The sequence below is a fragment of the Arachis ipaensis genome, chromosome B8 (assembly GCF_059453495.1).
Source record: "Arachis ipaensis isolate K30076 ecotype BB chromosome B8, ASM5945349v1, whole genome shotgun sequence".
Lineage (NCBI taxonomy): Eukaryota > Viridiplantae > Streptophyta > Magnoliopsida > Fabales > Fabaceae > Arachis > Arachis ipaensis.
In genome coordinates this window covers 1808670-1942040 of record NC_142443.1, presented here as the reverse complement: position 1 = coordinate 1942040, position 133371 = coordinate 1808670, and the positions used below count along the sequence as shown (strand labels likewise).

At 34.7% G+C, this 133371-nt stretch overlaps 14 protein-coding genes, 1 long non-coding RNA gene and 1 pseudogene across 20 annotated transcripts; 9 read left to right on the top strand and 7 right to left on the bottom strand.

The window, feature by feature from the left end:
* Positions 1 to 24130: 24130 nt before the first annotated feature.
* Positions 24131 to 25497, bottom strand: LOC107612895 (SMAD/FHA domain-containing protein). Its single transcript, XM_016314669.3, has 2 exons — positions 24974 to 25497; positions 24131 to 24793 (listed from the first exon to the last, which is right to left on the bottom strand). The coding sequence occupies exons 1-2, from the start codon at positions 25392 to 25394 to the stop codon at positions 24300 to 24302; spliced, it is 915 nt and encodes a 304-aa protein (XP_016170155.1). The 5' UTR covers positions 25395 to 25497; the 3' UTR covers positions 24131 to 24299.
* Positions 25498 to 25617: 120 nt separating this feature from the next.
* Positions 25618 to 28167, top strand: GLYR2 (glyoxylate reductase 2). Of its 2 annotated transcripts, XM_021108491.2 has the most exons (10): positions 25618 to 25931; positions 26005 to 26080; positions 26166 to 26221; positions 26362 to 26446; positions 26555 to 26615; positions 26700 to 26752; positions 26861 to 26931; positions 27021 to 27093; positions 27554 to 27658; positions 27736 to 28167. In XM_021108491.2, exons 1-10 carry the CDS (start codon positions 25618 to 25620, stop codon positions 27895 to 27897), a joined length of 1056 nt encoding a protein of 351 aa, XP_020964150.1. In that variant the 3' UTR covers positions 27898 to 28167. The 2 variants fall into 2 exon arrangements, with proteins under 2 accessions (XP_020964150.1, XP_088352321.1); XM_088496195.1 differs by having other exon boundaries at positions 26362 to 26615; positions 27736 to 28136.
* Positions 28168 to 28322: 155 nt separating this feature from the next.
* LOC148546984 (serine/threonine-protein phosphatase 7 long form homolog) lies at positions 28323 to 31377 on the top strand. The gene is made up of 3 exons (XM_088496848.1): positions 28323 to 28444; positions 30659 to 30701; positions 30760 to 31377. The coding sequence occupies exons 1-3, from the start codon at positions 28323 to 28325 to the stop codon at positions 31375 to 31377; spliced, it is 783 nt and encodes a 260-aa protein (XP_088352974.1).
* A 3257-nt stretch (positions 31378 to 34634) lies between these two features.
* LOC107610287 (nucleosome assembly protein 1;4) lies at positions 34635 to 37842 on the top strand. 2 transcript variants are annotated; one of them, XM_088496193.1, is made up of 11 exons: positions 34635 to 34925; positions 35214 to 35257; positions 35508 to 35603; positions 35845 to 35937; positions 36015 to 36081; positions 36173 to 36234; positions 36327 to 36511; positions 36624 to 36810; positions 36907 to 36950; positions 37173 to 37335; positions 37456 to 37842. In XM_088496193.1, exons 1-11 carry the CDS (start codon positions 34886 to 34888, stop codon positions 37558 to 37560), a joined length of 1086 nt encoding a protein of 361 aa, XP_088352319.1. In that variant the 5' UTR covers positions 34635 to 34885; the 3' UTR covers positions 37561 to 37842. The 2 variants fall into 2 exon arrangements, with proteins under 2 accessions (XP_088352319.1, XP_088352320.1); XM_088496194.1 differs by having other exon boundaries at positions 34703 to 34925; positions 37497 to 37842.
* A 559-nt stretch (positions 37843 to 38401) lies between these two features.
* LOC107614361 (beta-fructofuranosidase, cell wall isozyme) lies at positions 38402 to 42131 on the bottom strand. Of its 2 annotated transcripts, none has more exons than XM_088497530.1 (6): positions 41903 to 42131; positions 40432 to 41303; positions 40147 to 40305; positions 39186 to 39421; positions 38981 to 39071; positions 38402 to 38758 (listed from the first exon to the last, which is right to left on the bottom strand). In XM_088497530.1, exons 1-6 carry the CDS (start codon positions 42081 to 42083, stop codon positions 38573 to 38575), a joined length of 1725 nt encoding a protein of 574 aa, XP_088353656.1. In that variant the 5' UTR covers positions 42084 to 42131; the 3' UTR covers positions 38402 to 38572. The 2 variants fall into 2 exon arrangements, with proteins under 2 accessions (XP_088353656.1, XP_088353657.1); XM_088497531.1 differs by lacking the exon at positions 41903 to 42131 and adding an exon at positions 41756 to 41889.
* Positions 42132 to 52850: 10719 nt separating this feature from the next.
* On the top strand, positions 52851 to 54511 carry LOC107614222 (uncharacterized). The gene is made up of 3 exons (XR_015896041.1): positions 52851 to 53026; positions 53320 to 53457; positions 53780 to 54511. It is a non-coding gene; the product is annotated as an uncharacterized LOC107614222 (long non-coding RNA).
* Positions 54512 to 68512: 14001 nt separating this feature from the next.
* Positions 68513 to 70297, bottom strand: LOC148546983 (uncharacterized). Its single transcript, XM_088497660.1, has 3 exons — positions 69535 to 70297; positions 69063 to 69457; positions 68513 to 68980 (listed from the first exon to the last, which is right to left on the bottom strand). Exons 1-3 carry the CDS (start codon positions 70295 to 70297, stop codon positions 68513 to 68515), a joined length of 1626 nt encoding a protein of 541 aa, XP_088353786.1.
* A 3928-nt stretch (positions 70298 to 74225) lies between these two features.
* On the top strand, positions 74226 to 77516 carry LOC107612664 (protein indeterminate-domain 11). 2 transcript variants are annotated; one of them, XR_015896847.1, is made up of 5 exons: positions 74226 to 74260; positions 74462 to 75285; positions 75371 to 75770; positions 75849 to 76769; positions 76829 to 77516. XR_015896847.1 is itself a non-coding variant. In XM_016314364.3 (5 exons), the coding sequence occupies exons 2-5, from the start codon at positions 75150 to 75152 to the stop codon at positions 77352 to 77354; spliced, it is 1224 nt and encodes a 407-aa protein (XP_016169850.1). In that variant the 5' UTR covers positions 74226 to 74260; positions 74462 to 75149; the 3' UTR covers positions 77355 to 77516. The 2 variants fall into 2 exon arrangements, 1 of the variants encoding a protein (XP_016169850.1); XM_016314364.3 differs by having other exon boundaries at positions 75849 to 76531; positions 77350 to 77516.
* A 3693-nt stretch (positions 77517 to 81209) lies between these two features.
* Positions 81210 to 86817, top strand: LOC148546982 (uncharacterized). Its single transcript, XM_088497315.1, has 5 exons — positions 81210 to 82726; positions 83050 to 84554; positions 84762 to 85689; positions 85769 to 85855; positions 85957 to 86817. The coding sequence occupies exons 1-5, from the start codon at positions 81233 to 81235 to the stop codon at positions 86815 to 86817; spliced, it is 4875 nt and encodes a 1624-aa protein (XP_088353441.1). The 5' UTR covers positions 81210 to 81232.
* A 3792-nt stretch (positions 86818 to 90609) lies between these two features.
* Positions 90610 to 91468, top strand: LOC148546981 (uncharacterized). Its single transcript, XM_088496246.1, has 3 exons — positions 90610 to 90679; positions 90823 to 91041; positions 91163 to 91468. Exons 1-3 carry the CDS (start codon positions 90647 to 90649, stop codon positions 91466 to 91468), a joined length of 558 nt encoding a protein of 185 aa, XP_088352372.1. The 5' UTR covers positions 90610 to 90646.
* A 1176-nt stretch (positions 91469 to 92644) lies between these two features.
* On the bottom strand, positions 92645 to 93627 carry LOC148546980 (uncharacterized; annotated as a pseudogene).
* A 76-nt stretch (positions 93628 to 93703) lies between these two features.
* On the bottom strand, positions 93704 to 94672 carry LOC148546979 (uncharacterized). The gene has a single exon (XM_088496847.1). It carries the CDS (start codon positions 94670 to 94672, stop codon positions 93704 to 93706), a length of 969 nt encoding a protein of 322 aa, XP_088352973.1.
* Positions 94673 to 103634: 8962 nt separating this feature from the next.
* On the top strand, positions 103635 to 108296 carry BGAL17 (beta-galactosidase 17). Of its 2 annotated transcripts, none has more exons than XM_088496745.1 (19): positions 103635 to 104022; positions 104099 to 104200; positions 104308 to 104503; positions 104583 to 104671; positions 104918 to 104998; positions 105109 to 105203; positions 105448 to 105518; positions 105664 to 105754; positions 105826 to 105943; positions 106027 to 106122; positions 106199 to 106247; positions 106356 to 106543; positions 106622 to 106693; positions 106835 to 106984; positions 107128 to 107178; positions 107262 to 107415; positions 107616 to 107761; positions 107844 to 107909; positions 108043 to 108296. In XM_088496745.1, exons 1-19 carry the CDS (start codon positions 103825 to 103827, stop codon positions 108145 to 108147), a joined length of 2118 nt encoding a protein of 705 aa, XP_088352871.1. In that variant the 5' UTR covers positions 103635 to 103824; the 3' UTR covers positions 108148 to 108296. The 2 variants fall into 2 exon arrangements, with proteins under 2 accessions (XP_088352871.1, XP_088352872.1); XM_088496746.1 differs by having other exon boundaries at positions 104301 to 104503.
* Positions 108297 to 108753: 457 nt separating this feature from the next.
* Positions 108754 to 109970, top strand: LOC107610289 (uncharacterized). Its single transcript, XM_016312356.3, has 2 exons — positions 108754 to 109532; positions 109621 to 109970. The coding sequence occupies exons 1-2, from the start codon at positions 109013 to 109015 to the stop codon at positions 109635 to 109637; spliced, it is 537 nt and encodes a 178-aa protein (XP_016167842.2). The 5' UTR covers positions 108754 to 109012; the 3' UTR covers positions 109638 to 109970.
* On the bottom strand, positions 109857 to 111547 carry LOC107612662 (Protein kinase superfamily protein). The gene has a single exon (XM_016314363.3). It carries the CDS (start codon positions 111545 to 111547, stop codon positions 110054 to 110056), a length of 1494 nt encoding a protein of 497 aa, XP_016169849.1. The 3' UTR covers positions 109857 to 110053.
* A 6911-nt stretch (positions 111548 to 118458) lies between these two features.
* LOC107613756 (Late embryogenesis abundant (LEA) hydroxyproline-rich glycoprotein family) lies at positions 118459 to 119856 on the bottom strand. The gene has a single exon (XM_016315883.3). It carries the CDS (start codon positions 119513 to 119515, stop codon positions 118745 to 118747), a length of 771 nt encoding a protein of 256 aa, XP_016171369.1. The 5' UTR covers positions 119516 to 119856; the 3' UTR covers positions 118459 to 118744.
* Positions 119857 to 133371: the final 13515 nt, after the last annotated feature.

The following is a 133371-nucleotide window of genomic DNA, read 5'->3' as shown; positions in this document are numbered from 1 at the left end:
GCCTACCGAGGCAGTCATCATGGGGCTAGTCAATGGTCTTAGAGAAGGTCCCTTCTCACAGTCCATATCAAAAAGACACCCCGCCTCTTTAAGCGATATACAGGAAAGAGCTGAAAAGTACATCAACATGGAAGAAAATGCTAGGCTAAGAGACCCGAGTTGGCGACCTGGTCACCCTCCCTCAACGAAAGAGAGGGAGAGGGAAGCTAAGAAGAAGGAAGAACTCGGCCTCGATAGGCCAAGAAAATATCACTCTTATACTCCACTGAAAGTTCCTGTAGTGGATGTATACAGAGAAATTTGCAATACCGAAAGGCTGCCCCCTCCCAGGCCCATTAAAAATAAAAGAGGGGGGAGCCATGGTGATTACTGTGAGTACCATAAGATATATGGGCACTCCACAAACGACTGTTACGACCTTAAAAATGTGATAGAAAAGCTGGCCAGAGAAGGTCGGCTTGACAGATATCTCATAGAAAGGTCGGACAGTCATGGAAAAAGAAAGCGAGATGATGTGGAGAGAAGAGATCCACTACCACAAACTCCGGAGAGACATATCCATATGATCTCAGGAGGGTTTGCGGGAGGGGGACTCACAAAATCTTCTCGCAAAAGACATCTCAAGAGAGTTTACCAGGTCGGAGAGGGGTCATCCGACCTTCCAACCATTTCATTCACAAAGGAAGATGGGCGAGGAATAATCCCTGGGCACGACGACCCAATGGTAATTACCATGATCCTGGCAAATGCCCATCTCCACAGAACACTAGTAGACCAAGGAAGCTCAGCGGACATACTCTTTAAGCCCGCTTTCGACAAACTAGGGTTAGATGAGAAAGAGTTAAGAGCCTACCCCGACACCTTGTACGGATTAGGCGACACGCCAATAAAGCCACTAGGATTTTTGCCCCTCCACACCACCTTTGGAAAGGGGGAAAAATCAAAGACTCTGAGTATAGAATTCATAGTCATCGACGTGGGGTCGGCTTATAATGCTTTAATCGGCAGAGCTACCCTTAATCGACTCGGAGCGGTGGTATCGACACCCCACCTCTGCATGAAATTCCCGACCTCAGCGGGAATAGCGACGGTGAGGGGAGATCAGAAGTTGGCAAGGAAATGCTACAATGAAAGCCTAAACCTGAGAGGAAAAGGCAAAGAAGTTCACACAATAGAGCTCGGTGGAGCAAGGGTTAAAGAAGAACTGCGACCACGACCCGGAGGAAAAACCGAGGAGATTCAGGTCGGAGAAGAGGAAGGAAAAAACACTCACATAGGAACCAACCTGGGGGAAACCCTAAGACAAGAGTTGACTAAGCTCCTCAGAGATAATTCCGATCTCTTCGCCTGGAAGGCCTCCGACATGCCTGGGATAGATCCCGAGCTCATGTCCCACAAGCTCTCGGTCTACTCGGGATCTCGACCTGTACAACAAAGAAGACGCAAGCTCGGCTCAGAGCGAGCTCTAATAGTAGAGGAGCAAGTACAAGCGCTCCTAGAAGCCGGTTTCATCAGAGAAGTCAAATATCCAACATGGCTAGCCAATGTAGTGCTAGTCAAAAAACAAAATGGTAAATGGAGAATGTGCGTCGACTATACCGACTTAAATAAGGCATGTCCCAAGGACCCTTATCCACTACCAAGCATTGACGCCCTAGTAGACTCTAGCTCGGGGTATCAATACTTGTCGTTCATGGACGCCTACTCGGGGTATAACCAAATCCCGATGTATGAACCAGACCAGGAAAAAACATCATTCATCACGCCCAGAGCTAACTTTTGCTACGTGGTCATGCCATTTGGATTGAAAAATGCAGGGGCCACATATCAGAGGCTGATGAATAAGGTGTTTGCCCCTCACCTAGGGAGCTTAATGGAAGTGTACGTCGACGATATGCTGGTAAAGACCAAGAAAGAAGTCGACCTCTTGTCTGACCTTTCACGAGTCTTTGACACCATAAGGTTGCACGGGATGAGACTAAATCCTGCAAAGTGCGCCTTCGCGGTGGAGGCAGGAAAATTTCTAGGATTCATGCTAACACAAAGAGGGATCGAAGCCAATCCCGACAAGTGTAAAGCTATCCTGGAAATGAAAAGCCCGACTTGTTTGAGAGAGGTCCAACAGCTGAATGGCCGGCTAGCAGCTTTCTCCAGGTTTTTGGCAGGATCAGCACTAAGATCCCTTCCACTGTTCTCCCTATTGAGAAAGGGACACCAGTTCGAATGGACTCCCGAATGCGAGGAGGCGTTCCAGGAGTTCAAAAAGTTCTTGAGCCAACCTCCTATTTTGACCCGACCTATGGCTGGAGAAGACCTTGTACTATACTTATCCGTAGCAGACAAGGCCATCTCATCCGCCCTGATAAGAGAAGACAAGGCCGGTCAGCACCCAGTATACTTCGTCAGTAAAGTTCTGCAAGGCCCTGAGCTAAGGTACCATAAACTAGAGAAGTTTGCCTACTCCTTAGTAGTAGCCTCACGAAGGCTACGGCCTTACTTTCAAGCTCACACAATAAGAGTCCGCACGAACCAACCCATGAAGCAAATCCTCCAAAAGACGGATGTTGCAGGAAGAATGGTTCAATGGGCAATAGAGCTCTCCGAGTTCGACTTAAAGTACGAAACTCGGACGGCGATTAAAGCCCAGTGCCTCGCCGACTTCATTGCAGAATATGCAGGAGATCAAGAGGATAAACCAACTACATGGGAACTCTATGTAGATGGATCCTCCAACAAAACAGGAAGCGGCGCAGGCATAATATTGGTAGATGAAAGGGGAACCCAGATAGAGGTTTCCCTCAAGTTTGAATTCCCAGCTTCAAATAATCAGGCAGAATATGAAGCCTTGATTGCAGGATTGAAGCTGGCAGAAGAAGTCGGTGCTACGAAGGTGATGATATACAGTGACTCTCAAGTGGTGACTTCCCAAATAAGTGGAGAGTATCAGGCAAAAGACCCAAATATGAAGAGATACTTGGAAAAAACTCTGGAACACCTTGGGCGCTTTGCAGAAACCAAGGTCACGCACATAACTCGGGACCTAAATAGCAGAGCAGACGCCCTATCCAAGTTAGCAAGTACCAAGCCAGGAGGAAATAACAGAAGCCTGATCCAAGAAACTCTCCAGGAACCCTCAGTGGTAAAAATAGAAGACAAACAAGAAGTCTTCGAAGTGGTCAGATTGAACCTCGGATGGATGAACCCCTTAGTCGAATTTCTGAAATTCGACATCCTCCCCAAAGAGGAAAAAGAGGCAAAGAAAATTCGAAGGGAAGCCCAACACTATACCTTGGTGAAAAATATTCTCTATAGAAGGGGGTTATCAACACCATTGTTAAAGTGTGTACCGACCTCAAGAACCACCGAGGTATTAGATGAGGTACATAGTGGAATCTGCGGGAACCATCTCGGAGCAAGGTCATTAGCCAGAAAGGTGATCCGAGCTGGATTCTACTGGCCAACCTTGCAGAAAGATGCCACAGACTTTGTGAAAAAGTGCCAACCATGTCAAATGCATGCAAATTTCCACGTGCCCCCCCAGAGGAGCTCATTAGTATCACCTCTCCATGGCCCTTTGCAAAATGGGGAATGGATTTGTTAGGTCCTTTTCCCCAGGCGCCAGGACAAGTTAAGTACCTAATAGTGGGAATAGATTATTTCACAAAGTGGATAGAAGCAGAACCACTGGCCACCATCACTGCACAAAGAAGTCGGAGGTCCCTCTACAAAAATATAATCACAAGGTATGGGATACCTTATTCCATTACCACAGATAACGGAACCCAGTTCACCGACTCCACTTTTAGAAGCCTAGTAGCCAGTATGAACATCAAACACCAGTTCACCTCAGTGAAACACCCACAAGCCAATGGGCAAGCCGAAGCAGCCAACAAAGTCATACTGGCAGGGCTGAAGAAAAGATTACAAGATGCGAAAGGAGCTTGGGCTGAAGAGCTCCCACAAGTACTATGGGCTTACAGAACAACCCCCCAATCCGCCACTGGAGAAACACCCTTCCGACTAGTTTATGGCGTAGAAGCCATGATCCCAATAGAGGTCAATGAGCAAAGCCCAAGAGTGATTTTCCACGACGAGATCGGGAATATACAGGGGCACAAAGAGGAGCTCGACTTGCTCCCCGAAATCCGAGAAGAAGCCCAGATAAGAGAAGCAGCGTTGAAGCAAAGGATGACCGCGAGATACAACAAAAAAGTCATTCGAAGGAATTTCACCCCAGATGACTTGGTCCTAATCAGAAACGATATTGGAGTCAACAAATCGGGGGAAGGAAAGCTCGCTGCTAAATGGAAAGGACCATACAAGATCAACGAGGTCTTAGGAAAAGGCTATTATAGGGTAACCGACTTCGACGGCAACGAGTTACCAAGATCATGGCATGCTTGTAATATGAAAAGGTACTACAGCTAAAAGCGACCCTACTCCCTGATGTACTCTTTTCCCAATTTCATGATTTTTTCCCAAAATCAAAGGGTTTTTTCTGAAAAGGGTTTTTAACGAGGCATCATAGTAGAGGCTAAGGGAAAATAAATTATCAAAAGCCCTTAGTAGCAAGAAGGTACCTCCTCAATTAATAAAGACCTCTTTCATTTTAAATATCTCTTTTAAATTCCCTTTTTATTCTCTTTCTACGAAACGCGCCGATTTAAGCTCGACAAAACGTGAAAATCCCATGAACCGACTTAGATGGTCGTCAGGATAAAACGACGAGGTACAAGTCGGCGTAAAGAGGCTATAGAAGTCGATCATGATAAACTCGGGAGCAGTCCGACTCATAAGTCGGAAAGCGAAGCCGAGTAAAATTAAAATGAATCGCAAAAGTAGCCTAAGTCACGAAAAACTCAATGAAACAAAATTGAGTACTAGGAATAACAAAAAGAGATAGGAAAAACTAAGAAAAAGTTATAAGGCTGCCTTGAAGATCAAAAAAGATTCAGAAAAGCAGGCAAGCCCCAAAGAAAAGGTTTTTCCAGAAAAGATCAAAAAGTCAAAAAGAACACGAATAGAAAAGCATGCGCGCATAAGGTAACTCAAAACCCTTATCCAAAAAAGGGCATTTATTTAAACGCTAAATTAAACCCTTATTAAAAAGGGTATCGAAAATTTGTTTTGTTTACGGCCCTAAAAGGCCAAAAAATTGTTGCAAACATCAACAAATAAATATAAAAGAGTTTAAAAAGAGGGGCCCACAGGCCGGGCCCCAATAGCCAAAATCACTTCTTAGCAAGAGGAGTAGAAGGAGCACCACCAGCAGAGTCGGAAGGAACGCCAGGAGCAAGGGCTGGAGAGGAAGTCGGAGGAGCAGTAGAAGAACCCGGAGCGTCCTTAGAGCAAGGAGGGGACTCTATGATCCTCTGCCCCCCGAGTTTTCAAATCGGACTCGGACTCCACCACGGGGACAGGAGGATCCACGATGGCACCATCAATAACAATCTTATCAGGGTCCAAAGGAGAAAGGTCCAAGTCAGGAGCAATGACTCCGACCTGCTCCTTAAAAACCCTCCAAGCCTCATCAGCACCATCTGCAATAGAGTCCTCTAACTCGGTATAGGCCTTCCGGGCATTCAGCAAGTCATTCTTTACAGACACAAGATCATCAAATAAACTGTTGTAGCTGGCTTGCGCTGCCTTCCTCAAATCCACCTCCATGTTGCATTGGGCTTGCAACTTCCTCCCACTCTCCCGGAGATTATCTCTCTCCTCCCTCAGCTTGGCGACTTCCTCCTTCAACTTCCCCTCATGCTCCTGATATATGAGAAGCCTTCCTTCCAGCTCTTCGACCCTCGAGGTCATCCCTAAAGAGCTGAGAGGGGCCTTCTCGAAAATATCCAAGAGTTTGCCACAAACCCCCGCCGCCTTCAGGCTCTCCTCAACCAGAGTGGTAAGGTGGCGCCGAACAGAAACATCATCCATGTTTATGCGAACGTTGGGATAGATGTTCTTTCGGACGAATGCAAGAGCATCCGCCTTCGCCTCACCAGAAGAGCCAGACTCTAAGGTCTTGCGCTTCTTATTATCTGGTTCAGAAGAAGGTCGAGCAGGGGGGTGGCTGAGAGAAAGTTGAAGAAGAAATTACAATTGGCTAAAAGGGAGTCCCAACATTCCGAGGAGGAGGAGGAGGAGAGATAACTGCCCTGGCGCCACCAGTCCTGGCGCGGGACCTTGCTTTAGCCTCCTGGACCCTTTGGTAAGATTCCTGAGCGTTTGCCTTTACCATCTCTGAAAAAAGCAACAAATGATAGATTAGACAAGTCGGAAATCCAGCAAACAAATAAAAGCTACCTAGCTGTGCCTGGACAAAGGTCGGAGACCCCTGGAGAAACTTTTTTGTGTCCAAGTATGGGGCCTTCCCCAACACTTCTCGGAGGAACCCCACAATGGCTGCTTCTACCTCATTTAGGTCATCCAGACCATATTTCTCGCAGGGGGAGGCCTCCAGCCAATATAAAGGAAATCGGGGAGAAGAATTATCATCCAGGAAAAAGGGGCGGTGACCCTCTACAGCTTGCACTTTGAAAAAGTAGTTCTTGAAGTCGTGAAAGGATTCGTCAAAAAGGGTGAAGATTCTCCGACCTTGTATGGCTCGGAACGACACCCACTGTTGTTTATTGTTTAGCCCACTGAAGGGTTTTGTCATATGAAAAAGATGGAAAAAAATCTTTATAGAAGTCGGGAACTCTAAAGCCTGGCTGATGAATTGATAAATTTTTAAAAAACCCCAAGAGTTGGGGTGAAGCTGGGTGGGAGCGACTCGACAGTGACGCAAAACAGATATCTCAAAATTTGAAAAAGGAAGAAAAACACCCAAACGGGTGATCATGCACTCATACATAAAGAAAAAATGAGGGGCCGCCTTATTGACTCTTCCAAAACAAACCCGGTCTTCAGGACCCGGGACTACCAATTCATATTTTGGTTCGTCATCCTCAGAAGTACAAATTCTGTGATGAGTGCGAAGGTTGGTAATGAACTCAGAATCGACTGAGGGCTCCTCCCCTAAGACCATGACATCAACCCAGTGAGAGAGAGCATCTACAGAAGCCATTTCTTTTTATAAAAAAGGGGGTAACAAAATCTACAAGGGGAAAAGAAAAATCACCAACACGGTCTCTAAAGGGAGGAGGATGCGAAACTAAAGTCTGCAAATCAAATTTATCTACAAGGGCATATTAAAGAACTAACCTTTATCCGGAAATAAGGGTTGGAAGCAAAAGCCTTCGAAAACGCAAGAATGCAGCACGAACGAATGCAAGGGAAATTTGAAAGATCGCAGAAACGAAACAACGAAAGAGAGGGAAAGTATTTATAAGAACGTTAGGGGCATAATGGTAAAATTGGGGCAATCATTAATGAAGATGCACCGTTACCAAGGCCATTAAATCCCTACGCACACCCCTAACGGACACGATGCTTGATTAGACGTAACCGTCAGAACCAAAAGGTCACGGAAAATCACGTCGGTTTTTAAAACCATCACGTCGGTCCTCTTACAAATCGGCTACGACCCCGAGTTGAATACTCGAACCCAAATCCTAAAAAGATATTGGGCCCGAGTAGGGGCACTGTTCATACCCTGGCCCAATAATAAAGGTCCAGGATCCAAGCAAAGAGGCCCAACCCAAAGGGTTGGCCTTCATCCAGTACCAGCCTTCATCCCAAGAAGTCGGTACTAAACACGACCTGCTCCAAAGAAGTCGGACACGAGGGTTAGCTGGCAGATAACACTCATTCGAATGAGTAACTGCCCCTAGAAACTCTCTAACCACTTCATAGAGCCATATCTTAACCTCCCTAAGATATGGGAACGGTTATCCACCTAAAAAGGTGGCACTACTTCAGCGGTGGTTATTGGTTCACCACTATAAATACCCTGACACCTCTTAGGTATCTCTAGGTCCCAATATTCTCTAACCTGCTCACACTCTTGCTAACTTAGGCATCGGAGTGTCTTCGCAGGTACCACCCCCCATTCTTTCACACGCACAAGTCGGACGGAGGAGCACCGAGTAGCAAATCCACTCGAAAGCCGCCTCCTTCATACGTTTGGGCCAACCAACGCCATCCAGCCCATTAATCTCCGGTTACCCACCGTAACATTGGCGCCGTTTCCGGGGACCCGAGAGATCAACCAGTAATGGCGGATAGATCCCCTGAAGAGGGTCATGTGGAGACGGATTCTGAGCAAGAAAATCTGAACATTGGAAACAATGAGGCAGACCAGACCCTTCACCAGGAAGCCAATGATCAACACAGGGAAGGTACCTCCGGAATCAAAAACCCGAAGGTAAATTCCTCAGAGGGGCGCGAATCAGAAAAAGAAGGACCATCCCACGCAATTGAGCTCATAGGATTAGTCCACAGTCGCCTCGAGCAGCTAGAACAAGAACGAGAACGACAAAAGGAAACCGAAAAGAACCTAAAAGAGGAGATGGAGCGACGAAAAGAGTTAGAAAGAAAACTCTTAAAGTTAGAATCCTCCCTCAAAGGTCAGAACTCCCACGACGGTAGAGAAGATTCGCCCTTAGGGGAGAAAGATCCTTTTAGCGAGGACATAATGAGGGCAAAAGTTCCGAGAAACTTTAGAAGCCCCGATATGGACCTCTACAACAGAACCACTGATCCAAAGCATCATCTGAGCAACTTTAAAAGTCGGATGTATCTGGCTGACGCTTCTGACGCTACGAGATGCAAAGCCTTTCCGACGACTTTGTCAAAAGCAGCAATGAAGTGGTTCGACAGTCTCCCCCCGAGATCTGTCACCAGCTTCGAAGACCTATCAAGGAAGTTCTTGATGAGGTTCTCCATCCAGAAAGACAAAGTAAAACATGCACCAAGTCTCCTGAGAATAAAACAGGAGGTCGGGGAGTCCTTACGGGCCTATATGGAAAGGTTCAACAAAGCATGTTTGGAGATTCAAGACCTGCCTACCGAGGCAGTCATCATGGGGCTAGTCAATGGTCTTAGAGAAGGTCCCTTCTCACAGTCCATATCAAAAAGACACCCCGCCTCTTTAAGCGATATACAGGAAAGAGCTGAAAAGTACATCAACATGGAAGAAAATGCTAGGCTAAGAGACCCGAGTTGGCGACCTGGTCACCCTCCCTCAACGAAAGAGAGGGAGAGGGAAGCTAAGAAGAAGGAAGAACTCGGCCTCGATAGGCCAAGAAAATATCACTCTTATACTCCACTGAAAGTTCCTGTAGTGGATGTATACAGAGAAATTTGCAATACCGAAAGGCTGCCCCCTCCCAGGCCCATTAAAAATAAAAGAGGGGGGAGCCATGGTGATTACTGTGAGTACCATAAGATATATGGGCACTCCACAAACGACTGTTACGACCTTAAAAATGTGATAGAAAAGCTGGCCAGAGAAGGTCGGCTTGACAGATATCTCATAGAAAGGTCGGACAGTCATGGAAAAAGAAAGCGAGATGATGTGGAGAGAAGAGATCCACTACCACAAACTCCGGAGAGACATATCCATATGATCTCAGGAGGGTTTGCGGGAGGGGGACTCACAAAATCTTCTCGCAAAAGACATCTCAAGAGAGTTTACCAGGTCGGAGAGGGGTCATCCGACCTTCCAACCATTTCATTCACAAAGGAAGATGGGCGAGGAATAATCCCTGGGCACGACGACCCAATGGTAATTACCATGATCCTGGCAAATGCCCATCTCCACAGAACACTAGTAGACCAAGGAAGCTCAGCGGACATACTCTTTAAGCCCGCTTTCGACAAACTAGGGTTAGATGAGAAAGAGTTAAGAGCCTACCCCGACACCTTGTACGGATTAGGCGACACGCCAATAAAGCCACTAGGATTTTTGCCCCTCCACACCACCTTTGGAAAGGGGGAAAAATCAAAGACTCTGAGTATAGAATTCATAGTCATCGACGTGGGGTCGGCTTATAATGCTTTAATCGGCAGAGCTACCCTTAATCGACTCGGAGCGGTGGTATCGACACCCCACCTCTGCATGAAATTCCCAACCTCAGCGGGAATAGCGACGGTGAGGGGAGATCAGAAGTTGGCAAGGAAATGCTACAATGAAAGCCTAAACCTGAGAGGAAAAGGCAAAGAAGTTCACACAATAGAGCTCGGTGGAGCAAGGGTTAAAGAAGAACTGCGACCACGACCCGGAGGAAAAACCGAGGAGATTCAGGTCGGAGAAGAGGAAGGAAAAAACACTCACATAGGAACCAACCTGGGGGAAACCCTAAGACAAGAGTTGACTAAGCTCCTCAGAGATAATTCCGATCTCTTCGCCTGGAAGGCCTCCGACATGCCTGGGATAGATCCCGAGCTCATGTCCCACAAGCTCTCGGTCTACTCGGGATCTCAACCTGTACAACAAAGAAGACGCAAGCTCGGCTCAGAGCGAGCTCTAATAGTAGAGGAGCAAGTACAAGCGCTCCTAGAAGCCGGTTTCATCAGAGAAGTCAAATATCCAACATGGCTAGCCAATGTAGTGCTAGTCAAAAAACAAAATGGTAAATGGAGAATGTGCGTCGACTATACCGACTTAAATAAGGCATGTCCCAAGGACCCTTATCCACTACCAAGCATTGACGCCCTAGTAGACTCTAGCTCGGGGTATCAATACTTGTCGTTCATGGACGCCTACTCGGGGTATAACCAAATCCCGATGTATGAACCAGACCAGGAAAAAACATCATTCATCACGCCCAGAGCTAACTTTTGCTACGTGGTCATGCCATTTGGATTGAAAAATGCAGGGGCCACATATCAGAGGCTGATGAATAAGGTGTTTGCCCCTCACCTAGGGAGCTTAATGGAAGTGTACGTCGACGATATGCTGGTAAAGACCAAGAAAGAAGTCGACCTCTTGTCTGACCTTTCACGAGTCTTTGACACCATAAGGTTGCACGGGATGAGACTAAATCCTGCAAAGTGCGCCTTCGCGGTGGAGGCAGGAAAATTTCTAGGATTCATGCTAACACAAAGAGGGATCGAAGCCAATCCCGACAAGTGTAAAGCTATCCTGGAAATGAAAAGCCCGACTTGTTTGAGAGAGGTCCAACAGCTGAATGGCCGGCTAGCAGCTTTCTCCAGGTTTTTGGCAGGATCAGCACTAAGATCCCTTCCACTGTTCTCCCTATTGAGAAAGGGACACCAGTTCGAATGGACTCCCGAATGCGAGGAGGCGTTCCAGGAGTTCAAAAAGTTCTTGAGCCAACCTCCTATTTTGACCCGACCTATGGCTGGAGAAGACCTTGTACTATACTTATCCGTAGCAGACAAGGCCATCTCATCCGCCCTGATAAGAGAAGACAAGGCCGGTCAGCACCCAGTATACTTCGTCAGTAAAGTTCTGCAAGGCCCTGAGCTAAGGTACCATAAACTAGAGAAGTTTGCCTACTCCTTAGTAGTAGCCTCACGAAGGCTACGGCCTTACTTTCAAGCTCACACAATAAGAGTCCGCACGAACCAACCCATGAAGCAAATCCTCCAAAAGACGGATGTTGCAGGAAGAATGGTTCAATGGGCAATAGAGCTCTCCGAGTTCGACTTAAAGTACGAAACTCGGACGGCGATTAAAGCCCAGTGCCTCGCCGACTTCATTGCAGAATATGCAGGAGATCAAGAGGATAAACCAACTACATGGGAACTCTATGTAGATGGATCCTCCAACAAAACAGGAAGCGGCGCAGGCATAATATTGGTAGATGAAAGGGGAACCCAGATAGAGGTTTCCCTCAAGTTTGAATTCCCAGCTTCAAATAATCAGGCAGAATATGAAGCCTTGATTGCAGGATTGAAGCTGGCAGAAGAAGTCGGTGCTACGAAGGTGATGATATACAGTGACTCTCAAGTGGTGACTTCCCAAATAAGTGGAGAGTATCAGGCAAAAGACCCAAATATGAAGAGATACTTGGAAAAAACTCTGGAACACCTTGGGCGCTTTGCAGAAACCAAGGTCACGCACATAACTCGGGACCTAAATAGCAGAGCAGACGCCCTATCCAAGTTAGCAAGTACCAAGCCAGGAGGAAATAACAGAAGCCTGATCCAAGAAACTCTCCAGGAACCCTCAGTGGTAAAAATAGAAGACAAACAAGAAGTCTTCGAAGTGGTCGGATTGAACCTCGGATGGATGAACCCCTTAGTCGAATTTCTGAAATTCGACATCCTCCCCAAAGAGGAAAAAGAGGCAAAGAAAATTCGAAGGGAAGCCCAACACTATACCTTGGTGAAAAATATTCTCTATAGAAGGGGGTTATCAACACCATTGTTAAAGTGTGTACCGACCTCAAGAACCACCGAGGTATTAGAGGAGGTACATAGTGGAATCTGCGGGAACCATCTCGGAGCAAGGTCATTAGCCAGAAAGGTGATCCGAGCTGGATTCTACTGGCCAACCTTTCAGAAAGATGCCACAGACTTTGTGAAAAAGTGCCAACCATGTCAAATGCATGCAAATTTCCACGTGGCCCCCCAGAGGAGCTCATTAGTATCACCTCTCCATGGCCCTTTGCAAAATGGGGAATGGATTTGTTAGGTCCTTTTCCCCAGGCGCCAGGACAAGTTAAGTACCTAATAGTGGGAATAGATTATTTCACAAAGTGGATAGAAGCAGAACCACTGGCCACCATCACTGCACAAAGAAGTCGGAGGTCCCTCTACAAAAATATAATCACAAGGTATGGGATACCTTATTCCATTACCACAGATAACGGAACCCAGTTCACCGACTCCACTTTTAGAAGCCTAGTAGCCAGTATGAACATCAAACACCAGTTCACCTCAGTGGAACACCCACAAGCCAATGGGCAAGCCGAAGCAGCCAACAAAGTCATACTGGCAGGGCTGAAGAAAAGATTACAAGATGCGAAAGGAGCTTGGGCTGAAGAGCTCCCACAAGTACTATGGGCTTACAGAACAACCCCCCAATCCGCCACTGGAGAAACACCCTTCCGACTAGTTTATGGCGTAGAAGCCATGATCCCAATAGAGGTCAATGAGCAAAGCCCAAGAGTGATTTTCCACGACGAGATCGGGAATATACAGGGGCACAAAGAGGAGCTCGACTTGCTCCCCGAAATCCGAGAAGAAGCCCAGATAAGAGAAGCAGCGTTGAAGCAAAGGATGACCGCGAGATACAACAAAAAAGTCATTCGAAGGAATTTCACCCCAGATGACTTGGTCCTAATCAGAAACGATATTGGAGTCAACAAATCGGGGGAAGGAAAGCTCGCTGCTAAATGGAAAGGACCATACAAGATCAACGAGGTCTTAGGAAAAGGCTATTATAGGGTAACCGACTTCGACGGCAACGAGTTACCAAGATCATGGCATGCTTGTAATATGAAAAGGTACTACAGCTAAAAGCGACCCTACTCCCTGATGTACTCTTTTCCCAATTTCATGATTTTTTCCCAAAATCAAAGGGTTTTTTCTGAAAAGGGTTTTTAACGAGGCATCATAGTAGAGGCTAAGGGAAAATAAATTATCAAAAGCCCTTAGTAGCAAGAAGGTACCTCCTCAATTAATAAAGACCTCTTTCATTTTAAATATCTCTTTTAAATTCCCTTTTTATTCTCTTTCTACGAAACGCGCCGATTTAAGCTCGACAAAACGTGAAAATCCCATGAACCGACCTAGATGGTCGTCAGGATAAAACGACGAGGTACAAGTCGGCGTAAAGAGGCTATAGAAGTCGATCATGATAAACTCGGGAGCAGTCCGACTCATAAGTCGGAAAGCGAAGCCGAGTAAAATTAAAATGAATCGCAAAAGTAGTCTAAGTCACGAAAAACTCAATGAAACAAAATTGAGTACTAGGAATAACAAAAAGAGATAGGAAAAACTAAGAAAAAGTTATAAGGCTGCCTTGAAGATCAAAAAAGATTCAGAAAAGCAGGCAAGCCCCAAAGAAAAGGTTTTTCCAGAAAAGATCAAAAAGTCAAAAAGAACACGAATAGAAAAGCATGCGCGCATAAGGTAACTCAAAACCCTTATCCAAAAAAGGGCATTTATTTAAACGCTAAATTAAACCCTTATTAAAAAGGGTATCGAAAATTTGTTTTGTTTACGGCCCTAAAAGGCCAAAAAATTGTTGCAAACATCAACAAATAAATATAAAAGAGTTTAAAAAGAGGGGCCCACAGGCCGGGCCCCAATAGCCAAAATCACTTCTTAGCAAGAGGAGTAGAAGGAGCACCACTAGCAGAGTCGGAAGGAACGCCAGGAGCAAGGGCTGGAGAGGAAGTCGGAGGAGCAGTAGAAGAACCCGGAGCGTCCTTAGAGCAAGGAGGGGACTCTATGATCCTCTGCCCCCCGAGTTTTCAAATCGGACTCGGACTCCACCACGGGGACAGGAGGATCCACGATGGCACCATCAATAACAATCTTATCAGGGTCCAAAGGAGAAAGGTCCAAGTCAGGAGCAATGACTCCGACCTGCTCCTTAAAAACCCTCCAAGCCTCATCAGCACCATCTGCAATAGAGTCCTCTAACTCGGTATAGGCCTTCCGGGCATTCAGCAAGTCATTCTTTACAGACACAAGATCATCAAATAAACTGTTGTAGCTGGCTTGCGCTGCCTTCCTCAAATCCACCTCCATGTTGCATTGGGCTTGCAACTTCCTCCCACTCTCCCGGAGATTATCTCTCTCCTCCCTCAGCTTGGCGACTTCCTCCTTCAACTTCCCCTCATGCTCCTGATATATGAGAAGCCTTCCTTCCAGCTCTTCGACCCTCGAGGTCATCCCTAAAGAGCTGAGAGGGGCCTTCTCGAAAATATCCAAGAGTTTGCCACAAACCCCCGCCGCCTTCAGGCTCTCCTCAACCAGAGTGGTAAGGTGGCGCCGAACAGAAACATCATCCATGTTTATGCGAACGTTGGGATAGATGTTCTTTCGGACGAATGCAAGAGCATCCGCCTTCGCCTCACCAGAAGAGCCAGACTCTAAGGTCTTGCGCTTCTTATTATCTGGTTCAGAAGAAGGTCGAGCAGGGGGGTGGCTGAGAGAAAGTTGAAGAAGAAATTACAATTGGCTGAAAGGGAGTCCCAACATTCCGAGGAGGAGGAGGAGGAGAGATAACTGCCCTGGCGCCACCAGTCCTGGCGCGAGACCTTGCTTTAGCCTCCTGGACCCTTTGGTAAGATTCCTGAGCGTTTGCCTTTACCATCTCTGAAAAAAGCAACAAATGATAGATTAGACAAGTCGGAAATCCAGCAAACAAATAAAAGCTACCTAGCTGTGCCTGGACAAAGGTCGGAGACCCCTGGAGAAACTTTTTTGTGTCCAAGTATGGGGCCTTCCCCAACACTTCTCGGAGGAACCCCACAATGGCTGCTTCTACCTCATTTAGGTCATCCAGACCATATTTCTCGCAGGGGGAGGCCTCCAGCCAATATAAAGGAAATCGGGGAGAAGAATTATCATCCAGGAAAAAGGGGCGGTGACCCTCTACAGCTTGCACTTTGAAAAAGTAGTTCTTAAAGTCGTGAAAGGATTCGTCAAAAAGGGTGAAGATTCTCCGACCTTGTATGGCTCGGAACGACACCCACTGTTGTTTATTGTTTAGCCCACTGAAGGGTTTTGTCATATGAAAAAGATGGAAAAAAATCTTTAAAGAAGTCGGGAACTCTAAAGCCTGGCTGATGAATTGATAAATTTTTAAAAAACCCCAAGAGTTGGGGTGAAGCTGGGTGGGAGCGACTCGACAGTGACGCAAAACAGATATCTCAAAATTTGAAAAAGGAAGAAAAACACCCAAACGGGTGATCATGCACTCATACATAAAGAAAAAATGAGGGGCCGCCTTATTGACTCTTCCAAAACAAACCCGGTCTTCAGGACCCGGGACTACCAATTCATATTTTGGTTCGTCATCCTCAGAAGTACAAATTCTGTGATGAGTGCGAAGGTTGGTAATGAACTCAGAATCGACTGAGGGCTCCTCCCCTAAGACCATGACATCAACCCAGTGAGAGAGAGCATCTACAGAAGCCATTTCTTTTTATAAAAAAGGGGGCAACAAAATCTACAAGGGGAAAAGAAAAATCACCAACACGGTCTCTAAAGGGAGGAGGATGCGAAACTAAAGTCTGCAAATCAAATTTATCTACAAGGGCATATTAAAGAACTAACCTTTATCCGGAAATAAGGGTTGGAAGCAAAAGCCTTCGAAAACGCAAGAATGCAGCACGAACGAATGCAAGGGAAATTTGAAAGATCGCAGAAACGAAACAACGAAAGAGAGGGAAAGTATTTATAAGAACGTTAGGGGCATAATGGTAAAAGAATACTAATTTCGTTTAAATCTGAGAATTGATCATTCTAACGAATATCTAATATAAAATTTTTAAATTGATGATTAAGTACCAAAAGTTGAATAAAAAATTATTGTGGGGTCAAATTTAATAATCTAATGGGGATAAATAAATATTATTATCATATATTACTTAAAAAAATTTCAAATTGTAGTGGGGGCGCTTGCCCCCACACCACTGCACTTAGATCCGTCCCTGATGTGGATTGTTCAAAAGACAATAACTTTCGGAAGAAAAAAAAAAGGAAATCGGATCAAGCTACGGCCACGATTACAAAGAAACAAACAAACATTAAAAACATTAGGAAGAACTAACTTTAGTTCCTGTTGTGATCCCACTTAATTAATTAATTAAAATACTTAAAATTAATGTAATTAATAATAAATTAATTATAATTTAATTATTTAATCTAATTAATTATTTATTTTTATTGGACAATATGAGTCCTTGTTCAGAGGGACTCATTTTTCTCAAAGCTTGTGCAAAAACTCTTTCTCTCATTTCTCTATCGATGAGTTCCTATACCTATCGGAAATAGGGTCTCAATTTTTAGCCCATTAGAATTGCTCTAAGGAAGAAAGTTGGATATTCAGCTTTTAGCCCATTGGAGTTGCTCTCAATATGAGTCCTCGTGCTTAGTGAGCTATGATTCAACACAGAGATCAGAGTGAATGTCTTTTTAGTTTTTAGACTTTTTAGATATTCAGCTTTTATAGTATTCTTTTGACCCTTCTATACCCTTTTTTTTCAGAAGTTTAATTTTGATATGAAAAAATAATTATAAGATCTTCCAATCAAATATATACACCTCTAGATGATTATAATAAAACAATATATAATTGAATACAATTAGATTCTTTTTACTATTATATTTATAGCTTAGATATGAGATATATAATAGATTAAACTCAAAAAAGATATATAAAAAGATATAAGATATAATTAATAACAAAAGATATGATTTTATTTTCTTTTTCAAAAGAAGAAGATATAACTTGATAAATTGGATACAAAAAATAATGTTATATATATCTTAAGTAATTTATAATCAACATAGAGAAAGAAAGATAAAATATCTAATTAATAATTAGTCTATGCAAGTTCCAATATATATATATATATATATATATATATATATATATATATATATATATATATATTTAGCTCTAATAATATAAACTATGCAATCAAATACTAGCTAAGAGAATAACAAAGACAATATTATTCCAAAAGTTGAGTTTTAAATTCCAAGATGCATCCATGCATGATGTATTATTCATTCATTCATTTACTACAATTACTATATAGTGTATATCGTGTTCACTTAGATCATATAGTATATAATAGATACAAGAATATATTTTCCTTTCAGAGAAGATTTTAGAAATCTTCATCACATAGAAGCCTTAACAATTGAAGTGGAATAGAATCTATTTGTCTTTTCCCTTATTGCCCTTATTATCCTTATCATCATCATCCTGCTTCTTACTTGAAGAAGATCCTGTCATTGACAAGAACAATTAAACATTCAAAAAATTATTATTACGGTAATAGAAATTAAAACATACCATTTAATTATCATACAGCAGGATGTAGGTGCTTACATTTTGTATTAAACCTTTTGGCTTCCTCTATGATATTTCGGCATCCAACAGATAATCTCATGGGATTCGACTTCCGGCTCCTCAGGATCGTCCATCACCACATCTGTTATGGTCGTTTCAGCAAAGCTTTTGGCTGCGGCGGCTTCGGCTTCATTCACCTGCTGAAAGTTATCAGCTATTGATGATGATTCCATCAATGGCGGCCGTGGCTTTTTGGATCTTTTTCTGGACTTAGTTCTTGTTACTTAGATTATTTCTTTGTGAATAATAGGGTTACCATTGTAATTATTTTTTTAATTAGAGTACATAAAGAGTACATAATATATAAGGTATAATAACTCAACAAATATTTACAATGTACTCTTTAAGAGAGGGAGAAAAATAATTTCTTCTCATTGAAGAGAATGAAAAATCGGATTTTTAGGTACAAAAATCGGACCGATTTGTGTCTAAAAAATTAAAAAAATATGGAGTACACAAATCGGACCGTCCTCGAACTTGCGCCTGAATGCTTATTCCTCCTCGAACCATTGGAGGTGGTGGTGGTAGCGGTGGCGGTGTGCACATTGTTGACAAGCTCACCGAGGAGAATTCAGAGATTGAAGTTGTTTCGAGGTGTGACATGATTCAGAGGTATCAGACTGAGTGAAGAACGAAAACTGAAGTCAGAAAATGAAAATGAATGTCAAGTATGAAGAAAGAAAATGAAAAAGATCAACTCGTACCAAGATAAGAGGCAGATTTCAAAGGAAGAAGAAGAATAGAGAGAAAGGTTGCGGTAGAATGAGAAGTGGATTGAATTTCATTATGCAGGAAAAACTTGATCACAAGTTACAGAGGGATGATAGCATTTATACTCAACAACCTAACAGGTTTGTAAATGAAGTTCATATGATATCATCTACTCAGGTAAGTCATACCTTTTTTTTTACTTAGCCTAAGGTTTGTAATGTTTATTTTTTGAAAGCCCCAATTTGTATGCAATATTTCACTTTTTTATTTTTAATATTGGATTAACAATGGTGTTTTTTTAAATTGTGATATACCGTGGTATTTTTCTAAAATGTGGGATGATTTAATGTATGGAGTACAAATCGGACCGTCCGATTTCTGTACTCAGACCCAACGATTTGTGTTGAAAAAATTAAAAAAATTTGGAGTACACAAATCGTTAGTTCCGATTTGTGTACTCCAAACTTTTAAAATTTTTTAAACACAAAGCGGAGTACCTCCCATAGTTTTAAAAAATACCAAAAATTATCTAACACTCATTCTACTTTCATATCCAAATTTTTTAGCCGGAATATTTAGCTTGTTTTTGATGAGTAAATACCCATAGAGATTCACGTAAATACCCATAGTAATCCCTAAGATCCCGATTTCCCCATTGTAGTTTTTCAGATAGAGCTCCAAGCACTCAACCTAGTCCTTGGCCATATTTTAGGTGATGAGTCATTACCGGAGCGCTGACGTGGCCTCGGATTGCCACGTGAGAGGGGTCCAAAACGTCGTCGTTTTGGTTTGGCGCCCTTCATAGCCAAAAACGACGCCGTTTAGATGTTGCTAAAACAGTTTTCTCTCCCAACACAAACGTTTCACTTCACTTCTCTGTTCTTCTTCCACTCTCTGACTTCTTCTTCATCTCCCCATCAATGGCATAGCCATAGGGTTGTATTTGCTGGCAAGAAAAATTTGAGAGAAGAAGTAATTTGACCAGAAGTTGTTATCGTTCTTCCCCTCCTTCACGAGAAGAACGAGGTTCTGACTTTGTGATCGGACTCAAGGTAATCTTCTTTTTTTTTTTTACTTTGCATTTTGAATACAGTATTGATTGATGATATGCAAGTTGTTAGTGTAGTTGAGGTTCTGTTATGTGTCCACTAAATCTGAATCTCATCTTTTGTGGGTTTCATAATCACAAGTGTTCCACTTCATAAACCGATTTTGGGAACGTTGTTCTAATTGTAGCACGTTTCTTTTTTTCTTTTTTTTTCTTTCAGTTATTTGTGCTTTATTTTGTAAAATTAACCCTCTCTGTAGTTATTCCTGGAGATTAAGAATATGCTTCTTCTTTAACAGAAGAACTTGAAATTCCTAATTTAATAAAAAAAAGTGCTTTTGTGATTGGGGATTTCAATGTCATGTGCATATGAAGAATCAAGAATGTATTATATTTTTGTGGCACTTTTGTGAATAGAAAATTAGAAATCATAGTTAGCTTAGATAAGATTGCTAATCACATATTTCTTCAAATGTTGTTTTGCTGAATTCATATTTTAGGGTCTTCAATTCTTCATAGTGTTGGTGATTTAATCAAGAAAGTAGCTTAGAAATTTCAGAGAGATTGAAGATGAGAAATGTTCTGTTTTTCGGCATCTCTTGTAGAATATAGTGCTAGAACTCATGCTGAGAAGACATTGGTATCCAAAGACAAAAAACTGAAAATGGAAAGAGATGAAGTAGTTAAAATTAAGATCATCCCTCCACCTGGCTGTGGGAAGAAAATCTATGAAATTGATCCACTTTTGCTCACTCACCGCGACCATCTTGATTTCCGGTAACCTCACTTTTAAGCTTCATTTCCTTAAAGTATTTGTGGAACAACTATCTGAGTTGCTAGATCATGTAAATTTTTCAAATTACAGTTTCGGACGATACTTGAGATTGCGAGAGGATATCGACAAGCATGAAGGTGGCCTAGATCCATTTTCTCGCGGCCATGAAAATTTTGGCTTTAGGCAGAGGTATCTAACTTCTTGCTCAGAAAGCTGCTATAAACTTATCTACAGTTTATTAATACCAACTTATTTATCAATATTACTACTATTTTTTGCAGTGTCACAGGAATTACTTATAGAGAATGGGCACCAGGAGCTAAGGTATATATGCTTTCATATTATATTCTTAACTCTTATTATTAAGGGTAAAGTACTAAATTGGTCCCCTAGGTTTGGGCGTAATTTTGTTTTGGTTCTTAAGGTTTAAAGTGTTCTATTTGAATCCAAAAAAGTTTCATTTAGCATCAATTTAGTCCCACAGTGAGGTCAAAATTAAATAATTAATAAAATGTCATACATAACAACAGTTCAATAACAAAATCGATAATTTGAAGAACAAGTACAAGCTCCAGAGGCACAAAATCAACCATTGATGCATCAATACATTTATTTATCATTTTCTTTAGTTTTATAGAAAATATTTTATTTATATTATAAAAAAATAATAAATAAATATATTGATGTATCAATGGTTGATTTTATGCCTCTGGAGCTTGTACTTGTTCTCCAGATTATCGATTTTGTTCTTGTACTGTTGTTATGTAGGACATTTTGTTAATTATTTAATTTTGACCTCACTGTGGGACTAAATTGATGCTAAATAAAACTTTTTTGGATTCAAATAGAACACTTTAAACCTTAAGGACCAAAACAGAATTACGCCCAAACCTAGGAGACCAATTTAGTACTTTACCCTATTATTAAAATTGGTTTCTTTTCTTATGCTCAAATTCAATTTAAGGGGTTAAATTATTAAAAAATCTGTTTTGGATGTTCATCTAAAGTTCAACAAAAATCTTGTTTTCGATGTAAAAATATAGCTTGACATGTGTCTTAAAAATATTGGATATTTTCTCAGTCAGCAGCATTAATTGGAGACTTCAACAATTGGAATCCAAATGCCGCTGTAATGACTCCGGTATGTTTCGGTTAATGTATGCAAATGATTGTGCTAGTTGGAGCATGTAATCATCTTCGGTTAATATATCCAAATAGAATGAATTTGGTGTGTCGGAGATCTTCTTGCCAAACAATGCAGATGGTTCGCCACCAATTCCTCATGGATCTCAAGTCAAGGTATGCTTATGCAGATGGTTCGCCACCAATTCCTCATGACATCGAAGCACCAATATATATCGCGAAAAAATGAACAGGAAGAAGTGTATGAAAGGAGAAAGAGAAGAGATGAACAAGACGAAGAGATGAAGTGTCTGAGAATTTGGGGATTTAGGGTTACATATAATAGGAGGGACCAATCTGGGTATAATTTGAAAATTAGCCAACTCAGCTAGTCGTTGGGACCTCTCCAGCATGGCAAACCGAGTCCACGTCAGCGCTCTGGTGATGAGTCATCACCAGAAATATACCCAGGGACCAGTTTGAGTGCTCGGATCTCTATCCGGAGGACTACAATGAGGAAATCGGGATCTTAAGGATTACTATGAGTATTTACGTGAATCTCAAGGACAACTATGGGTATTTACTCTGTTTTTGATATATCAAATTCCTTTTGGAAAAATTCGGCAATATATGACTGGACAAGTGATCTTATATATTTAACTGTTCAGAACTGCTGATCAGTATATATTGATGATAAGAATTCAAACACTGGAAGGAAAATTGTTGATAATCTATTTATGGTTCTTCTGTTACAAAAATGATTGTGGGAGCTGGTGTTTTCTTCACTTTTGGTCTTTTTCCCTTTTCTGTTGGGATAAGCCTAGAGTTTTACAAAAGTTTTTTGTTATCATATCTTCATGGGAATAAGCTTCAACTAAGTATCGTGAATGGTGTTGACTTGTGTTACCTGTAATCAGTGACGGACCCAGAAAATTTATATTGGGGGGCAAAAATAATACACATTACTATTAAAAGATATATTAATTTAAATTTAAAAATATAAAAATACACATTAATTATTCAAATAAAAAAAATTACATTAGCCACTAACTTTCTTCGCTTCAAATCTTGAAGGTACTTCTCTTCTTGTTTTCATATTTTAAAAATGTTGAATAATTGTTTCATTATCAACTTGATTGAATGTCTCTCTTTCTATATATGTAACTAATGGAGTGACTTCAGATTCTAGTGGTAGCTTTCTTTTGAAATATTTTTCCATTATTATTTCTCTCTCTCTCTCTCTCTCTCTCTATATATATATATATATATATATATATATATTCTAAATTAGTAAATTGATCAATTTACTTTAAAAATTTATATGCAATATAATTACATATAATAGAATAAAATAAAAGATAAATAAATAAATAATAAGAATCACTAAATTGAGAATAAAATAAAATATATAAATTCATGAAGAGAATAAAAAATAGATTAATACCTAAATTATAATTATTTGCAATTGAAAATATAAAAAAGATAAACAATGAAATTGAAAGATATATAGAGTTATAGAGAGCTATATAAAACAAAATAGAGAATTTAAAATTTACCTTTTGTTGAAGCGAAGATGATCACTAGATAAAGAATAGAAAAAGAAGATTGAAAATATGAAACTAAGAAAGAGATTTAAGAGAATAAATGAGTGACGGCTGGAATTTGAGAATAGAAGAAGACTAAATATAATTAAGTTAATTAATAGTCAAAATAATAGAAAGATAAAATGAGTTTGGGGCTTTTAATAATTGGGCTTAGTTTATTTGTAGTGGGTCATTTAAAATTTAAAATAGGGCATATATATATATATATATATATATATATATATATATATATATATATATATATTTGTTTAAAATTATCAAATAAGAGTGGGGGCAAGTGCCCCCCCCACCATGATGCTTGGGTCCGTCCCTGGCTCCCTGCCTGTAATGTATGGCTTGAACTTTGAAAGAAGCAACTGAGTTGTGAAAATAACATTGTGTTATTGCTAGGGACGGATCCAATCCAGGTTAAGAGGTTTGGGGGTCCATATGCCCCTGTCAAGAGTTTAATTTATTTTTTTTACATTTATATTCTTATGTATATAAACTTTTCCCCATTATTGATTGAGTGATCCCACACTAAAGGAAAATTTAAACTAAACTTTTGTATAACTATATAAAAGTACTTGTTGTAGTTATGTATTATCTTTGCGACATAAATTTTCTGGTTTGGTCATCGGTTATTGCAGGCCCCTCAGAAGCACCAGAAATATGTTTCTCATGTTCTTGGTCTCCCCATGTCAAAGGTAGTGTGCAAAACAAAGCGAATTGGTGGTGGATTTGGGGGGAAGAAGACAAGGTCAGCCTTTATTGCTGCTGCGGCTTCAGTTTCATCATATCTGCAGCTAGCGTTCATGACTTCATGCCTCTTTCTATTTCTGCTCATGCTACTCTCACTTGATAATATTTTATTTTATATTTTCAAGTATTAATAAGTTTATCCTTTTATAAATGTGCCTAAATACTTCATAATAATTATAATTGCTCGAAATACATATATATTCCAATCTTTATCTTGTGTAATTAATTAATGCATATTCTAGAATCTAGATTCATTCCTAAGCCATTCACCAAAACAGAACTCAATATCAAGTGTTTCCTAACTGAACAACAACATTCACACATGTACGAACATTGATTTGATTCAAAACTTTAATCTTCCTCCTCCTCCTCTTCTTCAAACTCTTCTTCATCATCATCATCATCATCATCGTTTAACTCCTCCTGCTGATCATTCTCTTCATCATCAACAATGAAGCCTCCTAGAGTCTCATCATCTTCATCATCTTCAAAAGTTTGATTGATCTTAGTATCTCTCTTTCTCTTAGAGCTTGTAGAGCCACTTTCCCTGTCTTTAGACCTTGTGGAGTAGCATGCCCTCTTCTTACCTTTGCTCATGTTAGAAACAAGGTCCTTACCCTCATCATCACTTTCACCACCCCATTCTTCATCATCTTCATTCTCCTCCTTACCCTTCTTTTTCTTCCGCTTTCTCTTCATCCTCTTCCTCTGCTTTCCCTCCTCATCGTCATCATCATCACTGTCATTTCTAGCTTCCTCAAGAAACCACTCCCAATCCTTAACATTGCGGATCTTCCCCTTTGGATAGTCATCAAACTCGTGCCCAATCGCAAGGAAACCAAACTCTGCATTTCCCAAAACACAAAATCAAGTCTTCAAAATCTCTAAAATAGCAATCACCATCAAATCAAAGAAGATACATAGTAAATAATTATCATCAAAGCTGTTCAACGTTATATCCTTAAACCCTAAACAAAACCCTATATACTGACACCCAAAAAGGTTAAAACTTCACATTTTAGTACCTTTAACGGGATCGAATTGCGAAAGGTCAATTTGGTCAATGTCGATGTCAAGCTGAGGCTTTGAACTTGAAACGTCCAGAGCTGAGTTGTTGAAATTGAAATGGAGCCAGAACGGTGTTACGGCGGAGAGGGAAAAGCGGTCACCGAGTTCCAATTGACCCTTTTCGAACTTGCGGAAAACCTTAAGGCCAAGAGCTCCGTGGTGAACCCAAAAAGGGTTCCTTCCGATGACCTCGAATGAAACCCTAGGGTCATCGGAATCGGAGCTGAGCTGGAAGGAGACGTGGCGACGGGAAACGGTGCGATCCTTTGTGTGAAAGCCGCCGCCACAGCCTCGTCCAATGACTGTGTTTCGAGCTTCAGTGACTTGTAATGACAATTTGGAACCATCTTCGCCTTCCATTTCCACTTCCATCGCCATCGATTTTCATTGCTGAAAAGTGAAAACTGTTAATTTTAAAGTTGCCTCCTTTTCCTTTTGTTTTATTGTGGGGTCATTTTCTAATTTTCTTTGCTCCCGATATTAATTAAATAAAAGAATTTATAGATATGGTTGGAGCGGCAGGAGGGTGACACGTAAGCATTGTTGGGATGAGGAACGGAGAGAAGTTTGAGAGAAAAGTGTAGGGAGTAGGAATGTGGGAATGACTATGAGGTGTTTGATGAATTGCTTCTTCGGTGTTCCAACTAATGCCATGGCAGCAACTCGCTCCTCCTCCCTTTGGGGCATCCCTTTCACTCTCAACTTCAACAACAACAACAACCACTTCTCTTCTAACTCTCGCTCTCTCTCTTACATCTCCAATTCCACCTCTTCTCCCGCTCCTCGCGTTGGGTTCTTGGGCATTGGAATCATGGGTTCCCCCATGGCTCACAACCTCCTAAAAGCTGGGGTTGATCTCACTCTTTGGAATAGGACCAAGTCAAAGTGTGATCCCCTCATCTCCTTGGGAGCCAAGTAACCAACTAACTAACTACTGCTCGGTTCCCCTTTGATCGTATTCATTTCATACCAATCGTTGTTTCTGCAGATATTTGTCTTCTCCTGAGGAAGTAGCAGCATCTTGCGACCTCACATTTGCCATGCTTGCTGATCCTCACAGTGCCGTGCGTTTATCTCACTCTATCTAATTTCACCAATGCATATATCTTTCTTCAGAATTCTCGCTTATTGTTCATCCCCTCATGTTAGATTGAAGTTGCTTGTGGCAACCATGGAGCTGCAAATGGAATGGCTCTAGGAAAAGGGTACTCTATTCATAGTAATAGTTGCCAATAATTATTATTTGAGTGTACAAAGATCACATGCAAATTAAAATTAATGGCGTGTGCTGTATTGTACTTCCTCAATATGATTGCAAGCTTAATAATATCTTAAACATTTTCAGCTATGTGGATGTTTCAACGGTTGATGTTGATACTTCAAAATTGATTAGTGAGCGCATCAAAGCTACTGGAGCATTATTTTTGGAGGTGCATTCACATTTTCCTTTGTCAAACACCAAGTGTTGTGTAATCAGGATACACATTACTTCATTGCATGTAGTAATACCTGTGAAATCCATTTCTGTGTATCCACAGGCTCCAGTTTCAGGTTCCAAAAAGCCAGCAGAAGATGGACAATTGATATTTCTTACAGCAGGTGAAGGAATTCAGGCTCCATTTCATGGCAGAGTTGGTGGCACTTTCAGATAAAGAAACTGAAGCAATTTATTTGATATTGCAGGTGACAGAAATCTTTATGAAACGGTTGCTCCTCTCTTGGACATCATGGGGAAAGTATGTATAGCCCTTCATTGTTTTTCTTTTATAGGAAGAAAATTTCCCTGATCTTTCTGGGGGATGAGAGTCTTATTTGACATATGGTTTCTTCATGCTTCTATGTAGTCGAAATTTTACCTCGGGGATGTTGGAAATGGAGCTGCAATGAAACTCGTTGTCAATATGATCATGGGCAGGTTTTTACAACTTGTCTCTTGCTACTTTGCTGCTGTTTTTTCTTGTATGATTGTTAATGTGTATGTGACACTACCATTTCTTCATATAGTATGATGGCGTCCTTTTCTGAAGGCTTACTTCTCAGCGAGAAAGTTGGGTTGGATCCAAAAGTACTAGTCGAGGTATTTACCACTAAACGAAATAATTACCATTGTAATTGTACATGGATTTGTTGCTCGTTTCGTCTTGAAGTCTTTCGTTGCTCTGGGTTGCTGCAAATTTCATTCCTGATATTTCAAAAATTTGATTCATTTGTCTTCCTACATTATTAGCTGCATGTGAATGATGATGATGCTGAAAGAAATCATGGCACCAATAAATCTAATAAAATGCCCCTATTTCAATGCCAAAGTAGCTATGAAATATAAATATGATGATGTGACTTTTGTTGAGCTTTCTCTTCTCTGATTCCTAGTAATTCTTGCACGTTATTCCTCTGATGTAAATTTTGAATTGTTTGTTTCTCTCGTGAAAGAAAGATGGTGTTAAGTGTCATGAAACAACTTATATAAAAATTTAAGCCGATAGGTAAAGGTACATAAATGTTTAGCATAGTATTAAACACAAATGGAAATTTTGCAGGTAGTTTCACAGGGTGCAATCAGTGCTCCAATGTACTCAACCAAAGGCCCATCTATGATACAATCGCTTTACCCTACTGCATTCCCTCTAAAGCATCAGCAGAAGGTGCATTAATGAGTATGTTAAATTCCTATTATCTTTCAAGTTTTTAACAGAAACTAATTGCGTTTTAACGGTGACAGGATTTGAGACTTGCACTGGGGTTAGCAGAGTCTGTATCCCAATCTACTCCAATTGCAGCAGCTGCTAATGAGTTATACAAGGTTGCAAAGTCCCATGGCCTTAGTGATGAGGATTTCTCAGCTGTCATTGAAGCATTGAAATCCAAATTTCAGCAGTCATAAATAAAACCACTCACACATAAAATTAAATCATAAATATCCCTTCTTTTTATGAGAGCCAGGTTCCATTTTAACAGGGTTATGGACTAAGGCCTGTTCAGTGGGACTAGGCATCTCAAGTACATTTAGAGCCCGTTTAGGAAGCAGCAGAAGCTATTTTTTTTTTTTTTTTTTTGGATTATGAAAAGTCACAATCTGCGTGTTTGGGATCATCTTAAAAAAAGCTTTTAACTTCCTAAAAAGTTAATTTACAGCTTTTTGAAGAAGTAGAAATATATGACTTCTCTGCTTCTTAATAAGTCATTCTACCACTTTCTTAAAAAAAAATTAATTTCAAAACAAAAAAAATCTTTTTGACTTTGTGAAAAATACTGACCCTTCACCGAAGCACTGGCCTTCCACCATCATTCCACCATCATTTTCACGCAATGTTTCAAACCTCACCATTTTCACCTAATGATTCATCTGATGGAAGTATTGATCCTCCACCATCATTTTCATTTTCAGACAATATTGCATCTGAACAATCTACTGCATATATTCCTTCTAGGTATTTTTTTTTATCATTTTATCACTCTATTTTTTATTATTAAATTTGTATATAACTGTAGTATGAAATTTCAGTTTTAATTTTATTTTTTTCACACGTGATTTTATAACTTGCTATTATTTTCATAATTAATTATAGCAAGTTCTTGACCTCAATAAAGGAGAAGGGAGTTCTAATAGGAGTAAAATAAAAAACAGCAACAAAATATACATTGACACACATCTTATTTTTATTTTTTATTTTCACCTACCATATCATACACAATATTAGTGATTAGGTTATGTAAAATTAACATTTAATATTGGAAAGTATTTGTTATCATGGTTATTTTAATATTTATTTTCTTCTGTAAAAGAAATTATTTTTTGAGTTATTTATCCAAACGCTACAACTTTAAAATAAGTACTTTTATAATTAAAAATTTAAATATAAAATAATTTATTTATAAGCTGCTATTAATAAAAGTCATTATGCTTTAAACTCTTTTTCCAAAAAAACTTATTTAAGTTATTTACCAAACTGATCTTTATTAATTTAGAGAATACTTCCGAGGGCTTTCGTTCAAACTGTATTTAGTATTTACAACCGGTTTGAGGATTTTTCTTCATGTACCAACTCAGTTAAAATCGTATGAAAAATTCAATATCCTTATGATGAATAATTTTAATTTAATTTCTTTAAAATGATTATTTTTATTTACAGAATAATATACTAATATATAAATCATAAAATACATATTAAAAATAAATAAAATAATACATATATTTATATACAGATATATAGTGTTGATTTATAGTACGCACGTAATTTTTTTACATAGGCATTTACAGGTCTATTTGTTTACTACTTTATTTATTAATTATGTATAATAATAAGAAATAAAAGATTAGATTCAATTTCTTGAACGAACAAAAATTATGAATATATAACGATGAATTTTTTCACTTTTTTATTTTTAATATTGGGGGAGGAGTGGTGTATAACAACGTTATGGGGCTGCATGGTGTATAACCGGAGTTTGACGGTCAGGATCGAAGAAATCGGACGGTCCGTTTTGAAGAACAGTAATCGGACGGTCCGATTTTAGGCTGGGCAGGTACACAAATCGGACCGTCCGATTTGCGCCCCCAACCACGTGTCGCGCATATAAGTTGGTGCAGCAAAGATGAAATGATCCCAACCACCTGAGCTCCCTTAAGCCAGTTTCACTTTCTCTTTCCCTTTCACTTTCACTTTGTTCCATTTCTCTTCTCCCATAAATCCCACCTCCAGCCACGGTAGTTCACTCCATTGTTGAAGGTTTGAGCTGAAAAAAATTGGACCACACAGAAAATTATGTCTAAAAAAAGAAAAATAAAATATGTGAATCGTCCAAAACTCCACATTGCTAATTATCTTGATCATCTTAACTATGTAAGTTTTTATTCCAAAATTTTTTATTTTAGTTAAAATAATAATTATAATGTTAGAGATTAGTAATAGTTTATTATAGTAATAATGTTAGGAATTAGTGGAGTAATAATTTTTAGATATTTGAGTTTGATTAAAATGATATTAGAGATTATTGAGTATTAATATTGTTCAGATATGTTACATTATAATAATAAATTAATTATTGTTATTAATAGAATAATTGCAATAATAATATTGTTAATAATAATACGGTTATTAAAAAATTTGGATGTATGATAAATAAATAGAATAAGTAATATTAATATTAATTGTTATAAAATCCGCTTATTGTAATAATAATAATTATTACTGCTAGTAGCGTTTAATTATCAGTAGAATAGAATATAGTAGTGCTAATATTGTTCTATTATGTACGTGTGAATTTAAATAAGTTAATTAGTTTTAATTGTTAATAATAAATAATTTTTTTGTAGTTACTTAATATTGTATTAGTCGTTCGTAAATAAATATTATGAATTAAAAATTATTGAATTAATTATTTATGTTATAAGTTTAATATAAATATTTAATAAAGGGTTAGTGATTGATTTATTATTGTATGTTTGCTGTTAGAATAGAATAAAATAGAGTAGTTAGTTATTTGAGTATTAGTAGATAATATAATAGTTATTTGTATAAAGTATTGTATTGTTATTATTATTATATTTATTGATTCTTATGTGTAACTGGTTATTTGATAATGAAAATTTGATTCTTTTAAGTTTAATTTGTTAATTTATTAATATTATTGTTTTTGTTTAGGGATCTAGAATGTTGCAATGTGACCACTACATGCCACGGATCGGTACAATCCAATAGTGGAGGGGTTTTTACGGGACATCGGCTTTTATCATGTTTCACAGATTGGAGTTGTCCAATGTCAGTCGGCATTGGTTAATGCTCTGATTGAGAGATGGCGCCCCGAGACTCACACCTTTCATTTTCCGGTTGGTAAGTGTGTTGTGACACTAGAGGATGTGGCGTTAATTTTTGGTCTTCCGACGAATGGTTTGCCAGTTACGGGACCGACACTGAGTAGTTATGAGGCGTTAGAGGCTGAATGCTTGGATCAGTTTGGTGTTGCACCTAGGCAGGCAGACTGTAGGGGAAGTTTCATCAAGTTAACGTGGTTTCGAGCATTGAAGGATCGGTTAGTGTTGGTTGATGATATCCAGATTCAGAGGTACGTGAAGTGCCACATAATGTTATTGTTTGGGACCGTTATGTTTGGAGATAAGTCTGGAGCAGGAGTGCACTGGAAGTTTCTCCCATTACTCCGTAACTTTGCCAGGATAATACAGTTCAGTTGGGGTTCGGCATGCCTGACACACCTGTACAGAGCGTTGTGTAGGGCAACTCGTGTCGACTGTAAGGAGATTGATGGTCCAATGACACTCTTGCTTGCCTGGGCTTGGATCCGTCTACCATTCCTTGCGCCGATTCCTAACAATCGTCGAATCTTTCTGATTGCAAATAGGTAAAATTAATTACTAAACGCTTTGAAATAGTGTATCTTAAATTGAATTGATAAATGTAAATTAACGAATTGCATGATGTTAGGTGGCATAACTGGAAACGTGAGAATCGGCCTTAACCGGATCACTCCGGATTTAACCGGGTTGGACCGTTTTGTTGCCTTGTGCGGTCTCATCATGGGACCAATATACCAGTTTTCACTCAGATGCAGTTCTGGTCGAACCGGTCATTCCAGTCTAATTTTACCAATGATGACGGAAAATATTATATTTTTTAGTGTTGAGTTAAGAAATTAATTAATAGAATTGATGATGACAAACATCTGATTAGTGGGCTAATCACCCAATTAGCTTTGATTATTTTTGATAAATGATGCAGGCTAAAAACAAATGTTGCAGCAGCCCAACATCAAACAAAAGAAATATGCTATTGGGCTGAATGGTAAGTGAAAATAAAGACAAGCCCAAGTCATTCATTTCAAGCAAAAATTCTTCAAAGAAGCAAGGCAAGGCACCAACGGGCTGAACTTGAGAAGAACCCAATCCAAGCCCAAATTGATTTTCGATTCCCTCCATCTTGCCTTACCAGAAGCAACGTTCCTCTCCTCTCTAATCAAGTCAAATCAAAGCTTCAGAAAAGTTAGAAATAGAAAGAGAGAAAAAGCTTCTTCCCTAAGCTAGTAACCAAAGAAGCAAGAGAGAGAAAGTTTAAGCATGAAGCACAGAAGCTAAAACAGAAAATCAAAACCAAATCAAGCTTAAGTTAAAGGTAATCCATCTCATCTTGCATGCGTCAAATCCTCTTCTCTTCCTCCCATATCTCTGCTCTATCCGAAAATGGCATTCAAGGAAAAGTTGTTCTCTGCCAAATTCTACTTCACATCTACGGTCACAAGTGATATTTGGGGACCAAGTAGTTTTTCAATGGTTAAGATCAAGTTGACCATGAGAAGATTTCTATGGTTACTGCTTTGTGGCTTTCGGTCAAGATGAGTAAGTCAGAGGGAAAGTTTTTTCTCTAAGGATTAGGGTGAAAAAGTGAATCTGTGGATTGGTGAAGCTCAAGGCTCAATGTGTTGACCTTGGAAGAAGAACCCAGCTACATGCAAGGAGATAAAAGAAGACATTCTGCTCATTCAGAAGCAAGGAGAGAAAACCAGAGTGTGAGAACAGTGTTCTGTAAAGAAGTTCCTCTACTTGGATAATGCTTTCTTTCAAAGAAGCATTCGGCCAATACTGAAGAACTCAAGCTGAGGTTTGCGAATCTGGTTTTGCACATAGCAAAAAGGCTGCTGATGAAGTCAATCTCCTTCATGTTTTACTGATTGTAATGTGCTTTTCTAAGTTTATCTTTCTGTAATTTCTTGTGAGAAAAGGCATTGTGAGAAAGATTATGAAAAAGCCATGAGTGGAAAAAGGCTGAGAGAAACACTTGAGAGAGAAGCCTAGAGTTTATTTCAGATTTCTTTAGGTTGATTAAGTGTCTTGTATCTTGTACCTGTAAGGTATCCCTTTCTTAGTTGGGTTAGCACTAAGAGGAATAGTTAGGTATCAGCATAGCCAATGTCAAGTTAGGTTAGAATTTGAGTGTGAAAGGATTGGGTCAATCCGGTGAAATTGGTGTATGTAATACTGTTAATTATAGTGAAATTCTTCCATAGTTGTGGAGGAGACTGAACGTAGGTTGCATAGCACAAGGCAACCGAACCAGGATACATGCTGGTGTTAGCTTTTCTCTTCTCTACTGTGTTCTGTTTTCTGATATTCATGAGACAAAAATAAATTGTCTCATAAATTTCCGCTGCTGAGTACAAACAGAATCAGAATTGAAAGTTTGTTTAAAAAGGATAATAACAGCAACTTAAAAGGAAGGCATAGATTCAACCCTCCTTCTCTAAGCCTACCACAACCTTCACTTAGCCAATAGGTTCACTTTATAATTAAACAGAAGACTTACTTATTACATGCTATATTTTGCCTATTTACCGTTGTCTCTACTGTTTGTCCTAAACTCAAAGCTCATGCACAAATCATACTTTAACAAATCTTAATTTAAATTGATGACTCACCTGCATTTACATATTGAGGAAACTTCGGTGCATGCATAGCCTCCAAATCCAACGACCGCATGAAACTCGGCTCCACAAACGGCTGCTGGTTTGCTAGTGCATTTGCCACATCCGCCACATCTGCCACCATAGCCTCGTCAGCTTGATCTTCGTCTACACCCGGATCAACAACCTCGTAGTTACTTTCGAGCTCTTCTTCACTATCACTGTTGTAATCTTCCAATTCAATGTCTCGGTCCACTGCAGATTGCTCGAACTCGACATACAGTTCGATGAACGATATTCGCGACCGACTTTCAAGATACACTGAAAACATTTCTTGCATGCTCGCTTCGTCGGTCACGTATTTCGTTTGAAATTGCACGAACCCACCAAAGACAGGTACAGGATATCTGTACAGAACACACGACACTTTGCTAGATATTTGAGAATCCATCTTCTCACAAATGACACCTTTTAATTCTTCACATGAAAGTGTGAATGGAATAATAATATCCAACAAATTTTCACACACAAATTTTACTCCTTCTGATGTTTGTAATAAAATTTGGCCATGATCATACACTTTTAATCTTACTCTATCATCCATGATAATAGAGAAGAGCAGATACACAAACAAAAAGAAGAGATCCGGAGAGAAGAAGTTTAGATACTTGTAGCACCGGAGAAGAAGAAAATGAAATGGACTACTCAGCTTGGGTAGGAATATATATATATATATATATATCACACTCAAATCGGACCATCCGACCGCTTGCATTGTCTTTCGAAATTTTTTGAACAAAAAAATTGGACAGTCCGATTACTAAACAGTCCGCCTAAAAAATTTGAAACCCAGAAATTGTTGAGTCCGATTTGGGTGCTCTTCGAATATTTTTGAATGAAGCCCTAAAATCGGTCGATCCGATTTGCTTGGGCCAAAAAACTAATATCTCCCCATGCAACAAATCGCATGGTCCGACTACCATGCACGCGACCTCACCACGCACAAATCGAACGGTTCGATTTGTGCCCCTCACCCCTGATTGAAATCGGACCGTCCGATTTTAGGCCGTCAACTAACCACCGTCACACCTGTGTTAAACACCTCCCAGCTCTATAAACGAGCGTTACACCAAACCTTGCATCATATGTTAAAAAATCAACCTTTTTTTTTCTAACTATAAGAATGAATATTCTAGAAGAATAAAAGACGTCCTTGCATCTTTTTTAATTTCGTAAAGCAAAAGTAAATAAGGTATTTATATTATTATTTATTTATTGGAAGGATAGAATTTCATAGAAAGACCCCCCACGGTTAGCGTGGGTGTAACTGACAGCGGCAGTTGATGAGTTCCGCATAGATCCGTGTGCCCCACGTTCTTCAACCTCACGTGTAAACTACTTCTTCTTCTTCTTCTGCGTTTTCATCATTAACCTTTCTCTCCAAACACCGATTCTTCACCATGTCCGATCATGCCGCCGATCTCCCAGCTGCCGCCGCCGGTAATTCTCATCCATTCCCTTTCTATATCTCGCTTTCTCAATTTATCAACCACCGCCTTATCTATCTCCTCACTTCAAAACTATTCTCAACCTTCTCTCTTCTGCTAATAATCCTCTCATTCTGCTTTCTTTCGTTCAATTTTTTAATCACATAACGATAATCAATTTGCAATCGCTGAATTCGCCAACTAGTTTGTTGATATCAGTTGCATGTTATTTTCTTGATTTAAAAGCCAGGTCTGAATTCTGATTGAGTGTTTTTTTTTTTTTTTTTTGGTGTGTGTGTAGCTCTTAGTGCTGAAGATCGTGCTGATCTTGTCAATGCACTCAAGGTAACTCCATCATTCCTACTATGCTTTTTTTCCTTCTGTTTTAAATGTTATCCTCGCTGATTAAAAGAACGAAAAGGTGAAATGTGAATGAGAAACTGTTCTCAGTGATGGACTTGTTTGAGAATGTTGAAAGGAATGAAATATTTGATATTTCTATCAGGATGTGTGATTTACATACATGAATTAGCAATTGGTTTTTCGATTGTCCTGTTTTTGATTCATTGTGCAATATCATCTACCATCTCTGCAGGATAAGCTTCAGCTCTTGGCTGGGAATCATGTTGACGTCCTGGAAACACTGGCACCCAATGTCAGGAAACGTGTTGAGGTTCTCAGAGATCTTCAGGTGAATGACACTGCTGCCTGCCATCTCTAGGCCTCTCTTGGCCACATGTTTTCCTCTGTGTGATAAACTGATAAGAAACTTGGATCTTATACTTACGAGTTACAACATATCTTGAATTTAATCTAATGAATGTTGTGATCAATTGCTCGAGCTTAGTACTATACTGCTATAAGGCTATAAGTTTCAAGTTTGCATTAGTAAGAGACAGAAATGAGAATCTGGTTTGGTTCTCAACTTGTAGGGCCAACATGATGAGTTGGAGACTAAGTTTATAGAGGAGCGAGCACAGTTAGAAGCTAAATACCAGAAGCTTTACGAACCACTATACACAAAGGTGTGTATGTCCCTATGTTACTCATTGGTAGTGTATTGTAAATAATCATAATATTGGTCGTCAAATGGTGCTTGCAGAGGTACGAAATTGTCAATGGAGTGGTTGAGGTTGAAGGAATTACAAATGAACCTGTGCCTGCAGAAGGTAGCTCATTTAATTATCTGTACTTATTTACTATCAATCTAGAATCATGCATTCTCTTTTGATATCATTCTGGATCCTCCTTGTAATTCAGAGAAAGGAGTGCCTAACTTCTGGCTTACTGCAATGAAGGCAAATGACATACTGGCTGAGGAGGTAGGGTAATTTATGTATACATTCTATTCTACATTTCAATCTGTTGAAATAATTTCAGAGCAATAATCTACCTTTTCTTTTTCCTGTACTAGATCACTGAACGTGATGAGGGTGCCCTCAAGTATCTTAAAGATATCAAGTGGTGTAAAATTGATAACCCAAAGGGCTTCAAGCTGGAGTTCTATTTTGATTCTAATCCTTATTTCAAAAACTCTTTGCTAACGAAAACATACCACATGATTGAGGATGATGAACCTATATTAGAGAAAGCAATAGGGTGAGTAATACCTGTTAATTTGTCACTTTTTATATTCATGTTTTCAGTTGCCTGTGTTCTTATCTTCTCTCTCCCCTCTGTCTTGCTTTTCTCTCTAAATTCTAAACTATAGAACAAAGATTGAGTGGAATCCTGGAAAGAGCTTGACAGAAAAGATTCTTAAGAAGAAGCCAAAGAAAGGATCAAAGAATGCCAAACCCATCATAAAAACCGAAAAATGTGAAAGCTTCTTCAACTTTTTCAACCCTCCCCAGGTTCCCGAGGACTTGGATGAGGATGATGATATTGATGATGATACTGTATGCCTCTTATCATTATAAAACCATCCATTCAAAAGTTAATAATTTGACTGTTACTAATAAAGTAATAATTGGCATTGGTTCTTGCATGGATAGGTCGAGGAGCTCCAAAATTTGTTAGAACATGATTATGACCTGGGGTAAGTCACTTGACAATACTTATGGTGACACTCATATTCCATTAAGTTTTTCCACTAAAACTGTGAAGCAGAAATGATCCCAGAGCTCACCATATGTTAACCGATGATACCAAATGTTGGCCTTTGGAATCTGATGATGATAGATGCCACCAGAGGACCATCTAAGGTGTTGGTTTACTTTTATTTGTATATTAACGTGTTAGTGTTGATATGTATGCACAGTTCTACTATCCGGGACAAAATTATTCCCCATGCTGTGTCATGGTTCACGGGGGAGGCTGCACAGAGTGATTTTGAGGAAATAGGAGATGAAGATGATGATGATGGGGATGGTGAGGAAGATGAAGATGACGAGGAAGAGGTACAAAGTAAGAGGCGGAGTAAGGTATGGATAATGACACACTCTACAAGCCAGCCCATAATGCTTGTTATGTACATCTGTTATATAATTGTAAAGCATCAAATGAGCTGTTTTGCTAACTTAACATTATTTATGCTTACAAAGAACAATGTTCAGATTGGATCTAACATGCAGACTGGTGGCAGGGCTCAACCCGATAGAGGAAACGGCCAGCGGACGGAGCGCCCTCCTGAATGCAATCAGCAGTAGTCCTCACTTGTGTGCAACAGACCTGGATAGATTTAGTGTCAGCATAGCAAATACAGTAGAATTTCTGGGTTACTTCAGTCATAAGTTGCAATTTGATTTTCTTTTAATTTTGGGTCGTTGTATGAATTTTATGTCTTAAATATTTTCTATATGTTGACTCTTGAGAAAGATTTGTGTTTTTGTCCATGTCCCATATTCACTGACTGTGGATCACACATGACACACTGTACAGATCTGCCAACAGTGCTTCGTATTTTAACAAAGTATTCAAATTTAGTAAAATCATTCCTGTATGCATTTAAATTTGGATCATGGTATTCGAATGAGGAATTATGCAATTGGTGAAAGATAATTCAGAATAATGCAACTGGTGGAAATTCAACATAGGATCGCACGAAAGCAACCACGTGCCTGTTTTTTTTCCAATTAGCACATTACGACAAATATTGTGAACTGAAGAAGACTCTTATTATTATGAAAATTCAAGTGTATAAGTGATAAAATAAACAACAGGTTTAGTCGGTAGTTTTGTTTTTGATACGGATTAAAAGGGTTTTGAAAATTCGTTGTTCTTGCTTGTTACAGAAACTATAATATAATAATGTACACATATCGAAGATTTTTCAATAACTTAGCTAGCTAAATGCTATGCTGGCGTGATAGACATGAAATAGTATATGTCATGTTCACTTGCTCTGTTTCTTTTTCATTATGCATTATCCTTTATCATACATTTTCACTACGCACCAAAGATGATGAACTTGTTCAAGGAAACGAAAGAGAATAGCACTCATTTTGTTAAATAGCCTTCACCAACGTGCATGCTTCATAGTAATTTTACGACATGGTGGAAAATATGTGATAATTGAGTTAGCATTCATTGGTACAAAAAATAAACGTATTCCTTACTCAATATTTGATTTCTTGCAAACATATGTAATGGCATCATTATTGTTACAATACAACAATTAACTAATAAACAATACTTGAAGAATGGGTTTTCTACACTTAATTAATTTCCATTGATATTTGCTTTCTTCATGCTCCAAGCACTCAATCTGGTGATCCTAACAGATGAAGTTCCATTATTGAAAGCATACAATTGGGCCTTCTCATTGATTGCCAAGGTGGGATAAACTCTAGATGTGATGCATGCCTTTCCTTCTCCTCCAAAACTCTCCACTACTGAGTGATCAATCTGTCAAATAAACCACACAAATTAACTAATCACACACAATCTTGAAAATAGTTTTATATATTTAGTAAGCCCTATGTCATAATTATCTTCACATGAATATAATAATTAAGATCAGTTAGATGAAAATTTAGTCAAATATATTAAATCATCTAGCAACTCTCACCTGTTATCTTTACATAAACACAATTTTATATGACTAACAACCTTGTATTAATTGCTTACCAAAGTTCTTAGTGAGAGGTTCTCGTGAAGAGGGTCCACATCAACAAAAGTCCCAAATGGGGTCATGTCATTCTCTTTATTGAGCGAAGACCTTTCAAAACATATTATTAATTAGCAAAAATTAGACAACAGAGAGTTCAAATCAAACATGTCAAGTTTGGTGAAAAGTTGAACAGAAAAGGATATCTATATCAAACTAACTAACCTGCTTTGATCACTACACATGAGCACCAAGTTCTTGTTTTGGTATCTAAATATTCTGAAGAACACTGCTGTGCTCTCTTGCAAATCTTTTGAAGCAAAAACTAGCAGACCAAAGGGTCCAATACCACCTTTTACTCCTGCCCCCTTCATACCACACAGAATCTGAGGATCTGCCCAATTCTTCAATACTTCTGCCTTTTGAAACCCCCTCACTTGGAATGAAATTTCAACATCAGCCTGCCATGCATTTTATAATGATTCAATATTAAATGAATTGACAAATTATAAGAACTGCCATATGGTTTTTATGCATTTTTTCTGACTTGACAAGTCTAACTAAATTAGTGAACCACTCAGATAAAGATGTCTAAAACGTCTTCTTTTAAAGATGTTTTATAGTAATTAAAATTTAACATATATAATCGATTAAATCATGTTATTTTTGTCAAAATTAGACTAGACAAATTGATTTAACCGAAAAAATGGTGAATCAAATCATGAACTGGTCTAAATTAATATTATCTTTTTTTATAAAAAATTACTACAATACCTTTATTATAAAAAATTATTAAAATACTCTTATATATATATATATATATTAATTTTAAAATTTAGGATTTTCAAAATTAATATATATAATAGAAGTATTTTAGTCATTTTCTATAATAGGGTATTGTCATTTTCTATAAAAAAATAATATTAATTTAGACCAATTTAAGATTTGATTCACTATTTTTCGGTTAAATCAATTTGTCTAGTCTAATTTTGATAAAAATAACACGATTTAATTGATTATATGTGTTAAATTTTAATTATTAAAAAATATCTTTATAAAAGGACGTTGTTAGCGTCTTTATCTAAATAACTCCCACTAAATTATTATCTAACGATTCTCAATTATCAATTTCACATGAAAAAGCTGCATATAAGTTTTAACTTACTATAAATAAAATCATAATTACCTGTACTGCAGTGATTCCATTAACTTGGAGGAGTTCACCACCTTTGAGCAATTTGGTGGGCCAGTTTACAGGGTTCACACGTAGACTTTCAATTTCTTGGACCGGCCATTGAATCAACTGTTTTCCGGATTTATGAAGCCAGATAGATCTTGGAATAGTCTGCAAATTAAATTAAATATAGTAATTAAATGCAACCAAGTTTACCCCACTACTTTGAATATACTATTTTGGTCAAACTCAATTTATGCAAGATATATAAACTTTATCATAAGAAATTGCACTTACATGAATTCCAGACCATCCTTTCTTGATATCATCGTTTTGACTTGAGGATTCGTTGACCCAACCAAACAACACCCTTCTGTTCTTCCCATCATCAATAATAGTTTTTGATGCATAATACTTACCATAATCATATCTTAACACAGGTTGACTATTATCCTCGAACCCATTATCCGGAGTAAAAACATCCTGGGAAGCATCATAAGTACCAATCAAATAGTAATCATGCTTCTTATCATCCAAACTAACCTTTAACACGTGCCTAACATGATCACCATCCACAGATGTATCAAGACCAACGTTAACTGGGCCATTATTGAGAACAGGAAAGAAATCAGGACACTCCCACATTCCAGTCCTTTGGGCTGAATGTAGAGGCTGTTTGGCTTCAACCCAGTTAACAAAATCTTTACTTTTGTACAAAATTGCCCTTCCCATAGTGTTTACTTTGTTTCCAATCAACACCCTCCAATACCCATCTTTTCCTTTCCATGCAGTAGTAGGATCCCTAAATGAGGTTGAATTTATCTTATTAGCAACAGTTGGTGCCATTAGTGGGTTTTTTTGTGACTTAATCCATTCCCTAAGAAATGGGTCAGACAAATTCTTAGGAAAGGCTAAGTTTTGGACTTGGTGGTTATTTGGGTCAATTCCAGTGTATAAAATGACAGGTTTGCCCCCAGGGAGCATTGTGGCTGATCCTGACCAGCATCCATTGATATCTGACGGCTGAGATGGGAAGATGGCAGCATCAAGTGGGATCCAATTCACAAGATCCTTTGATACAGAGTGGGCCCACACAATGTTGCCCCAAACAGAACCTTTGGGATTGTATTGATAGAATAGATGGTATAGTCCTTTGTATCTCATTGGTCCTGAAACAAAAAGCCATGCATATACAAACACATTTTCACCTTATTAAAAGACAAAACATCAACACCTTATCAATAATCATTGACACATCAAAATCAAATTTGATTTGTAGTAACATAAATGTCAAATCAATATATTATTTACATTAACATGTAAGAAGATTTTCAAGTGTATCGTGATATCGGTATATCAGTGATTTTTAATCGTTGATCTTAATTGTATATATTATATATATTTTTTATAATTAAGATTAACGGTTAAAAATAACTGAAACACCGGTATGACGATACACTTGAAAATTTTCCTAACATATATAAAGAAAATTTGAAATATTCTAAGAATACATAGCTATAGATCTAACATCAATATTCCTTATGCTTGAAATGTTTCTCATATAAAACCTATGCTCTATTAGCATATAGAACAAATATTTAAAGCTGAGAGCAGAACTAACCATTAGGGTCTGGAAGATGTCCATTTCAGCATATCATTTCAAATGACAGAGGAAAAAGCAACAAAAAACAAAGGGTTAATTAGTGATACAGAAAATGAAAGGAAGATTAATTAAGTTTCTTTGAAGGAACTAATATAGATATAATACCATTGATCCAATTCTTTGGAGGTTGAAAGTGATAAGCAGTTCTGTAAGGTTGATTGGAGGAACTATCATCAGAAGATTGATGAGTCTGAAGATTTCTGTAAACATGGTGGCTTGCTATGGCATTACCATAAATGAGAGAGAAAAGTGCCAACAACAAGATTATTGGAGACAAATCGGCCATGGTGAATGGATAATTGAAATGTGTGAAGCTTCTGTTATATGCTCTCTCTTTATATAGAGTGTCATGTGATGCTGCTTATTTTAATTGGAAATTTCCAAATTGGATTATGGAAACAACAACATTAGTCGCACTTGTCAAAAGTTAATTATTTTTTGAGAAAGAAAATTCAAAGATTATGTAATCTTAGACTCTTATTAGTTATATATATTATTATAAATAAAATTAATAATGTGTGGAAAGTCAACTATCAACTATTCAAGATTAACAATGAGTTCTACTCTATACACAGCTTTGGACACTAGTCAATAAAATACGATTATAATATTATATATTTTTCTCCCATCCTGATTTAATTTCCATGTGGTGCTGGTGGTTCGAAGCTTGCTCACGTTATTTCAATTATTTTATCATATTTTTACTACGTGTGTAATTTATAATTATGTTCACTTTTATTATATATATTTTTTTATATTTATAAAACATTATTTATCATTATATAAATGCAATGAAGACGTACGAAACATGCATTTTGTGAATCAGCTTATTATTAAGGATCAAATTAAAAGTATTATTATTCACATGTGATAACAAACACCTTAAGGATCAAATTAAAATGCAATGACATCATCAAGGAGGGTTTATCCGATCCCCATATTTCGTTGCATCATATTCATGTGATAACAAACATCTTGTAAATCAGCTTAATTAAGGATCAAATTAAAAGTATTATTATTCACATAAAATTAATATTAGTTAACATGTGAATATATAATTGATATGACCATTATAAGTTGGTTATGAAAAATTTGGAATATAAATTGTAAGTCGGCTATTAAAATTATAACGACAAAATTAGAATGTTATAATTTTTATACGTTATCACTATAATTCGATAACAGATAATTTTGGATTACGGACTTCTAATAAAAAAAAAAAAAAAATTCTTTGTTTAGAGATAAAAAATAAATTTACAAAATATTGACTTAAACATTAGAATGTCTTATGAATAAGAAGCTTGAAGCCGAGATAAAGAAATTCGGAGTAGACATCCAAAGAACGAGTTATATTTCAATAATCAAGCAAGAACAATAATTAAATATATTAAATTATTTAATAATCGAAAATCGTGTGCGGTTGCCGACCATAGATGAAACAGAGAAGAAAACTGAATTGGACTTATCATCAAAACGTGGCTCCTTCCTTATGGCCAGCTACCACATTGAATTAAAGGAGTATGAACACATGCATATGCATGCAATTTGAATAATATTACTAATAAGTCAAAGAGTACCTCATAATTATAACATATAATTTGACTTTGTAAAAAATTATATATATGAATAACCGTATTATATGTCGAATTGTTACTCAATTATTATAACTAACGAATTATAAACTTGACCAGATTCTTTTTTTTTTCAAGAATTAGGTTTAGCTTTAATTTAAGGTTATAATGATTCGGTTGCAACTATGGCATATGTGTATAGTATTATTTTTATAACTAATCTAGACACCATAACTCAGTTGCACAACAAGTTATAATTCAGCAAAATGGTCCCGACTTTATGTTATTCTTTAGATATACATTACTTTAATTTGATAACCATCAATATTTAACGTTTGAATAAAGCTCTATTCTACGTCTAAACAAAATATTTAACTAAATCTAATTAAGTTATTATAATAATTTTTTAAATTTTTCTCCGTTTTTTTCTTTGTTTTCTTCTCTTTCTCCTTCTCTTTCTCCTCTTTCTCATCTTTCTTCTTCTTCTAAATTTACGCAAATTCTTCTTCTTCCCTTTTTCTTCTCTTTCTTCTTTTTTTTTCTTCTCTTTTTTTTTCTTCTTTTTCGAAATTCACACAGATTTTTCTTTAATATTGCGTCTTTTTCTTTTTTCCTTTTTCCTTTTTGTTATCGTCATCACTAATAATACCAACATTTTACGAACATCTTTATTAGTTTTGATTTTTTCTGCCGTCATCATTAAATAATTTCGGTTCATTTCTTAATTTATTTCGTTTCATTTATGTGTTAATTGAGATTCACTTGATACTGCTGATAAGTATTGACCAAATTTTTTATTTCTTAAGTAATTTCAGTTTATTTCTTAGTTTAATTAAGATTCATTTAGATACAGAAATGAATTCGATGTGTCTTTGTTAATAATTGAATCTTTTTTTAGCTAAAAAGAATGAAATTATTTATTATTACTTTATTAAATTGTATTAGATTTCATTCAACTCCATTTAATTTGTCTTGAAAACCATTCTAACCACTGGGACAAATTATTCCTCGACAATACACCTGGATGGCAAATGAATCGAAAATATTATTAAAACAAAACCATTGTATAATATCAAATGAATCGAACATTTGTCTATTATATAAATTCGAATTCAAAAACACATGCGTTTAAAATGAACCGAAAATAATATCAAAGTAAAACTATTGTATAATACCAAATGAACTGAACATTTGTCTATTATATAAATTCTAGAAAAATCTGCGTCTAGAATGAACCGAAAATAATATCAAAATGAAACAATTGTATAATACTAAATAAACCGAACATTGTCTATTATATATATAAATTCAAATTCAATTTCAAATGTTGATTTTTATTAGCAAAATATTAGTATTATTGGTGATTACAATAACAAAAGAGAAGAAAAAGAGAAGTAAAAAAAATCTGTCTGTGCAAAGAAAAAGTTGCGTTATTGAAACTGTGTATAATACAAGCTAAACGATAAAAGTGATTTTTGTTAGGTTGAACTAATTTGGTTGAATTTAATTGCCTAAAACAATTAAATGGGAAACTAGACGGTTAACATTTTCATTTATAATTTAATAACTGAAAATAAATTCTAAATAAACAACAAAGTGCATATATAAAAAAATGCGTATTTTTTTTTATCAAAATATATTTCATCACATACAAACTTTATTAGTCTACTTTAAATGTTAAAATATTTTCTGTAAGTATTCACTCATAATACTTTTAAAGATATGAAATATGAACGAATTTACATTATATATTATAGAGACAAGCACTTTATTAAAATTTAAAAATTTATTGAATAGTATATAAATATAATATTTATTTATTTTTATTGATTATTAAATTTTATTAATTTATATTAAATTATTATAAAATTTTATATATATTTTGTCACCACCGATCCATCACGAATTCAAAGTATATCTCTTCCAAAAAACCTGCGACCATAGACAGCTTGCCAACATCATCAGACTAGACCTCAACAACCTATTTCATCTCAAGATCAGAACAGTGTTTTGTTCTACATACGATGGACTTTTCAGCATAATTATGATGGACTTTTCAGCAACAACATTTAATTTTAGTCATTGGCTGATGAAGAAAAATCCGGTGAATACAATTAGCTACCTTAGCTTCCAACTCAGAATATATCTATCGATCGATCTTGTGCTTATCTATATATTTGTATGCAGATATATCCATGTTTATCCAATTATCCATTTACAATAAGGATATTATATATTGAAACTTTCTCGTGAGAACAGAATCCAAAAAGGTTACAATACTTCTAGATTTAACTTACTTTATAGTGATAGTGATATTGAATTTTATTAACAGATTTGTGTGTACATTATTTTACATCCATTTATCAAATATTTGAAGGTGTTACATTCGATGGGTTTTATTTGCTTTTCGTCACGTTATTTAGGAGCATAATCTACTTTTTTGGTATGAAATAATACCTAAAATTATACTATAATATATATACTATGAAAGCTATTTAATTACGTTACTTCTTTTGCATTATTTGCATGACTTTGTGTGGTGCATGCCATATTACTTTGATTTTCTCTTCTTCTTTTTTTTTTTTTAATTGTTATTAAACTTTCTTTTTCTTCGGTCAAAAAGTTAAAAAGAGATCAAATCCATGGAGGATGTGATTTTCCTTCCAAGTTGGCATGATTTATTTACCAAACATATATCCTTCAATTCATGAATATTGGGATGTTTGCCCTTTAAAATTTCTTATTTTTACATTATTAATTTCTATGTTTGTAGCATATATATTATTATTTCATCATTAGTCTATAGAAATATAAAATATATAAAATATAAAATCGTAACAAAATTTAAATCGTAAATTGGTCCAATTTAATAGAAATGTAGTAAAATTAGTTAACTCTTTTAAAATTATAATATCAAAAATTTTAAGAATTAATTTGAAATTCTAGATACTATCATAAATTCACAATATTTATTCCATTCTATAAAATTTATGAAATTAATCTACTCCATAACTTTGTCTCTATTTTTTAGGGAAATTTTGATAATAACATAATTAGCATTTCACATTGTGACATTTTTATTAAAAATATTATTTATACACAAAAATCAACTACTAAAATTAGTTGTTATATATTTATATATAAATATATATACAGTTTAATTTAAATTTAATATATATATTATATTATGATATATATTTTATTTTAATAATAAATAATTTTAAAGATTAATTTTAACATACATGACATAATTATATTTTAATCTATATAAAACTTCATTTTCTTCCCAATATATATCCCTCTAGCGTATATAAAGCATATGAACGATATAAAGTCAACAGACACTATGATTTAATTTGACTCCAGATTATTAAATTAAAGAAATCTTAAAAGCGTGGGATATTTATTTAAGAACTAAATTTTTTAACATGAAAAAGAAGTAGGCAACCCATCCAAAAAATATGAAGAAGTTTAAGGCAAAATAAGGGGATTTATTTGTCTGGTTGCTCATTCTTTAATTTTTTACATATAGACAAAAGGGATTGATGGATCTCAGTGTCTCAATTCTAACCACCGAATATTTGTATTTTTTATTTTTATTTAAAAATTTTGTAAAAAGATAATAACAAGTACAATATAATATTTTTTATTTTCACTTTATATTTTCACATTTTTTCTCATAAATTCTGAAAAATATTAAAAAACCAAACACACATTTAACTTCTTCCACTTTGATCATTATCTTAAAAGAAAAAATTATTAATGTCTAAGACCGGAAGTGAAGTCAACTCATAAACTAGTTCGAACTCGACTAATTAATAGCTCGATAAACTAAAATTGTTAGCTAGTGAACCGAGCTTGAATTTAAAATTGAACTTATAAATTAAATTAGTTGAGTTTGAACTTGAATAAACTCAACTCATTAGTTCATAAACCGACTCAATTATATATATAATATTAAAAATATAGATTAAATACATATAGCATATACGTAATAATAATTTGATATATATACATACATATAAAATAATAATATATAATTTTACATATATATTAATATTTTTAATTATTTAAAAATTTATAGACATTTTTTATATATAATTTTGATGTAAGATGTAAATAAAAAATTTATAATTAATAGATAAATAATATATAAAATTAATTTTTTAATATTTTTAAATATATAAATTATAATTTATTGATATAAAATTATAGATTATATTTTTATTATTTGAGCCAACTCATGAGTTTTCGTTAAACCAAATTTAAATTTACAAAATAGACTCAATTATTAATGAGACGAGTCATAAACTAAATTTAATTTTCGTGAGTCGAGTTCATGAAGCCTACTACTATCTAGTACAAATAATGAGAAATTAAAAAGTATAGATAACTTTCGATTCTATGTCTGTCTTATATCTGGTAATAACACTTCCCACGTTTAATTGCCCACTTGCTATTAAAAGTCATCCTTCAAACTGGGAAAATAGCCATATAAATCATATAGCACTTTAATTTGATGATGAGATCAGAGATTTATATATACCATGGACTTTATATTAATTGTTTAGTTGAATTTCCAATTGTTTAATTAATTTCATCACGCAACATACATGGTTCTTGAGTAGACTCTTCAAAACCATCCATAACAGCCACCCATCAAACATGCATATACTTTTATATCAATATTTGAAAAAAAATAAAAAATCAGTCTACTCAGTTTGAATATATTTTATTTAATATTTATTAATTAATTATTATTAAGATAATTATATAATTTTATATATAATAAATATACAATTACAGATATTATTAATATTATATTTTATATATATATATATATATATATATATATATATATATATATATAATAATTTTAGATATTAATATTTTTCTGGCATTATCGTTTTTATATTTTTTTCAAAAACAACTGATGCATCAGGGGCATTATTATTAGTGAATTACTGAATTTGTTAGTATTACAATGCGAATTAAACCAGGGGAATTATTAATTAATGGAAAACTAGGAGTGTTTGTGTGGGGATTAATGTTAATTTGCAAATTAAATGGCATTTGCCGTTATTTTAAGTTTGATTATTATTGCACTTTGTAAGACCGGTGATTAACATTATTTTAACAGAAAAGGCATTTTCATTTATAGAAATTAAATAGTCAGATGATATTTACAAATTGGATTCTCTAATTTTGACTAGTTGACCAGTAGTTAATTACACATTGAACTTGTATGTCCATGGAATACAATAACTCAATAAGCTTACTCCTCTACAAGACCATTCAAATCAGAAATATTCTGATTTCGTTAGAATAATGTAATTCTTTTCCCATTTTAAGGTAGAATTTTATTAATTAATTTAAAATATTATTTATACATCAAAATCAACTATTAAAATAAATTATTATATATTTATAAATAAATACATGTATTATTTAACTCATTTTTAATACATATTTTAAATTTCAATAAATACTTTACTAAACCAAACCCTAAGTATCCGAATCTTTACAAGTATTGATTCTTATTTGGCTTGTAAATTGCTACAGGTAGAAAGTTTTTTATCCTCTTAAAAATCAACTTAGTAGGTACGGTTGAACATTGTGCAAAGAAAGTGAATAAAAGAAGATCTCTTCTATCATGTCTACTATCTACTCTTTCACTAAATTAAATTATACAAACTCCTTAATAAAAATTTGTATCCAATTTATTTTTTAAAAATAAATTAGTAAAGTATTTATCTTTTAAAAATAGTTTATAAATGTTAGGTCTTTAAAAATTGTAATATCTATAGTTAATAAATTAAATTAAAAATCATTTTTAAATAAATACAAACAACAAATGTATTTAGTACATAATAACGAGTTTATACAGAGAAAAATTGTCTATATGCATAATTAACTCAAAAATATAATTTTTTACACAAATAATAGATATTTAAATAATAATGATAATAAATACTTTTTAATAAAATTTTAATTCACAATAATTTTGATGATAATGTAAAAAAATGATTGTATAATTAGTGTTTTTTTTTTACTTTTGTATAGTTAGTGTTTAGTATTTTATTTTGTATAATATGGTAGATGAAAATAAAAAACAAATATAAAATATGTGTCATATATACTTTGTTGCTGTTTCCTATTTATGCTACGCCTACTAGAACTTCCTCTTTCTTCATTGGGATCTAGAACTTGTTGTTAGGGATGTTCATAGAAATGGATTCTCTCAAAATGTTAAATTCAAAGACATTAGCAAATGATAGAAAAAAAAAGTGTTAATAGAGTTGAAAGAAAACTATTAAGAGTGTTAATAGGATCAAGAGCTTGTATTGAATCAACAACCATAGCACAAGGAAAAAGAAGCTGAGCTTTCTTCAATATGTCCTGAAAAATTAAATTAAGATAAAAAAAACTAAATTAAGATAAAAAAGCATACAAGTATTTAGACTTCACCATGCAGTTCTCGCAAGTTAAGGCTATTATATAAAATAATCGCTTAATAGAACCCAGACAATAACTTCAATAAAAATTCATGTATAAAACAGAAAATAATATAACAAAAAGAATGCTAGCAAGAAAACTAATCAAAAGAAATCCAGATTTTTACCTCAATATCAGTACTTAAATATAAATATAAATCTAATTTAATCCTAAGGCATTCTGTTCTGTTACCAATTTGCTCAAGGCTCTGTCACATGATAAAAAATAAAATAAATGCAACCAAATTAGAGAAGGTTAACTGACTCTAAACACAAAGTACAATTACAAATCAAATGTTAAACTTCATTACCTAATTCGAATTATTGTAAATGTGTAATTCAAATTACATAAAAACGTATATTTGGTTAATTCATGTCTCCATTTTTCTTTTAGCTGAATTATAAAATTTTGCTGTGCCAATTGGCTTATATATAATTTGTTCTAGTTATTCTATTATATAAAATTTATAAAATTAATCTACTCCATAACTTTTTCTCTATTTTGTAGGAAAATGTTGATATATAATAACATAATTAGCATTTCATATTGCGACATTTTTATTAAAAATATTATTTATACATAAAAATAATCATTAAATTTAATTATTATATATTTATATTAATAATAACTAATTTTAATAACTGATTTTAACTTATATAACACTTCATTTTCTTCCCAATATATATCCCTCTAATGTATATAAAACATATGAATGATATAAAGTCAACATTCGCTATGATTTAATTTGATTCAAGATTATTAAATTAAAGAAATCTTAAAAGCGTGGGATATTTATTTAAGAATTAAAAATGTTAACATGAAAAAGAAGTAGGCAACCCATCCAAAAAATGTGAACAAGTTTAAGGCAAAATAAGGGGATTTATTTGTCTGGTTGCTCATTCTTTAATTTTTACACATAGACAAAAGTGATTGATTGATCTCAGTGTCTCAATTCTAACCACCGAATATATGTATTTTTTATTTTTTTATTTTTATTTAAAAAATTTGTAAAAAGATAATAACAAGTACAAAATAATATTTTCTATTTTCATTTTTTTCTCATAAATTCTGAAAAATATTAAAAAACCAAACACACCTTTAATTTCTTCAACTTTGATCATTACCTAAAAAGAAAAAATTATTATTCTCTAACTGAAAGTGAATCATGAATCGGTTCGAATTCGACTAATTAATAACTTAATAAACTGAATTTATGAGCTAGTGAGCCAAGATTGAACTTAAAAGTGAATTCATAAATTAAATGGGTTGAGTTTAAATTTGGATAAGCTCAACTTATCATTAGTTCATAAACTGACTCAATTATATATATATAATTTTAATATAAGATACAAATAAAAAAATTATAATTAATAGATAGATAATATATAAAATTATAGATTATGTTCTTATTATTTGAACCAACTCGAGAGTTTTCGTTGAGCCAAATTTAATTATCGTTTTTATATTTTTTTCAAAAACAACTTATGCATGAGGGGCATTATTATTGCCAAGAAACAATAACTCAAATGACATAGTCTCCCCATACTCAATTAAGAGGTTGCGAGTTCGAGTTTTCATATCTTCGGTAAAAAAAAATGAGGGGCATTATTATTAGTGAATGACAGAATGTGTTAGTATTATAATGCGAATTAAACTAGGGGGATTATTAATTAATGGAAAACTAGGAGTGTTTGTTGGAGATAGATGTTAAAGCAGTTGGTTGACAAAACAGAAAGCTGGAGAAAGTGTACGTAGTAATTAATTGATCATGTTTATGTGGGGATTAATGTTAATTTGCAAATTAAATGGCATTTGCGCTATTTTAAGTTTGATTATTGCACTTTGTAAGACCGGTGATTAACATTATTTTAACAGAAAACGCATTTTCATTTATAAAAATTAAATAGTCAGATGATATTAACAAATTGGATTCTCTAATTTTGACTAGTTGACCAGTAGTTAATTATACATTATTGAACTTGTATGTCCATGGAATACAATAACTCAATAAGCTTACTCCTCTACACTCAAGATTGAACTCTTGACTTTTCGGATCTAGAACTCTAATATCATGTCATGATACCACTCATTTCAAAAATTTCAGCTGATGAAAAAAGATAACACTAATAGTTATATTTCTAATATTTCCTAAATTTTCATTATATATATTGTATAAATATTTCATTGGTTTCTCATACTTTTTCTTTTGTTAAATAGTTCGAGTTGTCATGTTGCATGACAATAATGTCTAGGAATATAATTAAAATCATTGTCAAAGAAAATATATTTGAAATATTAGAAGTATTATTAAAACTAAACCAAATGTCATACGTACAAATATTAAAGATAAAAATATGCTTATTATTAAGTATATTTGTTGTTATATATAAATTTTTTTCAAACACATTAATTATCTTTATTAATACTCGTTATTTATTAATATTATTTTAAATAAAAAATACATATGATAATATGTTAAGGGTTACAATATGTTACGACTAAACTGCGGTATAACAAAAAGGAGAGATTTTTCAAAATCAGAATGACTTAGATAAAGGACACGCAATGTAAATATTTAAAAAAAAAACGAGAGTCGCTACCAATTTTGCTAAAGAAAAAAAAAACTTTTAACTTTATAAAAATAAATCTTTTATAAAATTTAAATTCAAGAGTCTAATTAAGTATAAAAGAATTAAAACTTAATTTCACTACACATCTAATACATCCATCGTAAAATGATTATCTAAAGTAAAGTAAGCAAATCAATATAATTTAAATAATATTTATTTTTTCTCAAATTAAATAAAAAATGTATATACAAAAGGATTAAAATTAAAGAAAAATTATTCACAATTAAATAACAACAATAATAATAACAATGAAAATAATACCAATTATAATAACAATATGCGGTGGTAGTTATAGAATAATGATGATGATGAAAAAGAATTAATAAAATTGAGCGTCCATCGTCTTCATCGTCCGTCGTCCTTGGTCTGCGCTGCACTGCTTTGCGCTGGTCGTGCGTCTACTCTACTCTGCTTTCCACTGGTGGTGTGTCGCTTCCGTCGCGTTCCGTCGTCGTGGATCGCTACGCCGCTACTCGCGTCACCACACCTCGCCACACCTCGCCTTGCTGCCTGAAGTCGATCTGCCAAAACAGGTAACAGGTTAATTTTTTCTTTTGTTTTTTCAAAGTTAATGAAACAGGTTTAAACAAATGATAATTTTTCTAATTTCTGAATTGATTTGATATACCTATTTGTTTAATTGAATTCTGAATTCTTTTGATACAATAGTTTGGGTTTACAATATGAATATATATATAAGGGTTTTGTGAATTGATGAATTGACATATGAATTGGTTTTGTTGATTATGAATTTACTTTATTGTTGATGGTTGTTGCTGTGATGAATACCATGCTTCTTCTAACCACTGGTTCTGTTCTTGTCGAGGCTTTGCCTCATGATTTCTTTCGGGGTGGAGGTCGAGATGGAGAAAGCTTAAACTATCTTGGTCGCTTATTGATGAAGTTAAGATCAGAGTTTCTTGGCGAGTCGTCATCATCGTGCGAACAATTGAAATTTTTAACAGTGCGTTTTATGTCTTCCTATTTCTGAAACAATTTATCTCTGTTCTTCATCTTTTGTTTTTTGGTATACAAGTGACGTCTTCTAAACTCGAACTGGCTTTACATGTATTTTGTTTGCAGTGATGCTAAAATTAGCTATATCTATATTGTAACTTAAGCTCAACTGCTTTGCCCATGTTGTAGTATATGTCATGGATGTTTAGGATAATGAGTTGTATAATGAGTTGTGGTTTTGGCATGTTCATCTTTTAATTCATTTATCAATATGATGTGTCAAATTTGTGTGAACCTTTTTATTTTTTTCCTCTTCTTTCTTTGGGCAGCTTGTCTGATCAATGAACATGATCAAATTGATCTATTTTGAGGGTTTGGGTGAGGCTGATTGGACATTACTGCAACTTTAGTTAGAGTCTATGTAGTTATTTTGTTGACATCCTAGTTGATAATGAACTTGTCCAAGAAAGTATCCCAAACGACGATGTCAGCTCCCTGATGATATAACCCATGATTTTAAGGTCGTGGGAGAAGAGTCCCAAGGTCTTAATGACCTTTCTTTAGCAGGCTTATCCATACATGATGATATTGAAGGCTTGATGTTTCATTCTTCTAAAGGAAGTAGATATATATTCAATGAGCAGGAAGAATTATCTCAGCAGCACATTAATGGCAATAACTTCTTAAATGACATCTTTGCTGAGAATGCAATCGTGGATGATACTAATTTGAACCCTTTGGAGTTCTTAGCTTCTATGTTCTCTGGTTTTGCTGCAGAAAGCCTTGTGATAGTGACATTGGTTTCAATTCGGACATTGGTTCAGACTTTGATTGAAGTTTTTGGTGGAAAGAGCTAACTTGTTGGGACACCTGATGAACTCAAGTCTGCTCTTTTAGAATTAGTTGTTATTAATGTTATTATTGATCCTTATGCCGGTTCAGAGAGTGGGAGGCTGCAATACAAGAATTGATTTTTAGATTTTATGTATTATACTGAAACTATGCTTTCTATTGTTTTCATTTTTAGATTTCAAATTACATAGCCTTGTGATTTTCTATAATATACTATGATATGATAAAGACACAAACTATATTTCATGAATCTACACAAATATAAAATGTTACATGATCATAATAAATACTTGAATGATGGAAATTGAATTTTATATATACTTTTTACTATTATTTTTGTTTCATTTTATTCATTACTTTTTTTATATGTTGTATTTTGAAAGTCAAAAAAATAAAAAGAAATTATTTTTGGTACAATTTGTTTATAAATAAGCAAAAGAATGATAGTGACAAAATAAAAGGGATTATAGGAATATCTTTTATGTCGTAGAATCATTGAATAAGGATTATAGTAATATCTTTTATTGAATATTTATAGTTTTATCGAATTTTCAATTAGGTTCTTATACTTTTTTTTTTCCAATTAGGTCCCTAAAGGTATACAGGTAATTTCACAATTTACTAACATTTTTTTGACGTTTAACGTTAACAGGGATTAAATTGAAAAAAGAAAAAAGATGTATAGGAACCTAATTAAAAAAAATATATAAAAATCTAATTAAAAATTTGGTAAAATTATAGGAACCTGCAGAATAATTAAATCATAAATAAACAGATAAACGAAAGATAATTAAATTTTAGTTTGATGGTTGGGATTTGAGGTTTTTTTCGCTCGGAACTTTATAGTAGGAGTGGGGTGCTAGCATTTCCATTCCCATGGTAAGACATCTCTCCATCTCTACTATTGGTTAGATCCTTTCTTAATAATTTAACATAAATAATCTTACGGTAAAAAAAAATATAAGAAGTGATATCAAAATCGATCAAATTATTAAAAAATTATAAATTTATTTTATTTGAATTTAAATCTTAATTTAAACCTGTAAAATTAAATTTAAATATTTGTTATTTTTAGATTGTATAGCACATATTAATAAAAGTAAAAGAGTATATAAAAGAGTATATAAAGAATACAAAAAAAATATACAAAGTATATAAAGATAAAAAAATATGTTGCATTTTTTTATATATGTGTATATCATTTTTTTTGTTTGGTCTCGATTTTAAATATTGGAGCAATAGTGATGTTAATTCATTTTAATATGTATTTTATATTTGTATATAAATAAATTATTTTTTTATTTGTATATAAATACATGTGTTGTTTAATTCATTTTTAATATATATTTTATATTTCAATATATATTTTATACTAGTGATTGATTTTAATATACACTTAATATAATTGTAATTAGTTATTTATTATTATTATTATTATTTTCTGTAGAAGCAGCTTGTATTAATTAAATATTGGAAAAAAATATGAGATTTTTATTTAGTAATTTTGAATGGACACTTAATATGGGCAAACATATTTTATTTTGACCCACAGTGAAATGGGCCTTTTAATTCATGATAGTACCACCAACAAACCCACAAAAAATTTATAACAAAAACACCCACAAAAAACTATTCATGGATTAAGCCCAATTCAGGTCCAAAAAGATAGTCCCGGCTAGTTACTCACTTTTTGTTTCGATACAACAGCTAGTTACTCACTTACTTTTATACGGGAAATATTAATATTAATAGATAGAGAAAGTATAGAGAACTAATAAAATATTTGTACAATGTGTATTATTATTTGTACACATTTAATTTATATAATCTATTTTATATATTATATAAATATTCCATTGAGTTGTTAGCAGGACTCTAATGGATACTGCTCAATTCCGCTACTTCAATACCCTTTATAATAGATAGTATTATTTTGATACAACTAACACGTATTTTCTTTTGTTTTGTTAATATAAATGAGATGTCAATTAGCGTTATACATAGCCACGAAACATAACCGTTGATGATGGGTCATATTCATGCATATCTTAAACAGAATTCAGAATTATATAGCAGCTAATTAGGGCACTAAAAATTATATACAAAGTATTTTGATGGTGACAATCATCCATTTAATGAGTGTACGATATTATTTCGTCGATTTTTAGTAAATCGATGGTGGTTTGATATAGGGGTGTATATGGGTCGAATCACATCGGGTTTGGCTTAATTTAGATCCGACCTGAAATATAGACCGGGCCTAATTTTTAGACTCTAACTCGATTTTAGATCCGATGAAACTTACGCACCTTCAGATTGGGTGAAAACCGGGTCTTTAGCCTGTAAAAATCACCTAATCTTCAACCATTATTTCACAATTTACACAGTAAAATTTACTTAAAAAAATATAACAAGAACCAACCCTTCTCTAAAATTAAAATATAACCATAATCAGTGCTAATATTATCTAATAACACCAAATATTTAAATTAATACAAATAACACAATATTATCAGTTAGTCTAAAGTCTTATGCATTTTAAACATAAAACATTAACTTATAATCTTATAATGACTAATAACACAAAATATTAAGGTTTACAATATTTAAATTCCACATAAGAGTAGTCATCATCCATCACTAATAACACAAAATATTAATTGTGTATGATGACCGGGCCACTGGACCGAGTTCGGGTGACCCGAGCTATGGCCCGGATCCGACCCAAAATAATTACTGGATCCATTTTTAAGACCCCTTACCCTACCTTAGACCCGATGAAATCACACTAAATTAGCTCATAAAGTGTTCGAGGCCGGGCCGAGTCTTCGGGCGGGGTCGGACCATGTTCACCCCTAATTCGATATCTAGTGGTCTGGGAGCGAAACATACTCCTCTCTGCAGGTACCAATTTTCTAAAAGTGTATCAAAGTGTTTCTGATTAGACGGGTATTGGGAATAAAGACAAATTAAAATTTATAAACAGTAAGACAAACGGAAAGGTAAAGTTTTCGAAAAGAAAATGTACTAGAAACATGAATATCTGCGTTGAAATTGAAAGAAAGCAGTAAAATGCCTTCGACGGGCTCAAAGGGCTTCGGCATGAAAATCTAAAATGCAGAAATGTAAATTGGACAATGAAGATAAAGGATACTTAAACATAAATTTGCTTGAAAAAATAAAGTTTACAAAGGATACTTAAACATAAATTTGCTTGAAAAAATAAAGTTTACAAGAAGATAAATTGAAAGAAAGAAAACATGGAAGGAACCCTACAGAAAAGTTACTCGATTGCAGACTCAGGAATTCTTTGGGATGTGAGTGTGCTTGAGCGTTTTTCTGAGTTAAAGTTCTAACATTTATTCCCTAAAACTTTTTAGTATTTATAATATACTTTTGGTAACTGACAACTAATTACAATTAATTACAAAATCACAATCTTGAATGCATACTCCTTGATAACCGTTCTCGCCTTTTGGGTGTACACATTTCCCATAATTTCCTCGCGTGATGAAAGCCTCTAACTCCTCTACTACCATAACTGTTCGATCTACTTATTCGAACATCTTATTCGATTACCTGTCTCAAAAATCTTGTTCGATTTGGCCTATCCAATTTAATAAAGTAAATGTAATCGAATCTGCGTCGATTACCTTCAGCCCACGCTTAAACTTTTGGGATGAGTGATTTTATGACATGATTTTAGAGTTCTAAATCCAAAAGGTTAAGAGTTCGATCTTTGGTAAACCCCAAAATTAGCTTAAAGTTTTATGACATGAGATGTTTATTATCCTTGGGTGATGTTCATTTTGTAACTCATATAGCCCATTATAACCTAGCAGGACTCATTTAAAAAATATCCGTTGTTAAATTCAAAAACAAATTTAAGAGAATTTTAGGTTAAAAAACAAATTCAAAACTCAATTATAAACTTTAAAATTTAAGCCATTTTACCTTTTGGAAAAGTCGAGGAGACTAGCAATTTTTGTGTTTTTTGACCAGTACTTAACCATCAAAACAAAAGTGAATGATTTCTCATCATTAGATATAATCTCACACCATTAAAAATATTATTGATGACCAATTAATAGTTACAAAACACTAAAATTACTGCCCCTAGTATTCCTCTTACCTTTCTAGTACATCAAAATTAATCATAGACTCTTACGAGAAGATATTTGGATGTGCGCATAAGATGATGAATGAGGCGAGGCCACGTGTGATTGTCATTGTCACGGGTGCGTGGGAACCAGCCTGTGACGATCTCCATGACAACCGCATCGTGTCCGTACACGTGGTTATCATAGTACGAACTCTGTTACTACATAAACACCTGCATTTATTTAACATTTAACAACCTTCTTAGCTACTTAATGTGCCGCTTTTCATATCTGTCGGTTTTATTTGATCCCTTAAATTAAAAATTTACTAGCTATATACCATAACATAATATATAGAAAACTTAGCTTATTCAAGTTACCTCAACATGTCCCATAAGGCATAAAGAAAGAACAGAGAATAGGAGGAAGATCATCACAGATTCACATGTATAAATGATGATGCTATGTTGTTTGGAGGCGTAATTTCATAAAGTGCCTTATGTCGTTATATAAGCTAAGGGATATATATGATCCATATCCTTCTAGCTTCTACTAACCACATGCCATCTCAGCTTCTATCCTAATTTAATTTCAGCAACCTATATATTAACGTTTATTTCTCACTAATAATACTTGGAGAAAATGACATATTCATGGTGTGTCGGTATTAGTGACAAATCTAAAAATACTTAAGTGGGACAGAAATAATTAATAATCAACAATCAAGTTGTAATTTACATAATTTTATTTTGCTATATATCAGAATTACATGAGATGATGAAAGTTAAGGCTGAGTTCTATATAACCCACCTCTAATTTGTTGTTATTGTGATTATGATAGACCTATATGGTTATTATTATATTAATCTAAAGCATATGCAGGCTACTTTTTTTTTTTTAATCTAGAAAAATATTAGTTTTTTTTTTAAATTGGATTATTTTATATAATTATAAGTAAATAAATTTTGTAGGTAGAGTAGAGTCAATATATAAAATATGTATTTGTGTTAGACATGTGTCAACATTTTAATAATACACAATTCATTGAACAGGTGTCAATATTTTGACTGCAGTACAACAGGAACGGAACATAGCGACAAAAAATTGGGGCCTTTCACTTTGTCGTGGCAAAAAAAATATTTTTTTATTTAAAAATCTCTTAATTCTATCCAAAAAAATTATCAAGAGTCAGTTTAGATATTCACTCTAAAAATAATTACTGGCATATGTAGGTAGGAAACTATATATTATTTGAAAGAATTCCGTTAGAAAAATAATAAAAAATCTTGACAATGTGAACAATAAACTTTAAATTTGGCCCAAATACATATCAAAAATAATCGCACACGGATAGCTGTCCACGATGTTTCTCAAGTCAGGAGTCGGTTTTACATTGTATTCGGGATTGTCCAAAAGCCCAACTTGTTTGGCAAGCTTTAGGGATCTCCGATCAACCAGTGGATTTGATGAGTTGGTTCTTACACAATAGCAAACAGCGCCCCTTTAGATTCTTTTCTGGTCTCTGGTGGATTTGGTGTTCGAGAAACAACGAGATCTTTCATCCTCACGAGCATTGGACCACAGACAAGGTGATTGGTATGGCTTTGTCCTTAGAAAAGGAGCTCCGAAATATTTTTGAGTTGCAACGACTATCTATCCCCTCAACCATTAGTGGCTCTTGGATTCCCCCCTCAGTGGGTACCTTTAAGATTAATTGTGATGCTAGCTATCCTGGCAGTGGTGCTCGAGTTGGTTTTGCTTGTGTTAGCAGAGATTGGAAGGGAAGGTGGCAACGAGGCTGTCTGGGAACAATTGAGAGTCGTAGCATTTTGCAAGGAGAGTTGTTTGCTATTTGGAGAGGCTTTCTTTTAGCATGGGACTCAGGACAAAGAGACATTATATGTGAGACAGACTGTGTGGAGGCTTTTACTATTGTCAATAATTTACAAGATTGCTCTGGGTTTACTGATCCTTTGGTGTTAAAAATCCGAGATATCATGTCTTGGAAATGGCGTGCTGATCTTCGGTTGATCTTGAGAGATGCAAATACAGTAGCAGACATCATGGCAAAGACTGTAATGAGGACTATTTCTCCCCAAGTGGAGCTTCCATTGCCTTGGAAGGAGTTTGAGAGTAGTATTCAGCGGGACTGCATTTCTTAAGCAGTTTCTTGTTTTTTTTTTCTTTCTTAGTTTTTGTTTATTTTCTTTTAAGTCACCAAAAAAAAAAAAAATAAGAAACACTTCACAAATTATTTAAATAAAAAAATTCATTCAATTATTCCAAAAAAATAACCACCTCAAACTATAATTTATCAAAATATTTCACTTCAATACCCTCTTCTCTTTCAACCGGCTGCCACCCCCCAATCTTCATCAATAATCATCCCACTTTATTATTGCTGTTTGACTTGCCACATGCTACTACGGGCGTCGTCCACCCATAGTGAAAACAACCATCCACTCAATAATAAAAATAATCATCCGTATAATAATTGAACATCCAACATATTTTTATTATATAATTAAAGTACTAAATCCAATTCAATCAAAATAACTATTCATATAATAATTAAAATAATCATCCGCATACCTACTAAAATAATTATCTGGCAATTGAATTAATATTAAATAGTCGAGAGGATCAAAGACGTTGCGAGAGGAATATCGTCATTGACTCTGGCACAATGCTCACATTCCTACCACAGGAGAGTTCTTCAATTGACTTCAGCTTTGGAACAAGCCATAAGCCTTCCCAGGACGACTGACCCTACCAAACAATTAAGCCTTTGTTATATTGTTGAGGGGGAGAGTGAATTATCGAATATTGCTGCAAATTTCAAAGGGGCTCATATGGTGCTATGCCCAGTCAATATTTTCGTAGAGGTTGCAGATGGTGTGGTGTGCTTGACAATTTTGCCATCAAAACAAGTATCTATTTTTGGGAACATTGCCCATATCAACTTCTTAGTTGGATATGTTCTTGATGCTCGCACCGTCAACATCAACAACTCCACGAGAGGGTTGTGCAACACTGCAGCAATACTGTAGAGAAAGAGTAGCGCAAAAACAACGGCAGCAGTATTGGGCTGAGCGTTGGAGGACGAAGTGCGGGATGATCGACGGAGGTGGAAGCGATGTCGGCGGGAGGTGTCGGCAGGAGGTAGCGATAGTGTCAATATGGCGGCGGGAGCGGTGCGAGGTGAGGACCGGAGAAGATGACGGCAAATTTTGGACTTATATTGGTGGTTATAATGAGATTAGGAGTAACCGTACGTAGTGTGAATAAGTTTAAATGCTAATCTTAAATTTTCAAATTTTAAATTTTAAAATTAAATAATTAATTAAGAATCTAATATTTAATTTTTAATTTTTTTTAATTTATTGTACACATTGTATACTAATATTATTGTCTCTCAATACTTTCTCTATTTGAAATAAGGGAAATGCTAACAATAACTTTGTTGAATAATATAAACAACCACCAATTAAATAAAAATCTATTATACCTCTAAATTAATCATTTAAATTTTAATATTAAAATAACCATCTATACACTAATAAAATAAACATCTAATATATTTATTATTTACATTGTTTAATATTTTCATTATCTATCTATATTTTTTTTTAAAATAATTAGAGGAATGCAAAACTAATGAAAAGAGGAGCTTGTGAGTTGTGACCCACGATGGAGTGGAGTGGACCATAAAACGAGATATTGGGTTTGCTTAAAAGGGAAAAAGGTTCCAATTGAAAGTATAGGAAATCTTAATCGAAATCCGAGCTTTGATTTCTAGATAGATAAGGTTTTGCATAATTGAAGGATTTGGATAACATGATAAGCACCGCTGTCCACTGATTAATTAGAATTAAAGTAATTATTATATTTCTAATAATTTTACTAATAATATTTCTCTGCTTTTAAAGTACATCTCATCTCTAATGCCCAGTGTTATGACCGTTATACATCACTGGAAAGTTATAGCTCGGCTAATTTTCTTGTAACCGATATATTAACTTCGTCGAATTATGATTATAAATGATTTGATTCAATAACGTCGGAAAGGGTATTAAATCCTCTTAAACGTCGGAAAACGGTTATCCTCGTTCCCTAATTATAAAAGAGAACTATCAGAATTTAAAAGGTAGGTCATCTTTCTAAGATAATAACTCTTCTCATAATTCTCATCAACTGACTTGATCGTCGGAGTGCTTTTTGCAGGTGCTCCCCCTCCTGTTTCATTTGGTGACCAAGGCATATCCTGATTCGGATAATAGGTCGGCCAACTCTCGCTGGGAAACAAGTTATAGCTCGGCTAAGGCAGGATATAGCTCGGCTGAACCAGGCAAGAACATTTGGCGCCCACCGTGGGGCCGAAAATTTAGAATATCTACCTTTATAGGCCCCAAATACCCAAACATCCGTCAATGGCCGATGCACCTCCTCCCACCCCGTCTGAGCTCCTTCGGATGGTAACCGAGCTTCAGCAAGCAAACCAGCGTATGGCTGAGGCGAATCAGCGTATGGCGGATGAGAATCAAAGGATGCAGCAACAAATTCAGCAATTAGCCAATGCTCGCCTTGAACACAACAATAATCGGCAGACAAATGATGAACGTCAATCCGAACCGACCCATATCTCGGAAACGCCTCAGAATGATGATGATGATGGAGATCCTCGGAATGACAATGCTTCACCTGAGGGCGAGGACGATGAGCTTGATAATTCTACAGGACCGTTCACAGCCGACATCATGAATTACCAACTTCCCAGACAATTCACCTTACCGACGACTCTAACCCCGTACGATGGGCTAGGAGATCCTAAGCAGCACATCAAAAAATTCCGATCTATTATGATCGTCAACGGTGCATCTGATCCTATTTTATGTCGTTGTTTTCCGTCTTTTCTAGATGGTCCTGCACTTGACTGGTTTTGCTCTTTGCCTGCAGATTCTATCTCACGTTTCCAAGAACTGGCGAAGCAATTCGAAGATCACTTTGCGGCATCGGCAATATATTTGCATGATTCCGATTATCTGACAACCATTAAGCAAGGTCCGCAAGAAAGTCTGAAGGACTACATTACCCGATTCACGAAGATAGCGATGAGGATCCCCGACCTTCACCCTGAAGTCCACTTGCATGCCATTAAAAGCGGCCTTCGCCCAGGCAAATTCCAAGAAGCCATCGCAGTGGCCAAACCAAAGACTCTGGCCGAGTTTCGGGAGAAGGCGAAGGGACAGATTGACATTGAAGAGCTCCGCCAGGCACGGAGGGCTGAAAAGTCGGCAGTCAACAAGGACGACGATAAATCTCGGGATAACAAGAAGAGCTTCAGACCTATGCCCCGCTACGAGTCATACACCCAGTTTAACACAAAGAGGGATGATATTATTAAGGAAATATTGAACTCCAAGCTGATTAAACCTCCTCGCAAAGCTGGGAGTTATCCTGAGCCAAAGAACACTGACAAATCTAAATATTGCACATTTCATCAGAAGTACGGTCATACAACTGATGAATGTGTGATAGCAAAAGATCTCCTGGAACGCCTAGCAAGACAAGGGCATCTTGACAAGTTTATTGCAGGTCATATCCAGAAAAGAACTAGTCCAACCACTGATCCATCCGCCATAAGTACATCATCAAGAGAAAAGGACAAGGCCCCTGCTCAACCCAGAGGCATCATCAATTGCATCTCGGGAGGTTACGCCGGAGGCGGACACACAAGCTCGGCCAGGAAACGCACTTACAGGGCCATGTTGGCCCTTGGGGATACCACTAATAAACCTCAACCAGCCCAAAACGTGCCAGAGCTGACCTTTTGCCCTTCCGACTTTAGTTGCAATGACAGCAATTTAGATGACCCTGTGGTCATCTCCATCCAGTTGGGAGACCTAATAGTTCGGAAAGTTCTGCTAGACCCCGGTAGCAGCGCCGATGTATTATTTTTTACTACATTTGAAAAGATGAAACTGAGTACTAACATTTTGCAGCCATCTGTTGGAGATTTAGTTGGATTTTCAGGAGAACGGGTCCCTGTTATGGGTTCAGTGTGGTTGCAAACCACACTCGGTGAGCAGCCCCTATCTAAGACACGAGATATCCAATATCTTGTAGTCGACTGTTTTAGTCCTTATAATCTAATCTTAGGAAGACCTTTTTTAAATAGATTTGCTGCAATTGTCTCCACAATTCATCTCTGTGTAAAGTTTCCTGTGCAGGACAATATAGTGGCTACGGTTCATGGTGACCTTCAAGAAGCTCGGCACTGCTATAACACAAGCTTAAAGCCTATCAAAAGAAGCAGTGAGCGGAGGATTAATTCTATACATGCTGAACAGCCAACCCTTGCCGAATTAGATCCCAGAGCCGACTTTCAAGACCGTCCTCTGCCAAATGAAGAGCTAATAAAGGTCACATTAACCGACGACCCGATGAAGTTTACTTTCGTAGGAACATCCACTAAAGATGGGGAAAAGGAAAAACTCGTCCAATTTTTACAACAGAACGCCGATCTATTCGCTTGGACCTCCGGAGACATGCCAGGCATAGACCCCTCTGTGATCACACATAAACTGGCAATAAGTCCAGCCGCCCGACCAGTATCTCAGAAAAAACGAAACCTTGGAACCGAGAAGAGGCTTGCATCCATGGCCGAGGCCAAGAAGCTCATCGACGCAAATTTCATCCGAGAAATCAGATTTACAACATGGTTAGCCAATGTTGTCATGGTAAAGAAAAGTAATGGTAAATGGCGCATGTGCGTCGACTTTACTGATCTAAACAAAGCTTGTCCTAAAGATGCTTATCCATTACCATGCATTGATACTTTAGTAGATAACTCCTGTGGTTATGGTACCTTGAGTTTTATGGACGCATACTCTGGTTATAACCAGATTCTTATGCATCCATCAGACCAAGAGAAAACAGCCTTTATAACAGAATATGGTAATTATTGTTATAATGTGATGCCTTTTGGTTTAAAGAACGCAGGTGCGACGTACCAACGACTGATGAATAAGATCTTCGACCGGCAAATAGGTCGGAACATTGAGGTGTACGTCGACGATATGGTCGCCAAGACAAAAGCCGACCACTCTCACATTGATGATCTTACTGAAATCTTCGGCCAAATCCGAGCTTATAACATGCGGCTTAATCCTGAAAAGTGCGCCTTCGGCGTACGAGGAGGAAAATTCCTCGGTTTCATACTTACCAGCCGAGGAATTGAGGCAAACCCCGAAAAATGTCAAGCAATCCTCGACATGAATAGTCCCACAACGATCAAAGAGGTTCAGCGATTAACAGGGAGATTAGCGGCGTTGTCGAGATTTCTGCCGTGCTTGGCATCTAAATCCTCTAATTTTTTTCAGTGTTTGAGGAAAAATACAACTTTTCAATGGGATGAAAACTGTGAAGCTGCATTTACAAGTTTAAAAGAAATTCTTTCTAAACCACCTGTTTTACAAAAACCTAAGATCGGCGAGCCATTATATTTGTACTTATCAATTACTAATATGGCAATTAGTTCTGTTCTTGTTGCAGAAAACCAGAAAATACAACAACCAGTTTACTTTGTAAGCAAGTCATTGCAGAACGCCGAGCTTCGCTACCCGAGGTTGGAAAAGCTCGCCTATGCGCTGGTATTCTCTGCAAGAAGGCTCCGTCCTTACTTTCAGAGCCACACAATCAACGTCAGAACTACACAGCCGCTACGCCAGATACTCGCTAAACCCGAATTAGCTGGAAGGTTAATCAAGTGGTCTATCGAACTCTCGGAATTTGATATTCATTATCAACCCAGAGGATCTATAAAATCCCAGTACTTGGCCGACTTTGTTGCCGAGTTCACCGGACCAAACCCAGAAACAGGGAGTATGCAATGGGTATTATTCGTTGACGGAGCATCAAATCCCCAAGGATCAGGAGCGGGAATACTCTTGGAAAATTCTGAAGGAGTTGTCGTCGAGCATTCTCTTCGATTTTCCTTTAGGGCCAGCAATAATCAGGCCGAATACGAAGCACTAATTGCTGGACTCAGGTTAGCAATTGAATTGCATGTTACTGATTTAAAAGTCTACTGTGATTCCTTATTAGTTGTCCAGCAGGTAAATCAGTATTTTCAAACCAAGGATCCGATCTTGTTAAAATACCTAGATATTGTCAGCCACCTTGTGGGCAGTTTTTCAAAGATTGAAATTACTCATATACCTAGGGAACAAAATCACAGAGCAGATTTACTCTCTAAACTAGCTACCACTCAATCACACACTGCCACACTTTTACAGTCTACCCTGGATAAGCCGAGTATAAATCTAATCGGCACTTTTAACATCGTCCATGAAAATAGTTGGCAAAAGCCCTATATACAGTTCCTCAGAAATGGGGATATTCCAGAGGAAGTCAAAGATCAGAAAAAATTTAAAAGACAGGCATCCTTCTTTACACTTTTAAATAACGATTTGTATAGGCGAGGTTATTCTCGACCTCTATTGAAATGTTTAGACAGATCGGAGGCCGACCTTGTTATTGATGAAGCTCATGAAGGCATTTGCGGAATACATTCTGGAGCAAGAAGCCTAGCGCAAAAGATTCTCCGAGCTGGTTTTTACTGGCCGACAATATGGGAAGACAGCAGGAAAAAGGTCAGAACCTGCGATCGTTGCCAGAAGCATGCTCCGATCATTAACATACCAGCTGAAAACCTGCATCACTCAGTGGTAAGCTGGCCATTTAACCAATGGGAAATTGACATCCTCGGACCTTTTCCCACCGCTCCGAGACAGGTGAAATATTTAGTTGATGCAATTGATTATTTTTCTAAATGGATTGAAGCTCAACCTTTAGCAAGAATTACTTCAAGTCAAATGATCTCCTTTGTATGGAAGAACATAATTTGTAGATTTGGTTTACCTCGACATATCATCACTGACAATGGTCGCCAGTTTACCGACCATAATTTCAAAGCTTTTTTGCAGAATTTGCAAATAAAACAACACTTTTCGTCAGTAGAGCATCCACAGTCAAACGGATTAGCAGAGGCGGCAAATAAAGTTCTCCTACAAGCATTAAGAAAAAAGGTTGATGATGCCAAAGGCTTATGGGCCGAGCTTATTCCCGAAATACTGTGGGGATATAACACTACAGTGCATTCAACAACTAAAGAAACACCATTTCGTTTGGTATATGGTTCAGAAGCAATACTACCAATTGAAGTCTCACATGGCTCCTTCCGAACAGAAGCCGTAGAACATGAACAAGCTCGGCAATCCGAGCTTGATTTAATTGAAGAAGTGCGAAGCATGGCGGCTGTACGACATCAAGCACTACAACAACGGATAGGTCGGCGGCATGACCGAAGAGTACAACCAAGATCTTTTAATATAGGCGACCTGGTACTAAGAAAGACTGAAGAAGCCCGAAGACCTTCCTCCCATGGAAAGCTCTCAGCAGCATGGGACGGACCTTACAGAATACATGAAGTCCTTGGCAGAGGAGCTTATCAACTGGAGAGATTGGACGGGACAAAACTACCCAATACTTGGAATATCAGTTCCTTAAAACAATATTACAGTTAAACACAGCAGCACGCTAGTACTCTTTTTCCTACCCCGAGATTTTTCCCAAAGAGAGGTTTTGCTCGAGGAGGTTTTAATGAGGCTAGCTTACCTGATTTGAATTTGTACAGGTACTGCATTCAATAAATGTTTCCTTTCTATTTTTACCAAATTCTTATACAATAACGACTTTGCCATACAAGAATACGCTCATTTCTTACTCTATTATAACAACGTTGTTACTTCAGCAAAAAAGATCTATTTCTTCAAACTAAAAGTCGCATTAGATGACGAATGCGCAAAAACTATGTTAAACATCGTTTAAGCAATACAGCCTCATAATCAAATCCTCTTTTATCAGAGGTATGAACAACAAATTAGGAACAGACAAGGCCTAATTTAACAGATAAATGCAGTCAGCAAAAATTCCATACTCAAAACAGTCTAAAACATCAGTTCTTACAAGGCTTTCACATATCATGTGTCAGAAGAAGCCTTCCAAAAACAAAACACAATTAAAATACTTAAAATAAAAACATCTTTTTCAATCAGCTAAGTTATCATCGCCTTCCTCGGCGACCTCCTCATCATCCACCAAATGGCCCTCCCGAACTACCTTACTCGGATCCATGGCAGTAAAATTCCCATCTGGCACCATGAATTTTGCTTGGGTAACAGCACGCTCGAAACCCTCGGCAAAAGCGTCCAAGATCTCTGCCTCTCGGCTAGCTTCCATCTTCTTCATTTTTAAAGTAACCTCAATCATCTGTTCACTCATAATAGATAAATCGTTCTCCTTTTTTCTCAGAGTTTCAACATCTCTTTCATGATTTTCTTTCTCCAACCTTAATTCTTCCTTAACTATGTCAAGTTCTTTTTTAAGCTTACTTAGGACAGACTCTTTTGATTCCAACTGCCCTTTAAGCACATCACTCTCTGCAGCAGTCCGTAGCATTTTTCTATGCTTTTTCTCCTGACTCCGGCCTATGCTGACCAGCCGAAACCCTAATACCTGGTGCACAAACACAACTCACATAATAAATATCATAGCAACTACATATTCCTAAGTAAAATGTGCAGCAAGCAAGCCTCACCTGCATGAATTGATCAATACCCACATCCCCAACCTCATCAATACGAGACACATCAGAAGCAGCCTGACCAACTTCGTCTGCCACAACATTAAAAGGAAAATTTCTATCCCATACAGACGAGCCGTCCCTCCCGTCTTCAAAAACATGAAGTCTTTCTTGCTTCACAGTGAAACTCGATAATTCATCAAGTTGAATTGCCTTTTCCTTTTCTTCTGCATCCACGATAACTACCTCAGACTTCCTCTTTTTGAAAACAATGCCTTTCTTTTTCGGTGGCGGTTGGTTAACCTCAGCCTCACCTTCCATTTTTTCCAGATTTGATGAAGACCCTTCGAAATTTTTTACTTTGAAACGGGCCCTCAGACTTGATGCTGAAACCCCGGGATACTTCCCAGCTGCAAAAACAAAGTACAGTTAGTACGATAAATAAGTACATCATCAAAATCCATTGAGATAAATTACGATCCCTCACCAAAATAATTCTTGACTGAAGCTCTATTTTCATCCCAGGGAAGCAAATGTGAAACAGATATTAAACCACCCTTGCTGACCATTTCCATAAGGAAAGCTAATATACATTCATTCCTAGGAGTTATAAGCTCAGGGCCTAATATGTGTTGGGGTTGACAGCACCAATAAATCGGAAATTTCTCACCTAAGTGTTCATCCAAATAAAATGGAAATTCTTCGTCAACCGTTTTTACTTTAAGAAACATTTCCTTAAAATCTTTGAAAGAGGATTTGTATAACTTGAAAACAGAAAATCCAGGGGTGCTGTTCAGATTAACCCAGAGCCCCTTCCAGACCCCTTTGGCTTGAAAAAGGCTAAAGAAAAGTTCAATTTCTGGTTCAATTTCAAGAAACTGCATCAAAACTTGAAAACATTTTAAAAATGCCCACCCATTCGGATGAATTTGGGAGGGTGAACAGTTCATCTGTTTTAATACATCACACTCAAACTTTGTGAAAGGTAGTTTAATGAAAAGTTCCTCAAGAACACAGCTATACATAAAGAAGTTTTCAAAATCTTTCTTCCTATGAAACACACGATCCATGCGATTGCATGGCAGCAACTCAATTCGAAAACCAGGCCTAATAATCCTGGATAAATTCACCTCACTAACACTCCCCTTGTCAACAAAAAGAGAAGCTCTTATCTTAACATCATTGTCTACCCATTCGTAAGATTCATCATCATCAACCTTAGGCAAAACCTTCACTTTCTTCTCAACCATTTTTCCTTTTTGAAAAATCAGAAAGTAACTAAAAGGTTAAAGAGTATTTTTACTAACCTCTTTGAGTCATTCTCTTCGTGTCTCTGGAACCAGCAATAGTTAAAACCACAACGCTTTGTTTCAGTAAGTGTAACTTGAATTAATTCCAAGCCATCCATTCAATAAACCATTCAGTTCCACAATAAATCCCAACCCTTCATTAAAACCCCATTCCAACGGATACAAGCCTGCTTAGGAAATTGCACCATTTTTTGATTACAGTTAACATTAAATGGCACTTGTCACGGCTTTTCCAATTTCTTAAAAAAAAAAAAATAAAAAAAATAAAATAAAATAAAATAAATTATATATATATAATAATAATAATAATAAATAAATAAAAATAATAAAAAGTTTAACTTCCTTTAATAGCCAATGAGACACGTTGATCTGGGGGCTCCCTCACGCCGAGCTATAATTCAGATTCATAAAGCTCAACCTGCCTCATTTTAAACCAGGCTAAGCTTGGGGGCTGTGTTATGACCGTTATACATCACTGGAAAGTTATAGCTCGGCTAATTTTCTTGTAACCGATATATTAACTTCGTCGAATTATGATTATAAATGATTTGATTCAATAACGTCGGAAAGGGTATTAAATCCTCTTAAACGTCGGAAAACGGTTATCCTCGTTCCCTAATTATAAAAGAGAACTATCAGAATTTAAAAGGTAGGTCATCTTTCTAAGATAATAACTCTTCTCATAATTCTCATCAACTGACTTGATCGTCGGAGTGCTTTTTGCAGGTGCTCCCCCTCCTGTTTCATTTGGTGACCAAGGCATATCCTGATTCGGATAATAGGTCGGCCAACTCTCGCTGGAAAACAAGTTATAGCTCGGCTAAGGCAGGATATAGCTCGGCTGAACCAGGCAAGAACACCCAGCATCGATCTTTTCTGGAATGATGCAATAGCAATGAGTGTCAAATAACAGTGTCACGCTTTTTCGGTGGTGCTTTTCGTGCCAAATGTTTATCATAGATTCATATGGTTAATATTAACTTATTAATTTATGGAATCATATATATATTCCAGAATCGAAGTCTAATATGTGTTAGTGGTATGATTACCCAGTTAATGAACAAAAGGAAGTGAGTAGATCCAATCCACCGTATAAAATTCTAACATTAACAAGTAGTATACATGGACCATGATTGCAATTATAAATTAAAGATAAATACATTGCTTTAATTTGGTAATATTCAATTTGAATTTTATACGCATGCAGACCCGTGTACTCCTGGTTCAATGATGCTTGCATTACTCGTGACCAATAGTGAAGCATAAACCAACCTAAATATAGTATAAAAATGGATTATGCAATAATAATAATAATAATAATAATAATAATAATAATAATAATAATAATAATAATAATGCCAATGAATTATAACTCAAATAGCATAATCTTCCCATATTCAATTAAGAGATTGCGGGTTCGAGTCTCCTATCTTTAATAATAATAATAATAATAATAATAATAATAATAATAATAGATACATGTCCAATATCATATCCATATTAGAAGTGTATATGGCCGGATGAAATCGAATTCATCCTAACTCAAATCCGATGCTAAATATATACCAAATTTATTGTGTGAATCCTAACCTGTCTTTAAACTCGTAGATAAAAATCGGACCTTTAAAACCTTAACAATAATTTATAAAAAAAACTTATGATGTAGTTATTTATAAAGAGAAAACTTGTTATTGAAAAGTTAATATCCATATTTGAACTTGAATTTGTTCAAATTCTAATTTGATATTTTTTTATTTATTTTCTAATTCAATAAGTGTAATTAAAAATAAACAATAAACTTATAATTAATATAACATAATATTAGAATTAATTTAAGAGAAAGTCTAACGGAATAGCATTTTTATTAAAATCTGACCAGCATTTAACCAACAAAAGAAAAATGAGTAATTCTCTACTATTAGATGAAATCTCACACCATTAAAAACACTATTAATAACTAATTGATTATTACAAATCATAAAATCTACTAACTCCCTAGTACTCCTTAATTTAAAACATATATACATTTTTTTAATTTCTTTAGAGTGCATATATATCGGATAAAATCGAATTTGCTTTAATTCGGACCCAATCCTAAATAATAACCGAACATATTTTTAAAATTCGTACCTAATTTTCGACATGATAAAATCACAAAAAATTAGTCTCTAATACAGTCGATGCATTATAATTTGACCTACATTACTAAGAAGCAGCAAATTTCTTTTGAGTAAAGTTGTTCTAACTTCTAATATTGTCTTTTTACCATGACACCGTACCCTTTTGATTTTATTATCATATATAATAATATATACCGTTGCATTAATAACCTTTGTTCCTTTGTGTTTTTTAATGGCAGAGATGAGCTGGTAGAGCACATTGAGACTTGAGTCGAGCAAGATCCCATTTTCAAAACCTTAATCATTGAAGAATAAAACAAGATAATGACAAAACAAATATGTTTTTCTAATTTCCATGCCCAATAATAACAATAACTATTTTTTTAATTTATTTTTATAAAGCTCGTACATAAGGTGCAGGCATCTCGAAAGCTGAACTAACATAAACAAAAACAAATCCAGTTCTGCTCTACCCACATACCCCATTAAAAATATTTATATTCCTTTCATTAATTTGTCAAAATCTAAATACATTTACAAGCATTCATAATTGTCGTCACTATATATATAATATATATATACTACGACTCTTTAATTAATATTTGGCAATTGAATAGTAGCCATTTAATTGGAACCTAACATATATAGTATATGGTTCACGTTATTTTATATTCTTAAAGATAAACCGTGAGACATATAAAGTTGAAAAGTCCAATGTTCAATAATTGGAAAAAATTAATGTAAATACAAGGGAGGAAAAATATAGAGTACAACATAATATATTTATAAAAATATTTTTATTAAATAAAATTATAAAAAAATATTTTTATTAAATATAATTATAAATAAAAATTAACAGAAATTGACAAAAATACTGTTAATAATGCAACGAAATTGTACAAAGAATATATAAAACGGGGTTAGTTTATTAAATGTTGAGTCAAATACTGAGTAACAAGAGCACATGGAAGTCAAAAATTCCGCTGAAAGGGTTCACTAGTTTTGCAGTGTTATTATTGACTGTGGAGTCAACAACAACATTAGTAGTGTCAGCCACGCAATTTGACACGCTTCTAACTATAGCTTCATCCTATACACTACACTATACCTTCTAATTATTTATATAAATATTATCATATAGATAATTTATCATATAAATATTTATAATGACAAATTTTGAAAATGAAAATGACAAGGGCGACAAAATTTGTGTTGCGTTGTAGATCCGGAACCTAACAAGATCTTTTTGTTTAGAATTATTGGCATGTTATGGAGCATGCAAGAGATACAAAATTGTCAGAAATAATTTGAATAGCGAAATAGGTAGAATAATGATAAAATAAAGAAGAATTTAGGGTGTAAGCTAAGGCTTTTAGCCATGCCGGTTAGAATTGAATCAATGGATCAATCATGTCACTGTAAAACGTAGAAAGCATCCATCATGTTATGTTAAATAAATAAATAATACAAGTGGAATGGACTTTCTTTCTCTCTGTTAAAAAGGTTTTAGAGAGAAAAGAATTGAGCTTTGTTAGAAAAGCAAGCAAATGAATGAATAATAATAAAAAAAATTTGGGTTGCTTAAAAGGTTAGTTTATTCGTTTGTTTAGATAAGTATTTGACGTTTGAATTTTATTTTGTATATGTAATAATTTATTGATCATTAACAAATTTTTAAATAAAATTTAAATTTAGGACGAATTAACCTTTAACTTAATGAGTTAAAAAAAATAACATAAGTAAACAAAAACAAAAAAAGAAAGGAAAAAAAATTGGTTTGAGAGTTTTTTTTTGTTGTCCACGGTATTTTCAAGTTCGATAGGCTAAGAATTAATCTATCGCAGATCGAAGCTTTATTTAAGAATCTGCCACTGGCCAATGAATTGCTGCATGCATAAGGTGTGATTCGAATCCCCGACACTTATTTAAACGGACGAGTGAGCTGATCACTTGACCATCTCAGGTTGGTTAATTGGTTTGAAAGTTGAGAAAGAGAGAAGAGAGGAAAAGACAGAAAGTGCTACGTCAGAGTCCTTTGGTTGTAGGGTAGGGTTGCCTTCTCCCTTCTCTTTCTCTTCTTGGGTTTTGTGGAGAATCCCCTTCCCTCATCCACATCTCTTTCTCTCTCTCTGAGTTTCAACAACTGGGTCTACATTTTTGTTCATACTTGTGTGTGTGGTGCAATTACTGTGTTTTTGTTGCGTGATTATGATTTTGGAAGCTTGAAGTTGCTGTACCACCATATATATATCTGGTTTCACTACTTCTACTAATTCTCTTTGTCAACACTTTCTTCTTCTTCTTTCCTAAAATAAGATAAAGAAGAAGCTAAGAAGTAAAAACAGAAAATTGTCTCTTGGGTTGGTTCCAAAACTAAACAATGAAGTAGCTATAATAATAGCAAGCTAACCATCCAAGTTTAATCATATTATTTTGGTTCATATTCATATTTAACAAACACTTTTCTAATCAAGACTTGGTTGTAGTTTTTAATTTGCTTCTCTTTGCTTTGCTTTACTTTGTTCTGTTCTGTTGTTTCTTTTCCAATTTTTTCTAATTAAGGTAAGGAGTGAGGAGTTTAGTAATTCCTTATCCTAGCTTATATACTTAGATCCCAGAATTATAGAACACCCTTATTGGGACCGACAAGATGTTGAATTGAAGGGGCTCATATGTTACAACAACACAAGAAGCAAGCATTAGCAGGAGTAGTAATTCAAGAGAACATGTCAAACTTCACTCCACCACCACCATCTCAAACTCATGGACAAGTTAATAAGAAGAAGAGAAGCCTCCCTGGTAACCCAGGTATATATATATAAGTTTGATTAATTAACTAAACTCTGTAGCTACTTAATTAAATTAAACATGGTATGTTATGTTATGTATATAGACCCTGATGCTGAAGTAATAGCGTTGTCACCGAAGACTCTGATGGCGACGAACAGATTCTTATGCGAGATCTGTGGGAAAGGGTTTCAGAGAGACCAGAATCTGCAGCTGCACAGAAGAGGCCACAACTTGCCGTGGAAGCTGAAGCAGAGAACGAAGACGGAGGTGGTGAGGAAGAAGGTGTACGTGTGCCCGGAGCCAACTTGCGTACACCACGATCCCGGCAGAGCACTGGGAGACCTCACCGGAATCAAGAAGCACTTCAGCAGGAAGCACGGCGAGAAGAAGTGGAAATGCGACAAGTGCTCTAAGAAGTACGCCGTTCAATCCGACTGGAAAGCTCACTCCAAAACCTGCGGCACTCGCGAGTACCGATGCGACTGCGGCACCCTCTTCTCAAGGTTAACTAACTAACTAACTACCTAACTAACTAACTAACGGTTTCTTCGAGTTTGGTGTCTTGATGAATTGAATTTCAGGAGGGACAGTTTTATCACGCACAGAGCGTTTTGTGATGCGCTTGCAGAAGAAAGCGCGAGAGCTGTGACAGCTGTATCTCAGTCTCAATCTCATGAAATCCATGGATTCTCACTGAAGCAAGAGCAGCAAAGTAGTTTCAGCACCATGACACCGTGGCTTGATTTCTCGTCAGTTACTACTACGACGACGACTCCAAGGTTGGATCTGGATGAACAAGTACCAAATCGAAACCCTAACCCTAGCGGTGTAATTGGACCCACAGCGCACATGTCAGCAACTGCGTTGCTTCAGAAAGCAGCGCAGATGGGTGCAACCACCACCACCACCACCGTCAGCTCATCCGCACAACACTCACAGTCACAGCTCATCAGGACCCACCCGCAGGGTCACGTGTCTGACACTTTTGGTTTGAATTTGTCCTCACGTGACGACCCTACTGCTTTCGCTCACCATGGCTTCTTCCCGCCTCCTGCTTCTTCTCCGTCTCTCCTCCACCACGTCATCAACTCTTTTGACGACGCTTTTGGCGCCAATGACGGTGCTGGCGAGGGAATGACCAGGGATTTCTTGGGGCTTAGGCCTCTCTCTCATAGCGATATCCTCACCATTGCCGGTATCAGTAACTGCATCAACTCTACTTCTTCTTCTTCCCCGCATCATCATCACCAAAAGCCATGGCAAGGTTAGCTTATCTGCTAGCTTATATATACACACACTGACACACGCAGTGTTAATTTGTGTGCTTATTGTTTTGTTAATTACCCAATCATAAATGTATTAGCACTTTGAATTAGAAAAAAGATGGATTACTTATGTGAAAATGCTTTATATATATAAAAACATTTTCATCTAATTAATAATCTTTACAAAATTCGAATAATTCAACTAAAAGGTTAGTCTTGAGTTTTATAAATTTTATAATTTTTTTTATTAAACAACTATTACAATTTTTAAAGCCAACTAACTACATTATAATAACAAAGCTACCTTAATTAGTCTTCATGCATCACGCTAGATATACTATAGGGGTAAAATTCTCACATCACAAAATTTTTTGTTGACTACAAAACTTGAATATAAGATCTTAAGAAAAATAAATGCTGATTAATTTCAACTAGTTAATTGTTGGAAAAACCCATCAAATTTGATGATATTGATCTTAAGTGAACCATCAAATAATTGTTTCAAAATATATCTAAAACCAAGAAGAGGATCTAGACATTAATATTTATTTGTTTTAGACAAGTATCTATATTTTTTTTAATTTGCTACATATATATGAATTAATTATTATTACCTCCATCCCCCTCCCTCCAAATTAATAATAAAATAAAAAAGCTTGAGATTGAGAGGTATATTTGTACTGTGGTAGAGTGTAATAAGTGATTTATCTATGATATAACGGTAGATATAAGGAGTGAAACCTTTTCTAGAATATGTATTGAAAGTTACCTCAATATTCGTTATCTGACAATATTTTGTCTTTTATGTCTTGTTCAGATTAGATTCAAATGGAAGAATTAGTAGTGATAACATGGTCGGTCCTTACACACTTACTTTACATTCTCTATTGTTTAGTCCATGAACCTTTGTTGAGCTTAAGCCTTAAGCAAATGAAAAGATCATATGGGTAAATTAAATTCTGTCGATTATATTCTTTTTCTAAATATATATTTTCCTCTTTCTAATTTTTAAGTTGACCACATAAACAATATAATTAACCCCCTCCACCGTTTTTGTTTGTCCTGCTGGTTAAATTAAACCCCTTTATTATATAACATAAAAAGTATTTAGAGTTTTCACGTGAAGATCCAAAGAATAATCAAGTTGAAATGATAATCCAATTGACCAAAAATTTATAGGACTATGGCTTCACCTATAGAATTTCAAATGCATGCATTATATTAATTAAACTGATTAAATGGAGTATATGTGTTGTTGCATTAAATCTAAGAAAAGCGAGAGATATATATGATTGAGTTTCTATGTTATAATCTACTAACACTTTTCTTTAGAAGATCTATTATATGTTTCAGTTTAATGCATCGTGTTAATAATGTTATTATTCCATCATGTGGGCCAGTCAACGATCAAATCTGCCGATTTTTTTACCATATAGATCGATGATTCGTTTCTATCTTTTTGAACTCGTCAGTTATATTATGACTTCTCATGATAGAGAGCTTTGAATCTTCGTGAAAAATTTGTCCTACCTACCATCTTTATCTGAATCATTAACCTTTTTGATTAATTCTCTCATTATTATCACGTGGACCGATTTTGATGGTAAAATATGCATAACTATCTCTTAGTATAATAAGATAATGACAATCACTATTATTATTAGCATGATCATTATCATATAATCACAAAGATCAATGATACAATCATAATATGCATGCTGCGACTAGTTTATGTGTATGGAAGGATATGATATGATGTGTATACATAAAATGCATTGGATTCTTTATTTTAGGGAGCATCCGTGACTATATGTAAAATAATGCATGTTAGCTTGGTATCTGAATTTGTTTTTCTCATTTTTTGGAGAATTTTAAAAAATTAATATACATATATATTAAAAAAAATGCTCGCGTTGATGGAGGATCCTTTGAATCCATTTGCCCTATTTTTTCTTTTATATATTATACTTTCTAACAAACTAAATGTTAAAAGGAAAAGTATAGGTACCAACATATTATCTATCAATAATAATTAATTATTATATTTTAAATACATATATAAAAAAATATATCTAAAAAATATATCTATAAAGACACTTCTATTAAACACAGTCATAAAAAAGACATTTTTATTAGATACATCTATAAAGACACTTCCATTAAACACAATTATAAATAAGAATTGGTAGAAGTTAGCAGAAATATTGTTAGTAACGTAGTGGGATTGAATGTTAAATAAATAAAAAAAGTTCCTAAGATATTTCTTTTTCGCGCATACATACACCTATTAATTGTACGTATATATTTTATTTTTTATTTTTTTTTCCTCTCAGTTGTTTTGTGGTTGACAATGCGGATTAATTTGTCATTTTACCTTTATAAATATTTACCATGAGCAAATTGAAGCAACACCATTTCAAGTGTCACTATTTAAACATGTTAAACTCGAGCTAAGAATTTATACAGTTTCATTTAAATATAGAACTTCAAGAAAGTTTATGCATATAATATTCTTGTTACCCTAATAAGATTATTAGCTATATGCTATATAATGGCTAGGTCAGTAGCAGTGTATGTGTATGTAGATATATTCATATAATAAGAAAGTTTTGAAAGTGGCGTTGGCACCTCTCTTTTCATTGGTTTGCAGAGGCAAAACATCTCTGCACCCAAAGATTCCTCTGAATCCCGAGATGCTCGATCTTGTGATGACTTGTGAGCCTTCATCTTACTCATGAAAACGAAAGCATACAATAAACAACAACTAACATATTATTAATTAAACCACGCGATGATGACCAAACATATTTAACAAAAGATCTATTAGCTAGATATATAGCTCTAGGTTGAGTAGTTCTTGTTGACAATTTTTTTTTCTTTTCAGAATATCAGTAAAGTATAATGAATATATTAAAATGTTATTAAATAGTAATTACTTTAAAGTAAATTTTATTATGTCAATTACTTAGTATTTAATTTAATTTTTATAACAAATTTTAAATATTTAAAAATTATTTATTTTTAATGATAAGATATATCATTGCACATTTGTCATTTTATGCAAGTGCTGTGGGGCATAGATGTAGAGAGACAGCTAAAAAAAACACGTAAAGGGAAATGGAAATGGCCTAGCTAGCTAAATATATAGAGCATGAATTTACATTGGTTTTAGATGCAGGGTTGCTTTTTGTCTGGCAAGTCTAATCAATTCATTTAGAAGAAGAAAAAGGGAATAGTAATGTTTATGAATAAATGATTATTTGTATCCATAAAAGATGAAAATATTGATATATATATTCACATTAGATCGAAATTAAATTTGTATCCACGCAAGATGTCTTTCGTATGACAAAAATATCCTGGGTATTTTTGTCACATGGAGGACATCTTGCGTGGATATAAGTTTAGTTTCGATTTAGTGTGTACATATGTCAACGTTTTCATCTTTTATAGGTACAAATGATCATTTATTCTAATGTTTATTTTCATAACAAAAGAAAAGGGGGAATAATGTTTAAGACAATACTGTTGGTAGCTCTAAAAAGCTGAGTGAGTTGGCAGAATGATGAAATGGATTTTTGTTTGTTATATACATGTGTTGTTTTATTAGAATCTAGCCATAATCTAAGTTGACTTGTCATTGTAAAAGCGAACGCCTATTAATATTCCCTACTTTGCCTAAAAATAATTCAACCTTTTTTTAGTTTTAGTCAAGCTAATTAAACTAAGCCAAGTTAATAAGGGAGGGCCTCCATCACTTTCTTGCTTCCTCTCCCAACCCATACATTATGCACATTGCTATGGAATCAATAAATCTCTCTCTTTCAATAATTTGTGTGTCTTTACTCTTTACCATCATAATCGATCCTCATCCTGTCATCCACAAAGGAATTTAGTTGTTTTTATGTGAAATTTATAGTTAAAAATAATTAGATAATAATTTAGTCAAATTTATTAAATTATTTAATAATTTTTAAATATCAATTTTTTATAAAAGTAACTTATGCGAGTTTCTATCAATAATGTATCATGTGTGATGAGTGCTTAGAGTTTTTCATCGCAAATCGTGTCGCATAGTGATGATGTGATTTCCGAATTCTACACTACTTTGGTGGTACAAATACAATGGTCCGTTCAATGTAATTTTAGTACCTATTTTTTCATCATCAAAGGGTTTATCAACACCATCATATTGAATATATAATCGTGGTTTTTTTTAATCAACCAAAAAAATAAAAGGAAAAAAAACGTGTACTTGCAAAAAGCAACAAATAGCTACTCAATTATTTTTTAGTGAGAGAATGTCTTAAAAAATATTTGTTGAGTTATTACACTTTATATATTATGTATTTTTTATGTATTCTCACTAAAAAATAATTACAATAGTAAGCCTATTATTGATAAAGAAATAATCTAGGTAACATAGGTAGATAATGAAAATATTAAACAATGTGAACAATGGATATATCGAATGTTCACTTTACTAGGTGTGCAGATAGTTATTCTAATATTAAGATTTATATGGATAATTTGAATATGTAATGTATTTTAATTTAATTGGTGGTTGTTCATGTTATTCAAGAAAGTTATTAGTTATCTAGCATTACCCAATAATTTGGTAAGGCTATTAAACAAGGAATTTTGGGGAGTTGGAAAAAAACCCTAGCAGAGAAAGAGTACGTACTCCGTACTCAAAGAGAATGAGAGAAGGAGAAAGCGGGGACGAGCGGTTGAGGGTGAAACACGGTGAGGAAGATGGCCATGCCATCGGAAGAGATAAGGGGGAGAGCGTGGGTGGGTGTGCATCCGGTGTTAAGGAGGGTTCTTCTCGAGAGGGGTTAGGAAAGCCAACCAAGGTCTCTTTTAGAGATAAAGTTATTGGTGCAGAAAAGTCTAAGGCCTTTGCATTAGTAGGGTCTTTATCTGGGGATGGTATCGCGACGGTGACAGGTAAGCAGGGTGATTCTCGTCCACCAAGTGTCAGTTTTACCAAGGAGGCAAAGAGCTGTCTAGCTGAACCTTATAAGGAAGCCATCGTGATCAAGGTGCTGGATAAGTATTATGGCTACACGGCTCTCATGCATAAGCTCCGGATAGTATGGCGCATCAAAGGAGGGTTTGATTTGTTGGATGTGGGATTTGGATATTTTTTGGTTAAATTTGATATTGCTGGGGATCGTGAGAAAGTCATTCTTGGTGGCCCGTGGTTGATAGACGGTCACTATGTTGCAGTAAAGCCATGGGATGTGGATTTTAGGCCATGCGAAAAATCCTTTGGATCAACGCTGGTATGGATTCGAGTCTCGGGACTTCCAATTTGGTGCTACCAGGAACAAGCAATGCTGCGAATTGCTTCTGCAATTGGGATTCCGGTGAAAGTAGATTTGGCTACTAAGCTTGCAGAAAGAGGAAAATATGCCCGAGCTTGTGTTCAAATTAATCTTGAGTTGCCTGTAATTAAACATATTATAGTGGAGGGTGTGACTTATGAAGTGGAGTACGAGAGTTTACAGTTGATTTGTGCTACTTGTGCACGGTATGGGCATGATAAATCGTTGTGCATGGAGAAGGAGTCCTTGGAAGGAAACATAAATTCCTTTGGTGATGGAAAAAATAATGAAGCCCCAACACTAGTGCCACACAACAATCATGAGATTCAAAAAGAGGCTGAATCAGAAGCTCGTGATTTGGGTGAGAAATTAGGAGTTGTTAAAGGGAAGGATGTGGTTACGGAATCATTGGCTCCTCACGTGCCTGATGGTCTTGTTAATGAGGCATGCATGGATGATGGAGAGGGCTGGCAACAAGTGCTGCGTAAGAAAAAATTTACAATGGGCCAGTCATCAGGTTTGAAGGACCAAGATGGAAAGCAGCACAAGTTTGGTTCGAGAAGGGTTCCAAGGCCCAATTTGCATGGTGATGGAGGCAAATCAACTGGCATTAGGATGGGGAAGCAAGAAAAACATGAAATTGCGCCATCTCCATCGCGCAGAACTCCTGCACGTCGTGGAATTTCTCTACGGAAGCGTCCTCGGCCTTCCTCCTTGCAGAACTCGCCAGTTGATAAAAATGGTGGCACAACGGAGGAAACCTTAGTAGATGGAAGCATGGCAAATGCAGTGTCAGGGGGTCCAAAGGTGGCAATTATTGAGGATCAGAGTGTGCCAGTACCGCAGGACAAACCACCTATTGAGGTTGGTGATTCTGTTTAGAGTTTATGTTCTTATTTATTATGTCCCTATTATTTATGGATAGTTTAAATATGATTGTTTGGAATATTAGGGGTGCTTCTAATAAGTTAGCCCGGGTGCATTGTAAGGAACTTGTTAGGAAATTTAGACCTGTTTTCTTTATTGTGGTTGAAACTCACTCCCCTTTTCAGCATTTAAAATTATTTTGGGAAAGGTTGGGGTATCACTCTGTTGGTATAGTAGAGGCAGAGGGGCATAAGGGAGGTATTTGGTTTCTATCCTCTATGAAGGGTGTTTGTTGTAAGTTCATTGATGCTTTTGATCAGGGTGTTACTGTTGAGGTTCACTTTGATAATTTAATTTGGAGGTGTAGTGGTATTTATGGCAGTCCTCAATTTAATAAAAGGGTTCTCCTTTGGGATTATCTTGTTGCACAATCCATGGTTTTTCAAGGACCTTGGATTGTTCTTGGTGATTTTAATGAAGTCAAATTTTCTCATGAATCTAAGGGCTGTCAATTTTCTCATCAAAGAGCAGACATGTTTGCTACTTCATTAGGGGATAGTGGTTTGTTTGATCTGAAGACTATCGGGAGGCAGTTTTCTTGGTACAGGAGGGTGAAAAATTATGTTGACGTGGCAAAAAAGCTTGATCGAGTATGTATAAATAGTAGTTGGTTATCTATCTTTCCAGAGGCTTATGCAGAAGTTTTAAATAGGCTTCAGTCTGATCATTGCCCTATTCTGGTGCGTTGTAAAGGTCGTCCTCAGCCTAAAGGGAATCGACCTTTCCGATTTGTTGCTGCTTGGGCTACTCATCCTGGGTATAAAGATATTGTGAACCAGTCATGGTGGTCTGGTAATAGAGGAATTCATGGCAAGCTTTCAGAAGTACAGAAGAATTCACTAGAGTTTAACTCGAAAGTATTTGGTAACATTTTTGTTAAGAAATGTGAATTAGAGCAGCAGATTAATTATTTACAAAAGCGTTTGGAAGTGGTGGATAGTATTTATTTGCGTCAGAAAGAGCAACAGTTGCTTGATGATTATAATAATACTCTAGTGCAAGAAGAGCTCCTATGGTTCCAAAAGTCCAGAGAGCAGTGGGTAAGGTTCGGGGATAGGAATACAAGATTCTTTCATATTCAAACTCTTGCGCGAAGGAAGCATAATAAGATTCATGGCCTTTTTCTCAAGGATGGAGTGTGGGAAACTGATCCAGAGGTTCTGAGTCAAGAAGCAGAGTCTTTCTATAAAAGCTTATTCTGTCATTTGGATGATGTTGATTTGGGTTGCCTTGGTGATGTGCCTCTTCCTTCTCTGAATGAGGAAGCTTGCAATAATCTTACGGCACCAGTTACTATGGAGGAAGTTAAAACAGCTGTTTTTCACATGAACTCTTTTAAAGCTCCAGGTCCGGATGGGTTTCAAGCTTTCTTCTTCAAAGAATATTGGGAGATCATTGGTTTTGATGTTTGGAAGATGGTTAAGCAGGCATTCTCCGGTGTTACTCTTGATCCGAGAATGTTGGAGACTTTACTGGTTCTCATTCCAAAGGTTGAATCACCGGTATCTATGAAAGATTTCAGGCCGATTAGTCTCTGCAATGTAGTTTACAAGATCATCACGAAGGTCCTTGTTAATAGGCTTCGTCCTCATCTTGCGGAGATTGTTGGCCCGCTTCAAGGAGGATTTATTCCGGGACGAGGAACTCCTGACAACATCATTATTGCTCAAGAAGTCCTCCACTTTATGAAGAAGACTAAATCAAAGAAAGGCACACTGGCCTTTAAGATTGATCTGGAGAAAGCTTATGATAGAGTTGACTGGAGGTTTTTAGCTCATACCCTTAAGAGCTTTGGTTTTCCTATTCCTACACTTAATTTGATTATGAATTGTGTCACTGCTTCTTCCTTATCTATTCTTTGGAATGGGAGTCGTCTGAATGGCTTTACTCCTAGCCGAGGTCTTAGACAAGGAGACCCTATGTCACCCTATCTTTTTGTGTTGTGTATGGAGCGACTGGCATGCTTTATTAGTCATCAGGTTGATTTGGGCTTGTGGGAGCCGGTTGCTATTTCTAGAGGGGGACCAAGAATATCCCATTTAATGTTTGCGGATGACTTGCTTCTATTCTGTAAAGCTACAAAGAGACAAGTGCAAAATGTGATGTTGGTTTTAGAGAGTTTTTGCAAAGCATCTGGGATGAAGATTAATGTGGAGAAGTCTAAAGCGCTTTGCTCCAAGAATGTCTCTGCAAGAAGGAAAGAGGTTTTCACTGGGGTATCCTCTATCAGATTTGTCCAGGATTTGGGCAAGTATCTTGGAGTTACCCTTAGCCATTCTAGGGTGACTCGTTCAGCTTTCAATGGTGTCCTGGATAAGATTCGGAGTAGGCTAGCAAGCTGGAAAGGGAGTTTACTCAATCGGGCTGGTAGACTCTGCTTGGTTAATTCTGTTGCCGCTGCTATTCCCACGTACCAGATGCAGGTCTCTATTTTTCCCAAAGGAATCATTAGTAAATTGGAGTCTATGATGAGGAATTTTCTTTGGAAAGGACAAGTTGATGGAAGAGGATTGAATCTTGTTAGTTGGAAGGTACTGGTTACTCCAAAAAAATATGGAGGTTTGGGGATTAGAGATCCTTATTGTGTAAATATTGCTCTTCTTGGGAAGCTAGTTTGGACTTTTTTCCAGCAGCCAAACAAGCTATGGGTCCAATTATTGGATGCCAAATACCGATCATCTCTATATGACTGTTTTAGTTATCCTAAGAACAAGGACTCTCCCATTTGGAGGTGTCTTTGCAAGGCTTGGAAAGTGTTGAAGGATGGGTTTGCTTGGTGTATTGGAGATTTGAACCAGAATTTTTGGTTTTCTAGCTGGAGGAGAAAAGGACGGTTATCTAATGAGATGGATTATGTCCACATTTCTGATTCGAATCTCCGGATACAGGATATTTGGTCGGTTGGTAGGTGGCATTTGGATACTCTTTATTCTCCTTTATCTCAAAATCTGAAAGATAATATTCTCTCTTACAATCCAGATGAACAAGCAGGTCCGGAAGTGGGTTGGTATTGGAGTGGGTCTGCTGCCAAAGTCTATGACTCACGCAATGGTTACTTGTGGTTGTGTAAGCAGCTGTTTGGTTGGGAGGAGAGGGAGAATTGGCTTTGGCTTTGGCGTCAGCTTGTTCCGGAAAAGCATAAATTTTTGGCTTGGTTGTGTCTTAAGGAGGCTCTTCCTACTGCAAGTTTTCGCTTTAGAAGAGGGATGTCGTCATCGGATATGTGTCCAAGATGTCTTTCTAGCCAGGAATCGGTTATACATTGTATTCGGGATTGTCCAAAAGCTCAGCTTGTCTGGCAAAGGTTGGATATTCCTTGTCATCCTTTGGATTTGAAGAACTGGTTCTTGTATCATAGCAGAGAGCACCCGTTCAAGTTCTTTTCGGGACTTTGGTGGATATGGCGAGCAAGGAATAACGACATCTTTAATCCCCATGAAACTTGGCCTCCGGAAAAAGTCATTTGTCTGGCATTAACTTCAGAAAAGGAGCTTAGAAATATTTTTGAATTACAACGTATGTCCCTTCCCTCTACTCTAAATGGTTTTTGGAATCCCCCATCCATTGGTACTTTTAAGATTAATTGTGATGCTAGTTATTTTGGTTCGGGTGATAGTGTTGGTTTTGCTTGTGTTATTAGAGATTGTAATGGGAGCTGGCAAAGGGGGTGTTTGGGAATGATTGAGAGTAATAGTATTCTTCAAGGAGAATTGTTTGCTATTTGGAGAGGATATCTCTTAGCTTGGGATGTGGGTCAACGAGATGTTATTTGTGAGACAGATTGTGTGGAAGCATTTAATCTTGTTACTCAAGATGGTTTTGGGTTTATTGATCCACTGGTGCTCAAAATAAGAGATATCATGCATTGGAATTGGCGTGTTGACTTTCGTTTGATTATGAGAGATGCAAACACGGTGGCAGATACTATGGCAAAGATGGCGATGAAGTTACAACTTTCGCATGTGGAGCTTCTTTCACCTTGGGAGGAGTTTAAGAGTAGTCTTAAACGGGACTGTCCCTCTATTTAAGCAGTTCCTTGTTTTATTTTTTTTGTTTTTCTTTGTTTAATTTATTTCAGTCACCAAAAAAAAACAAGGAATTTTGGAAAACAACGTAGTGTTTAGCAATATGTTATTAACTAATTTAAACAATTTTTTCTGGTTTCAACTTACAAGTTACAACTAATGAAGAACTTTGCTATTAAAATGATTTGTGATTCTTTTCTTCTTTTTTTTCCTGCTCTATTGGGCTTGCAATATTGACACAAACTATACACGATTTCGATGGATCCAATGGTTCACCTCATCCATGATCTGACACGTTAGATTGGATCATTGATTGGGTGATCTGTCCTTAACGCTTGTTTGGAATCAAAAGAAATGTTTGATTATTTAGTTTAATACTTTAATCACTAGCTAATTCCAGTCTAATTGAAGAAAAAAAAGTAATTACTCACGCTAGTGTATCAATAGATGACAAATAAAAGTAATAAAATTAGAATTAGTTGAGATAACAAATTACTTATAACTTCAAGATTTTAGATCTAAATCTTGAAAATAATAAAAAAATATCTTTTATAAATTATACATAATAAAAAATATTTTATAAAAGAAAGTCGTACACTAACTTTTTTTATATCCCAATTATATATGATATAAAAATATAAATAAAAATGTCTTTATAAAAATGATAAAATTATTAATTATTTAATATATTTAATTAAATTATTTTATATAATACATATTAACATCTAAACTATTAATTAGTAGTAGTAATTAGTGTAGAGTCCGTGGAAAATGCTAAACCAATTCATGAGTTAATATAAGTCACATTTACATCATAATGACACACACTATTTTTTTATAATTTTATGACAAACTATATTAACATATGATAAAAAAATGGTTCGGCAGTCTTATATGTATGTCTGAACTTCCAGCTTTGTACTATATTTGAGAATAGCATTTCAATTGATCCATTTTGATCACGTTTTCTGATTTTCAGATGGCACATGGAGGTACAAACTTTGAATTTTATAGTGGAGCAAATACTGGTTCTGCTGAGGCTGATTACCAGCCTGACCTAACTTCATATGATTATGTGAGCAATCTTTTGACCCATCTGTTGCACCTCACCTTACATTTGTTGCAGACTGAATTGATTAACTTCATATAATTTTATGACAAACTAGTAAGATACTCGCGCGCACATACGCACGTTAGAATGACGTAAATATAAATAATTGTTGGTTATTTTATCTAGTGTAAAAAAGAAACGACCATCTTTATTACTTTTAAAGTATTTGTAAAATTTAAAGTAAATTGTAATTATTTCAATTAAAAAAAAAAGGAAGACATGAAGAATATTAGATTATTCTAGTGTTGTTTGTAGATGTAGTGATAATATGAATAATACCATTGTGATTTCAATTCACTCTAGTATTAGGATTCTTTTTTATACTTAAGTAGGAAAAAGTAATGCAAATTTGATTTCTAGTAAGAATATAATTTTCATGATTCAATTTAAATCAAATCACACAAAAAGTGGTCTAATTTTCAATTGTATTATCATGAGTTCTGATATTACCAAAATTATCCTCACTAAAGAGTTAGTGGTAATAGTTAAAGGACAAAATAATTATTTTAAACACACTCTACATGTTCTATTTCAATTATATTCTTTTGGCTCCTAATCAAAGAATTCTCTCCGTAATTAATTTAATTCTCTCAAACATTTTATTAAACTCTAACTTATTAAAAACCTCCAAACACTCTCAAAATTAACTCCATTCATTCAACATTGTTGTTTAACATACTCTTCCTTGTAGTCACTTGGTAAGTTAGAAACAAAAGAACATAATTCATGGAATATAAAATTATACACAAACTAAACAAAAAACATCCCTAATGCCATATCTTCCAAGTGATGTATCCATTCTAATTACACCAATAATGGACGCACTAATTGCTGCAGAGAACTTCTCTATAATCAAGTCATCATCAAGAATAGAGCATCAACGTGTATTCCTAAAAATACAAAAATTAAATGTAAGAAGAAGAAACAAAAAGAAAGAACAAACTTGCAATATTTACCTAAGGCTCATTGGAAGCATCATGTGGACTTTAATATGCGTGTTTTTTGGCCTCCAATGTTCTCTAGATAAAAAAAGCACATATCTTAAGAAGCCATTAGATTTATGAACTAAGGATCATCCTCTGCATCTAATAACTAAACCATGAAACCAACAAAAAAATATTTTTTTTATGAAATTTGTAATTTGCTTTAGCCACTTAAATAATGTTTCCAGAGCCCGTAACTCAAAATCATAACACAGTGAACGTGTAGGGAGCATTTTCATCAAACGTGTTGTGTGAGATGAGGTTTGTGACCAATTAAGTCTCAACCTGATAAAGTTGGGTCATTAATCACATATTAGTCATTCGACACTAATAAAAACAACAATAAATAAACAAACTGATATTTGAGAAGTTTCAAAAATGTAAAAAAACTTGAATGCGGCCATGAGAATTGAAAATTGCATCAGTTACAATGGTAATTAGCAATGTTCAATTTAGATGGGATGGTATGGGACTTTATGTGAATAACATAATTTAACTATTTTAAATTATATATCACCTCACTTACCTTATTATCAGTCTAGACATATGATATATGTAAGTAACTTAAAGTAAAATTACAATTCTCTTTTATGTATAAAAAAATATTATAAAAGAATAGATGCACCAAAGACAAAGCTGCATCAAAATTTTCTATTTTGATATTGTGACAACTCAGTTCTTACTTAAAATAGAATGAATTGTAAAATAGAAGTTTTGATTATTAATTACACTTGGAGTTATGATTGAAGGGAAAAAAATGTCTTGATATATCTCTCATATCTTCAGTCAACACACGTTAGAATTTCACAAATGAACTACTATAAGTAAGAAATTAGATGAAATCAGTAACTTTGATGCACACAATCAGAAACAGAAAGAATCATTAGGGGCAGATGTGGCATAATAAACACGAATTTAAAAAAGGAATAATGATTTTTTTAATCGTGTATATGAAATTCAAAATGAAATGAAATAAATACCTGGGTATCATAGCCAAAAAACATGCCACCAATTCAAGCAATCACACTATCAAAGAGACAGAATAATTAAAGTACTTACCTAATGATGCATAAATGTAAATTCAATAGATTATGCCTCTTAAATAGAAAATATATATATCAAATGAAATCTAAAAAATAGCAAAGATCTTGAAATTACTTTAAGATCAGACTCTTGTATTTCAAAATATTGCATGAATTCTTTCCAGTAAGAACAGAAAATGCAGCAAGAATTTTTGATTTGACAAATGAACCAATCAAAGATGCACCTAATAGGAAAAAAAGGTTAAAAATAATTAATGTCATCATCTTAACTTCAACTAATGAAAAATAAACAATGAAACAAAATAGTAACCACATTGTGGTATTTCAAGTTCTTTGAGTTCATCAATTGTTGCAATAACGTCATCAGTTACAAATTATTCTTCCATATTTACTGTTGCTTTTTCTTAATTTAAATGAATTAGATGCTTGATAAAAAATTATCAGTATTATCTCTTTTTATCTAGCATTTTTATTCTCTATTTTCACTCATTTTCTGTTATGTATTTTATTGTAAGATAAAAAAATTAGTATTTTCTAATATTTTTGAAGAGGTAATGACCAATTCGGTACCCGAAAGATTCAAACGCTGACATTTTGGTACCCAACTATTGATATTGACAAAAAGGTACCTGAATGATTTAAAATTTTGCCAAGCGTGTCCAAGAGCTTGCCGGAATATATCTCCGGTGAGTACGATGCTTACGTGGTGGCCCGTTTTTGCTGACAAGGTTAGTGTTATATTAGATGGAATTTCTAATTTTAATTATTTTTATCCTACTTGGAAAATAAACTAAACCTAATTTGAACATTAGTTTTGCCCCAAATTAATTTTTCCCTAAAACCCAATTTTGCTCTCCTCGCTCTCTCGTAGAGCACGATCCCAATCTGGAAGATGCAAGCAGCTAGGGCTCGTGGAAAAGGTGGAATCGTGAGAAAGCACTCATCCATAGCCTTCGACGTTGATGGTGGTTCTGGAGTTGGTAGTAAAATCTATGATGGGTGTTGCTTTTGTCCCCTTCCGGTGGTTCCGTTGAAGTCGAAGACAAGTAGCAACCCTGATAGATGGTTTCTACGTTGCCCTCTGTGGAAGGTAAGGTTAAAATGTTGATGTTACGTGAGGAAATGATGCATTCTTCCTGGGTTTATTTTCTCCACTTTTCAGATTTACTTTCCGATCTTCTCTTATTCATGAAATTTTTGTGCCATGCTAGAACACACAAAGATGTTGTGGGTATTTTCAATGGTTGGATGAAATTGAAGAGCAATGTGTGGAAGGAGAAGTTTCTTCGGAGAATAGCAACATGGTGGGCATAGCAGACCCAAAAAAGAAAAGCAGAATCAACCAGGAGGGTAGTGATGGACGGGAAAGGGATAGGATGATGATGGTACTTCCTGTGGTTAATGACATGAAGGAGAAACTGAAGAGGGTTGAGTTCTTGTTGATTGTTATCTGTGTATTGCTTGGGTTAAATCTGTATTTGAGTCTGCTGTGTATGGCTAAGTATGGTCAAATTTAAGATTTTAGGGATGAAATTTTGTTTATTTGTAATGTTCTCCTAATTGTAATTGAGATGAATTAATGGATGCACTCTTATTTGTCTTCTATGACTGAGTTATTGCTTTTGAATTGTGAGCAAGCCATATATAAGATAGGTTAGCCATTGATGAAAAAATGGCATAAACAGAAGCTGTATAAAAACACCTGTCTCATAGCATGAAAACATAATCCATAAGTATCCAGAGTAACATACCTCAGACCCAAAATAACAAAAGTTTTGCCCCAAAAAACCTATCATGGCATAATGACAGTAATGTTGATAACAAGTAATACTAAATCAGGTCCAACATGGAACTAAAAACTAAACATGCCATAATGGCATTTAGTTGCATAGTATCTACATCAAGTCCAACATGGAACTAAAAACAAAATGAAAACCCAAGAAAGAAAGCTATCACTTCTTGATGCTTGCTGAAGGCTTTTTCTTCTTCAAGGATGGGGTGGACATGAAGCCTGTGAACCTGCTCTGTGTGGCTGGGTTTGCTGCTGCCATGGTTTCCCTAGTCACAGTTGGTGGCCTAGAGGATGCTGAATATTGGGCTTGCAGAGTGGGCCTACCCAAAGGACCTTGTGACATTGACCCAGGCCCAGTACTTGGTCCTGCAGCATTGGTTGGTGTGGCTGGGATCTGACAATTAGACCCAGCATCATGGCTGGCAACCCTAGTTTGAGGTGCTGTTGAGGTTGGGGGTCTTCCTCTTCGAATGGTCCTGCCTCTGCCTCTTGTTGGTGGTATTGGTGGTGTTGGCTCTATTGGCCTTGCTGCCACTGGAGGTGCTGGTCCTGAGCTGGTTGCTGGTGTAGTGGCTGCATTAGGGGGTGCAGCAGTTGTTGTGGTAGACAAATCAGCCTCAGTGTTCTGTATGAGTTGGGTGATTAGTTTAGGGTGGGGCTTTCTCAGTTCCAGGTGCAACATTTTGAAAAGAACAAGGTCTGAATTAAAATACAAAAGTTTACCTCATCAGGTTGACTCTGTGGGTGGTTTTGAGTGAGGTTTTCCTCATCTGCAACATGTGCAGCATGTGCAGCCTCCATGGTCTCCTCCCAGTTAGCTTCTTGCTCTCTAGCTTCATCCTCATCAATTCCTTCTTCTTGAGCTGCTGCTCCATTTGATCTCTCAGGGCAAGTCCTACTATTATGTCCAACCTTGCAGCCAGGCAATAAATAAATTAAATCAGTATCCAAACAGTTTATGTATGATTGAATAATATTATGTAAGTAGATAGTAGATAATAAACTTGTTTCACTTACTCTCTTGCAGGTTTGACATGTTATCTGGCCATATCTTCTCTTGGCATGGTATTGGCTCCCAGAGTCTTGCTCGCTGCTGTCCTTTTTCCTTTTCTTGGAAGGTCTGCCAATAGGCCTCTTGTATGGAGGAGGCAGACAAGGCAACCCTTCATGGTGCTCTCAATACTCTTGGCTTGGTATGCTGTTAATGTGAAACTGGTAAGTCCTGTTGTATGCCTCGATGGTGAGCTTGTGATGGACATAGTCTTCAGGCTTCTCATTCTTCCTCTGGATTGCTGCAATACCATGACAGCATGGTAGTCCAGTCAGCTGCCATTTTCTGCAGGAACATGTCCTCTCTCTTGTGTTCACCCTGACTCTATGTTGCCACTTTCTGACTTCAAATTCGTTATGTTCATCATCACCACACCACTGTGCCTCCCACTAGTTAGCTTGTTTTTTTTCCTTCTCTAATCTACTCACTTGTATAGGGGCTATAAGTCCAGTGTAAGCCATCAGTGCGTCCTTGTGAGTTGCCATCGTCTTCATGATATAGAATCTGAGCTCCTCAAGCATTGTCAGTATGATTTTCCCCCGCAGACCCACAATGGTTGAATTAAACGATTCACAGTTGTTGCTAGTCAAGCTATCAACCTTTGGCCATTCAGAAAACTTGCTTCTTGACCATTGTTCTTGCTCAAATTTATCCAAATACTCCCATGCCTATTTATTGATCCTTTTTACATTAGCCATTGCATCCTTGAATTCTTGATCAGTAGTTGCTTTTGCACATTGCCAGAATGCTCCCTTAAGCTCCTTATCCTTCCATCGTTTGTTCATATTTCTCCACATATGCATACAACAAAATCTGTGCTTTACACCTGGCATCACATCCTGTAATGCTGGTATCAATCCCTGCATTCATGGGTAAATTCAGCAGTTAATATTAATACAGTTAAGTTACTCAAGTAGGAATATAAGAACTATAATGATTGGATACACTGCATATTACCTTTTGCTGGTCGAACATGAACACCCAGCCATTCTCATTATAGTCCCCTATGTCAGTATGTAACTCCTCGAGAAAGAATCTCCAATTTTCCTGAGTTTCTGCATCGACAACACCATATGCAATTGGAAATAGCTGGTTATTAGCGTCCTGACCTACTGCTGTTAGTAACTGCCCTCCAAAGTACCCTTTCAGAAACGTCCCATCTAACACTATGAAGGGTCTGCACCCTGCTTTAAATCCTTGCTTGCAAGCAGCCAAACATACATACAAGTTCCTAAATCTAGGCAACCCTTCCTGCTGTGGAGTTGTCCCCATGTTGGCTCTTGACCCAGGATTAGCCTTGATGATCTCATTCAGATAGTCTCTAAGTCTCAGGTATTGATCCTTTTCCGTTCCTTCAATAACATCTTTGGCCTTATCCATAGCCCTGTACATCATCCTCTCATTAACTGAGATGTCATACTCCACCTTAAACCACTCCTGTGCCTCCCTTTGTAACATGTTAGGATGGATTCTGAGTTTAGGCACAAGTTCTTCAGCAACCGAGGCACAACTCACTGACTTACTCTTGTTGTTTCTCGGACAAGTATGCTCATCCACAAATGTTTTAATCTGAAACGAGGCTGGATAGTTGGTCCTAGAACAGTAACACAACCAAGGGCAGTCGGGGTCATAGCAAATCACTCTGCACATCTTCTTCTCATTCCTAAGATAGAAAACCTGTCTCCCAATCTGTATGTTATACTTTTGAACCGCTGCTTTAAAGTGTTCCATGGTCTCAAACTCCATGTTCAACTCCAGAGTAATTTTCCCAAAGGGTGTGTTCGGGTTATGTTGAGGAAAAACAGGTTCATCTTCATCATCAGATCCAGGAGGGCTATACAGTTCATCAGATTCGTATTGGTACATCTCAGGTCCCATCTCTCCATCTGCTCTGTTTGGGTTAGGCACCTCTACCCTTGGTGCTTCATCATCTTTTCCAGGTACAATTCTCTGCCCAGATGGTTGAGGCCTAGGATGATTTCTCCTTGAATTTGTCCTATCCTTTCTTTGTGTTTCTGTATTTGTTAATACATCAGGTGATACTTATCAGCCATCATGCAATATTTATCAAAAAATGCTGTAACAAAACAGAAATAATATGTTTACCTGCTGCATTTTCTGTAGCTGTTTCCTCTGCCCTCAAGTCATCCACCACTGGTTCTTCAAGGTTAACACCTTCATTGGCAACATGTGCATCATAATCATTGGATTCATAAAACCAATACTTATCCAAAAATGATATAACAAAAAAGAAATAATATTTTTACCTCCTGCATTCTGAGTAGCTGCTTCCTCTGCCCTCATCTCATCCACCAATGGTTCTTCATTGTTAGCACCTTCATTGGCAACATGTGCATCATCATCATTCCTCTCATATGTTTGTTCATTTACTGTTTCAGCTTCTAGAGGATCACCCTCAGGCTGTTCAGATTCAGCAGCTCTCCTTTCTTGTGATAAACCACTGGGTGGTGGTCTTGGATGCCTCTTTCTCACCCTCTTAACAACTTTTTCTGGAGCTGCAGGTTGCTTAGTCTCTTTATCCCCATTCCCGTGATTCACATCTTCATTCATAACACCACCCTCTCCGGCCTCCGACTCGTTAACATCAACACCCTTCTCAGTCACAACTTCATTCAAAGTCTTCTTCACAACAACTGTTAAAGCCTTACTCAACTGATTAACCTCGCCAGTTTTCTCACTCACAACTTCAGTTTCCCTCTCATCACCGGGTGGATTGACCTCAACCACACTCTCACTGCTACCAGAAGACACCACATCGTCATTAATGATTTCAGGGTTGGCATCAATAGGGTGATCAAAGTAGAGATGGACAGTGTTGTCGTTTTTAATTGCACTCTCACACATCCTCATCACTTCAGCATCTGTCCTTAGTACTCTAAGACCCTGACCTAATTCGAAACCAGGTTCTAGCCAATACGCCTCATTATATCCAGGGTAACCCAGGTCTAAAAACAACCCCTCAACAAAAAATAAATTACATGTCTCCACATTCACCCTGTGTATCTCAGTGACGAAACCCCCTTCGTATATCACATTCCCATCTCTAACCTTTTTCAAGCAACCCATGTGATGATACACAAACGTAACTAAACGATCCATCTAAGAAATAGTAGAGAGAAGATACAATGAATAAACAGGATGTCACCAGTAAACGTAAAAAACCAGAACTTAAACAAAGAACATGAAGCAGAACGTACCTCTTCGTAGGGTTGCTCCTTGCGAACAATGGTGATCCCACGATGCCACTTGAGAACCGTTACCCTTGATTCGATAATGCCTCTCGCCTTGTATCCTTCTTCTTCGCGCCAAGCTTCGAGAGCAACGTCTCTCCCTCTCTACGTGACCTTTGATTTTCACTAGTGACACACTATTGACACTAACCACAGTAACTCAGTAACTAGTAACTTGGTATATGCTAATTGGGTTTTATGGCAAAATTAATTTGGGGCAAAACTAATGTTCAAATTAGGTTTAGTTTATTTTCCAAGTAGGATAAGAATAATTAAAATTAGAAATTCCATCTAATATAACACTAACCTTGTCAGCAAAAACGGGCCACCACGTAAGCATCGTACTCACCGGAGATATGTTCCGGCAAGCTCTTGGACACGCTTGGTAAAATTTTAAATCATTCAGGTACCTTTTTGTCAATATCAATAGTTGGGTACCAAAATGTCAGCGTTTGAATCTTTCGGGTACCGAATTGGTCATTACCTCTATTTTTGAATATACAATCATTTTGGATAAAATCCCATTTTAAAAAGATACCTATCTCGAAGAAAATTGTAATACATAGACATGACAACAAACTTTATTGACCTTTTTTTTGTCAATTGTCTCTATCTATGCTAGTATCCTCTACCTCGTCAATATAGAAATGTGTAATGAAGGATATTTACACTCAAGATATTAAAGGAATATATAATGAATTTGCCACTCATAAGAAGCGCTATAATTATAGTGCCCAAATTTATTGCCAAATCAAGATATGTTTTGCCTTTGCTGATTTTATCCTAAATTTTAGTACCATTTGAGAAATAAAAAGTAGAAGTCCACTAAAACCAAAATTAATTTCAAACCAAAAGTGTCAAATAACTTTGAAAATCCAGAGGCTGCAATAGACGCTCACTTTCACCCAATTTATTGTCAACTTTGTACAAAGGTTATCCTCCAACTTGAACCTTTAGAAGCCAAAACACAAATAAATGACCAAATATATAAATAAAGGACAATTATAGATTTGATGAAAGAAATTTATTAGAATGGATGAAGTAGTTATCATGTTCCCACCTATCCTCCTAAATATAGAGGTTTGAAAGAGTTAACGAATCTCTTGCAATGAACAAAATTAATTAAATAAATAAAAAACCTGAAAACAGAGCATACACAATATCAGTTAAAACAAAGTCACCAAAATAATAGAATTTAAATAAATAAATAAATAAATAGATAAACTTGATGAAACGATAAGAACTTTTTATATGTGATAATGGAATGTATTACAGAACAATAAAAAGCATATGAAATTTAAGTATGTGAATGAGTAATTAGCTCAGCCAAACCAATTAGAAATTGAATTGGAGTTTGTCAAAACACTATAGGGATAATTCTAAATAGATACCTATTTAATTCACAATTTTCATTGGAAACATATCTTTATCAAACATGAATGACTTAAAACAAACAAATGAATAATAAGTATGATATAGGAAATAAAAAAAGAATGCACACAATATCAAAATGCTGTGACGTATTGTCTGAAAAATCCTGCAAGTGTTTGAAAAGATGTTCTATACGTTGTTCCTCCTAAGGGAAGATAAAGAAAATGGTCAAGAACAAAAAAAAAAAAGAGAGACAGAGATATTAATAAAATGATACACAATATCTGCTTTCTCAAGCTCTTTCAATTTTTTCTGCATAGTTTAAGAAAACACAGGAAATGAATTTAAAAGAAAAATGGATAGCAATAAACTTGGCAAAAAATTCTGATGGATAACAGACAATTCAGAATTTGCAAAGAAGTTTGCTTGCAACAAAATTAGATTCCACTTTATTAGTAAGCAAATCAAAATTATAAGAAAGAAAGAAAGAACCTGAAGGAATTTGATGTCATGATCGAGGCGCTTGAGTTATACAAGAATCCCATGCTTACCTGTGAATTATAGAACCATTACCGACAACACTTTAAGTTGCAACTCATTTGAATATGTCTGAAACCCTAAACTGCAAAACAAACAAAAAATGAATACTTGAAAAAGTCAGCAAAAGAAAAGAACACAAAGTATTGAAACCTGAAGCCCAATAGGGTTAATCCCACTTTGGAATAAATAACTAACAGTAGAAACATTATGCATTTGGAGGAAGAAGAAAAAGTATGCAAGGATCTTTTTCTGCTTTCAAGCGCATGACGTGCAGCAGATTCCAACACTTGTCCAATTTCTGTTTATTGCTGCGGTGGCACGTTCTTTCCCATCGTGCTTCCTCCATCTCTGGGTCGCCCTACTTTCCTGGACTTCCGAAATCTCCTTTTCCATTTAGTCTGACTTTTAAGATAAACTTCAAATCTTCAACTACAATCTCGACCCTACTGGTTGCTGGGATACCGTCCGCTGCTCTCTTCACCTTGTGCTATAGTCTCTGTTGCTAAAACTTCTTCTTTATCTGGGTTCATTCCGTTCTTTCTCCTTCGACACAAGGCTTTTTCTTGCTGCCACATTTACAATTTCCAGCGCTATTCTGATGAACGGGACTGTCCAGCCGATCTTGGTGACTTGAAACACAATTTTCAGTTGGTGACATGAAGAAAAAAATGAGAAGGAAGAGGAGGATCAGAGAATGTGGGGGTGGCGGGGGTGGTGAGACGAAGAAAAAAATTAAGTTTCTTTTCTTTTGTTGCTTTTTAATTTTCAGTCACCAAAAATAAAAGGAAAGAGAGCAATTTGATTTTGAGAATGTAATTGTGCGGAAAAATCCACGCTTCGGCGCACCGGAGGAAACATTGTTCTTTGGTGCAACGTGTCGTCACCACCGATGATGCTAAATTGGGAGAATACTATTCTATGCCTCGTGTATTGAACTGCTTAACTTTTATATTTTAAATAGATATATCACACATAATTATACGTTTCACATTAAGTCACCAAATTAAAAAAACTAAAATCTCTATTTATAAATAAAAATAATGAATTTTTTATGGTTAATATTAAAATATTAACATAAAGAACTTCCGTCATACTAAAATTAATTCTCAACAATTAAAAAAAAATTCAAAGAACTCGTAGTTATAAATTAAAATTGAGTAATACATAAATAAAAATATTACAAATACTTAAAAAAACAATCCATTGTAAAAAAAAAAAACACACACACACATTTAAACATACGTATTATATATTATGAAAAAAATTTTCTGTACACCACATTCAAAGTATAATCGTAAAACCATTGTTAAATGTGCTACTACATACTTTAAAATACATTGCATAGAATTTTTCATGACTTAGAATAGTATTTATCATTAAATAATAACACAAGAAGCACATACTTTATAATAAATTGTAAATATAATCCAATGTGCAATACTTCTTAATCAATGGTACAATCGAAAAATTTTCATTCAATTGTTCTTTAAGATTTTTTAGGTCTTGCTCTACTTTTGAGATTCCTAATAACAATTCAACACGCAATTAAATAGATGATTGTTTTATTTGGTAGCAAAATGAGGAGAGAATAAAAAAATAGTACATGGTAAATAATTACTTTTGGTATTAGATTATTCATGGTATAAAATTTCAAACTATTACTCGGCAAGTGAAGGTATGCACTGCTAAATAATATACTTTTTCATGAGTTCGAAAATAATCCTAAGCTCAAAAATTAGGAGAATAGAGAATGATAGAAAAACTAAATCGTCTAAAATGTTGAAAATATTAAAATAGCAAATTAAGACACATTAGTATAACATCAAATTATGCATCTACTTGATATGATAGATGTTCTTTTAACGGAGACGATTATAAGAATATTTAATACAACCCCAATTTCTTTTCAAATTAAACAAAAAAAATAATGATCATGTTGCTTAGAATGAAATTTACCCCAATTTCCAACAAAAAGGAGCTCCGCATTTACAATTGATTGGGAGGAACAATAAATAAAGAATTAAAAAAAAATTCGAGAAAAGATTGAAAAGAATGAAAGCAATGAATTTACAAAAAGAAATTAGTGATCTTATACAGCTAACAATTTTCAAACTGTAAAGTTTTGAGATCTTTAAAAAATGAGAAGAGTTTTAAGTGTACCAGAAATACCGGTATTCTAGTTGTTTTAACTGTTGATCTGAATTATAAAAAATATATATAACATATATTAATTGAAATCAATGGTTAAAACAACTGAAACACTGATATTTTCGATACACTTAAAATTTCTCCTAAAAAATGAATTAAAATTGGTTTAGATCAACCACAGCCCACAAGGACAAACATAAGAGACACAATACAATCTTAATTAAATTTTTAACTAATTAATTTATTATCCAAGTGAGAAAAAAAGAAATAAAAAATGAAAAAATTATTATCCAAGTGAAAAAAAAATAAAAATAAAAAAATATATATAAAAAAAAACAAAAAATATATCTCTACATAAGTCTGAATAACATTCAAACTAATTTTCTTGGCCTTCTAAATAAAATCTGACCACATCTACTAAAAAAAATAAAATAAAATAATAAAATCAAAATTTAGCATTTGCAAATAATAATAAACTTGAGGATTATAAAAAGTCGTAGAAAAAAAAAGTAAGGAATTTTTAGGAATCCATTTGGAAGATAAAGACATCCTAAAAGCAAATTTTGAGTTAAGAGTATTTATGAATGGAGCCATTGATAGAAGTAATAGCTTTAGGATTATAGGACACTAAAGCCTCAGTATCAAAATAATACTTATGTTATTTGGTATTAGCTTTTGGTGAGTAATAATAAATCTATAAAATGTGTAATGGAATATAATGGATGCTGTTAGATGATAGTTTCTTTGGTTGGAGTCACATTAACTGTTAATTTGCAATACTTATCTTTAACTATTGTTGACATAACTAGGCTCTGTTTGGTTGATGTATAGGATGAGACATAGACACAAAGACATAGACATTAAAGACATAGACATAAAATATTTGTGTCTATATATTGTGTTTGGTAAAAATAATGAACAAGACACAAATATTTGAAAAAGACTAAATTACCCTTTATTTAACCACAATTTTATCAATACCACTATACACCCATCACCTCAAACGCTACATATGTCATTACAATTAAATTTTTATTTCTTTTCGTATTTTTTTTCCTTCTAATATCATCTCAAATTATCATTCAAATATTAAATATACAGTTTTTTTTTAAAAAATAGAAAATCAAAGCCTAAAATTTATCAAAGATTAATTAAAATTTAAATAAATAAAAAGTTAAATGTATAATTTTTTTTTGAAAAAAATGGGAGAACAAATTTGGTTGTAAAATCTAAAAGAGAAAGTAAAAAAAGAAATATTTGAAGAGATAAGAGGATAAATTTTGAAAATTTAAAAATTGAATAAGGGTAAAAGAGTAAAAAATTAGTGTCTCACAAGTTGTGTCTCAGTGTCTCATCAAATTGGAGGTACACAAATTTAGTGTCTCCGTATCCTCCTGTGTCCATAAAAAATTTGTGTCTCACCAAACGAAACAGCAGATATGTGTCATCGTATCGGACATCAACCAAACACTACCTAAGGCAACATGCTTCTTCATGCTTATGAGTTATAACGGATGAGTAACATTAATATTCACTAATATTGAATCCTCCTTGTTGAATATTAAAAAAATAATTAAAATATAGAGTTTGCAATTAGTTATTTCATTTCTTTCTACAAAATGCATGATTATTGATATACTATTATTATTTTGATTATTGAGAGCGAGCCAGAGAAATTTTTTTTATTTTTTTTAAAATAAAAAAAGAATAAAAAAAAAGACGAAATTCTCTTTTTTTTATTGTCATTGTATGTGTTCATACATACATGTATCTATAGATCTATCAGTACAATACAAAGTTTAATTGATCACTAAATTTTAATTTTGGTTAGATCTAATGTTAATGTTTGGTGCTTAATTAATTCATAGCTATTCATATTTTTTATGTTGTGGTTTTGATAGTTTGCTTTGAATGTTGTTGTCAGATTTGGTGAATAGATGATCAATAACCTTTAGCCTATTTTTCATGATGTAACAACAAATAGAGTGATAACTAATAAATTATAATATGCAGTCGAACTTTTTTAAGTAGTTCCATTATTTTTAAGTATTTTGCATGCTTAATTTTGCACATTTTTTAAGTTGTTCAATTTATAAATGAAGTATTGAAGTATGAGTTAATGCAATATATGTTTTTTGCACAATAATTCATTCAATTGAGCAATTGTTATATTACCATATAGCAAGGTTGGTTTGATAAAATTAATATATATTATCTGAGTTTTATAAAAGCCTTTTGTAAGCAATCGATTTGGGTTATGTTGTAGTTGTTTTTTGATTATGTTTCTATTAAGTCATTTCTCTATTAAGTTTTTAATTTTTTTATGTTAAATGTTGCTCTAGGATAATATTTTTTTGTGCATACATTTTTCTAAGCAGGAGTATCATTTTAACCAACATATATTTTGTATCTGTGTTTTTTCATATATTTTTTTTCTCATTATTCTTTAATCCATTTTGTCTCTGTAATTTGGAACATTAAACATGCCCGTACTTCGTATGGTAATGCGCTCATTTGAAATTGATTTTTATTATGATTTATGATTTATAAATCTTATCAAAATATAGTGTTAGAATTTTTACATTAACTGACACACAAAATTTTGTTACAGGTAAATTTGTTGAAATAGTATTCTTGATTTATTATCTGAATTGGTTTATTATTTATAGTCTAACTTCACTTATCAATCTGTATTTCATTAGCCATTATAACAATATCACAATGCAAATGGCCATTTTGGTAAAAAAAATCTATATTTAATTTGTTTAGGGTTTGCTAAGTGTGAAGTTGCTGCTACATTTGGTAATGATAGAGTTTATTTAGAAAAGTATGTCTAGAAAAAATTATTTTTTTAATTGTTAAGAATTAATTTTAGCAAGACGAAAATTCTTTATATTAATATTTTAATATTAACCATAAAAAATTCATTATTTTTATTTATAAATAGGGATTTTAGTTTCTTTAATTTGGTGACTTAATGTGAAACTAGGGATGGCAACAGGGTAGGTAGGGGCGGATTTTTGCTCTACCCGACCTCGTCCCGCCCCGCCGAACAACAATCTGCGTAGAACCCACCTCGCTTCTACACACGGGTAGTAAAACGTTGAACCCTAACCCTTACCCGCCCTGCCCTTACCCGCTCCTATAATTATTAAAATCTAATAAATAAAATAAAATTTTAAAATTTATATAACCATTATCACATATATAACATAAATTAAAATAAAAATTTAAATATGATATAATATTATTAATAATTTATTAATTATTTTACATATATTATACATATTATATATATACCGGAACGGGTATTATCTAAACCCGACCCCTTCCCGTCCCTTCAAAAAACCGCCCCACTAAAAATCCACCCCTGGAACTGGTAATTATCTGCCCGAGATAGAGACAGAGTCTCACAGGTTCGGATGGTGTTGTCACTTGCCACCCCTATGTAAAACATACAATTATATATGATATATTTGTAATAAAATTATAAAATAATATATACGTCATAATGGCGTAAATGTGACTTATATTAAGTTATGAATTGGTTTAGCATTCCCCGTACATCCTAAGGGCTCTGCACTAGTTAGATAGTAAAAGAAGGGTTGGTAATGACAAATGAACGCAAAGCTCAAAATCAAAGTCAAAGTCAAAGTCAAATAGAAATTTAGCTAGCTAATAAAAAAAGTTTAACACTGTAAATAATAGTTGTTAAGAATAATGATAATCGGAGTGAAGAAGAAGAGAAACGTGAGCACTGCATCAGCTTCCTCAGCTTCGAAACTGTTGGCAATGGCGAAGAAACGAAGCTCTAAAGCTACGCTTTTACTCATCTTCATCTCCTTCACAGCTCTCTATGCTTTCCTTCCTGTCTTGGCTCCTCTTCCTTCTCTCTCCTCCTCCTCTCACCACAACAAAGTAACTTCCTTCACTCTTACAATCTCAATTTCCACTTCACACCAACTACCACCTATTCAACCTTGTTTTCATGCAGGTTAACAGAAACTTTGAGATTTCCCGCGATATGTTCTGGAAAGATTCTCAACCCTTTCAGATCATTGGCGGTGACTTGCACTATTTTAGAGTGCATCCACAGGTACATATGAATCTGAAAATTTGGTAATTAGGTTAGCTTAGGGGAACCCTAGCACTCTGGACTCAGTTCAAATCAAACGGTGATGTGTTTTGTGTTCTAGTTTCCAGTACTGGGAAGATAGACTCTTAAAAGCCAAGGCATTGGGATTGAACACAATTCAAACTTATGTTCCCTGGAATTTACATGAACCAAGCCCTGGACGCCATGTTTTTGAGGGTTTTGCTGACATTGAATCTTTCCTCAAACTCTGTAACAAGCTAGGTCTACTTGTCATGCTTAGACCTGGTCCATACATATGTGCAGGTTGCTGTAAAAACCTCCTTTCTCTTTTATACAATTCTTTTTAGATGGTGATTTACAGTTTCTGTTGATTTTGTTTCAGAGTGGGATTGGGGTGGTTTCCCTGCTTGGTTCTCTTCCATGAGCCCATCCCCCAAGCTAAGGTCATCAGATCCTACTTTTCTTCGTCTGGTATGCTTTCAACATGGATTGTGTTTAATAGACTTATAGACCCTTGATTATTCCACTTTTACTTTTGGGGAATACAACACTGAGCTGATAATCTCTATGAACAATCACTCCTACATTGTTTATCTATCATTTTGGTTTCATTAAAACATCTAGGTACTTGTGGGTTGTTGTCTTTTTCTGTATCTGTCTCTGTGCTTAAGTGTAGCTGTTATTGAAGTTTCAACTTACTATAGTTTCCTGTTCAAGGTTGAAAGATGGTGGGGTAACCTGCTTCCAAAATTGGTTCCTCTCCTATATGAAAATGGAGGTCCAATAATAATGGTTCAGGTATGAAGTTACCTTAACTGGAGATTTATGGAAATCTTCTATTTTGAACTTAAACTACTTACCTTATGAAAGAAAAATTAGATTGATTTCTGTGGCACTGTTTGGCACAGATTGAAAATGAGTATGGTTCATATGGAAATGACAAAGCATATCTCCAACACCTTGTCGTGCTGGCTAGAAGTCATCTCGGACCCGATATCATTTTGTATGAAGCTTTATGTTTTTGAACCATATCTTCTTTATTCTAAAATTAACGTATCCTTGTGTGGAGGGTGTTTTCGAAGATGGTGTTACAATGTTATTTTATTAAAACTGTTGAATTTTTCTAAATGTACATGCTCTATCTTTCAGGCAATTAAAGCTGAACGATGATATTGAATTACAACATCTATGTTTACCTGAGGAATATCTCGTTTGTTTATTATCTTTCTTATATTCACCTTGTCCAGATACACTACAGATGGGGGGGCTAGGGAAAATCTTGAGAAAGGAACTATTCGTGGGGATGCAGTCTATTCAGGTGAGAACCCAATACTATACATGCTGTTTTTGCACATATTTTTCTTTCCATCCTCCTCTGTCTCTCCCTCCCCTACCATAAACACATATCATTCACTTGAATATATTCTACTCACATTGGTTGTCCATATTATCTCCTCCTGTAGCTGTTGACTTCAGTACTGGTGATGATCCTTGGCCTATATTCGAGTTACAAAAGAAGTACAATGCCCCTGGAAAATCACCGCCATTGTCAGCGTATGTGTATTGTTATTGAATATTGTTTTTGTTCATGATATGGTAAATACAAAAAGCTCTTGTCATATCAGTGAATTTTACACTGGGTGGCTTACACATTGGGGGGAGAAAATTGCCAAGACTGATGCTGATTTTACAGCAGCTTCCCTTGAGAAAATTCTGCAAAAAAATGGTTCGGCAGTCTTATATGTATGTCTGAACTTCCAGCTTTGTACTATATTTGAGAATAGCATTTCAAGTGATCCATTTTGATCACGTTTTCTGATTTTCAGATGGCACATGGAGGTACAAACTTTGGGTTTTATAGTGGAGCAAATACTGGTTCTGCTGAGGCTGATTACCAGCCTGACCTAACTTCATATGATTATGTGAGCAATCTTTTGACCCATCTGTTGCACCTCACCTTACATTTGTTGCAGACTGAACTGATTAACTCTTTCCCAGGATGCGCCAATTAGAGAAGATGGAGATGTTGACAACTCAAAATATAATGGTTTGTGTTGTGTTCTCTTGTTTTGAAGCACAGTATTGCATTTATGCAATTTAAACTATGATGCCCAAGAAAGAATTGAAGTTGGTTCTTGTTTTGTAAATGTTTCAGCTATTCGGAAGGTTATAGCCCGATATAGCTCAGTGCCCCTTCCATCTGTTCCATCTAATATTCAAAAGACAGCATATGGACCAATTCACTTGCAGCGGAAAACTTCCTTATTTGATGAATTTAATTTTACCAGTTCCACCAATGTCTTTGAATCTGAACAACCAATGTCAATGGAGTCTGTGGGCCAGGTAAAAGTGATGGTTTTTCATAATTGTGCATTATTCCTAAATGATATATCATCCAAGCTTAATGTTCTTTGTGTACAGTTGTTTGGATTCTTGTTATATGTCACCCAGTACAAAGCGAATGGAGGCATAAAAACTTTGCTTATACCAAAGGTGCTATTTGAGTTCTTCTCATTATTGTTTCCTGGCAACTTTTTTTCCACATATTATCATCTTTTTTTTTACTTGCTAGAAACTCTACCGTATTTTGCACTGGAAGAACTTAACTTCTCTAATATTATAAATTATGTGCAGTTGCATGACAGAGCTCAAGTATTTATATCATGCCCTTCTGAAGTAACTGGTGCAAGGCCATCTTATGTTGGTGCCATAGAAAGATGGTCAAATAACAAACTCAACCTTCCTAATCTTAAATGCCATTCTAACATCAACTTATTGATTCTGGTATATACCTGCTTTTATATATAGAAAAAATAAAATAAAAATATACATTTGAAGTATTACATAGTTGCTTACTGATAAACTTCCATAGGATATCTATGATCCATGAGCTTTTCTGCATAAAGCATTCTTCCCCATTGTTGTAGGTGGAAAACATGGGTCGTGTAAATTATGGACCTTACATCTTTGATGGAAAGGTAAAGGCCATTATAATGATGATGATGTTGCTGCTCTGAGAATTCAATCATAGTTTTGCTGATATTTGTAAGAACTCTTACAGGGCATTCTTTCCTCTGTTTATCTGGACGGGGAAATATTACACAGGTGGAAAATGTTCCCTATTCCTTTGCACAATCTCAATGAAGTGCCAACCCACAATGGCATCATGCAGGTTGCATATTCTGCACGTGGAAAAAGATTGACGAGTAAGCATGGTATGTACTAAAAGTATGCAGCAAACAACAAATTTCATGCCTTTTTTTTTCCCTGTCACTTCTACCTGCAATGATGTCACTTGATTCATGTAACTTGTATCACCCAGTGAAACAGCTTCTTTATTTTATCTCGACTTGATGATGGGGTTATGAAATGATAATCTAAAATCCGTAATGAAGTTGCTCCATTTTGTTTGCAGAGAATACTTCAAGAGAGCCTGCATTCTATTCAGGTCATTTCTCAATTGACAAATCAAGCGAGGTCAAGGATACATACATATCATTCAACAACTGGGGCAAAGGCATTGCATTTGTTAATGACTTTAATATAGGAAGATATTGGCCGGTAAAATAGTCTCCTTTCCCTCTTCAGTGAATTACTATATATACGTAATTATAACTGTGTGACTGATTATTGTTCTTGATAGTTGAGAGGACCACAGTGCAACCTCTATGTTCCTGCTCCAGTTCTTAAGCAAGGAGATAATATTCTGGTACGACTTGGCACTGACTATTGTTTATCTCTAGCACACATTATATCCAATTATATGGGCTTCATTACTGTCAAACATCATTTAAATCAATAACTATATTATTATGATTATGACGACGACGACGATGATGCAGGTAATCCTGGAGTTGGAATCTCCAGACCCTGAACTTGTTGTACACAGTGTTGATGAGCCAGACTTCACATGCAGTTTTGGTAATATGAATCTCCATCAGCTTTAAGTTTTAATAATAGAAGATTACATGACAAAAATGAGCTGCTTTTGCTTAGTTCATAAAAACTATCTTTAACCGTATGTTAGAAATTAATGTCCAAATTGATGTGGCATAGTAATGATTTTATGCTATATGGTATAAATATGCTTTTGTTATGACGATATCTCTTAATAATTCTCTTTAACTTTATTATGTCACATACTCGTTAGATTCAAATTCGAAAGATAACAGAAAAGAGAAATAGAAGTTAGAAATAGAAAATGAGAGAAATAAATCGTCATTGGCCAAAGTCATTATTCTAGATCGATTCTATCTTGAGTTTTTGACTTGACTTTCAAAAATTAAATCATTCTGATCATCTAAATTTTGTTACACTAGTGTATCTCTTTCTTGAGCAATTAGAAAATAATTTAAAATAAGAATATTAAGCTAGCATTTCTTCTATTTCTTTTGATTTTTTTTTCCAACAACAGACTTTGAAAAATGTTTCTAAAAAAAGAGGTTTGTTCATTCCACGATCCGAAAATAACGTTGTACAGAACAGAATTTAGTTACGTGGCCGAAAACATCGGTGATAACAATAGATTCTTAACAAAATCTTTGCTGTAACAGTAACACTTTGTTGATTCCTGCAAATAAGGAACAGAAAATAAAGGGAAACCCAGCAAAAAATTTTAATTGCATCTCCTCCGGAATCTCCCCTATTTTTTCTTGAGAAATGAGCAAAAAGATCAGCACAACCTCACAGGCTTGCGCTGCTTGTAAGCACTAACGTAGGAAGTGTGGTCCTAACTGCATTCTCGCACCATATTTTCCTCACGATCGCCAAAAACAATTCCTTAACGCTCATAAATTGTTTGGAGTTGGAAGAATGACTGATCTCATCAAACCACTCGGTCCTACCGAGAGAAACATTGCCATGGAAACCATCATCTACGAATCTGAGATGCGAGCCTATGATCCTGTTAACGGTTGTTGTACAGTGATTCAACAGCTTCAATCTGAGATTGAGTACCGTCAAGCTGAGCTTCAACTTGTTCTTCATCGTCTCGCCCTCTTCAAAGCTCAAGCGCAGCAGCAATCTTCGAGTTGCAACCAAGCTAATAACGTTGAAGGAATTCCATTTCAACCGGATCAATATTATGAAGCTACTAACATGGATAGCAATAGCTCCATTACGCATGAAGTGGATCTTAATGCATGGATGATGCAAAACTTGCAATCACCTGCGTTGTTATCACCTTTGGCATTAACCAATGAGAATGAAAATGGCAATGTTGGAGTTGATGATAATAATGGCTATGTTTATGATCAGAAGCATATGCTTGACCTTGGTTTTAAAGAAACCAAATCAAATCATCAAACACCAGTGGAGGGCATGCATTATTCAGGTTTGTAAGCATCATACTGTTGATTATATATTATACTCTGTTCTTTCATTGATGTTAATATGATACAATATTATTCTCAAATATGCAGGGATGAAGCAAATTTAAAATTTTCAAGATCAGGAACAGAATCACAGAATATTAGGCTAGCAAAGTTTTACAACTTAACATAGATTGTAGAGAAGATGGCATAAGATCAATTTTGTAATCATCACTAGCTAGGTATTGCCTTTGATTATTAATTTCAAAGTTCAAACATTACACCAACTTCTTGTTTATTATGTCTTTTGATAAATTTTTGCAGCAATATAGCACTATCATTATTACCTATTTTTTTACCAATACAAATATAAAATAAAAGTATATTGTTGGATTATTAGACTAAAGAAATTGGATTCATGACTAAAAGTGCTGGCAAAAACAATAAATTTTGTTAGCTCTTGAGCTTCTCTCCAACACAAGAATGGCAACACAAATGAAATATGAAATATATATAAGAAACTTTAGGTTGAATCAATAAAATTTCAAGAAAGGTGAAGCTTGAAGGTGTCTAGTTGTGACTCCAACTGCTGCTGATCATGATCAAGATCTTGATGATGATTACGATCTGCACGTAAGATGTTGATCAAGGCCTTGACTTGTCCAAGCTCTTGTTCCAAGCTCCCTTTGAGAACATTGAGTGTCGCTAACATGGCATCACGGTTGTTCACATTCATGGCTACTCCTTCAATACCCTTTAACCTTTCATTATTATTCTCATTCTCACCTTCTTCACCTTTAACTTCTCTTGTTGCCTTGGCCTCATCATCTTCATCATTTGGGAACACAGGTTCAAGTTCCAATCCATCTTCATTGAAATTCCACCCACTTATCCTTCTTTGCTTCATCAACTTCCCATGCTTCACTTGATCATCATCATCATCATCATCATCATTATTATTGTTCATAGAAGAAGCCTTGCTGATTTCCTTGTACCTCTTCTCAACACTTGGCAACCCATGCAGCACGTTCTTCACCAAAAACTCGGATCCCTTACAGTTTCTAAAGAACGGATGCTTCAGAAGCTTCTCCGCCGTAGGCCTCTTAGCCGGATCCTGATCCAGGCAAGAAGCCACCATGTCCTTGAAGTTCTTGGAGAATTTCTTACCATGGGAGCTGGAACCGCCGCCAAACTTGTCCAGATCGGAGAACCGAAAGCGTTTGGTGATCTTGAGAATCATGGACTTAGAAGGAGGAAGGTGAGAGAGTGGAGGCCTTCCATGGGCCAACTCCAACGCCGTGATCCCAAACGACCATATATCAGCCTTGAAACTGTAACCGACGTGGGAGTGGATCACTTCCGGCGCCATCCAATACGGTGTTCCGGCGACATCTTTGAGCATGAGAGAAGAACACGAACAACAACCAGGAACACTTGAAGAAGAAGAAGAGGAAGAAGAGGAGCTCATGATTGACTCGTAGATGGAAGCGGAGACGCCGAAATCGGCGAGCTTGACGGATCCGTTGGAATCGACGAGAATGTTACCGGCTTTGATGTCTCTGTGGAGATGTCCCTGGCTATGGAGATAGGACAAAGCGTTGAGAGTCTCTCTGAGGATGAATGCGATGCATGGCTCTGAGAATCCGTCCGGGAAGGAATGAGAGATGATGGATTGGAAGGATCCGCCGGCCATGAAGGGCATGACCACCCAGAGACGGTGGTCGACGGTGAAGCAGCAGTGTGCGTTGAGGATGTTGGGGTGGGAGAGGAGGGAGAGAGTCTTGACTTCGCGGCGGACGTCGTCGAAGTCGGGACGGGAGCCGTCGAGGTCGATGGATTTGATGGCGACGAGGGAGGAGTTGATGGGGATGCAGATAGCCTTGTAGACGACGGCGCTGACGCCGGAACCGATCTCGTCGAGGAGCTTGTATGAGGTGGAGTCGAGTGGGTATTGAAGCCTTCTTGGTGATTCTAATTCCGATGATGAGTCCTTTGTCGCCATGATTTGAGTAGCTGAGTGAATTGGAAGAAGATGCATAGTTGGTGTGCATGGCCATGGATAATCAACAAGGTATTAATAAGTGCCACCAAAGTGGCGGGTGGGTTACGTTATGGCGGTTTTCTTGTGAGGTTTTGGAGGAAAAGCAAAAATAAAGTAGCGGTGATTTCTCTCTGTGGATGTCAAACTATGCATGTGAATCAATCACAAAGTTTTAATAAGTTTTTCTATTTATTCACATCATCTTCGTCTTTAATTGAAAAAGATAATAATTGTAGCGGAGGCACGCAGAACCATTTGTTTCTCATCCATCTGGGCAGACAAGAGAATATCTTTCTAGCCTCCAAGTTTGCAACTATATATTACTGACTAAGGCAAACTATAAACTTGATCTTGCCTCAAATGTCAAAAATTTCTTTCTCATCAACCCAGCTTTTTCTTGCAGAATCTTCCAATCCAGTCTTCCACTTGCGGCACAAATATTGGAAAGCAGCATGAAGATCCCAGTTATTTTTTACTTTATAGGGTCAGAATGTATCGTATAGGATTGGATAATTTAATTTGAATGAAAAGTTAGGGCAATTCACCTAAATAAAATAAAAGAATCAAATATTTATTTAAATGTAACCATTGAAAATTGATTACTTACTTGTTTTAAACTTTAAACTGTGGTACTTTTTACGGTTTATGAAAAATATAAACAACACATAAACAGTGGTATTCTTTCTACAGTTTATGAATAGTAAGCATGCATACATAATACGTTTTATCCTTTCCATAGTTTATAAGAAGTAAAAACTCTATATATATTCAATGAAATCAATTATGTAGAAGAGTATTATTTTTATAATGGCAAGTAAGGAAGAGAGTACGTAGTTTCTTTGTGCTAGTGCATTGCTCTAGAAAAATTCATAGAAGCAAGAGATACAGTGTGAAATTTACTGACAGAGAATCCTTGAGTGTATTTATCAGTTTATCGAATACATTGCCAGATCTAAAGAACAGTATATTACAAGGTATTTGGGAACAAGTGGGTGAATTGTCCGAAAAGTTATGTCATCATGCATATTTTATGTTGCATTTACATATGCTTTATTTTATTTTTATTTTATATATGCTGTTTGTTGAGTTAAACCCCAAAGTGGTCCCTGAGATTCACAAAATGCACCGATTTAGTCTCTGACTTCCCAATTGCACTAATTACGTCTTCTAGATTGCAAAAAATGCATCAAGTTGGTCGCTCTCGAATTTTCCGTTCATATGTCTTGCCGGCAGGAGTGACGTGGCAAATCATTGCCACGCTGAAGTGTCTAACGGTTGAATGATGTGGCAAATGAAAGTCTATGACCCAATTTGGTCCCTGATCCCTTTTTAAACCCTAACTCAGAAGTAGCGCACCACTTCTTCTTTTTCCCTGCTCATTCTCGTAGCCGTTACTCTGCTGGTTGGATGATGGTTGGACGTGCAGATGAAGGAGAGGGAAGTTCTATGCGATCAACGACAAGGAGGCCAAGTTAGAGCAGAGCCTCGCGAGTACCAGAGCGGTGTGGGTGTGGGAAACGTCCTGTGCTCTGATGGTCTGAAACGGAAACTCACCCAAATAAGCCCTTCTTTGGATGCCCGAATTACAACGTGAGTGTTTTCTGAAGATTTGTTGTTGACTATTTTGATGGTAACTGTTAAATTTCGTGTTCACAGAGTAGTGGAAGAAGATAGTGTGGGTTCTTTCGATGGGCAGACATTTTAAAAGATGATAAAGGAAATTTGGAAGACACTGCGGCATACAACAATGAAAAAGTGAGCGTCAGTCTTGCTTTGAGGATTGGCAATTCGGAGGTTGAGTTAAGGACCCAGAAATATATAATACAAATGTTAGAATTGCTGTTTTTTTCCTGTTAGTTGTTGTTTTAGTTGTGATGGTAAAAATGTAAGAACTGTGTTTGAAAGCATATGTTAATGAATGTATGGAAACTCTTTAGTTTATTAGTGTGTTATGTGTAGATAGATTTTACAAAAATGGAATCCAAACTGAATGAACAGAAGAGGTAAATTGATAACGGTAGTTGTTGATTATAAACAAGACATTGTCAATGTAACACACTATCAATTGACCATATAAGGATAAACAAAATGAAACAGCCACCAATTCTAAAATAAGAAGGCCTTTAAGTTTAAACTCTGTTAAAGTATTTACTACCAGAAAAATAAAATAAACCATACAGTCTGGCTATGAGCTATTCTTGTAGGGAAATAACAAAAAACCAAAAAAAACAACCAATGCCCAAATTTCATATATATTCCGAAATCAGCAGCTAGAACATCCAATATCAAGTGTTTTTCTTCCTTGGTGCCTTGAACTGTGGTGTTGGAACGAACTTCATGAAATTTGCTAACCTGAAAGATGTGGCTGCACTTGCTCCTTGCATGGAATCAACAGAAGTAGTTACTGATTGTGGTGAGTTCTTCCGTTTGGTTGGTAATTTATGTGGCCTTTTCGTTGTTGTTGGTAGTGCCTGAGTTAAGTGTGAGAATTAGTATGAGTTAGTGTGAAAATGGGAGTTATGACTAGGAAGTAAACAACAAATGTTTTGGGACATTTTATACCTCATCTTGTGTTTCATCATAGTTTGGTTGGGATAATTCAACTTCTTCAGCTTGCAGTGCAGCCACTGGTGGTGAAAGAGTGTTTGTAACACCTGCACCAGAAGGAATGTCAGCTGCTTGTGGTCCCGGAGTGGCAGTGTTGCTTGCTTCAGCTGCAGGTGTACTCCCAGTAGGAGTAGCTTTGGCCTTGGAAGCTGCCACAGTAGCTGCTGCAGCTGATACTGTGGCAGCAGCAAGCTCATCAGCTCTCTTCTGTTTACATCCCCTCTTGGTGTGGCCCTTTACACCACAATATGTGCATGTGAATGGTTTCAGCTGTCTCTTTAGAGTAATAGTCTGCTTAGCTTTCTTATTTACACTAGTACCTTCAACAGCGTCTTTTCTTCTTTTGGTTGTGAGTTTTTCTGGTTTTCGTTTGACATTAGGAGCCTGGGACTGATTGTAGACTAATTTTTCCTACATGGATTGGCCCGGGAGAGGATACCTTAATGGTTTTCATAACATAGCATCCATGATTTTTCATCAATCTACACTAAATTCCCAAGTAAAATCCATAATGATGGATACCTTACTACTATGGAAAACAGAACAAGACTATCGAATATACTGCATGCCTACCTCTGCCACAGGAGATTTTACGCAGAATCTTTGCTCCTTCCTTCACCGATCTTGAGCCAACGATGACCAGGTTCCTCTCAACTCCAAATTACTTCAGTCCGAAAAGCCTCGGCAGGGCTCTCGAATGCCAGGGTTTGATGCTTTCAGTTCGCAGAAGATGAAGAAGACGAAGTGATCTCTTTGAGTAGGGGGGAGTTTGAACGTTTTGTTAATACTTCCTAGTTGAAACGGCGTTGTCTAGTTATGGGTTCAGCACCAAAATCCAATACGACGGCGTTTTTCATCCTCTAGCGTGGCAATCATTTGCCACGTCACTCTCGCCGGTAAGACATATGAACGGAAAATTCGAGAGGGACCAACTTGATGCATTTTTTGCAATCTGAATGACGTAATTAGTGCAATTGAAAAGTCAGGGACTAAATCGGTGTATTTTGTGAATCTTAAGGACCACTTTAGAATTTAACTCGTTGTTTATTCTAGTAATAAAATTAAGCGTCTTTTAAAAACACATTAGGAATAAATAATATTTTTTGTGAAGAGAAAATAGTATGGTAGATCAGGCTACACAGTTCGATCGAAACTAATTTCTATACTACTTGAAACAAGTACTATGTGTATTTTTTGGCTTTTTTATTGAAATAAATAAATAAAAAAAGATTATTTTTCTAAATACGCACGGCTACAAATAATTTCCAAAATACGCAGCTTCATCTCAGGCTCATCATCCATGAAATAAATATACACTCCAACTCAGTTTTGGTACCCATAAAATGAGCCAGGTTTTCAATTTCTGGATAGCTCCCACAAAATAGGTATTTCCTGGGCCAGCTTTAGTGTCGAACATTTTATCCCATCAATTAGTAATGACAATAATAATAATTGAGCTTTTTCTTAATCTTATCTTAACATATATAATTAGTTTATAATATAAAAAATAATAATATTTTTAAGTTTGAAACTCAGCTGTGACATGGTCCCAACCTCAGCGGGTGGTGAGGAAACATGGTAGTCTATGCTCTATCCTTTTCTTAGTATAAAATTAAATATTATTGGAATAACAATTTCAAAAATAAAAAATAAAAGACTTTTAAAAGAAACAGATTTTAGATTTTTTTGTCTTGTCCTTTTTTATTTTTGTTTTTACGATTTTTTAATTTATTTATATTCTGAAGCACAAAAACACAAACTTTGACCTTAAATATTGACTGTATGAGTATATAGAATTATAAAAATTGCATAATATAATTTTTTGTATTGTTAAAATAAATAAATAAAATGCATCCTTTTTTGCTGATGCTATTATTGAAACATTGCAAGGCCTGTTCTATTTACCGAGTTTAGGAAAAATATTAGTATTTAACAATATTTTATTTAAATTGGATTTTCACTTAAATACGAATAGTAATTATTGAAAGTAAATTAGTATGTTAAAATACCAACAATGAAGTAGCTCTAGGGCTGGAAGTGAGCCGAGCTGAGCCGAGCTAGACCAAACTCAAGCTCGGCTCACGAAAATTGAGCTTGATTCACGGCTCAACTCATTAACAATCAAGCTTATTTCTTAAGCTCAAGCTCGACTCACCAAAAGCTCACGAGCTGGTTCGAGCTCACGAGCTGACTCAAATAAGAGAAACATAAATACATAATCTATAATTTTATATCAATAAATTATAACTTATATATTTTTAAAAATATTTGAAAAGATCAATTTTATATATTGTTTATCTATCAATAAATTATAAATTTTTTTATTTATGTCCTATATTAAAATTATATGTAAAAAATAAATATAAATATTAAATAATTAAGATTGTTATATATATATATATATAATCGAGCCAACTCACGAGCTAATGAGCTGAGCTTATCCAAGCTCAAGCTCGGCTCATTTAATTTATAAGCTCAATTTCAGGCTCAAGCTTGGCTCACCAGCTCACGAGCTTAGCTTATCGAGCTGTTAACGAGTCGAGTTCGAGCTGGCTCATGAGCTGGCTTGGCTTGACTCACTTCCAGCCCTAAGTAGCGCTCATCAAATTATATATATATATATATATATATATATATATATATATATTCCAAAGCTTCGTACTTATTAGATTTTGTCATAAAATAAAAATTAGGTGCCAATATCCCTCTGGTTCTATTTCGCGTGTATCACCATTGTCATGACCCAATTCGTGAACACTAGCCATGAAACTCCCATTTTCTTGGGCGCTATGCAGGAAATGGAAACTTGGCTCATTTCGTAGGCACCAAAGTTGAGTTCGAGTGTATATCTATTTCGTAGATAATGATCCTGAGATGGAGCTACGTATTTTAGAGATGATTTGCAGCCGTGTGTATTTAAAAAAATAATTTTTTTTTATTTATTTCAATAAAAAAACCTGTATTTCTCTCTCTATGATATTTATTTACGAAATTTTTTTATTTTGGATCACTATTTTAAGCCTTTAAAATGTTTAAAAGGAAAGTAAATGGAGGAACATATAAAATAAAATAAAATAAAGTACTTATAAAACTATATAAGTGATAAAGACCTAACGTTATTATGATATTAAGAAAAAATATATGAAATCAAGAGGTGATCAGTCAAAAAGTAAATAACTTAACTAATTTATAATTATATTTAATTAATTTTATTTATTTTTAATTTATAATATTTAATGTTAATTACTTCTCACATCAAATTAAAATTCTAAATAATATGTTGAAGAAATATAGACACGGATCACGCAATTTCTAACAATCCCAATTATTAGTATATAACAATTTATTAAATATATAAAAGAATATCCATTTAGTATGAAAAAGAAACATTCTAATACTTAGAAAAAACATCCTAATGCTTAGCATAAACACTATCCACATAAAGATTTTAGATTCATTCAAAGATATTTGACTGATTTTTTACTGGTACCTTCTTAGTTCTCTAGCATTGTTGTGATATTAAAGGTGTTGGATTTTCCGTGGAGTCTTATAGCTCGAAAGAAAAAAGGACCTGAGTCAAAACGAGAAGCTGGTCCCACCCAAAAATAGAGAAAAAGAAGAAGAGGAGAATCTTTAAAAGTTTAAACTAACTTTAACTTTTTAATGTGCATATACCCTCTTTATACTATCATTTAAAATAAAAAAACCCTTTTAATACGAAATTGTGAAAAGAAAATAATAAGGTGGCAAAGAAGGGAGAGTGAGAAGAGGAAGGTAGCAATGGAAGGCTACTTGAGGAGACAAGAAAACAAAACTATGCACAAGTTTATGGCTTCTTCCAAAGCGATAGCGATTTTTGATACACCTATCATTCCTTCCACTGCTACACTCAACTACCACCGTACACGTCACCAAAATAATATATATAATATTTTTTTTTTATATATTTACTCATTCTATTATTTTATTGTAAGTGTGTTCAAGTTAACCTGAATTTCCCAAATTTACTTATCCACCTAAATCAAATGGCTATTTACGTTACACCTACCATACCATATAATAATAGTAGTAGCTAGGCACGATATATAGTACAGCAGTAGCAATACTCTAAGAAATATTATGATCAAATTAAATTTCCTTGTCGGTGTACTAATGTGTGGATTAAAGTTTTTATAGTTTTTAATTAATTTGCGAATAAACATTTGCTAATTACGTCCTTCTAGCAGTGACGAAGATTTACACTAATAACAAGTTGAAACCATGACGTAATTGAAAGAACAAGTTCAAACAAAATCGTAAGATTAGAAAAATACAAAGCCTTTTTCAAAGAGAAGAAGAAAAAAACAGAGTAGTATACAAGAAGATAAAACACCTGTCACCCACTAATAAAAAAAAATAAAAAACCTCATCATCAAATCTTTCTTCCATTTACAACCAGTTATTATGAATATAAACAAATTCAGCAAAAATAATATATCAAATAAAATAAAATAAAGTCCACCATTAACATAAGCTAAAATATATATTAAGAAAAAAAAACAAACCTCTCTGCAATTTTTTTTGTTCTAACGATGGTGATAATATTGTTCATCCAACGGTCCATTTCCAGATCTTGAATCTGACATCGACGTTGCACTTGGCGTTCGAGGTGGACGCCGTCGCCGGTTTCTTCCCGGAGGGAAGTGTGGCCTTGATACCTTCACAAGAAACCCTGATTCTGACCTTCGGTGTCTTCAAATTCCCCATCGCAGCCTTCACCTTCGTCTCCAGCTTCACCTGCAACGGCAACCCGCTCTTACTCTTCATGTTGCTCTTCAACTTCGCCGCATCATCGCTCTGCAGCGCCTGGCCGGAGCTCGAAATCGTTGTCTTCAGCACCGTCGTGTTCTTCTTGCCGTGGTCGAAGGCGGGGACAGTGCCGTCGCCGACGTCGATGTCACCGGAGAGGATCGAGACGGAGGTAGGATCGTAGGAGAATGAGATGTGTTTGTTAGGGTTTGTAGCGGTTACGCTGATCGCGAATTTCGAGCTTAGTGTGGAAGAAGCGGTGAGGTTGAGGTACGAAAGTGTGAGGGACGTGACGGTGAAGTCAGGGCGGTGGGGACGGTAGAGGACATAAACGACGACGCCGGCGATACCGATCAGAAGGAGGAGGATGAGAACGATGAGGATCAACCAGAAGCAGAAGCGGCAGCAGCAGCTACGGCGGCTCCTCCGGTGGTGGAGTGGCTGCGGACGGTAGGTTGGGCGGGTGGCTCCGTAGAGCTGAGCCTTGGTAGCTGGAAATGCCGGATTGGCTCCGGCAGCGGCGCCTCCGTTGGCGGCGGGCTTGGCTGAAGGGTAAACCCTGTCGGTCATGTCTGTCTTCCTTCTTTTCTTTTTTTTTCTTTTTTTTTTTTTACTTAAATTTCCAGAGTGTGTTGAAACTTGAAACTTGATACTGATATGAATAGAAGAGAAAGGAAATGAAAGAAAATATAGGAGTTTAATTTAAGAGAGGGTATAGTATTTAGAGTAAAGTATGGGATTTAATTAAAGAAAGTGATAAATGAGGATTTGGAAGTGGGTGAGGTGTTTTGTATTATGAAAGTGGAAAGATGTGAACGTTCTAACCATTCCTCTTTCTTTAGCTGTGTCCAGCTCTCACTCTTGGCGCGTGTCTTCACTCGTTTCTAGACACTTAATTCCAAGTCAACTTATTTAGCTTCTTTTCTTTTAAGTATTTAACCCACATGCAAATTATTTTCCAACTCTTTGACAAACTACACCAACTTGTTATTGTTTGTGAGGGCCACCTTAATTAAATAGATAATATCCTTTTTTTTTTTTTTGGTATTTACTCACCGACAAGGAAGTTACAACATGCATGTAATTAAGTTAATAATTCAAGTAGCTAGCTAGTTTCAGTCTTTCAGAGTCATCGTATTTGTTCTTTGTTTAGGTTAAAGAGGAATAATCCTACGTTTTAAAATAAATGTTATATATATATATATATACCCCAATGCAAATTATATGATTGGTAATGGTGGGTCTTTTAGCTAAAGGCGTGAGTTGTATTCATTTTTCAATTATGTATATAGATTGATTGACTAGTCGGTACAGCTAGATCATTTTTCATTATTCTTCATTCAAATTTCAGCTACTACATTACTTCATACATAGTTATATACTACTATTATATATTTCTATAAGAAAATAATGCTTGTAACTTTTCTCAAGTATTTTTATAATCTATAAAGTACGAAAGAAATATATACAAAGTTAGAATGTATAATATTTCCTTTCTATAAACAATCAAAGAAAACTGTTGTCTTGCCAAAAAAAAAAAAAAAGAAGGTTTCATGTGAAATGAAGGTTAGTAATATATGAAGCTAATTCAAAACGGAGATTTGAAGAAACTAAAAATAAATGTGGATTTAATTTGTCATTGTACTCCAAAAATTGATTATGAATGTTAGGTCAAAAATTAGCTGGCATCCCAATATAATGCATAGAGAAAATGTAGTACCTAACCGAGTATAGTACCTATGACAGATTTATTTTATTTATATTAAGCATGTTAAGTATAATTAATGAGAAATATGTATATATCTTAGCACTACTAGAATTACATGTGCTACTATTTTATTGGTTGGTAAGATGAATAATAGAATTGGAATAGAGGAGGGAGAATGGCGCGTGGATGATATGATTCATTGATTCCTGAAGCATTATTTTAAAGAGATGTGAATGTGATTTGAATTTGATGTGAGATGCTACCTCCTCTTCTATCTTTTTCTCTTCCTATTACCTATGCATGTATGGTATGGTTAGTAACATGGAATTATATTCTACAACGTGCTCATATAAAATAAAAGGATTTAGTTAATTTGCGCCTAAAGTTACAAATTAAATTTTTTCTTACAAAAAATAATATAAATTTAAATTCTCAATGTATTCGTGGTGTATTTATTAAAATAAAATATTTAAAATTTTTTATTATTAGTAACTTTAATTATTTAAAAAATCAAATAAAAAAATATATATTCAAATAAATTTTTAAAAAATTTTGTGTCAAATATTTTTATTTTCAATAAATTTTTATTATATTGACATCCTTAATTTTTATAAATTAAAATATTTAAATTCTTTCGTCATATTTTTTAGGATTTATTTGTTAAGATAAAAATAATTAATTTAATAAAAGAATTTTAGAAATAAAAATATCTGACACAATTTTTTACGAATAAAAAAAAAACTATGAAATTGATGGCCATGTTGATTGTGCCATGCAATGCATGATGGTAAATCAAATCCCCTAAATTATATTGATTAGAAAGAATGCAATGATAGATGGTCATGATTTGATTCCCTATACTCCCTGATTAGGACCTTCCTCTAACATATACCTACCTCTAGTAAGTTCCTAGGTTTCCATCACAAATACATCATCATTTTAATATTTACTTTTATTTATTTATAAATAATTTTTCTGCTGAATTCCTTTTAAGAGAAAAGAGTTTCTTTTAATTTTATATAATTATTGTTTTCCTTAAACCAATCGCGAAAATCTGGAGAACAGACAGAAGCAATGAATGATTAAGTAAAACATTCTCATTGTAATGTGTACATATATAATTAACCAAAAAATTATTAATACAAATGAATTTGGATCGGATGTGCCATTAATTAGTATAAAAAGCTTTAGAAGTACATATAAAGTTGAATGTCTTTATTTATGAGGTCTCTAAAATATTTTGCTTTTCATAATTAATATTGCATCAAAATCAAACCCTTATTAGTATATTGAGGATCAATGAGATTAAGAGATGGACCTATTTTTAAAAGAACTTATATATTAACCATTAAATATATAGGAGTTACTTTAATAAAGATGTCTAAAATATTTTTTTAAATATTTTTTAATAATTAAAATTTAACATATAATCGATTAAATCATGTTATTTTATTAAAATTAGGTTGGATAAATTAATTTGACCGAAAAATAATGAATCAAATTTTGAATCGGTCTAAATTAATATTATTTTTTATAAAAAATTATTACAATATCCTTATTATTGATAATGATTAAAATATTCTTATTATATATATTAATTTTGAGAATCATAAATTTTAACCATTTTCTTCTCTGTCGTCTCAGGATTAGGATTTAGAGTTTTCAAATATATATATATATATATATATATATATAATAGGATATTTTAGTTATTTTTATAATAAAGATATTGTAGTTATTTTTTGTAAAAAATATTAATTTATATTGGTTCAAAATTTAATTTATTAATTTTTGACTAAATTGATTTGTTCAGTCTAATTTTAATAAAAATAACACAATTTAATTGATTATATATGTTAAATTTTATTTTTTTTTAAATATTTAAAAAAAATTTAACATCTTTATCTAAGTAATTTCCTAAATATATAATCATGCTATTAAACATTATAAGATTTAAAATAAAGTAATAATAAGTTTAAGGTGATGGCAAATGGAAATGAATCCACACCTAACTTGCATTCAATATATATGGCCACTGTTAACTTATTTGATTTCATCCAGTTGGCCTCTTTTCCCCATGTTTATGTTTATTACACTCATTCTAGAATAACCTATTACGTTAATATTGTTCTACTAAGTCATTTTCACCATGAACTTGTAAATTATCATCTTACCTAACGAATCACGAGCGATTTTGTCACCAAAAACGCATCTGGCTTGTGTTATCAAATTAATTATTATACTTTTAGTTATCTATATATTGCCATATTGGGATTTAGTGATGTATACATGAGCAACCTAAAACAATACATGAGCAACCTTTGGGCTTGGGCTACTAGTCTACTATGCAATACCCTAAAATAATCATAGATGAGTAACCTTGGGCTACCATGCCCCAAAAATTAGCTAGAAACTTAATTCAACATCAAAGTCGTGCCTCACTCTGCTTCCAAGAAAAAAAAAAAAGTCGTGCCTCACTAAGCTAACTTGGAAGTGTGGTGTAACAAAAATTATTTGTGAAACTGATTTGAGGGAAACTTTTATTGTTGTTCAAAGAGAACCGACTTCAGATGATAAGAAGGATACTAATATAGAAGAGAATGGGAGGTTCATTTCAACTTAGTGGCTTAGTGCTACTCTATTTGGCTTCTGTGCAGCGTCATCTTATTTGATGTTATGGGCAAATGGATTCTTCTATGAATTCTGCATTTATGACTACTCTTAAATAAATCCTTCACATGTATAACCCCGAAATAATGAATTAATAAAATATAGAATTTAGTTCACATGTGTTTTTTACTTTTTTTTTTTTTTAGGTATATTATAAAATTATTAATAGTAAAAGTTTTCAAATAGTTACTTTAATAAATATATAATACATACATTAAAACCTAATTTAATATCTTTTCTATAATTTTTTTTTAATAGTTTTCTGTATTTTATAATAAACCTTTCTATTTTAAAATAAATACTCTGTTAACAAAAATATAGGAAACAACTTATTTACAAGTCAACATAAAACAAACTCTATCATAGTTATCAGAATCGAACCGGTGATCGAATCGGTCAGATCATTGGGTCACTGGATCATTGGTTCAACTGCTGGGTCATTAGTTGAACCGATTGACCCGGTCCTATGTAAATAAAAAATAAAATATAGTCAAAAATTTAAAATTAAAATTTAAAATACATATCTTCACTAACATTTTAAAAATATCTAGCTGTTCTAAAACAATATGAAACAGGAACAATAAGTATTTTGTTAATTTTACTTTATTATAAATATTTTTTTTATATTAAAATAACTATTATTTTTTAATTTTAATAATTTATTAATTAGTTTATATCTATTATACTATTATATACTACAAGTATTTATTGAAAAATAATATTAATAGATATTATATAATTATAAAAAAATAAATGAGTTTATAATTATTGTTAAATAAAAATATAATTAATTTAAGAATGAATGAGTTTATAACTAAAATTAAAATAAATTAAATAGAATAAATTATTTGCTGAAAGATATTTATATATATATTAATTTGCATATATATTGATAAAAAGTTCAATAGCCTGGTGGTTGTGAGTATCATATTTTTTTTGAGGAGGGGGATTCGAACCCCAGCTTCAACATTTTGAAAAAATCTTGAAGCTCAAGCAGTTCGATCGAACCGGTAAGATCGAATTTGACCGGTTCGATCGAACCGATCCATTATCTTATCCGGTCAGATTATCGGACTGGATTGGCTTAGGATCCAGTTCACCGGTTTTTCGATCAAACCGGTCAATCTGGTCCGATTTTGCTAACAATGAACTCTATTATAATTAAATTTTATAAATAAATCAAAATTTAAAATTCAAAAAAATTCTTTCTACGTTTATCTTAATCATATTTGTAAGACCCCAAATTTTTGAAAATTAAATAAATAATTATTTATGAGTTAATATATTATATTGAGATATAATTTTTAAAAAAGTTATTTTTAACAAAAATAATTAAATAAATTTTTATAATTATTAAAATTTAATTTAATTATTATTTATTTTATTTAATTTTTATCAAAAAAAAAATAATTTAATAAAACAAAAATTAAATTGATTATTATTATTCTCCTAGCTTCCATTATATCCCTTGGCCGAATGCCATTTGGGAAAGGAAGAAAGCCACCAACGTGGCTTAGTATGCATACATACATATATAGTAATGACACATGTTTTGATTACTTTATTATTCTTTTGACACCTGATAACACCTTAATGCCACAAATCCTCAAGTTTCACTATTACCCTTTACCCATCTTTATTTCCCTTCCTTCATCACCGAACTGCACTTGGAAAAGAAACAAAGAGAGACCGAGAGTGTGCGTAAAAAAAACCGTAGAACCTCTGAGTTTTCGGTTTGGATTCTTTTTGTGATTCGTAACTCTAATAAAAAAATCTAATCCGATAAAAGTGTTCGTATTTTCCTCCTTTACGTGCTGGCGTTATTTTTGTCCGGTGGAAGTCGACGGTAACGTAACTCTCCTGCCCCTTGAGTTCGGCCAATTGGAGTTCTAGAAGGCACAGGCGATTTCTGACGTTTTCTTCTTCAACGGCTCGATCAGAAGGCTTTTCCGGGATTTCGAGTATTTCGATTTCGTACGGAAGTAGGAAATTTATTTCAAAATTAACTGTTTTAATTTACGAATGCCATCAAAATTTAGTGAGTAACTGCAAATAATTCATAAATGTCTCGTTTGATTAACTGATAAAAGTTGATGAGATTGAGATTGTTAGTGATTGTGAATATAATTGAATGTGATGAAATTGGTTGAATTGTGGCTGTGAATGGTGATTAATCTGGGATTATTTATTAATTTGGAAATGATTTCTAATTTTGGAAATGTTTGGAAAAAGCGGAGAATGGTTCGGTTGGGACCCGAAAAGGGTGGCAAAGTCCGAGTTTTAGGAGAGATGTTGCCGAAATTTTATAAAATCTAAGGTTTATTTGAAAAGTTATTTTAAAAGATTTGGATTTAAAAAATGATATTATTTAAGTTTTATTTAGTTAAGAAAAGATTATGTTTTGAGTTTTTACTCATTAAAGACGACTTTATGTTTTGAGTTTGATTAAAGAACTACCTTTTAAGGAATTATGATTCAAGGAGTTTATTAATTTTAAAGAACGAGTTTGATTGTCATCCTCCCTAAAGTGTCGGAACTCTGCCGTGAGATTTACTTAATAAATGATTCTTTTTAGTCTTTTGAAAGAGGTTTAAATCTGAAATGGTTTTGGAGGAGTTGTTGGTTTTAAATAAAAATGATTTGAGTTCGGTTTGTTAAGAAGAAGAAAGAAAGGAAAAAGAGAACACGACACGTGTGATTTATGAAATGATTAAAAGGTCACGAGAGGGTGACGGAAAGTAAGTGGTTAAGGTGCGGATGTGAAAATGCTAAGCCGTGGGCTTTATGTGTGAAGGATTGTGCGGGGATGCCCGTGTGTATGGAATGGCTTCCAGGAGAAAGTGGCACATGCTTCAGCTGGAGAATCAGCGCCTGCAAGTACTTGCAGAGGTCATGTTCGGCATACTTCAGCTGGAGAATCAGCGCCCGCAAGAAGTAGAAACTTGCGGAGGTTATGCCGCTGGAATGCCTTATCCGACTTGTGAGTCGGATTGCGTCGGGTGCGGGTCGAAACCGACAAATGAGCTCATTACCTGCGATAGGACTAGACATGCATCATCATTGTTTGCACATTTGCATTTGATTGTGTTTGCTTATCTTGTCTCTCTGTGATTGTGCTGTTTGACTTGTTTGTATGTTGGTTTGAATTCCTTACTTGTGCTGTTAGTTCACAGATGTATTGAGGTGGGATGTTGTGGTTGAAATATGATTATGTGGTTGAGAGATGGTTAGTATGACTAATTTTGTAAGTAAAATCTGTTTTGAGTTTAGAAATTTAAAGAAAAATAATTATTTATCTAAAGTAGAAATAAAAGTATTTCCAAAGGTTTAACAAAATAGTTTTACTAAGTTAATTATTTGCATTAAATTCATTACTTTTAAAGCATTCCCATTCCCTACTGAGAATGCGTGGTTTGTTCTCACCCCAAAATCTTTCACCCTTTCAGTGACACAGGTTCGAAGACTCAGTTTGAAGCTGCGGGCGATTATTAGTCTTATTTGAGTTAAGTTTATGTGTTGAGTCGTTTTCCTAGAATTCCCTCGCCTTTGTTAGTTAAGCTAAGATTCTATTTTATATAGAGGAATATGAGTTGTATCTGAGTTTCATTTGAATTTTTTTTTTGTATGATATTTATTATTCTTACTAACTATGTGACTAGTGTTGCTTGGAGGTCTTTGATATATGATTTTAATTAATAGAACCAAAACTTTTTGGCTTTTTCTTAAAAATTGAAACGCGAAATCGAACTAAAGGCTCAGTATTAAATAGTAAATATGGAAAACAGGTCAGTAACGCCTCACTTTTGGTACGATCATGACGTGCTCAAAGTTAGGGTGTTACAATATTTATAATACACAATAAAAACCTAATCCATAAAAAACCTAATCTATTTCCATTCATTTGAAAACAGTCAAATCTCTCTCTCCACAAACTCACTGTCGCGTCTTTCGTCGCGCTGCGTGGCCTCTTCCACGCGTTCCGTCGACGTCCTTCTTTCGTCGACGCCGTCGACCACACGTCCCAATGCATCTGCACTGCCGTGGCCGCCAATCGTTGCGCGCAGCCATCGTCGATAGGTCCTCCATTTGTAACGGACGATCGACTACTCCGATCCATGGCGACTCCTCCACTCGTGATGTGCGGTTTCCGTGGCTTCCTCCTCGCAACGCGCCACCACGAGTCTCCCACCGTACACGCAACACCGTTTAAGATGTTGTCACCGGTCACCCTACGGCTCTTCTTCTTGTCCTCTCTTATTTGGTTTTGAATGATTTTTTTAACTAGTTTTTTATGTTTTTTTTTCTTAAATTTCGGATGATTTTTTTTATTAGTTTTAGATGATTCTTTTTCCTATGTTTTGTATATTTTTTTTCCTTATAATTTGGATGATTATTTTTCCTATATTTTGTATGTTTTTTTTTAGGATTGGGATGATTCTTTATCTTATATTTTGTCATTTTTTTAGTTTGAACTTTTTTTTAAAAAAAAAGAGAAATTAGGATTTGCGTAATAAATGATAAAAGATGAATTAGATTAAAAAAAAGTAATTAATAATTATTAATTTTGTATTTTTAAAAAATAAAATTTAAATAATTAATAATTAATGACAATTAATTAATATAGAACGTGGTTTAAATATGATCATTGGCTATACACTTCTTAGTTTTTTAGTGAGATTGGCTAAAAAATATCTTAAAAGGACTAAATAAAATATTATAAATTATTTTTAGAATATATAAGTTTAATATTAGTCAACGAATTATAATTTAAATGGTATAATCTCTTCATACTCACCTAAAAAATTATGAGTTTAAGTCTTCTTATCTTCAATTAAAAAAAAAGTTAAATATTAATTTTTACGATTTTCTTATTTAATACATTGAAAAATTCAATCTAACGCCATGAGCCAGCACGTTGACCATGAAAAACTGGGATAATAATTATTGACTTTTTTTTTATTCTTTTTTTATTTTTTTCTCATATGTATAAGATTTTTTTAAAAATAAAATTAAAAAATAATTTATTTTTTCATATCTAATTTTTTAACTTTAATTTTTTAAATATAATTTTTTTTATTTAGGGCGAGCTGCAAATTCTATACCCGCGGCTAAACTTTTTTTTATATTGGGTTATTATTGGTGTTTTTTGTTAATATTATGATGTTTTGGTGTAATGCAGTGATATGGGATAAAAAAAATCGTGAGTAACGATTTCAAACAAGACAAAAAAATAAAAAAAGTTAACAAAAATCGTAAATTACGATTCCAAATAAGACAAAAAAATAGGAAATCGTGAGTTACGATTTTAATTTTTTAATTTAAAAAAATGTAATTTATGAAATCGTGAGTAACGATTTCTTTTGTTTTACGATTTGTATTATACATCACACTTGTGAAATACACCCATTTCAACTCATACCAACGTAATACACCATTTCATCCATCATATAAACTCTATAAAAAATGATAGAGTTCGTCCTAACTCCAGCGAATTCTATAAGCCATATTTAACAAAGATTTTTTTTTATTATAAATTAAAAAAAAATTATTATTTCTCCAATAAAAATATAACTTATTCCTATGTACTCTTATGTACTCCTGTATATCTTGAAGACGATAGTAATAGTTGTTATTATTTGTGGTGAAACTTAAGAATGATAGTGATTATTATTATTCGTGGTGAAACTTAAGAATTTGAATTAGCAATTTGAATTAGCAATTTAAAAAATAATAATATTTAAAAAATTAAAGTTAAACAATAAAAATTTAAAAAATAATAATTTTTTATTTTATTTTAATAAAAAATCCCATATATATACACTGACAATGATTCTGAAACCCAAAACTATTCAATGATGAGGTGAACTGTCTGAAACCCAAAACTATTCATCATGAGGTGGGCAATGTTCCTATCAGTCACACAATACATTCAAGGCTCTAATCGGTAAGTTTTCACATCAACAAGCCCGTTTATTGGAATTACAGCTATCTCGCGTAAACAAAATTAATTCTCTAATGTTATTGTTGCGTATTCATCCAATCCGGTCATCACTTCGTTTGGAAATTATTTATGGTGGTTTATTTTTTGAGACAGAACAGAATATTGAGACAGAAATAATAGAATGTATTGTGTATTGTGTATTATGTTTGAATAGTACAAGACATTAATATATTGTTTTAATAGTATAAGAAACACTAAAAATTATTTTTTGTGTATTATGTTTAAGTAGTATAAGATACTAATATAATGTTCAGGATCATGTTTGGATACATATAAACAAAATTAAAATATTATATGAAATAACTAAAATAGTCATGTAATTTTAAATTTTTTGCATCAAATACAAACTAATTTAATAAAAAATGAGAGTACGTTAGAATACATGAGATTACAAGAAGAATTAGTCTATAAATCAACAAGGTAAAAATGGTATTAAAGTTATTTCTGTGCGATCAAATACACGTACCTGTGTGACTTAGTGGGTTTCACTAGTATATATTGAATTTCTCTTGTTGTGGCAGTTATCAGTATTTTTGCTACCGGTTTGACGGAGTCTTCTCATGATACTCCGATTTTTGGAGTTTTAATGGTTTTAGTTTGAGAAATTTTCGGGAGGTTATCTTCCTTTGTGGGATTCAATTCCGAGGTTGTTGTGGTGGCTGCGTTTGTTTTTAGAGACAGTATAGAACATGACACTGAAACAGAGACAATAGGATGGAGACACTAAAAATTATTTTTTGTGTACCGTGTTTGTATTATGTTTGGATACACATGGACAAGACTAAAATATTATATGAAATGATTAAAATAGTCATATGATTCTAAATTTTCTACATCAAGTACAAACTAATTTAATAGAGAATGAGAGTACGTAGGAGTACAGACGGAACTTGAAAAAAATGTTTGAAGAGACCAAAAATTTTAATAAAAAAATATATAATAGTATTTATATTAAAATAAAATTTATAAATATAATTATTTTATTTTTAAATTTATTATTAATATGTAGGAATACATATGGTTAAGATTAACAAAAAATAAATTTAAGTTTGATTAATAAAAAATTTTGTGTAGGTTAATAAGTCAAATTAATTTTAAATAAAAAATTAATTTTAAAAAAGAATCCATTTTTACATGAAAAAAATAGTTTTTGCATATAAAAAACTATTTTTATTTAGAAAACTAATTTTTTTTAATCTAAAAACTATTTTCAAAAAATTAATTTTTCTTTAAATTATATAAAATTAATTACAACTTATAAATTATTTTTTAGCATTTTAAAAGATCAATTTCACCTTTGATAATATTTATCTTTTAAAGTTTTAAGATTAATTATTTTTGTTATTATTTTTATTACAAATCAAATAATATAATACAAGGTTAAAATAGTATTTTGAAGTAAGAATGATAAGAAGAAAGGAATTATCCAATCCAATCAAAAATTCTACAAAAAGGAAAAAGAGTAAGAAGGAGAACGTAGAGATAGAGAAAGAGAAAGAGCAGGGAGAAGAAAGTACCTCTCTGAAAACAACGCAATAGGAAAAATAAAATGTGGCAATAGTGGAATAATAAAAAATATCTATAGACAAAAAAATAAAATTTATTTCATCCAATGATTCACTTTTTTTTACTGATTATATGCTGGTAAAAATTTAACAAAATTGCTGACCCATAAACTTTTCCGTATTGTATTATGAAAGTGGAAAGATGTGAACGTTCTAACCATTTCTCTTTCTTTAGCTGTGTCCAGCTCTCACTCTTGGCGCGTGTCTTCACTCGTTTCTAGAATCGAAGTTTCATTTCAACTTAGTGCTACTGTCTTTGGCTTCTGTGCAGCGTCATTCTCTTCTTTGATGTTAACAATTAATTCATGTTATAGGCAAATGAATTCTTCTATGAATTCTGCATTTATGTTAACAATTAGTTGATGTTATAGGCAAATTAATTGATGTACCTACCATTGATAAAATATAGAATTTAATTGACATGTGTTCTTTAGGTATATTATATAATTATTAATAATAAAAGTTTTCAAATGGTTACTTTAATAAAGGATTTTTTATTGAAATAAAATAAAAAAATTATTATTTTTTCAGATACAATTTTTAAATTTTAATTCCTCAAATACGATTTTTTTATTTAGAATAAGTTTATCGCACCCTAACGAATTCTATAAAGATTATAGAGTTCGTCTTACCCGTGAACTTCACTCAATTTAAAAATCTACGTTTCTAATCTAGATCATGTCTCTAAAATAGTATATAGATCTAAAAAATAATGACAGTCATTATCATTTTCAAAAATATATAGATACATCCGAATAAGCTATATTTAACAAGAATTTTTTAATTATAAATTAAAAAATAACTATTTTCTAAAAATAAAACAATTTATTTATATGTACTCTTGTGTACTCCTATATACTCTTGAACTTCTACCAATATTTTTAAACTTTAATGGGATTAATCGGAAAGGTGAAATTTTAAAAATTTGATAAATAATAAATAAAGAAGAAGAGGAAGATGGAATTTTGAAAATCATCTATAATAATAAATAAAGAAACATAAATAATCAAAATACATGCACCATGCAAGAAGAAGGAATAAAGAAAATGAAGACTATATTAAGATGAGAATGGAATCACTAACCTTCTAACCATTTTCCTCTGATTGAATATGGAACAATCTTCTTAGCTTTCTTGGCTATGGTGAAAATTCTTTATTTCATTAGGAGCTTATGCCTTCTCTAATCAAATTGTGCGGGTTTAACTGAATATAAAATTTACCTTTAAATAGTACAAAAAATGTTATATATATATATATTGAAAATAGATTAATAATATATATTTATATATAAAAATATAATAATTATTTTAGTAGTTAATTTTAATATATATTAAAAATAAATTAATAATATATATTTATATATAAGTATATAATAATTAATTTTAGTTGTTAAATTAATCTTTTTAATTTTAAAATTTAATTACTAAAATATCTTAGCTATGCAACAACACGGAATTACAAATGAGCCAAAGTTTCACATGCTCTTAGGAGATATCTGTTTACATAATGTGCAAGTTTTGTAAACTCACAATGTCTATTGAACAACTTCTTTCGTGATAATAATAATAATAATAATAATAATAATAATAATAATAATAATAATAATAATTTATTCTCCTAATTTCTCTTGATACTTAAACGAGTAAAAATTTAAATATATATTGATCCGTCTAGAATTTAGTTAAAATTAAATGCACACGTGCTATTTCAGGAGTACGTAGAGAGTACGTGTTTTGTTCTCTTAACAGACTTATCCTATAAAAACAAATAATAACGTGCCAACCCACAGAAATCTCTTTGCAAATCTCTCTAAACAAGCCCACTAAAGAGTAGTTATCACATAATCAGAACCACTAAGTAACAGTTCCACAATATCAGACCCACTAAGTAATTGCATGTGGCACAAACAATTCTATAAATACAAGTGACTCACTAGGTCACAGATACGCTACTCACTCTGAGTAATATTATACTTATTTTCTACTTCTACAAACTTGAGCGTTGGATACTTCTACAAACTTGAGCGTTGAAGTGCCTTTGTAGGTACCCACAGCCGTCGTCTTTACAAGAAGACGATGTTCCTTCCTTTCACTCCCAAAGTTCAAACAAACATATATATATTTTTTTTTTTAATTCACCAAAATATACAGATTCAAAATTTTATATTAAAAAATTAAGAAAATAATTAAGAATATAACTTTAGACCGAGTCACGTTAGACTGAGTCAGAGCAACAAGCATCTAAATCAAAGGCAAGTGGTTCAAGTAGTTCAAGCAGGGCACGCTCTTGATGGGGGCAAAAGAGAGACTTTATTCAAAAACAAACATTAAATACACTGAGGCTGCAGGCCTTTTGCAAACTATGAGAGATAATATACAAGTGTGTGTTAACATTTCAAGAAAAACTCAACATAATAAGTGAGCCAATTTTTATAAGATCTTTTCTTGTGTTTTTTTTGTGTTGTTTTTGTTTTCAGATAAAA

Excerpts from the sequence above, each read along its gene's own strand:
- LOC107612895 (XM_016314669.3), bottom strand. The coding sequence starts at position 25,394 with ATGGCGATGGAAGTGGAAATGGAAGGCGAAGATGGTTCCAAATTGTCA. Across the intron at positions 24,794-24,973 it reads GCAATTCGATCCCGTTAAAG|AGTTTGGTTTCCTTGCGATT; the intron begins GTACTAAAATGT and ends TGGGAAATGCAG.
- GLYR2 (XM_088496195.1), top strand. The coding sequence starts at position 25,618 with ATGACTATGAGGTGTTTGATGAATTGCTTCTTCGGTGTTCCAACTAAT. Across the intron at positions 26,222-26,361 it reads GGAATGGCTCTAGGAAAAGG|CTATGTGGATGTTTCAACGG; the intron begins GTACTCTATTCA and ends AAACATTTTCAG. Across the intron at positions 26,932-27,020 it reads GTCAATATGATCATGGGCAG|TATGATGGCGTCCTTTTCTG; the intron begins GTTTTTACAACT and ends TTCTTCATATAG.
- LOC148546984 (XM_088496848.1), top strand. The coding sequence starts at position 28,323 with ATGTTTCAAACCTCACCATTTTCACCTAATGATTCATCTGATGGAAGT. Across the intron at positions 28,445-30,658 it reads ACTGCATATATTCCTTCTAG|GGATCTAGAATGTTGCAATG; the intron begins GTATTTTTTTTT and ends GTTTTTGTTTAG. Across the intron at positions 30,702-30,759 it reads CCACTACATGCCACGGATCG|ATTGGAGTTGTCCAATGTCA; the intron begins GTACAATCCAAT and ends CATGTTTCACAG.
- LOC107610287 (XM_088496193.1), top strand. The coding sequence starts at position 34,886 with ATGTCCGATCATGCCGCCGATCTCCCAGCTGCCGCCGCCG. Across the intron at positions 35,258-35,507 it reads ATCTTGTCAATGCACTCAAG|GATAAGCTTCAGCTCTTGGC; the intron begins GTAACTCCATCA and ends CCATCTCTGCAG. Across the intron at positions 36,082-36,172 it reads TGAACCTGTGCCTGCAGAAG|AGAAAGGAGTGCCTAACTTC; the intron begins GTAGCTCATTTA and ends CTTGTAATTCAG.
- LOC107614361 (XM_088497530.1), bottom strand. The coding sequence starts at position 42,083 with ATGGCCGATTTGTCTCCAATAATCTTGTTGTTGGCACTTTTCTCTCTC. Across the intron at positions 39,072-39,185 it reads ATGTGTAGTGATCAAAGCAG|GTCTTCGCTCAATAAAGAGA; the intron begins GTTAGTTAGTTT and ends ATGTTTTGAAAG. Across the intron at positions 38,759-38,980 it reads ACCTCTCACTAAGAACTTTG|ATTGATCACTCAGTAGTGGA; the intron begins GTAAGCAATTAA and ends TTTATTTGACAG.
- LOC148546983 (XM_088497660.1), bottom strand. The coding sequence starts at position 70,297 with ATGGTTGAGAAGAAAGTGAAGGTTTTGCCTAAGGTTGATGATGATGAA. Across the intron at positions 69,458-69,534 it reads TTCAGTCAAGAATTATTTTG|CTGGGAAGTATCCCGGGGTT; the intron begins GTGAGGGATCGT and ends TTGTTTTTGCAG. Across the intron at positions 68,981-69,062 it reads GTATTGATCAATTCATGCAG|GTATTAGGGTTTCGGCTGGT; the intron begins GTGAGGCTTGCT and ends TTTGTGCACCAG.
- LOC107612664 (XM_016314364.3), top strand. The coding sequence starts at position 75,150 with ATGTTACAACAACACAAGAAGCAAGCATTAGCAGGAGTAGTAATTCAA. Across the intron at positions 75,286-75,370 it reads AAGCCTCCCTGGTAACCCAG|ACCCTGATGCTGAAGTAATA; the intron begins GTATATATATAT and ends TTATGTATATAG. Across the intron at positions 75,771-75,848 it reads TGCGGCACCCTCTTCTCAAG|GAGGGACAGTTTTATCACGC; the intron begins GTTAACTAACTA and ends ATTGAATTTCAG.
- LOC148546982 (XM_088497315.1), top strand. The coding sequence starts at position 81,233 with ATGAGAGAAGGAGAAAGCGGGGACGAGCGGTTGAGGGTGAAACACGGT. Across the intron at positions 85,690-85,768 it reads GGATACAGGATATTTGGTCG|ATGAACAAGCAGGTCCGGAA; the intron begins GTTGGTAGGTGG and ends CTTACAATCCAG. Across the intron at positions 85,856-85,956 it reads CAATGGTTACTTGTGGTTGT|GAGGCTCTTCCTACTGCAAG; the intron begins GTAAGCAGCTGT and ends TTGTGTCTTAAG.
- LOC148546981 (XM_088496246.1), top strand. The coding sequence starts at position 90,647 with ATGCTTACGTGGTGGCCCGTTTTTGCTGACAAG. Across the intron at positions 90,680-90,822 it reads GGCCCGTTTTTGCTGACAAG|AGCACGATCCCAATCTGGAA; the intron begins GTTAGTGTTATA and ends GCTCTCTCGTAG. Across the intron at positions 91,042-91,162 it reads TACGTTGCCCTCTGTGGAAG|AACACACAAAGATGTTGTGG; the intron begins GTAAGGTTAAAA and ends GTGCCATGCTAG.
- LOC148546979 (XM_088496847.1), bottom strand. The coding sequence starts at position 94,672 with ATGGGACCTGAGATGTACCAATACGAATCTGATGAACTGTATAGCCCT.
- BGAL17 (XM_088496745.1), top strand. The coding sequence starts at position 103,825 with ATGATAATCGGAGTGAAGAAGAAGAGAAACGTGAGCACTGCATCAGCT. Across the intron at positions 105,204-105,447 it reads CTCGGACCCGATATCATTTT|ATACACTACAGATGGGGGGG; the intron begins GTATGAAGCTTT and ends CACCTTGTCCAG. Across the intron at positions 106,985-107,127 it reads ACATCAACTTATTGATTCTG|GTGGAAAACATGGGTCGTGT; the intron begins GTATATACCTGC and ends CCATTGTTGTAG.
- LOC107610289 (XM_016312356.3), top strand. The coding sequence starts at position 109,013 with ATGACTGATCTCATCAAACCACTCGGTCCTACCGAGAGAAACATTGCC.
- LOC107612662 (XM_016314363.3), bottom strand. The coding sequence starts at position 111,547 with ATGCATCTTCTTCCAATTCACTCAGCTACTCAAATCATGGCGACAAAG.
- LOC107613756 (XM_016315883.3), bottom strand. The coding sequence starts at position 119,515 with ATGACCGACAGGGTTTACCCTTCAGCCAAGCCCGCCGCCAACGGAGGC.